This window comes from Cetorhinus maximus, chromosome 20 (genome assembly GCF_964194155.1).
Source record: "Cetorhinus maximus chromosome 20, sCetMax3.hap1.1, whole genome shotgun sequence".
NCBI lineage: Eukaryota > Metazoa > Chordata > Chondrichthyes > Lamniformes > Cetorhinidae > Cetorhinus > Cetorhinus maximus.
The window spans coordinates 34,012,564-34,134,459 of NC_135898.1; the positions used below are offsets into that span (position 1 = coordinate 34,012,564).

General features: G+C 44.6%; 1 protein-coding gene across 2 annotated transcripts; it reads right to left on the reverse strand.

Moving 5' to 3' along the window:
- Positions 1-40,357: 40,357 nt before the first annotated feature.
- On the reverse strand, positions 40,358-120,110 carry slc22a15 (solute carrier family 22 member 15). 2 transcript variants are annotated; one of them, XM_078565868.1, is made up of 12 exons: positions 119,967-120,110; positions 105,491-105,637; positions 93,573-93,705; positions 85,307-85,471; positions 83,957-84,086; positions 77,027-77,248; positions 72,627-72,767; positions 63,902-63,987; positions 63,452-63,572; positions 50,300-50,372; positions 45,281-45,445; positions 40,358-43,814 (listed from the first exon to the last, which is right to left on the reverse strand). In XM_078565868.1, the coding sequence occupies exons 1-12, from the start codon at positions 120,048-120,050 to the stop codon at positions 43,782-43,784; spliced, it is 1,500 nt and encodes a 499-aa protein (XP_078421994.1). In that variant the 5' UTR covers positions 120,051-120,110; the 3' UTR covers positions 40,358-43,781. The 2 variants fall into 2 exon arrangements, with proteins under 2 accessions (XP_078421994.1, XP_078421993.1); XM_078565867.1 differs by having other exon boundaries at positions 63,452-63,575.
- Positions 120,111-121,896: the final 1,786 nt, after the last annotated feature.

The following is a 121,896-nucleotide window of genomic DNA, read 5'->3' on the forward strand; positions in this document are numbered from 1 at the left end:
GCACAGCAACTTGGGCTCCCTGAGTGAACTGTAACACACCACTACTGTGTAGTGATAATTGTGCTCTGCCAATTTCATAATGAAGCCTCCTGTCTCCCACTAACCTCGAGTCGGCAGAGAGAGGCCCCCAAACAGTCCAGCTGACAATGTCCAGCTGAGGAGAGGTTTCCCTCCTGAGATCAAATTGGCAACAACCTTTTATCAGGTGGTAACTCTGTTAAGGTGTGAGAAGTAGTAATGATGTATTAGTCAGTGTGAATGTGTCCTGAGGAATCAATCAGTGAAGGGAGTTTTGAGGTTGAAGCTTATTCAGGGGTTGTACAGTCCCAACCATTAACACCATCGTCACTGACCACAGGCAGCTGCCTATATTGGGCACTGATCACTCCCGTAGGAGTCGTGTGAAAAGGCATCGCTTATAATAACAACTTGCATTTATAAAAAAGACTTGCATTTACACAGCATCTTTCATGGCCACTGAACATGTCAAAGCAACTTACAGCCGGTGAAGTACTTTTTGAAGCGTGTTCACTGTTGTAAGGTATAAAACATCATAACTTCACAACACATCCCGAGGCACTACACAGGAGCAAAGTCAAAGAAAATTGACATTGAACCACATGAGAGAAAATCAGGACAGGTGACCAAAAGCCTGGTCAAAGAGGTAGGTTTTGCAGAGCATCATAAAGGAGGAAAGAAAGCAGAGAGACGGAGGGGTTTAGGGAGTGAATTCCAGAGCTAAGGGCCTTGGCAGCTGAAGACATGGCCACCAATGATGGAGCAATTTAAATCAGGAATGCGCAAGAGGTCAAAATTGAGAGAATGCAGAAAATTCGGAGGCTTGTAGGGCTGAAGGAGGAACATAGAGAGGAAGGAGTGAAACCATGGAGGGATTTAAGGATCAGAATTTTAAAATTAAGAAGTTGTTGGACCAGCAGCAAAAAGTGGGAAATGGTTAGTGCCCAAGATAGGCAGCTGCCTGTGATAAGTGATGTAGATGATGGCACAACAGTAATGTTAATGCACTAGTGATCCAGATGCCTCATCTAATGCTCCAGGAACTCCAGTTCAAGTCAAGATGCACTGCAGCATCTCACCAAGGCCCCTTCGACAGCACCTTCCAAACCAGTGATCTCTATCATCTAGAAGGACAAGGGCAGCAGACACATGGGAACACCAGCACCTGGAAGTTCCCCTCCAAGCCACTCACCATCCTGACTTGGAAGTATATCGCCATTCTTCACTGTTGCTGGGTCAAAATCCTGGAACTCCCTCCCTAACAGCACTGTGGGTGTACCTACATCACATGGACTGCAGCAGTTCAAGAAGGCAGCTCACCACCACCTTCTCAAGAGCAATTAGGGATGGGCAATAAACGTTGGCCTAGCCAGAAATGCCCACATCCCATGAGAGAATAAAAGATCAGCGAGCCCATGGATGATGGGTGAACAGTACTTTGTGAAAGTTGGGCTACAGGCAGCAGAGTTTTGGATGACCTCCTTTGTGTAGGGTGGGACATGGGAGGCAGGCCAGGAGTATGCTGGAATAGCCAGGTCTAGAGGTAAAAAAGGCATGGATGAGCATTTCAGCAGTAGATGATTTAAGTTAACACAGGGCCAGGCTATTCAGCCCTGGAAGTGACTGAGAAGATTTCCAGTATCTAGAGATGCATGAGGCAGATGAAGCACACTGCTTCAAGCTTATGTCTGTTGTCCGTAGCTTGCATTTCATGGAACAGGTCCTTAGCCTAAAGTCAGAGGCTATAGCTTGATGGGCACCACTCTACATCAGCATGGCCAACCAGGAGACTCTCCCACTCCTATCGCCTGCCATAGGCGTATTGAAAGGCTTAAAGGTTTACAATAAAGAATGCACCTTCCGCAGCCATCAAGTCCTGGAGTGGAACTCGAACCCAGAGTTACTGGCCAGGATTTTACCCTCGGTGATTTGGAGGAATCCCCGACGTCATCCCGGTCCCTTTAAATTTTTAGGAAGGCAGGCGGACAGCGAAATAAGCTGTCCACCCGCCGACCTGTCAATGGCCAATTGAGGCCATTGACAGAGTAACTAAGATAATTAAAGACCTGCCCGTCCAATCTTAAGGCTGGCGGGCAGGCCAGGAGCCCCAGCGGGCTTCTGATTATTCATGAAATTTCATCCACTGGTGGGATGAAGTTTCATGTCCGTTTTTTAAAAATGTAATAAATTTTAAGTCTTTATTAACATGTCCCATCTCGTGTGACATTGTCACATGAGGGGGACATGTTAATAATTTTAATATTTTTCTATTTTTACACATTTCTTACCTGTCACTAATCCTGAGACAGGACTTTGCCTCAGGGAGCAGTGCACACTTTCACGTGCATGCACAAAAGAGCGCACTTTGACAGATGGGGAATTCCTCCCCGCCATACAGGAAGCGCTCGGGCAGGCTGCTGGGCGGGCCTTAATTGGCCCGCCCACTCAAAATGGCGGCCGGCCCCGTTTCGGTGGCGGGGGTCAGCTGTCCGCCCACCGCCGAGCCGGTGGGGCCCGTCCACCATCCAAGGCCAAAATTCTGCCCACTGGCTCAGAGGTAGTGATGCTACTCACTACCCCACAAGATGTCCTTTCCTCAAGCCCGTTCCATTATTCAATTAGATCACAGCTGATCTGTATCCTAACTCCATTGCCCTTGGTTCTGTATTGTTCCGTTCCATCCTGCTCCAAGGTCATTTGCTGTCCCAGTGAGTTTCATTGCTATCTCTCTTTGTGAAGTTTGTAACACACACTGTGAGAACTTTTACATCCAACTAAGAGGGCAGGTAGGGCCTTAGTTGACATTTCATCTGAAAGATGACACCTTAACACTGCAGCACTCCCCGGCATGACAGCCTAGATTATGTGCGTAGGGTCGGAATTGTCTCAGACTTGCACCAAGTGCGGTAGCGGGCAGGAAAAAGAACGTTTTACCCACCGGCCGCAATGGCGGCTTTTCGTATCGTTCCAATCCCACCTCATTAATCACGCATTCCCAGAAAACACACCATTTCGATGGCAGGCAAGCTCTCATTCACCCACCACATCATCACCTCACCACTTCCTCACGCTGGGCACCATATTTAAAGTGCAGCTGCGTGCACACCTCTCAGTGCTTCCAGCCCAGCACTTCTGCACAGAAGACATGGCCTTGAAAGGCAAGAGCGCTGCATTCCCCCAGTTCAATGACTGGAATGCCTTTGGATTCAGTGGAGGCCCCGCTGTGATGTCCTCTACCCCCGCTCTGGCTGCAGGAGGGGCAGCAACATCACCAATCCGGCTTGGGAGGCAGTGGCAGCTGTGGTCAGTGCCAATGCCCTGCAAAAGAGGACAGTCACTCAGTGCCACAAGAGAATGAATGATCTCCTCTGTTTCACCAGAGTAAGTCACACTTCTCATCGCTCTCAACTCACACACTCACAAACCCATCACACATCCACAGGGCCCTCACTCACTGCCAGTTCAAGGGACATCACCATTCACTCTCTCACACACACCTTCATTATCCTCATTCCATCCATGGGACCACTCACCACCCACACACGCCAGGCATTCTTATCATCTGGCCTGGCAGGCATCCTGCTTACACTCTCTCCATCTCTATTCATGCAGGACAAGCTGGCACACAACAAGAGGGAGAGGTTGCAGACCGGTGGTGGAATGCCTGACATCAAGATCCTCACGGACTTTGAAAACAGCCATCCAGCTGGCCGGCGATGACCGGGACTAGCCCTGTGCTGACAGTGAGGTCAGCGCTGCTCTACCAAGTGAGGATCCAGCAGTGCAACACCCATCAGACAACCATGCTAAGAGTGATGTGTCCTGTTTCACATGCCACTGCCATGTACTAATTATCTCTCTTTGCTTTTACAGGCACATCTGGGAAGCAGCCGAGGGGGTCCATGACCCAGGTCCTTGACTTAAGCCCCGAAGAAACTTCGGAAGAGGAATCTGCTGAAACCCACATTGAAGACCCATCATTGACAGTGCTCACCTACACCCTCCACCAGCGCAGGGACACACACTCGGTGGGACCTAGCTTTAGAGTAGCCTCGGGACCACAATCTGGTGAGCACATCGCACTGTCTGATCCACAGCTGGCAGTGCAGAGACTTCCCAGGTTCCCGGCACTCGGGGGAACTGCTGGAAGCCAGAAATCTGCTGACTCCGAGTCAGATGATGAGCCTCTGGACTCGGTCATACCTCAGTTTCTGGAGCTGCAAAGGCAAACTCGAGAATATTGGGAAGGGATGTCCGCTGCATTCCTCAGGTTGCAAGGCATGACGGAGGAGTCCGTCTGTCTTCAGGCTGAGGTGATAGCACCGGCATGGCAACGCACTGAGGTCAACACTGGCAGGATGGCGGCCGCCATGGAGACCTTGGTCCAGGACATCACTCCTGCACTGCAGCACGGGCTTAACTCCATCACTGATGCTATAGTTGGCCTCCAACAGTGTCAACGCAAGAGGAGTGCAGGCCAGCTCGATCTCACTCCAGCTTCCCCTTCTCCTCAAGGAGTCAGCCATGAACCCTCGACACCCATAGAGAGGAGGGTCAGCAGGTGCACACACTGAGGCTATCCACTCCGGTGACTCTGAGAGTGCCCGGCCCATCGAAATCCCCTCTTCCCAGCAGCTACTGCTCCACAGGCCAAGGAGGATGCCTCACCGGCATCCTCGCCTTCCAGGACCTCCTCACCCTCATCCCCACCCTGGCGTCATTCCACCTAATGCTACTTTGATTTTTGATGTGCTGCTCTTGAGACTCGAGTGAAATCATTATTCAGTTTGTCTCCTGCTTTTGGCACACAAACATGAGCAAGCTGGAAGATTGTGCATTGAATATGCAGCGCTTGGCTATAATCACACTACATTTACCTACCCCATCCACAACCTGCTGTATGTCAGCAACAAATCTGCTTCTCTCATGTTCCTTTTGGGCTGTAACTTAAAACCTGATGATCTCAATCCTGAACTTTATTTTTTAAATTTTTTAAAGAAAATCATGCTTTGCTTTCTGATAATTCTAAGTTGCGCATGATCAAGAATGAACATAAAGCTGCCTGTTAGTAAAAAAGGACAGCTGATCATTTATGACATACTACTACCGCCCTGTTCATCTGCGGAGACCTGCAGCTCCTCCATCTCCTCCTCAGCCAGCTACTCTCCCTGAGGCAATGCCAGGTTGTAAATGGTGCAGCAGGTGATGACACTGTGTGACACCCTCTGTGGACTGTATTGCAGGGCTCCACCAGACCGGTCCAGGCACCAGAACCGCATCTTCAGCATCCCGATGGTCTGCTCCACCAAAGTGCGAGCTGCAACATGAGCCTCATTATAGCGTCGCTCTGCTGCAGTCTGAGGCTGCCGCATGGGTGTCATCAGCCACGTCTTCTGTGGGTAGCCCTTGTCCCTGAAGAGGCAGCCCTGCAGCCTCTGTGGACCCTGGAAGACTTCAGGGATCTGTGACCAAATGAGAATGTAGGAGTCGTGCACACTCTCTGGGAACCATGTGCAGACCTGTAGGATGTGTTTGTGGTGATCACAGACCAGCTGAACATTCAGTGAGTGAAAGTGTTTGCGGTTGACATAGTTGACAGCTTGTTGCCACGGATATCCGACCAGTTCCCGAGACATGTGCAGCCTTCAGCAGCATTGGTTCTCGGTCATCTGCAGGGATGAAAGGCAGGGTACATGGATCCTGAGTCTAGCGACAGCTCGCTGTGGCTCTTCAGTGGCACTGCGGGAGCCCCAGGGGTGCTGCTGCTGCCTCTGCCCAGGCAGGCACCTCAGTCGCTCTCTTCTCTGTTGTCTTCAGTCTCTGTGTAAGCCATGAGGTACACAGCTAGTTCACCAGGCTCCATGCTCCTGAAACACTCTTCCTGAGGATGAAAGAGAGAAACGTGTGCGTTAACATGGGTTTACTAAGTCTGAAGGCCCCTTAATGTTCCCGGAGAGTGCTGGCCACCACTTGGATAGCCAGAGTTTAGTGCACTTGGTAGCACTTTGATATCTCTGTGCTGCTTGAGTGGGCAGAGAAGCTAGAGGCCGAAATCCAATCATATCAATGTGGCTGCGCCTGAACTGTCTCAGCTGCAGAGGAATGATCACTTTATACAGGGTTTCCCTATTGCGTGGCTGCTTCCCTCCTCCACCCCCCACCCCCGACCAACACGTGCTTGTGCGCTACCATCAACTGGAATGCTGCCCTTCCACCCCCACACCAAGTCGCCTCAACTGCAGGGCAGCACTTACCCCGGCACCGCACTGTCAGCCAGCTGGGAAAAAGCAACTTGCCTGTACCCTCTCCTGAATTCACAGCATTTCAGCCTTGCGGTTCAACAGGCGACCCTCGTGAGCACTGCCCAATGTACATTCACCTCTTGGCAATCACGCCAATGTGCTTGGATGATCCAGCAAGGGCGGATGATTCCGGCAAGCAGGGCTTATAATGAGATGCAGATGTATTATAATGAAGTTCCTGATGTCTGGCGGCAGGAAACGTAGCCTGCCATTCACAGGCGGAGCAGATGATTGCAAACGTGTTTCACGATGGCGATTTGTGGCCTTCCCACCATATTGTCTGCTCACACCTGCCATGACGCCCAACACCAACAGGGACGGAAGATTCCGCCCTAGGTCTCTGGAGTTGGACTCGAACCTACAACCTTCTCAAGAGGCAAAAATGCCACTGACTGAGACATGACTCACACCTCATACAGGAGGAATGTTTTCACAATTCTAACTTCAAATGGGACTTTGCTGAATAAACCTTGATGGGCTGGATAGTGAAACGGTGTCAGAATGTATAACACTAAAAAGGTGATAGGTACCTGCCAAGTAATACAAATCCGGCCCCCTCCCACAACTCTTTCTCCGGTACATCGATGATTACTTCGGTGCTGCTTCATGCTCTCGTCGGGACCTGGAAAAATTTATTAATTTTGCTTCCAATCTCCACCCCTCCATCATTTTCACATGGTCCATCTCTGACACTTCTCTTCCCTTCCTTAACCTTTCTGTCTCAATTTCTGATGATAGACCGTCCACCAATATCCATTACAAGCCTACCGACTCCCACAGCTACCTCGACTACAGCTCCTCACACCCCGCTTCCTGTAAGGACTCCATCCCATTCTCTCAGTTCCTTCGCCTCCGTCGCATCTGTTCTGATGACGCTACCTTCAAAAACAGCTCCTCTGACATGTCCTCCTTCTTCCTTAACCGAGGTTTTTCACCCACGGTCGTTGACAGGGCCCTCAACCGTGTCCGGCCCATATCCCGCGCATCCTCCCTCACGCCTTCTCCTCCTTCCCAGAAACATGATAGGGTCCCCCTTGTCCTCACTTATCACCCCACCAGCCTCCGCATTCAAAGGATCATCCTCCGCCATTTCCGCCAACTCCAGCATGATGCCACCACCAAACATATCTTCCCTTCACCGCCCCTGGCGGCATTCCGTAGGGATCGTTCCCTCTGGGACACCCTGGTCCACTCCTCCATCACCCCCTACTCCTCAACCCCCACCTATGGCACCTCCCCATGCCCACGCAGAAGATGCAACACCTGCCCCTTCACTTCCTCTCTCCTCACCGTCCAAGGGCCCAAACGCTCCTTTCAAGTGAAGCAGCATTTCACCTGCATTTCCCCTAACTTAGTCTACTGCATTCGTTGCTCCCAATGCGGTCTCCTCTACATTGGAGAGACCAAACGCAAACTGGGCGACCGCTTTGCAGAACACCTGCGGTCTGTCCGCAAGAAAGACCCAAACCTCCCTGTCGCTTGCCATTTTAACACTCCACCCTGTTGTCTTGCCCACATGTCTGTCCTTGGCTTGCTGCATTGTTCCAGTGAAGCCCAACGCAAACTGGAGGAACAGCACCTCATCTTCTGACTAGGCACTTTACAGCCTTCCGGGCTGAATATTGAATTCAACAACTTTAGATCTTAAACTCCCCCTCCCCCCATCCCCACCCCGTTTCTCCCCCCTCCCTTTTTTTTCAATAATTTATATAGATTCTTCTTTTCCCACCTATTTCCATTATTTTTAAATCTAAAACTAAAACCTTGTTAGTCTTTCCACCCCACCCCCACTAGAGCTGTACCTTGAATGTCCTGTCTTCCATTCTTAATTAGCACTTTTCTTAGACAAATATCACCACCTTCAACACCTCTTTGATCCTTTTGTCTGTGACATCTTTTGATTATCTGCTCCTATCACTGCTTGCTTATCTCCACAATCACCACACCCTCAACTTCTCTCTCCCCCCACCCCCCCACCTTAAACCAGCTTATATTTCACCTTTCTCCTAACTATGCTTCAGTTCTGCCGAAGGGTCGTGAAGACTCAAAACGTTAACTGATTTCTTCTCCACCGATGCTGCCAGACCTGCTGAGTTTTTCCAGGTAATTCTGTTTTTGTTTTGGATTTCCAGCATCCGCAGTAGCTTTTAGCTTTTTGTTTTTAATACAAATCACCTACTAGGTGTTATTGGGAGCTTGAGTTAGGAGCTGCAGTTTGATAGACTTGCTGCTTTTATAACTGTTTTATAGTAAAACAAAAGCATTAAAAGCTAATTAAATTGAATTATTGAGTCACGCAGTTTGACATTGCCCATTATAATCTCAGATTTTTTTTGTATGCCTTTCAGAGTAATGAGGTAATTTTCTTAAATAAGAATGAGATTTCAGTTAGATTACATTATTATCCATAAGTTAAATAAACCGTATTGATTTGATTGTTACTCAAATAATTTAATAAATCCAGAACTTTCTGAGCTACGTGCCGATGGTTACGATAATTTCTTAAACATAATTCTTTTTAAGTTATCCCTTTTTCCAACTTCTATTGAATTCATCAGCGCCAAGATTTTCAGTATTTAATTTAATTTCCTAAGGACAATTTGGTTAACCATCCAAGGGCCTGCATTAACAACTCACTCTACAATTACAGCCGCCAATGATTTGAGTCGTCCCCATTAATTCAAGACCTAAAGGAAGGCTAACATTTGCTGGGGTTGATGCTACAAATGGCTCTGCATAACTGGTTGAACAATGTAGGTGTCAGGACATCATGTAATGGAGGCATATGCACTATGGGATGTCTGACTAATTAGTAATTATTGCTTAAGGGTTGAACTCTTGTATCAAGAGCTTTGGTGTGAATATTTCCTTGCAATTAGTGATAAATGCTATTATATTTTGAAAACACTGGAAGTCACACCATGGGATAACAAAGAAATCATGCTGTTATAATGAGGCATTTAATCTATTTATTAGATGAGGCTTGTATTCCCTTGAGTATAGAAGATTAAGGGGCGAATCTATTTGAGATGTTTAAGATGATTAAAGAATTTGATTGGGGAGATGGCAAGGAGGCGGGGTGGGGGGAGCATAGGGGGGGAGGTCCAGATCAAGGAGGCATAATAAAATAAGGACTGAGCCTTTCCAGAGTGAGGTCAGGAAGCACTTCTTCACACAAAGGCTAGTGAAAATCTGAAACACTCTCCCTCAAAAAGTTGTTTGAGGTTGAAGGTCAATTGAAAATGCCAAATCTGAGACTGGCAGCATAATTTCTGGGTCCTAATGTCCGCTTGGTTGTATCGCACCATTTGCCCAAACTATCATTGATTTCCAGTGATGTAGCTTATGGATAAAAATAAGATATCTGTTCCTCTGCAACACACTGTACACATTCCCCACTGCACAATTCTTCCTCTTTCTGCTTTAGCTTTGCTTCCTACTGGTCTTCCTTTTTGTTTCTCTCTCTCTGTACATATTACACATTAATTTCTCACTTTTTTTCCCTTTATTCAAGTCTCTTTGATTCAACCTCCTCTCTCCTGTATGTTTCTCATGTACTTTCTTTCTCCTCATACAGCAATTTTTTTCAGTGTGTCACCCACTCCGTATTCCCCTCAGACACTTTCTCTTGGTATTTAACTCTATCCCACTAAACTGCTGACCATCCAGTTTTCCTTTGTGCACCTATGTTAACCGATATTGCGGTTCTCGCTCCTGTTTAAATCCATGCTCATCTTTCTCAGATTTCCATGACTGCATCCCCCCCTCCAACAAGGTTTCCGGCCCAGCCACAATACCAAAAACAGCTCTTAACTCAAATTACATCCTATGTGACCGTGACAAAGATAAACTATCCCTCCTCAACCTTCTCGACCCAAATGCAGCATTTGACAAAGCTGACCACACTATTCTACATCCTCACACCACTATCCAGCTTGGTGCACCTGGACTCACCTGGTTCTATTCTTATCTAACCAGTTGTCGCTAGACAATCAGAGAAGCAATAGCTTCTCTGCCCTGTCCTGCAGTTACTTCTAGTGTGCCCAAGGATCTAACCTTGGGCCCTTCCTATTTCTCATCTACACACTCCCCCTCAGTGATATGATCTAAAATTACAATGCAAGTTTGCACATATACGCTGACTACACCCAGCTCTACATTACCACCACATCTCTTGACCTCTCCACACTCTAAATTGTCACACTGCTTGTCCAACATCCAGAACTGGATGAACAGAAATTTACTCCAACTAAATATTGGAAAGACATTGTCTTAAGTCCCCACTACAAATTCTGTTACCTAGCTGCTGATTCCAGCCCTCCCCATCATTGCTGGCCATGCCTTCAGTTGCCTTGGACCCTAAGTTCTGGAATTCCCTCCCTAAACCTCTCCACCTCGCTGCCTCTCTCTCTCCTCCTTTAAGACACAGATTAAAATCCACCTCTATGACCAAACTTTTGGAAATCTGACCTAATGGGTGGAATTTAATTCCTGCCACCCCACCCCTGGAGGGAGTTTGGAGATATATTTGGTCAGCCAGGAGGGTGTGGGTGCACCCAATTAAGTCCAGGTTGGGAAGATTTGCAGGCGGCCTTAGAGAAGTCATAGCTACAATTAGCTAAGAAGGCGGCCTGAGCACTAGATATTCTAGGGCCTCTGGTCAAAGATACAAGTTATGGTTTAGATTGTTGTGGAAACACTAGGTGTGCTCAGGAGTTGAAAATATTGGATTAGATGTTAGTTGTGTTAATCTAGGTGCAAACATATGGGCTAAATGTTGCGAAAGCTACCTGCAGAAAGGGCATTAAAAATAGAGGTGCCTCACTGAGGTCTTCACACTTGCTAAGGGTTAGCATTTGTCACTGAACACTTGCTGGGGGGCATTTGTGGGAAGAGAGAGTCATGAGTAGGGCACTTGCCAGGAATTAACATTTGCATAGGACATTGCCAGTCAAAAGGTATTTGTCACAGGCTGAGGGATTGATGTAAAATCCCAGGATTAGGTTTAATTAGTGACTGAAGTGACTGTCACAGGGTTGAGGATTGCCATAAGATTCTAGTATTAGAGATCATTAGAGACAGATTGCAGGGATAAAGTAATTGCCTTAGGAGAGAGGGAGGGAGGACATGCAACAGGCAGCTGTGAAGCGTGTAGCTTCAGCAGTTAAGGTGGCCTGGAGACTTCAGCATTTAAGGTGGAGTGGAAATTTGTGGGCTGGAAAAGGATCCACTAAAGTTGAAGTCTAAAATCTGCAAAGGGATTTGTATGTGTTTTAGAGTTAAGTTGGCTAAACTAAAATCTTGAAAGATATCATGAGTCAAGAGACCAGGTTCAAGAAACCAAGACAAGAAGACCCGAGAAGTGCAACATTTAGCCCATGGGAAGACAGATCAACATACATTGAACTTGTGTATCGTGCCATGCCTCGACTAATGAAATGTTAAGTATCAATCCTTATTGTCCAATAAACCTTGTTAGTTTGCAGTCCAAATTAGTGATTGTCATTTTTGCCAATATGGTTATTCCTTAACAAAAATGTTCTTACTCTGGGGTTTAGCAGAGAGTCGAAATCCCTACAAAGCCCAATTATTGTTCATAGCCCATCATTCTCCAGGCTTTGAGCCATTTACAGACTGCCTGCAGATTGTCCTACTGATGCCTGTTGGAATATGCCTGCAAAATGTTTGCACACACTCATGTTGGAGCATACTGGGAATCTCACACACAGATGGGCGCTGGAAGGTACAGTTGTTGAATTTGCAACTGATAGTAATGTTTCTGTAATGCCAGCGAACATTGGCCTTAGCATTTTCAGAACGGCGCAGTGGTGTTCGACATATTTTAAACACAGGACATCTCAATGCCTGGTTTATTTGTTCACTTGAGGTGGATAAGAAAAAGGCAATTTTAAAGGAAGCAACAAAAAACACTTACTACACTCTCCCTGAGGAGATATCTCTCCAAATCCTTTCTGTGGCATGTGCATTCCTCCCACACTTAGACACCCCAGCATAAACTCCAACTTGCCATGAACAATATCATGGTATTTCTACAGATACTCTGCATGCTGCTAAGTTAGTTCTGCTGTAACGCGCACGCACACATGCACAAACACACACACACACACGTCTCTCTAAAAGGATGTGGATGCTGGGGGATAATTAGAGTCTTTAAAGCTGAGATTGATTAATTTTTGTTAGGCAAGTGTATCATGGGATATGGAGCAAAGGCAAGCAAATGGAATTAAGATACAGATCAACCATAATCTAAGAATGACGGAGCATGCTCTAGGGGCTGAATGGCGTACATTTGTTCCAATGTTGTTGTGCAGCTCTTGTAGCAACACATTTATCTGACTTAATGCCTCTTAGGTTTCCAAAATGCATTTTATTATCACAGCCTTTTGCCTCAGGCTGACCTGGCGTTGTGCAAATACCATCTGCTTGTTAACACTGTTCCTAAAGTATGCGCAGTCACCCATTTGGTGCAAACCAATGTGGGGTCAAGAGTTTCACAGAGACTGGATTATGAAATGTGTGCCTTTATTTGAGAGTAGCTTCAGTATAAACTGCAGTCCCCATAGCTGACTGCGGGCACGCCAGAATTAACGCAATTTTTCAACGACCAGCATCTGGTGATGGATGGATACAACAAGGATGTTGTCACTCATCAGCCTCAACAATTCCTGAACTGCTGCCTGAATGAGTTACCTTACTGCAGCACCCTCAACCTGACCAAAGCCCCAAGCTCCGCAGCCACACCCTCACATGGGCCACGCATGTTGATTAAGCAATAAATATTGGCCAAGACATAAGGAAGAACTAATACCATGGGATTTTTACAGCCAACAGAGGCCAGATGGGGTATTAGTTTATCATCCCATCAAAAAGAGGGCATCTCTGACAGTACCGAACTCCCTAAGTACTACACGAGAATATCAATCTACAGCGCATGTTCAACTTGTACAAAACATTATTTATTATAATTCTCCTTTGAACTTGCATCAAGTAAATAAATTATCAAAATCCAGGATAAAGCAAGGTGTGGGAACAATTCCCAGCCTTGAGATCCCATAAAGGGTTTGCTCCATCACATCTTTTAATTATATACAATTCAAGAATCAAATAAGTGCTTTGTCCTGGATCACGTCGAGCTTTTTGTGTTGTTATTGGAGCTGCACTCATCAAGGCAAGTGGAGAGTATTCCATCACATTCCTGACTTGTGCTTTGTAGATGGTGGACAGGCTTTGGGGAGTCAGGATGTGAGTTACTCTGAGCAGAATTTCTGGTCAATGGTAATCCCCCAGGATGTTGATGATGGAGGATTCATACATGATTCAGCTGCTAGACTGGGTCTGCGGCCAGTGTTGAGGGAACCAACAAGAGGAAAAACATACTTAACCCCATCCTCACCAACCTGCCTGCCGCAGATGCATCTGCCCATGACATCTGCACAGTCATTGTGGAGACAAAGTCCCGCCTTCACATGCTAAATGGGATAGAATTCAAACAGATCCAGAAACTCAAGATTGGGCATCCATGAGGCGCTGTGGGCCATCAGCAGCAGCAGAATTGTACTCAAACGCAATGTGTAACCTCATGGCCCGGCATATCCCCACTCTACCATTACCACCAAGCCAGAGGATCAACCCTGGTTCAATGAAGAGTGCAGGAAGACATGCCAGGAGCAGCACCAGGCGTACCTAAAAATGAGGTGTCAACCTGGTGAAGTTATAACACAGGACTACTTGCGTGCCAAACAGCATAAGCAGCAAATGATAGACAGAGCTAAGCAATCCCACAACCAACGGATCAGATCTAAGCTCTGCAGTCCAGCCACATCCAGTCGTGAATGGTGGTGGACAATTAAACAACTCATTGGAGGAGGAGGCTCCACAACTATCCCCACCCTCAATGATGGGGGAGTCAGCACATCAGCCCAAAACATAAAGCTGAAGCATTTGCTACAACATTCAGCCAAAAGTGCCGAGTGGATGATCAATCTTGGCCTCCTCCAGAGGTCCCCAGCATCACAGATGCCAGTCTTCAGCCAATTCAATTCTCTCCACGTGATATCAAGAAGCAGTTGGAGGCACTGGATACTGCAAAGGCTGTGGGCTCTGACAATACTCTGGCAATATTGCTGAAGACTTGTGCTCCAGAACTTGCCATGCCCCTAACCAAGCTGTTCCACTGGCATCTACCTGGCTTTGTGGAAAATTGCTCAGGTATGTCCTGTACATAAAAAGCAGGACACATCCAACCAGGCCAATTACCTCCCCATCAGTCTACTCTTGATCATCTGTAAAGGGGTCATCAATAATACTATCAAGCGGCACTTGCTGAGCAATAACCTGCTCACTGATGTCCAGTTTGGGTTCGGCCAGGATTACACAGCTCCTGATTTCATTATAGCCTTGGTTCAAACATGGACAAAAGAGCTGAACTCCCAAGGTGAGTTGAAAGTGACTGCCCTTGACATCAAGGCATATTTGACGGAGTGTGGCATTAAGGAGCCCTAGCAAAACTGGAGTCCATGGGAATCAGGGGGAAAACTTTCTGCTGGTTAGAATCATACCTAGCACAAAGGAAGATGGATGTGGTTGTTGGAGGTCAGTCATCTCAGCTCCAGGGCATCACTGCAGGAGTTCCTCAGGGTAGTGTCCTCGACCCAACCATCTTCAGCTGCTTCATCAATGACCTTCCTTCCATCATAAGGTCAGAAGTGGGGATGTTCGCTGATGATTGCGCAATGTTCAGCACCATTCACAACTCCTCAGATACTGAAACAGTCCATGTCCAAATGCAGCAAGACCTGGACAATATCCAAGTAAAATTCGTGCCACACAAGTTTCAGGCAATGACCATCTCCAACAAGAGAGAATCCAACCATCACCCCATGATGTTTAATGACATTACCATCATTGAATCCCCCACTATCAACATCCAGGGGGTTACCATTGACCAGAAATTGAACTGGACTAGCCATATAAATACTGTGGCTACAAGAGCAGGTCCAAGGCTAGGAATCCTGTGACGAGCAACTCACCTCCTGACTCCCCAAGCCTGTCCACCATCTACAAGGCACAATCAGGAGTGTGATGGAATACTCCCCACTTGCCTGGATGAGTGCAGCTCCCACAACACTCAAGAAGCTTGACACCATCCAGGACAAAGCAGCCCGCTTGATTGACATCACATCTACAAACATTCACTCCCTCCACCACCAACGCACAGTAACAGCAATATGTGCCATCTTCAAGATGCACCGCAGGAATTCACCAACACTCCTTCAACAGCACCTTCCAAACCCACAACCACTACCATCTAGAAGGACAAGGACAGCAGATAGATGGGAATACCACCATCTAGAAGTTCCCCTCCAAGTCACTCACCATCCTGACTTATATCACTGTTCCTTCACTGCCGCTGGGTCAAAACCCTGGAACTCCCTTTGTAACAGCACTGTGGGTGTACCTACACCACGGACTGCAGCGGTTCAAGAAGGCAGCTCATCACCACTTTCTCAAGGGCAATTAGGGATGGGCAATAAATGCTGGTCCAGCCAGCGAAGCCCACATCCCATGAATGAATTTTTAAAAATGCCATTGAATGATTAAGTTCTCTCTTGTTGAAAATGGTCATTGCCTGGCGCTTGTATGGCACAAATGTTACTTGCCACTTATCAGCCCCAGCCTGAATGTTGTCCATGCTACATGTGGACACAGGCTGTTTTATTAACTGAGGAGTCGTGAATGGAGTTGAAAATTGTGCACTCAACAGTAAACATCCCTACTTCTGACCTTATGATGGAGGGAAGGTTATTGATGAAGCAGCTGAAGATGGTTGGGCCGAGGACACTACCCTGAGGAACTTTTGCAGTGATGTCCTGGGGCCAAGATGATTGATCTCCAACTGTCACAACTATCATCCTTGGTGCTAGGTATGACTCCAACCAGCAAGAGTTTTTCCCCTGATGATCATTGGCTTCAATCTTACAAGGGCTTCTTGATGCCACACTTGGTCAAATGCTACTTTGATGTTAAGGGCAGTCACTCTCACCTCACCACTTGAATTCAGTTCTTTTGTCCATGTTTGGACCAAGGCCGTAATGAGGTCAGGAGCCGAGTGGCCCTGGAAGAACACAAACAGTATTGCTGAGGGGTTATTGCTCTGTAGGTGCTGCTTTATTATATATTGTTGCACACCTTCCATCATTTTGCTGGTGACTGAGAATAGGCTGATGGGGCAGGAATTGGTCACACTGGACTTGTCCTGCTTTTTGTGGACAGAAAATACCTGGCAACTTTCCACATTGTTGGGTGATTGCCGGTATTGTAGCTGCACTGGAACAGATTGGCTAAAGGCACAGCTAGTTCCCAGTGTTACTGCAAAACATTGTCAGGCCCCAGAGCCTTTGCTGTGTCCAGTGGACTCAGGCTTTTTATGGAGTGAATCAAATTGGCTGAAGACTGGCATCTATGATACTGGGGACCAGAGGAGGAGGCCAAGATGGATCATCTACTCAGCATTTCTGGCTGAATGCAGTTGCAAAAGCTACAGTCTTGTCTTTTGCACTGATATGCTGGGCTCCCCCATTATTGAAGATGGATATATTTGTGGAGCTAGTTTCTGGTAGTACTTTAATTGTCCACCACCATTCACAACTCGATGTGACAGGACTGCAGAGCTTAGATCCGATCCATTGGTTGTGAGATTGCTTAGCTCTGTCTCACATGCTACTTTCGCTTGTTGGCATGCAAGTAGTCCTGTGTTATAGTTTCACTAGGTTGACACCTCAATTTTAGGTAAGCCTGGTGCTGCTCCCAACATACCCTCCTGCACTCTTCATTGAACCAGGTTGATCACCCGGCTTGACAGTAATGGTAGAGTTGGGGATATGCTGGGCCCTGAGGTTACGGATTGTGGTTGGATACAATTCTGCTGGTGCTGATGGTCCACAGCACTTCATGGATCCCCCATTTTGTGCTGCTAAAACTGTTTGAAATTTGTCCCATTTAACACACAACACAATGGAGGGTATTGTCACTGTGAAGACAGGACTTGGTCTCCACAAGGACTGTGTGGTGATCACTCCAACCAACACTGTCAGAGATAAATGCATCTGCAAAAGGTAGATTAGTGAGGATGAGGTCAAGTGGGTTTTCTCCCTCGTTGTGGTTCCTTCACCATCTGTCACAGGCCCATTATAGCAGCTATGTTCTTCAGAACTCAATCAGTTGGGTCACTAGTGGTGCTACTGAGCCACTCTTTGTGATGGAGACTAACATTCCCCACCCAGAGTATGTTCTGTGCCCTTGCCACCCTCAGGATTTCTTCTAAGTGGTATTCAACTTGCCAGAGTACTGATTCGTCAGCTAAGGTAGGCAGCAATTAGCAGGCGGTTTCCTTGCCCATGTTTGGCCTGAGGCCATGAGGCTCCATTGGATGCGGAGTAAAATTTGAGGACTAAAGGCCACCCATTCCTGAATGTATACCACTATGCCATCACAACTGGTAGGCTTGTCCTGCTGGTGAGACAGGACATACCCAGGAATGGTGATGTAGGAGTCTGGGTCATTGATTGTGTCACTGACATGGTGAGTCTAACTACGTCAGGCTGTTGCTTGACTAGTCTGTTTTTCAGCTCTCCCAATTTTAGCACAACCTCTCAGGCATTAATGAGGAGGACTTTGTAGAGTCAGGATCTACTTTTGTCCTAGCCAACGACTGGGTTAATACTGGGTGATCCGTCTGGCTTTATTCTTAATTGACTTTTCCTGTAGCTGTTTGATACAACTGAGTGGCTTGCCAGACCATTTCAGAGGGCAGCTAAGAGTCAACCACACTATGAAATGCCATAACAGAATTAAAGAAACTAGAACCATGAAAAGTCTCAAACAAACCAAAATGCACTAGGAAGAGAAAGTTAATTATACAATGCAAATGTTTAATTTTCTCTCACAATCCCTAAGGTTATTCTGTCTACCAACTCCATCGTCCTTTCATGTAGGATTATAGTACCCTTCAAAAGGAAAACAGGATTATTAAAAGGTGGCAAAAATGGATTCTGCCAGTGGAAAAGGGTGAATTTGCACAATCCAGATATGTGTTTACTTCCAGAGAACTTTATATAGGTCTAATTGATGGTTCCTTTAAATGTGTAATCCCAACAATGTTCCTGTATGATATTAAGTCAAACCTACCATTCTAGATCAACAAAACACAAAATATAAAAAGTTGCCTGCCTATTTAGTATTTCTCACACTGTTTTCATTACAGATTTCCAGCATCCACAGTATTTTGGTTTTGTCAATGTTTTGTTGAGCCAAATAAGGGATAAATGGTTTTATGGGATGCACCCATCTGTCATTGTACCCTCCCCAGATATGTCCCAATTAATTAATGTATCGCCATACAATATAACAAATGTTTGATGACTTTAAATTGAATTTTTAATGCACTTTTTGAGATACTGTTCTCAAAACTTATCCATCGCTCCTTATTATTCAAGTCACTTAAAAATAAAAACAGAACAGTAAACAATGTACGCAGATTCACTCAGCAAGATTATATGGTTCTAATCAGAAAAATCCATAAAACAAAATCTATTCAAACATCATAAATATTTAATCAGGCTGCACTGATTTGTGGACCTGGTTCAGTATTCCAGCCCTAATGAAACAGACTCTGAAAGCAGGTAGCCTCACTACAGTAACAAATTGGTAGGTGACTGCACACTGAGTGTAAACTAACCCATTTCATTCCGCATTCTGGCATAAATTTACAGCAATTTATTTTTTAGTTGGGTGCATTCTATGAAACCATTTGTCCATTATTTGACTTGGCAAATGTTGATAAAACCAAAATACTGCAGATGCTGGGAAGCTGAAATAAAAACAGAAAGTGCCGGAAATACTGAGCAGTCAGGCAACTCTGCAAAGAGAGAAACAGGGTTAACATTTCAGGTCGGGGGCCTTTCATCAGAACAGGAAAGAATTAGGGATTTAACAAAGCTTTTCTTCTGTTCTGTTTATATCTATTTTAACTTGCATGGGATGTTTATTAATGGAACAGATTTCAACAGGAAAGGTTGCATACTTCTAACCCTTACAAAATTGAAGCAGGTTTTCAGAGTTGAGGGTCTCATTTCAACTCAGAGCTGATACACCAAAAAGCCAGGAGAAGTTAAGTCATTGCCTCCCGCCCATCATATACTGTTTGTAGAATAACTTATTGCAGACTGCATGAGAAAAGTGAGAGTTGAGAGAGATACCCACAAGGTCGGTCATACTGTGCTGGGCTCATGATCAGACAACGGCTTTGGATTTCAGTGTCAAAAATTAATTTAACTTCTCAGGTGGTGATAAATTTGAAGCCCGAGCTGGTGTTTGTTTTATTTTAATGGAATAAAACAGTTTTCCATAGCATGTTTCTATTGTCCCCTTCTTCAACATTTCATGATTTTCGAAGGGTGTTGACATTCATTTATGACCTCGGTTTGAACTAGTAATCATTCCTCTGAATGATTGCAGGAGAGATGCAATGAAATTGTGTCAATTGTGGAACTATCAATGTTGTCATGATGGTAATTTTCAGTTGTATAATCTTGTTGCGCTGGAAAAATCAATTTATAATGTTACGATCCCCAAAGAGACCGATATTTTTAAAAAGGAAATTCGACATTCCAGTTAATAGCTGAACAGATAACAAAACAAGATTTCATGTATTAAGACGTTTAATCTAACAAACAGACTAAAAGCACCATTAACTAAACACTATTTTTGTAGGCAACTTCTACTTTACTACAGAACAGAATTTTTAACACAACCAAAAAAGCCCACTATCAGTTATATGTTACAATGTCCTTTAAGCAGGCATTTAATTCTCCCAGGATCAGTCCAAAAATGATTCTTAGCTCCTGGGGTTTACTTCTGACCTTTTCCTTTCCCAGCCTGGGAAACCTTTAACTCCAGAACTGTTTTTCACAGTGCAAGGTTTCCTGGAGACTTCTCCCTCTAGACAAATCTTCCAGCCTTATTTTAACTCTTCACAAATTTGGTCTTCCCAATGCAAGTGTGAACTCCAGCTCGCATTCCTGCATGGTGAAATAAAGTGTCTTGCTGCCTATAGCTGCTCTCCCTCTCTCGGATCCTGACAGATTAACCACATCTGAGAGTTTCCAGGGGTATCTTAGAGACCTTTCCCTTCGCAAAGCCCACCTCCATGGCAACGTGAATTACATGGGCCTTGTATCCAGGTAGAAATGCTGATTAGTTATCCTTGAGACCCCAACTATCTTTTATCTTGGAATTAAATGGACAGTTTAAAGCACACCTGTTTACAACCTGACATTCTGAACACTTTCGTGGGACTTTGGAGATTCACTATTCACTATCCACTATTAGCACACAGGCTGCTGCTATTGTCTCCAAGTGTAAACATTGTGCACCTTCTTCTCAGCAAAACAGTATTCGCCTCCCTTTAATCTCTAACAATCAAACGACCCAGGCTTACTGTCAGGCAGGCTTCAGAACTGGTCACATCACAGAATCACAGAATCACAGTGCAGAATAGGCCCTTCAGCCCATCGAGTCTGCACCGACACGAAAAAACACCCGACCTACCTACCTAGTCCCATTTACCAGCACTTGGCCCATAGCCTTGAATGTTATGATGTGCCAAGTGCTCATCCAGGTACTTTTTAAAGGATGTGAGGCAACCCGCCTCCACCACCCTCCCAGGCAGCGCATTCCAGACCATCACCACCCTCTGGGTAAAAAAGTTTTTCCTCACATCCCCCCTAAACTTCCTGCCCCTCACCTTGAACTTATGTCCCCTCGTGACTGACCCTTCAACTAAGGGGAACAGCTGCTCCCTATCCACCCTGTCCATGCCCCTCATAATCTTGTACACATAACCCCCTTCACTTTATCTTAAAGACTCAGTACCAAAACAAAACTATCTTTTAAACCTCATAGTTATCACAATAAATAATTGATTATTAATATTTGTTTAAAGGCGACAGAGACTGATGTTGTTATTTTCTGATCTCACTACCTGTGTACTATTCCCCAGTGGGCAGGAGAGTTTCTTCTTTCTAAAAGCCTCATTTGGATCAGGCAGTTTTATTTTACTAATGCTAACCCACACAGTTCATAGCACTAACCAATCAAAAGGCATCCCCTCCACCGCTCACTTTCTCATGTGGCTTGCACTCTGAATCCAGACGCCAACCATCTTTAATGTGATGAATCACACCAGTACATCTGGGTGCTTGGAAAATAGAGTTAGGACAAAAGCACACAACTCAATGTCTGATTCCCTAGCCCGCTAAATAACATTGTGTCGCAATGTGATAATGCTAGGCCTATCCCAACGATCCACAGACTCATGGGGTCAAGAACAGGGTAACAAAATATACAGAAGAGCGCAGTACATTGAGGTCACATCCCCAGGCTTGTAAAACTAGGTTGCCAACATTCACAAGTTGTCCTGGAGTCTCCAGGATTTAAGGATTAATCACCCAAAACACCACAACAAGCAACCTGGGAGGGGAAAAAGGTATGAAAAAAATTATGTTTTTTTTTCCCTTCACATAACTCTCATCAGTTGTAAAAATATTGGAAGGGAAGGAAGGGGGACAAATGCTGTTTGGCTGACATTCGAGAAGCACCAATCAGGTGAGGAAGTAAGCTTGCTGCCCAATTGACATGGGAAGGAGAAGCACCATGAGGATGGGCATATGTTGGGTGACAGATGGTGGGAATGTGGGGCCTGAGTGGTTGGAGGCCAGAGGTCAGATGTCATCAGATTGGCACCATGTGGAATACATCCCACAAGGGTAGCTAACCCAAACCCAAGCAAACACCTCAATGTCATGTTGCCGAGCTACCCCATAAATGGCACAGCCAGTGCCCTAGGAATGGCTCTAATACGGCAAGTAATCCATACAGCAGGCTTGTTTTTTTTTTAATTGTTCATGGAATGTGGGTGTCACTGGCTCGGCCAACATTTATTGCCCATCCCTAATTGCCCTGGAGAACTGAGTGGCTTGCTAGGCCATTTCAGAGGGCAATTAAGAGTCTGGAGTCACATGTAGGCCAGACCAGGTAAGGACAGAAGATTTCCTTAGTGAATCAGAGTTTTTACAACAATCGACAATGGTTTCATGGTCATCATTAGACTTTTAATTCCAGGTTTTTTTTTTATTGAATTCAAATTTCACATCTTGCCGTGGCGGCATTCGAACCCGAATCCCCAGACCATTACCCTGGGTCTCTGGATTATTGGTCCAGTGACAATACCACTATGCCACTACCTCTTCTGCCTCCCCTTTGTTGATGGTGACTTGCTGTTTCTGTTTTCTGTTGTGTTTGTACCTCACAGGTAACTAATGTGGAGCCTTCTTTGCTGTTCAGACTGATTGGTAATTAGTCCTCTACAATCTTGGTTTTGTAGAAGTGCAGTGAGGAAACTTGTGTTGGTGTCTATCTTCCATGCACGTCCCAATCCATGTCTGCACACACTGTCCACATAACCCTTTAAATCCTTCCCCTTCAACCATCTATTCAATCCATCCTTAAATATTGACATGTTCTCTATATCTATATCCCCTCAGTCTAGGCCTGAATTAATAAGTGTCTGTTTCTATTTATCCTGCCTAATCCTTAGGAATTTTGAACATCTCTAACAAAAACATTTCACACCTTTACCCATTCTAAGGAAAGCAACTTGGGTTTTGATATTGCTGGCTTCCATTCGTTGGGATTGTTGAGGGGGTGTCTCTTCATGTGGAATAAAAACAAAATTCAGGAAAAACTCAGCAGGTCGGGCAGCATCTGTGGAGAGAGAAACTGAGTGAACATTTCGAGTCCGTATGACTCTTCTTCGAAAGTTTTCATGTGGCTCTGTTTATGATCAGCACCTTATTCACTCATCTCGTTATGTCAGTGCTCTTTGTATGGTATATCTATAAAACCTGGTCATGATCATGGTTGACTTGAGCTGCAAGTGTGTGAACATACAAACAAAGAGCAGGAGTAGGCCATTCAGCCCCTCGAGCCTGCTCCGCCATTTAATAAGATCACGTCTGATCTGATAGTAACCTGAAATCTGCATCCCGCCTACCCTGATAACCTATCACCCCCTTGCTTACTAAGAATCTATCCACCTCTGCCTTAAAAATATTCAAAGACTCTGCTTCCACCACCTTTTCAGGAAGAGAGTTGCAAAGACTCACAACTCTTGAGTGAAAAAATTTCATCTCATCTCTGTTTTAAATGGGCGACTCCTTATTTTTAAACAGTGACCCCCTAGTTCTAGATTTTTCCACAAGAGGAAACATCCTCTCCACATCCACCTTGTCAAGACACCTCAGGATCTTATTTGTTTCAACCAAGTTGCCTCTTAATCTTCTAAACTCCAGCAGGTACAAGCCTAGTCTGTCCAACCTTTCCTCATAAGACAGCCCACCCATTCCAAGCATTAGGCTGGTAAACTTTCTCTGAACTGCTTCCAGTGCATTTACATCCTTCCTTAAATAAGGAGACTAATACTGTACACAGTACTCCAAATGTGGTCTCACTGGTGCCCTGTACAACTGAAGCATAACCTCACTAATTTTGTAATCAATTCCCCTCGCAATAAGTGATAACATTCTATCTTTCCTAATTGCTTGCTGTACCTGCATACTAGCCTTTTGCGATTCATGCACTAAGACACCCAGATCCCTCTGTATCTCAGAGCTCTGCAATCTCTCATCATTTAGACAATATGCTTCTCTTTTATTCTTCCAGCCAAAGTGGACAATTTCACATTTTTCCACATTATACTCCATTTGCCAGATCTTTGCCCACTCATTTAACCTGTCTATATCTTTTTGTAGCCTCCTTATGTCCTCTTCCCAACTTGCTTACTTACCTATCTTTGTGTCATCAGCAAATTTGGCATCCATCCCTTCATCCAAGTCATTTATATAAATTGTAAACAGTTGAAGCCCAAGGGCTGATCCCTGTGACATACCACTCGTTACATTTTGTCAACCTGAAAAAGACCCATTTATGCCTACTCTCTGCTTCCTGTTAGCCAGCCAATCTTCTATCCATGAGCTTTTATTTTCCGCAATAACCTTTGATGTGGCACTTTATCAAATGCCTTCTGGAAATCTAAGTACAGTGCATCCACCGGTTCCCCTTTATCTACAGCACATGTTACTTCCTCAAAGAACTCCAATAAGTTGGTTAAACATGATTTCCCTTTCAGAAAATCATGTTGACTCTGCCTGATGACCTTGAGCTTATCCAAGTGCCCTGCTATAACTTCTTTAATAATGGCTTCTAATATTTTCCCTACAACAGATGTTAAGCTAACTAGACTGTAGTTTCCCACTTTCTGTCTCCCTCCCTTTTTGAATAATGGAGTTACATTTGCTATCTTCCAATCTAATGGGACCTTCCCCAAATCTAGGGAGTTTTGGAAAATTAAAAGCAATTCATCAACTACCTCACTAGACATTTCTTTTAAGACCCTAGGATGAAGTCTATCAGGACTCAGGCTCTTGTCAGCCTGCAGCTCCAACAATTTATTCAGTACCACTTCTCTGGTGATTGTAATTTTCCTGAGTTCCTCCCTCCCTTTCATTTCCTGGTTTATAGCTGTTTCTGGGATGTTACTTGTATCCTCTATATTGAAGATTGATGCAAAATATCTGTTCAATTCATCTGCCATCTCCTTATTTTCCATTAACAATTCTCCAGTCTCACTTTCTATAGGACCAACGCTCACTTTGTTAACTCGTTTTCTTTTTAAATATTTATAGAAACTCTTACTATCTGTTTTCATACTTCTGGCTAGCTTTCTCTCATACACTAATTTTTCCCTCCTTATTAGCCTTTTAGTCCTTCTTTGCTGTTCCTTATATTCTATCCAGTCTTCTGACCTGCCAACTGTCTTTGCACAATTATATGCTTTTCCTTTAAGTTTGATACTATCTTTAACCTTTCGAGTTAACCATTAATGGTGTGTCCATCCCTTGGACTTTTCTTACTTGTGTGCTTTAATTTTACATTCCTGGACTATATCATTTTGTCAGTTGTTCAGTGGAACAATGTCCTTGAGCATAAGAACATAGGAATTGCTAAACCAAAAAAAAATCAATGTTTATCTATTTCACTATCTATAATCCTGGGTAGTTGCAAGCAACAGCAATGATGGGATTGTTGACTTGTTTAAACATGGTTCAGTTGCTAGCACTCTTACCTCTGATTCAGAATATAGGTTCAAGTTCCACTCCAGGACTTAAGCACAAAAACCTAACCTGATTATCCAACGCAATGCTGAGGGACTGTTGCACTGTCAGAGGTGTCATCTTTTGAATGAGATGTTAAACCGAGGCCCTGCCTGCCCTCTTAGATGGATATAAAAGATCCCACGGCACCATTTAAAGAAGAGCTGGAGAGTTATTCCTGGTGTCTTGGGCGATATTTATCCTTCAATCAGCATCACAAAAACACATTATCTGGTCATTTTCACATTGCTGTTAGTGGGAGTTTGCTGTGCACAAATTAGCTGCCACGTTTCCTATATTACAGCAGTGACAATACTTTAAAAATACTTAACTGCCTGCAAAACACTGAGTCATCCTGTGGTCATGAAAGGTGTGACATAAATGCAAATCTGTCATTTTTTCTTTTTAATTGTAGCATTGGTGTACGGTGTCTCATACCCCACATTGCTCATTGACTCTTCTCATACTGAAATCATAAATAGAGGTATCTCAGAAACTATTAATAACATACTGAGCCATGTAGGTTAATATACTTGCATCTGTTGCTTTTATGTGCTTCTTTGTTGAGTTCACATTGTACAGTAAAATTATTTACAGGGAAATAGCATATTTACTCAAAGGTAAAAGAAGAAAATGTGCCTTTATATAGGGACTTTCACAGCTTCAGGATATCCCAGAGAGATTTACGCCATTTAAGTACCTTTGAGGTGCATTCACTATTACAGCGTCAGCAGCCACAACAACCAATTGGTATACAGCAAGGTCCCACAAATAGCAATGAAATTTATTGCTCATTCGAATAGGGGTGAGGGCAAAGATTAAGCTGCATTGGTTATATTGGCCAGGACACCCAGAGAATGCCACTACTCTTCTTCAAACAATGACACGATATTTTACATCCACCTGAACACAACCCAACACCTCATTCCACTATCCAATCTGAAGGGCAGCACACCCTACATGTACTACATGTATGTATCTGGAGTGCGACTTGAATCCAAAACCTTCTGATGTACAGCTAAAGAGTGCTACCAACAAAGACAAACTGACAGTTTAGGTAGGCTCCTTTATTCTTTCAATCAAGTTCAACCTCTATCTAGGTTGAGGAAATAGCCAATGACCAATAGGACAGTCAGTAAGGCTGCTGTTTACTAAAAAAATCACACATTAGATTAGTTCTCTCACACTGTTGCATTAGCAATATCAAGAGGGATGGAGGTATAACTATTCATAATGAAAGTGTAAAAATTGTAAGACTAGTACAAACTCTCATACAACAAACAAGAGCACTTAACCACTTCAGATCAGAAATAGAATGAGGCATAGGAGTTCTGTATATAGAGGATGTAGTTTACAAAAGATACCTCTTAAAACTTAGAGATCTAATGTAAATTCAGCTTTGTCAGTGTGCCTACTCTGTAACATTAGCATTCATTTCCATGGCTCAGAAACCCAGCTTCTGCCAGCAATCCTGCACTCGTGTCTCTTTTTACTGCAATGAAAAACAACAAGAACTAAACACAATTCACCAGTTAGCTCCAAGGTGCAGTCATGCTAGGGCAGTTCTTTTATTGTCGATCAGTAACCTCCTGCTGCCATTCAAGCCTATTCTCACCACTGGCACTTTGCCACGTTACTGCTCTAGTGTGCTGTACAACACTTCTGCTGTCCACTTCATTCATGTTTATCTGTCATCATTCTTTTCTCTCAAAAATTTTGAACATTTTTCTAGGTCTATTATAAATGTTGGTTAACTCTTAAAAAGAATTCTTCTCACATTCTCTGATAAGGCCTTGCTCTACATATACTTCTTGTACAGGACCATTGGCAGCTTCAAGATCACATCATAAGATACCACTGCTCATCACTAGTTCATCCTTCTAGAGAATCACTGAAGTCCATACATCACAACAGGTTTCTATTTGTTCAATGATTCCATCATTATCCTTCCTGTAGGTCTATTCTGTGTTAGTCATTCTGAGGGAACAACTTCCTGACAACAGTTCTTGATTAACCTTTTACTTGTATGAACCAGTCCCCTTTCTCCCACTGTCGGCTTTAACAAAGCAGCCTTCTAGGTTTACACTTAGTGCCAGCTGTAGCTCAGATGGTAGCACGCTTGCCTGTGAATCATAAGGTTTAAGGCCTACTTCAGGGCAAAAGCGAAGGCTGATACTCTACTGGGGGAGCACTGTGCAGCTGGAGCTGTGGTCTTTTGATGAGATGTTAAACTGAGGCCCCATCTGCCTACTCAGATTGAAATAATAGATCCCATCTTGAAGAAGAGCAGTGGAGTTCTCCCCGATGTCCTAGGCAATTTTTATTCCTCAATCAACATCCCAAAAACAGATTATCTGGTCATTATCACATTGCTATTTGCGGAAATTTGCTTTGCACAAATTAGCTGCCATGTTTCCTACATTATTACACTTCAAAAAGTGCTCCACTGACAGTAAAACACTCTGAGACACCCAGTGATTGCGAAAAGAACTATATAAATGCAAGTCTTTTTTTCTTAACATTATTTTGTATGCCTTCATGAGGACCTCTCTCAGTTGCTTCATCTCAACGATGTAGAGCTCAGTCTTTCCTCTGATGCTGGCGACCATCCTCCGGGCTCTTCTTTGCACCATCTCCAGGTCCTGAATGTCTCTCCTGTATCTCAGTAACAAGAACTAAACACAATACTCATGGTGCAATCTAAGCAGAACATGCACAAGTTTAACTCTGACCTACAGTCTATTGGCTTTTGTTGATTGCTGTTCCAGAAGAAGTAGCCATGTTGAATGTCAAGTCTACTAAAACCCCTCAAATTCACCTGTAGCTATAACACCATTCAGTGAATACTTATTCCTTCCCACTTTTGCTTCCCATGTGCAGCACTGTTGGCAGTCAGCCATACACATTTAACTGTTGTGTACTCTAAGCAAAATTCTGAATCTACTAATGAAACAATAAATTTAACTTCACCATGCGTTTGATTTTAACGCATGGTTCTTTGGAACCAAGTTCTTGGTTTCCTAGCCTTTCCCAGGAGATAACATGGTTAGAGGTGGGTGTGGGTGTAGGAAGCACTTAGACCTCATGACACTCCTGCCATCATGAGTGTGAGGCAAGCTTGATGGACCAGCTGACTTTTTCCAATTGGTCATTTTCATATGTTCAGAAGTGAAGACTTTCTACTTCAGTAGCTCATCTAATGCCAAAACACTAAGTCAGTACCTTTCAAACTGTTTTGGGACATGTTGTAGGGTGTTGGTTACAGTTCGGTAGGTCTGAAGTCTTTATAGTGATATACAGGTTAACTATGAGTCTTTATTGACTCTTAGAACTATTCACAAATATACAGTAAAGGGAACTCCTTTAGTGGTCTCCATGCTTGCTAGTACACACAATTCTGTCCAACACTCAACTGACCCTGGGTGCAGGTCATGTGGCCTCTTACATCACTGTGTGGATGGTATTGTGCTCCATCCCACATTAACCCTATATATGCTCCACTGTATTTTAAGTGATTATAGTTTACCTTATGTCTTACATTTATCATGACCATGGATCATAGCCCCAAATTACTTATGGATATATTGAACTTTTGAGTAAGATGTGTTTTTTTTTTAAAAAAAGGACTTACAAGTAAAAGCTGGCTGAGGCTATAAAGTAACCACTTGCTAGAAAATTCCCATGTGGATTACACTTGACAAACAAGTCCAGAGAATGGAATGTCACATCTAAAAAGGTGCCAAGGCCTACTTCAGACAGAGACACTTCAAAGGAAGAGATGCAGTATAAAAACTGAACTGTAATCTCCTGTGGTTGTGGGGATAATGGAGGCTGATTACCATCTCAGCAGAAACCATCTCCTGTGAGTTTTATACCAGACTGGAGACATGATGTGAGTTGAAAGAAAGTAGCTTCTGAGAGAAAGACATTTTTGTTTTTTCCCTTCTGGGAATACACAAGGGGTTAAAAGCCAATTGCAACACTGGTCTATGTGTGCTAGTTTTGGTGTTCCAGGCCTGATGTGCGAGGGCGTGCAGCAAAGGTCACAGCTGAAGAACAACAACGAGGCATCCCTGCGCTTACAAGTAAAAAAAAGTCCTCTCTGATTGCTGGATGCAAGTTGCAAGTCAGCAAAGCCACAGTCAAAAAGGAAACAGGGCTATCCTTTTCAGCCAACCTGGAGAACCAAAAATCTCCAAACCAACTGCTCAGCTGCCAAAGTCAGCTCTACCTGAATCATCCAACTTAATGGCACATTTCACCATCTAGTCCTCATGGACAAGCCAAAGACTGATTCGTATTTTTTTTAACCTTTATTTATGGACTCACTTTTCACTTCTAATCTGTGTGCATGTGTGTTGCGTTTTTATTTATTTTTTCTCATGTTTTAGTGACTAATAAACTGAATAAAGCCTGGTTAAATAAGCTCCTTTTAAAATATAAATACATTTGGACTGGGAAAAGGTATCCACGAGGGAAGGGATCTTTTTTAAATTAACCTTGCTGTGACCAACCAAGAAGGTTGAATAAAGGGAGCCAGTTCATCCCTGCTCACCTGGGAGCATAAGAATTTGGGGTACCTTGTCCAGGATCATAACAAATTGGGGGACCTCACCCGGGGTCCAGTTGTAACACATTGTTATTACTATCGTACATTTACATTGCCGTTACTACATTATCACTACTCCATCTTCCCTCTTCAAGTACTTGAAATCAAAGGTTCAGGTGGTCTGGAGGCCTTATAACCCGTCCATATATCATTTGCAATACTGTCAGAGGAGTGGTAAGCTCTTTCACAGCTGGTTCTTTCTGTCAGTTTGGAAGTTGTTCTGGCATCTGGGTATGTTTTCATCCTTTTCTTCCTTTCCTTCATGTTGAATTGCACTTGGTCGTTTTAGCTGTTGCGCTGGTCACTACTCTAACTCATTTCTTGAGGTGTTGGCGGACACTGTATTCGTCTCATCGTTTCTTTTGCTCCTCCCATTGTCGTGTGGGTCATTATGATGTTCTCTGTGGCAGAGCTTGAGCATTCCTGTGGTTAGAATGAGGTTTAGTAGTAAGTTCACCTCTGCGTTTCATTGTCAGCTACTAAGAGGTTCCAGCGTCTTTTGTGGTTTTGGCATACTGGCTGGGAGTTGCAATGTATGTTCGGTGGTTACCATGCTGAATGGCTGTACCGTCGATGGAGCCGGGGGTTGAGGCTCATTGGACAGCTGCTGGTCGCTCTCTTTTACATCCTCCAGTGGAGGCATCATGGTTACCTCCTGGGTGGGTTGGCTGGTCTGAACAATGTAAGTTTTCTGGCACCTTTAACAAGAATGGACAAACCTACTCCGCAAAGAAAAAAGAAAGTTCAGAGCTTAAGTCCCAGTCAGGATATTCTTTTTTGCTTGACTACTCAGGAACTTGCAGTTCTCTATGATTAAAGGCAGTGGATGTGCTGACATATTCTGCCATTTTAAGGTCGCCCGGGGCTACAAAGGCATCTCTACTCGAGAGAAAAGGATGACAAACATCAACTCAAAGATTTGTTTGCCATTGTCAGGAAGATATAATAATTTTCATAATGTTATTGGAATTCATTGTAGAGTGATAGTCGGGTCTGTGTGTGGGGGGTGGTGGGGGTGGTGTGGTTTAATTGAATTACAGACAGCTGGTCTGGGTGCTTTGATGTATCAGATGGGAAACTAGGTTTAAAATGCTAAATAGGTAAACATGGGGGAAGATGTGAGGTGAAAAGGGAACATTTGCATTTCTAAATAAACCAGAGTAGCTTGAAGTCAAAAGAGGGGGTGAAATGTTTCATCTTGCCAGGAGAAGTTAAGAAACAGCGTGTTTATTTTTCCCAGAGATTACTGGCAAAATTGGTACTATGATCGATTTTTATTATTAGAGAGGTAAAGTCCAAAGATATGGTGAAACAATGGGACTTTGCATTCAAAGAGGAAAATATGTATAAAGAAGAGAAGGCTGTGTGCAAGGGAAAGCATTTACCATCCACCTGCCATAACAGCCAGCGTATCTTACTGGTTCCATAATCATGCCTATGACCAGAAATCGGATTCCTGTGGATACATAGAATGGTGTGTCTGTTGTTCAAAGCCAGAGGTCTTTTAGCCGACAGGACCGTTACGCTGGCTCCTGCGTCTAATTTTAAATTTGTTAAATGGTTTTTGCCCAAAACATCCGCATTCCAAAATGAGAAACCAAGATCTTTGACCTCACAAGAAGTATGGCTGTGTGTCTTCTGGGCTTGCAGTCTCGGCCTCGTGGATAATCTTTGGGCCTCCTGTGCATTTCAGAGTTTTTGCCCTGCACAGTTTGCCATAGTGTCCAATCCTGTTACATTGAAAACATTGAGCTGAAATTGCAGGTCGCTGATCTCAGCTGTGGGGCACTTTGCTCAACAGCATTAGCATTGTCACTCTGCTGGCCAGTTCAGGCATTGCATTTCCTGGCCTGGAGTGTCCCTGTGCCTTTGTTGCTTAACTAGCTGAACTGTGGGTTGGCCTCTGCACCATTGTTTAATTTATTCCATTAAAACGGTTCTGTGCTGCTCACAGAGTTCCGACTGCCTAGCCAGTTGGGTTGCCTTTTCCAGGGTTCAATCTTCCTTTGCTTGTATGAGGTCAGAGTGCATCATCCGCCACTTCTACCACTATTCTGTCTCTGATGAGCTCAGATTTTAAGTCTCTGAATCTGCAACCTTCTGTTGTCATGTACAGATCATTGATGAATGAATCGACAAGTATGCCTGCCTGCTGGACTCGCTTGTTAAACTTAGCTCTTTCGAGTATTTTATTGCTCCTTGGATTTAAGTAAGCGTTGAATGATTTTAGTACTTCTTCAAATTTAGCAGATGATTCATTGGCTCCCTGTCTTGCAATAATATTGTCAGAATCGGGCCTACTGAGTAAAGCAGTGCATTGACCTGCTCTGCTTCTGACTTTTTATCTAAGCCTGAAACGATGGAATCTTTTCATCCAAGGTCCCCAATTATGTGATTGATCTGAGCCTTGGACTAGGCCGAATTGATTTGGAAGTGTGCAATTCTGATCTATGGTTTAATTTTTTTTAAAGTGCATGTTCTGCTATAAGAGCCTTCTGAATTTCATTGCATTCACTTGGAGACAAAGGAATTTCCCACGCTTGCCAGTTTTGGTGGGCTCCACTACAGTGGCTGTCACACTCAACTTGAAAAAGAAATTTTTCAGAAATGGCTGCCTGGATCCCCTGGCTGCAGTATTCTCTTACTCAGCATTTATATTTAAAGTCGCAAATTTGTTAAATCCTGGTTTTGGCTTGCTTTAGCTGAGTTTAAAAAGTCACAATTTTCCCAGAGTATGCAATTAATTATTTATAAAATTTCCAGAGCAAGCTTGGACACCACGTGATAAGGTGCCGACTCGGGGATCGGGTTTTAGGAAACTTTTGTTTTAGACTGCACTTCTGACTGAATTATTTAAAATTTCTCAAGACTTTCTGTAGCCTGGAATTTTAAAAGATTTAGCTCACCCTTGCTAAGTCTGCTGACTCCGTGCTCTGGGATTTGAAGCTGGACTTCCAAAGGAGATGCAATGGAGTTTTCTGCTGCAGTAAGGAATTTTAAATCTCTGCCTTCACCTTCCAAGCTTTTCTTTGGGGGTATGCAAAAGGAAATTGGATTGCTAACTGAAAAGAAAGAATGGGCAGGGTTACAGGGATAAGGCAGGGAAGTGGAACTAGGTAGAATGCTCTTTCAGTGAGCCAGTGCAGACTTAATGGGCTGAATGGCCTCCTTCTGCACTGTAAACGTTCTGAAATTCTGAGAGCTTTTTCTTGGTGATCTTTTCCTTTATGCCTTTGCCTGTGCTTCTGGAGCTTCTTTTAGCAAAATTAGCTTTGCTTTTTTTCTCAGTCTTCCAGTATTTTAGTTTCTCTCTGCATTATCCGCAAGGTGTTTGGTTTTTCCACAAGCTGCCACCATGTTGTAGGGTGTTGGTTACAGTTCAGTGGGTCTGAAGAAGCCTTCATAGTCATACATAGGTTAACTGTAAGTCTTTGTTGAATCTTAGAACTATTTACAAATATATAGTAAAGAGTACAAGATAGGAGCAGTCTCCATGCTAGCTGGTTCACACAGCTCTGTCCAACACTCGACTTACCCTGGGTGCAGGTCATGTGTTCTCTTACTTGTGGACCGTACAGTACTTAGTCCCACATTAACCATATGTGTGCCAGATCCTTATACTACAGCTCAGACTCCAGAAAAACTATCCCACATCCATTCACACCCAATCACTAATGTATTTTTGCACTGATCATATTAAGAAGCAGAGTCTGAAAAACTTGCATTTGCCATTCTCTCTCCTTTCCTCTTTCATTCCAAACTCTTTGCACTTCTCCCATCCTTCACTACTGCTGTCTTCTTGTTAGTTTCATTTCTGTTCTTTCCTCTAGTAAGTTTTCTTTCATCTAATAAGGATTTAGACAGGTTAGGAGAATGGGCAAAGAAGTGGCAGATGGAATACAACGTGGGGAAGTGTGAGGTCATGCACTTTGGTAGGAAGAATAGAGGCATAGACTATTTTCTAAATGGGGAGAGAATTCAGAAATCTGGAGTGCAAAGGGACTTGGGAGTCCTAGTACAGGATTCTCTTAAGGTTAACTTGCAGGTTGAGTCAGTAGTTAGGAAGGCAAATGCAATGTTGGCATTTATTTCGAGAGGACTAGAATATAAAAGCAGGAATGTGCTGCTGAGGCTTTATAAGGCTCTGGTCAGACCACATTTAGAATATTGTGAGCAATTTTGGGCCCTGTATCTCAGGAAGGATGTGCTGGCCCTGGAGAGGGTCCAGAGGAGGTTCACGAGAAGGATCCCAGGTATGAAAGGCTTAACATATGAGGAGCGTTTGAGGACTCTGGAACTATACTCGATGGAGTTTAGAAGGATGAGGGGGGGATCTGATTGAAACTTACAGAATACTGAAAGGCCTGGATAGAGTGGACGTGGGGAAGATGTTTACATCAGTAGGAGAGACTAGGACCCGAGGGCACAGCTTCAGAGTAAAGGGAAGACCTTTTAGAACAGAGATGAGGAGAAACTTCTTTAACCAGAGAGTGGTGAATCTATGGAATTCATTGCCACAGAAGGCTGTGGAGGCCAGGTCATTGAGTGTATTTAAGACCAAGATAGATAGGTTCTTGATTGGTAAGGGGATCAAAGGTTACGGGGAGAAGGTGGGAGAATGGGGTTGAGAAACTTATCAGCCATGATTGAATGGCGGAGCAGACTCGATGGGCCGATTGGCCTAATTTCTGCTCCTATGTCTTATGGTCTTAAGTGATTGCTGCTCTCTGCGGAGTCAGAAGCTGCAGATTCAACCCTGTTTTGAGCACAATCTAGGTTGACACTTCAGTGCTGGGGGAGGGCTGCTGTGCCACAGATAATGTCTTTGGATGAAATGAACTGAGGCCCTGTCTGTATCTTCATGTGGAAGAAAAATTGCCATGGGTCATTAACAAAGAGCAGGTGGTTCCTATTGTCCTGGCCAATGTTTATCCCTCAAGCAAACAGGTTGACTGGCCATTAATCTGCTGTTTATGGGAATATTGCTGTGAACAAATTGTCTGTTGTATTTTCAAACATAGAAGAGAGTACACTTAAAGTGATTAAATCACTGCAAACCACTTCTGGTACGCTAAGGACATAAACAGACCAAGTTCGTTCATTCTTTCTGTGTAAACTCAAGCTATTCACTCCTGCTTCTCTCACACTAACTTTGCAGCTCATAATTGTAAATACTAAACTGAATGGGATTATACCTTGCTATTTCTCGCTCTTCCTTCATTTTCTCTTTCCTTGTTCCTCCAATCATTAGGCTCCTTCCTCCTCACGTACTTCTATCTCTTCCTTCTCCTTCACTTCTCATATCCAGTTCTTCATCTTTCAGAATTCATCCTACATTGTTCATTTTCTACTCCCGCAATTACATCTTTCCTCCTTTGCTACCTCTTTTTTATGCTTTGTTTTTTTAAATTCATTTATGAGATGTGGGTGTCACTGGCTCAGCCAGCATTCATTGCCCATCCCTAATTGCCCTTGAGATGATGGTGAACTGCCCTCTTAAATATCTGCAGTCCCTGTGGTGTAGATACACCCACAGTGCTGTTAGGGAGGGAGTTCCAGGATTTTAACCCAGCGACAGTGAAGGAACGGCAATATACTCCCAAGTGAGGATGGTGTGTGACTTGGAGGGGAACTTGTAGGTGGTGGCATTCCCATCCATCTGCTGCCCTTGTCCTTCTAGATGGTAGTGGTCGTGGGTTTGGAAGGTGCTGCCTAAGGAGCCTTGATGAGTTTCTGCAATGCATCTTGTAGATGGTACACACTGCTGCCACTGTCCATCAGTGTGGAGGGAGTGAATGATTGTGGGTGTGGTGCCAATCAAGCGGGCTGCTTTGTCCTGGATGGCGTCAAGCTTCTTGAGCGTTGTTGGAGCTGCACTCATCCAGGCAAGTGGGGAGTATTCCATCACACTCCTGGCTTGTGTCTTGTAGATGGAGGACAGGCAGGGAGTCAGGAGGTGAGTCGCTCGCCTTAGGATTCCTGGCCTCAGACCTGCTTTGTAGCCACAATATTTACGTGGCTAGTCCAGATCAGTTTCTAGTCTAAGGTAACCCCCAGGATGTTGATAATGGGGGATTCAGTGATGGTAATGCCACTGAACATCAAGGGATGATGGTTAGATTCTCTCTTGTTGGAGATGGTCATTGCCTGGCACTTGTGTGGCATGAATGTTACTTGCCATTTGTCAGCCCAAGCCTGGATATTGTCCAGGTCTTGCTGCATTTAGACATGGGACTGCTTCTGTATCTGAGGAGTCACAAATGGTGAACACTGTACAACCATTAGTGAACATCCCCACTTCTGACCTTATAATGGAAGGTCATTGATGAAGCAGCTGAAGATGGTTGGGCCTAGGTCACAACCCTGAGGAACTCCTGCAGTGATGTCCTGGGACTGAGATGATTGACTTCCAACAACCACAACCTCTTCCTTTGTGCTAGGTATAACTCCAACCAGCTGAAAGTTTTCCCCAATTCCCATTGACTCCAGTTTTGCTAGGGCTCCTTGCTGCCATACTTGGTCAAATGCAGGCTTGATGTCAAGGGCAGTCACTCTTACCTCACCTCTGGAGTTCAGCTCTTTTGTCCATGTTTGGACCAAGGCTGTAATGAAGTCAATCAAACAAGGTTTTATCTGGCAGAACCCAAACCAAGCATCAGTGAGGTTATTGTTAAGCAAGTGCCACCTAATAGCACTGTTGATGACCCCTTCCATCACTTTACTGATGATCAAGAGCAGACTGATGGGGCAGTAATTAGCCAGGTTGGATTTGTCCTGCTTTGTGTGTACAGGAACGTACCTGGGCAATTTTCCACATAGCCAGGTAGATGCCAGTGTTGTGGCTATACTGGACAGCTTGGCTAGGGGCGCGGCAAGTTCTGGAGCACAAATCTTCAGTACTATTGCCAGAATATTGTCAGGGCCCGTAGGATTTGCAGTATCCAGTACTTTCAGCTGTTTCTTGATATCATGTGGAGTGAATCGAATTAGCTGAAGACTGGCATCTGAGATGCTGGGGACCTCCAGAGGAGGCAGAGATGGATCTTCCACTCGGCACTTCTGGCTGAAGATTTTTGCTAATGCTTCAGCCCTCTGTCTTCCACTTGCTTTCTTCACCATGTCTTCTCCATATTATTTTTATGCAGTGAGTTATGATGATCTGGAATCCTCTGTTGGATTGGTGGTAGAATCAGATTCAATAGTAACTTTGTTATGACCAGGTGAGAAGGGCTGAACTGACACCCCTTTATTCAATCTCCTCAGTTGGTCACACAAAGGTTTAAGTTTCTTTTTATGAGGATATACCTTTTCCAAATCAGAATGTATTTAACTATTTAAGATGTGAGCAATAAGGAGCCAATCAAACAAGGTTTTCTTGAGTCAATGAAAGATCAAATTTATTAACTACTAAACCCAAAAAAAAAATTTAAAACGTCACTTCAAGCAGTCGGCCCTCATGCGGTCATTGGGGCCCATACACACCTGTAGCTGAAATAAATAGAGTTAGCAACCAATTTTTTTAAAAATGGAAAAGTATATATGGTCAAATAAATTGTCCTTGAGGCGTAGATTTTAAACGCTGCGGCCGATTTAGGTTTGCTGGATTCTTGGATGCAGTCAGACGTAGAAGATGCTGCAAGTATTACGAGATTTTGGTTTGCTGGTAGGTAGAGTTGGCTTCTCGAACCGGGCAACATACTTATTCCAATAGAGGGAGCAGCTCTCAGCTTGTTTCCTCCACCTGTGACACTTGCATTCTCTCTTCAGGGCTAGTAGCCTTGCCTTGAACTGCTTCACCCATTGTGTATTTCCAAGAGGTTTTGGGTGCATCTCTCTGTGGCAGCCATTGTTTCAATATCTGGTACTTTACATTTTTAATGTCTCTTCCTTAGACAGTTATCAGTTTCAAAGGGTATCTGAATTATAGGAAAGGTCTCTCTTCACACTCCCCTGAAGATTTGTTTCTCACCTTCAGCTTAGAATGTGGCCTTGCATTTTTAAGCAGTTTGCTGTGTGTCAGTTCAAACTGTATAAAGTTGAAAAATCATATTTTCAAAAATAAAGTGGCATTGCCTCTTTGGGAAGGGAATAGGAAAAGGGGAAAGTTACAGGGCTAGGAAAGAGTGGAGGAGCAGGCCTAATTGGATAGCTCTTTCAAAGAGCCGGCACAGGTACACAACAGCTTCCTTCTGTGCAGTAAGATTGCATGATTTCTCTTTCTCTCCTCCACCCTCTGGATCTGACAGGATAGCTGCATATTTACAATGCATTTTCTTTATTGTAAAGGTATATAAAGGGTCAAAAGACTGCCCAACATAGTTTAATTAATCTCTTCAAAGTTCCAGGTTTTCTCCAATAAAGAAAACAATTCAAAAACTTCAAACATTTGATTGTTTCTTAAAATGAAGTGGTTTCAATGGTTGAAAGGGAGGATCCTTCTCTTTGCTCTTGGCAAACAGAAAGTGTCTTCAAAGTGTGCCTCAGGGTCAGGATATTATACATGGTGAATAGGAGCCTAAAAGGGTCTCAATTTTATAAATCCAAATGGAATTAAGCCCTTATTGTGAAACTGCTAAATCATGCAATGTGCATATTTAATTCAGCAGCTTGTATTTATATAGCACCTCTAGTGTAGAAAAACATCCCAAGAAATTTCCACAGGAATGTTAATTAAACAAAATTTGACACCAATTCACATAGGAGACAAAACGATGACCAAAAGTTTGGTCAAAAGGTAGTTTTTAAGGGTCATCTTAGAGAAGGAGCAAGAGGCAGAGGTTTGTGGGAGGGAATTCCAAAGTCTAGGACCGAGGCAGCTGAAGGCTTGGCCGTCAATGGTGAAACAATTAAAACTGAGGAAGTACCAAAAGACAGAATTGGAGGAATGCAGAAAACTTGGGGACAGGGTAGTGGGGCAGGGCAGTTGTAGGCTGGAGACCTACAATATCTTTGAAAACAAGGTTTCACGAGATCCTGTATTGCAGGTGTCACACATCTACACCTTTAATAAGCCAGTTCTGTTGAAGGGTCATGAGGACTCGAAACATCAACTTTATTCTTCTCCGCCGATGCTGCCAGACCTTCTGAGTTTTTCCAGGTAATTCTGTTTTTGTTTAGAGAGTTATATTGTCTGACAAGTTTACTCTGCAACTGATATACTACAGCTTGTAAATAGAGGACAGAATGGTATAGCATCATTGTTCCATCTAGCATATCAATTTAAATATTTTCAAAAAACCTTTTCTATTAAGAAGTGCATACTATCACAAATCTAGTATTTGCCTCAGTGTAATCCTGCTATGATGGTGGTGAAGGTGGTCCTGGAGCATAATGATGCAAGATAGCAGCCTTTCCCAAGCTCAGCGCTGAGCCAGTAACATTACCGCAACCTTCAATTAACCCTGTAACCGGCAGCAGTTGTGTGTTGTAAGTTGATGTACTGCAAATGACATAGTCACTGCAACAAAACCATGTGTTAAAACACACAATTAAAGGGCAAGGTGTTTTAGCCACAGTTCATGAGTAGCACTCTGGCCTGAGTCAGAAAGCCGCGGGTTCAGGTTCCACTCCGGAAACTTGAGCACAAAAATTTAAGCTAAGTACAGTACGGAGGAAATACCGCATTGCTGATGTCAAACCAAGGCCCTGTAAGCACTCTCAAGCGGACATGTAAGATCCCATTTCACTATTTCAAAGAAAAGCAGGAAGTTCTCGCCGGTGACCTGGCCAAAATTTACCCTTCAGCCAAAATCAATTAAATAGATTATCTGCTAATTATCACATTGCTGTTTGTGGGATCTTGCTGTGTGAAAATTGGCTGCTACGTTGTCTATATTACAGTAGTTACACTTCAAATATAGTGCATTATTTGTAAAGCAATTTGGAATGTCCTGGGTCATTAAAAGCAGTATATAAATGCAAGTGCTTGATTACTTTAATTAATCAACCAACCTCATTAAAAGTTGTGAGATCTTCTAAACTACAAAGTCTACAGCAACTTATCAAATTATACCCAGTTCATGCATTTGCCATCGCCACACACTAGTTACATATTACAAATTCATAACAAGAGTTTGTCCTCTCTCTTTGAAAATACTGACACAATGAACAATGAGAAAATAAGTGAACATAACAGCAGCTCAGGGGGCATTTCTTATTATATTTGGTGTCACATTTCATGGTACAGTTACACGTGTGGCAGATTTTCACCATGTAAAAATGAAGTACAAAGCAATCTGGTTAACTGACACCAAGCTCACAAAATTGAATGTGAAAATGTCACATTTACAAGAACTAGTCAAACAAAAAAATACACAATAGCATTGAAATAGAAGGACATGAAATTGTCAGACCATTTAAATTACTAGTGACATCAGTGAGAGAGAAATTTTCAGCTTGCCATGGGTCTGTGAGGGGCCAGTTTTATACACAGATAGCCAGTTGAAAATCCACCCCTACCCTGTTGCAAGGCAAGCTCTGGATTGTTGCTGGTCAGGGGTGTGGAGATCTTTGTTGGTTAATTAGGTTAATGTCTCCCTTGCACCACCACATAGATCCCAGGCAAGAAACAAAAAGTGACAGCCCGCATTTTGAGCACAAGGCCCAGTACAGTATATATACAGCATTACTGTTTCTACACAGCTGCACATTACAGAGATAAATGGCTAACCGCTAACGGAATGGAATGTTCTCTGCTAGACAATTGGATATGCTTCATGTTCTAACTTCAATGTGCCGAGAGATGCAGGGAAACATCCTGCTTCCCACGGATGACAGGTATTTGTTTTCAGCTCCTACGCGGACACTGAAACAAACATAATTGCCAGTAATAAGATCACACAGTAATTCATTACAATAACATTTACTCTAAACTACTGAAGTAGGTATCTGCAAAATTACATTTAAATAAGAAAAGACTGCCTACTTTTCCTCCTAATCTAATTGTCCCACTTTTATCAAACTTGACATCAAACTCCATCCTATTAATTCCAACCTGATTCTTCTCCTTGTTTTGAGACCAAATTCCTCCCTATTGCTCCTCTGTCCAATCCTGGAGAGATTGACTACAGCATTATCAGGTCCAGCAGCCTTCCAACTCCCCACCCAAGTAGGTCTCAAGAAAATATTCCTCAACAATTAGCTCAAACAGCTGAGCATCATTCGCAAATGGCATCACAACTAAGCCTGAATTCTGACCACGTCTAATGTCCACTTGTGCACTTTTCAGTGGGAGTCACTGGATAGCGACCAGGATCAGGAACCATAGCTAATTTCCCCTCTTCCTAGGGCATCTGTCACCTCCTATTGTCACCTCCAGCTGGGATGAGCTATATAGTTCAGTCTGAGATTTTCCACTCTCACTCTTCCTCTATATTTCTACTGCTTTTGAGCTTAAAATCTTTTCTTCTCTTGCACGTTCTCACATTCTCTTTTCAAGATCATTGTGACTTCTTAAAAAATAAAAGGTTTTGTTAACTGAGAAAGGTTCTTGCCAGAAATTCCACAGATTCTACTCCTGATAACTCAAAGTCCTTCCTGTGCTTTACAAAAATGGAGGAAGCATTAACTATATTAAAAAAAACAAAAAGGAAATCGCATTATGTAATGGAAATGATACAGCAAGCAAGGGGTTTAGTGCATATAATCAGATTGAGTGAAGCAGCTTTGAATAATGAGTAGACTGCATCTATTTGAATACACAGCTTCCCTTCAATCCAATTGGATCATTCTGCTGAAGTCAGTTTGGAGGGGTAGAATTTGGTCACCGGTTCCACCTGAGAGGGGATAGTCTGGTCACCAGATCATCCTACCAAAGCTGGTGAGGTGTTCGGGGAGGTGTGGGTGGGGGATAAATGTAATCTGATCACTGGATCCGCCTGCCAGACAGGGGATGTGGAGGAGTTTGGTCACTGGATCCAGAGTCAGAATGTGGGGCAGTTTGGTCACTGCCAGAGTCGGGATTGGGGGGGAAGTTTTAGTCACTAGATCCATAGGTCCAAGTCAGAGGAGGTGGGGGAGAGGAGAGGAGGAGGAGTTTGGTCACTGGGTCTACATGACCAAGTTGGGATGCGGGGAGGCTTGGTCACTGGATTCATCTGCCAGAGTCCGAACATGGAGGAGTTTCACCACTCGGTGTCTGCACACCTCTCAAACAGAGAATCTGAAATTTTCTACAATGCATCATGTATGGGCAGAACATGCAAGAACAGGTTAGGCTTTCCTTTCTGTATAAATAGTTCCCTGTGTCGTCCATGTATGTCTGTTGATTGTGGACCAAACTCACATACCACCTCCTTTCCATCAAACCTCAGAGGAAAATGCACAACACAGGTAATGGGAACAGAGGAATGAAAATGTCTTCAGTGAATCATAGGCAACATTGAAGGGAGTCAGCATCCTATTGCTGGATGGTGTCATTCAACTGCAGTTAAATGCTGCAGAATAAACATTTAACATAAGTTTCTATGATAAATACTGCACATGAAACGTGGACCATTAGCAAGGCTATTAAAATACAATCGACACCCAAAAAGACGCCTGTGGAAAGCTATCACAAGTTAGTGTGCACAGTGCACTGAAGGCAAAGTGGAACAACACAGCCAAAATATGGATGGCTTATGGTTCGAGATAAAATATAGTTGAAAAGATTTAATTGATAGTTTACAGATTTATCTCTTGGTCTTGTTCTTGGAACAAGAAGTCATTAGAATTGGAAGTCACAATCCAATCGGCATGACGTGACATAACCACTGAAATTCAAACAGCAAAGGAATGGATAAAATGCTATGACACATATTGCACCTACAAGACTAAATCATTTTATCCTGGGTCATTCTCCTCTTAACTACAAAGCTGTAGCATTTAGGGCTCCTTAATACAGAAGTGCTAGACTGAAGCAGAGCAGAATAAATGGAAAAACAGAGACCCTTTAGAAAGTGGTCCTTAAGAAATGACAAGTGTCTAAATAGAGACTCTTCAGAGAGATAAAAGTATGTCCAATACATACAACTCATTATAAGGCTCTCCATTATAATGTAAGTTGTATTAAAATGTTAGTGGAGCTTAGCTCCCAGGTTTTTGAAGTTATATGTTAAAGATCATAACTTGATTCCTAAGATCTTACAAAAGTGATGGTTTGTCAATAAAACTAATGTATCAAAATCTGGTGAAAGAGATGATATCCTTCAGGTAATACAACACTATTATACTTTAAATGGCAGGTCAAAGGTAAAAATACTTGCAAAACTGTACAATTAGAAATGTAAACAATAGGAATTCTCAGTTCCTTGTTATCCAACAGATGTTGGGAAATGAATAACTGAGGTAAATCTTTCTAGCTTAAATAAGTCTTTCCTTAGCCACTAGCTGCACGTTTGTCACCTTGAACAACCAGCTAATCTTAAAAAGCACCATTTCCAAGTCTCTTTGAATTGGTTACATAACTTCTTGTAGCATCTTCTACAATTTCTCCTTGCAATGATGAGGCCTCATCTCAAAACACTGTCCTTACACCCATTGGATCATCCTTTCAGTCTGAGTGGTTCTTTGCTAAGCCTCCGATCTTCATGACTGAATGCTTTCCTGTGATCCAACTCCCTGTCAAATTAATGGAAAATATATTGACAAATCAATCACTAACAAGAATATGAAAAGTTTAAAATTATTGCTTCACTACTACAACATGCATTCATAGAGCATCTTCAATGTAATAAAACATCCCAAGGTGCTTCACAGGGGTGTCATCAAACAAATTTGGCACTGAACCACAAAAGATGATATTAGTACAGGTGACCAAAAGATAGGTTTTAAGGAATGTTTTAGAGAGAAGTAGAGAGGTAGATAGGTTTAGGAAGGGAATTCCAGAGTTCAGGGCGTAGGCAATTGAAGGAATGGCCACCAATGGTGGAGCAAAGTAAATCAGAGGTGTATAAGAGGCCAGAATTGGAGAAGTGCAGGGATCGCGAAGAAGAGCTAGAGGGTAGAGATATAGGAAGGGCAACACTATGGAGGGATCTGAACACAAGGATGAGAATTTTAAAATCGTGGCATTGCTGGATGGGGTACCAACATTCAACGGTGATGGGTCAAGGGGAGCTTACTGCGCATCAGGATACAGGCAAGCAGTGTGGGATTGCCGATACCTGACCTATAATAGTGCGAAAATTTAGACTGAATTTAATTTAAATGTCAATAAACAGCTAACTTTTGACATTATTGAGGGGAGAAATCTGCAAAATCAAATTTCAATGAATGTCAAGAAAGCCTTTAATATACTGTTCAAACATTTCACAATTGCATGCAAACAAAAAAAGTAGTTTCCTCTTTGGGCACAATTGGTAATCAGGGCATAAATTGTCTTCAAAAGAGCACTAGTTTTCAGATTTGAATTCTTTGCTCAGGTTTCCGCTCAAGCTCATTTGTATAACAGCAGAAGTAAAATCTTCCATGGGCCAGTGCAATTGAGGAGCATTTTAGAATGTAGTTTTCCTTTTATTCTTACATTGAAAATATTCATTGATATATTTTTAAAAAGTAAGCTGTGCAGTTTGATTAATACAGCTAAAAACAAGTTTATCACCAAAAACAAGCATTAATAATAGTGTCAAGTCCATCATTTGTGACTAGTGCAATTTTAAATCATTGGAAATTACTTTAAAAACTATACAGTTTAATTTACATGCAGGAGTTAATTTCTAAGCTTTTTTAATATTTAAAAGCTTTAAAAAATCCCCTTTGGTGACCTTGCACCTAAAAATTTTAAAAGCCTCCTGAAGAGCCCTTAAACGGGCACAATTAGTGGAAACCTGCCATTGTGATTAATTCGATTTGGGGGCGTGCCCAGTTTTGTAGATGGGGTCAGCTACCAGCACACCATTTTTCAAAACAGCATCAAAGATCACAGAAATTCATATCTGCTGGATGCAACTATCACTTGAAATTCCATGATCTTTTGCAGTGTTGAGAATAAAAAAAACAGATTAGACCCAGAGGCAGCAAGAAAAGAATGTTCCATTTCATCAAAAATTTGACAAAAAGAGGCACAAATAAAAACTTGAACTCACCTTTTTCCTTTTGTCTTCAAGTCTCTGGTAGGCTGGAGTGTGAAGGTCCTCTATTGACTCGGCAATTGGTTTATTTAATGTTTCTGGAAGGAGGAGTCCCAGGAATCCCCCTGACATTCCGGCGATCCCAAACACAATGAATGGCATTGATGGATTCAGAGACCTCTGTTAACATAAGAAACCTCACCTCAATAAATTCTGGAATGCATAGCATTAAGGGAAGACAGCAACATAGGAACAGGGAGCAAGCCATTTACCCCCTTGAGTCTGTTCCGCCATTCAATGAGATTATGGGGGATCTGCGACCTATCTCCTTATACCCATCTTTGGTTAACAAAAATCTATCAATTTCGTATTTAAAATTGACAACTAATCTAGCATTAATGGTCATTTGCAGAAGAGAATTCCAAACTTCCGCCACCCTTTGGGCAGAGTTTAGTGGAGCTCTTGAAAGCAGGGATAGATGTGGCCAGAGAATAGGGAGGGAAGGGTATGGGGGGGTCGGGGGGATGGGGATATCATTCGAGGTTCTGACGCCATGGAATTCCATCAGTGGCAGGGAAGGCAGAGAACTGCCTTCCTGCCTGCCCAGAGGTCATTTCAGGCCCTTAAGTGGCCAGTTAAGGGCAACTTAAGGGCTTCTTCCGGTCGTGGCTCCCCAAAACAATCAAGGCAGATTTGCTACTTTCTGGCATGTTGTTGAGACCACTGCCGTCCTGACAAAATTCATCCTTAATGCGTAAAAGTCTTTCCTAATTTTACCCATGAAAGGTCTGGCTCTAATTTTTACACTATAGCCCCTAGTCCAAAACTCAACCAACAGAAATAGTTTCTCGCTATCCATCCTGTTTCCATTAATATCTTGAAGTCTTCAATCAAATCACTGGTTAACCTTCTGAACTTTACGGAATACAACACTAGTTTCAATCATCTCCCCTCATAATTTAACCCTTGGAGTCCAGGTATCATTCTGGTAAATCTATGCTACACTCCCTCCAAGGTCAATATATCCTCCGTAAGGTGTGGTGCTTAGAACTGCTCCATATTAACAACTCAGGTAAAAAGACAGAGTTATTTATTCAAGCTTGCTGACAATACAAAGCTCGGTGGAATGTAAGCTGAGGACACAAGAGGCTACAAAGAGATATAGGCAGGTTAAGTGAGTGGGCAACAAGATGATAGATGGAGCATAATGTGGGTAACAGTGAGGTTATTCTCTTTGATAGTAAGAATAGAACAGGTTTTTTTGAAAGATGTGAATCTTGTACATGTTGATGTCCAGAGGGACTTGAGTGTACTTGTACAAAAACACGGAAACTGAACAATAAAAACAAAAAGTGCTGGAAGTGCTCAGGTCAGTTAGCTTCTGTGAAGAGAAAAACAGAGTTAACGTTTCAGGTCTGTGACCTTTCATCAGAACTGAGGAAAGTTAGAAATCCAACAGGATTTGAGAAGTGAAAGGGGAGAGGGGAAGAACAACAAAAGGGAAGTTCTGTGATAAGGTGGAAGGCAGGAGTGATTAAATGACAAAAGGTTTTGTTACAAAAGCTAAAGGGGATAGTAATCAATTCAGTAAAGAATCAAAAGGTGAGTCTAGGTGAGGTGTGAATGGCTGGATAGCAACTGTTCTAATGCAAAATAAAGGAATAAATGAGAAAAAACCAAACCAACAAAAAGAGAACAAAAAGACCACGGCGCAATTATGATCTAAAATTATTGAACTCAACGTTGAGTTCAGAAGGCTGTAAAGTGAGAGTTAAAAGATGAGGTGCTGCTCCCCGAGCTTGTGTTGAGTTTCAATGGAACACTGCAGCAAGCCAAGGACAGAAAGGTCAGAGTGGGATTATGGTGGAGAATTGAAATAACAAGTGACAGGAAGCTCAGGGTCATGCTTGAAGACTGAACTGAGGTGTTGCGCAAAGTTGTCACCCAGTCTGGGTTTAGTCTCCCCAATGTAGAAGGGACCAAATTGTGAGCAGCAAATACTGTATACTAAATTGAAAGAAGTAAAAGTAAATCACTGTTTCACTTGGAAGGAGTGTTTAGGGTCTTGGATGGTGGGAAGGGAGGAGTTAAATGGGCAGACATTGCATCTCCTGCGCTTTTATGGAAAGGTGCCATAGAAAAGGAAAGGGATACGCTGGGGGATCCTTCTGTGAAGTTCCCAGGTAAGGGTTTGAACAGCAATTGCCCAAAGTGCACATTTCCTCTGGAAATCAGAGGGGGTGCGGGGAATCACCTGAAAATGTGGTTTAAATCGCAAACTTCGGGTGATTCCGCTGGGGTTATACCAATAGTTACTGAGAAAAAGTTAGAATTAAAACCTCTTCTAACTTCTGAGTAACTATTGTAAAGGCCCAGACTGACCCCCTCAGCAACCCCTACCCCACCCGGGCCTCTAACCAATCACCCTCCAAACCCCCGACCGAAACCCTCCCCCACCACCGCACGCACCCCCGGACTTCAGACCAACGCCCCCCCACCGCCTCCTACTGACCACCCCCATGACCCTCCGACCAACACAGCCCAACCGACCCCCCCACCCAACCCCACCCCCCCCTCGGACATCCAACTAGCACCCCAAAAATCCTATGCACTTATAGACACCTGCCTTTGACCTGGCCTGTCAAATTCCCTACCCCTTTAAACTTACCTGCTTTATGGCAACAAGTACTATAAAAAAGGGGGTATGGCCTCCTTGAATATGCTAGAGCCGCACTTCACTAGGGCCTACAAGGAGCCTTTTGTTGCTGGCACCAAGCAGCTCTGGTGAAATGAAGTGGCAACGTAATTTTCAAGACCAGCTAAGTGGGTATTTATTTCTTCTAATTCCTGTGGTAAAGCACTTTCCGATGCTAGTCGGAGGTTACGACCCCAAGTCCCTTTGGACCACCAATGCTTCAAGCTTTTCACCATTCAGAAAGTGCTCTGTTCTATCATTTTTAGATCCAAAGTGGATGAAATCACATTTGCCTACATTGAAATCTATTTGTGACAGTTTTACCCACATACTTAATCTATTAATATCTTTGTAATTTTATGTTTCCATCAGCACTGCTTACAATCTATCTTGTGTCATTGGCAAATTTAAGTATGTGGCTTTCTATCCCAACATGTGAGTTATTATTTAATAGAGTTTCTGGTTGAAGCCTCAATACAGATCCTTGTGGAACACCACTGGTCACATTCTGCAACTAGAGTACCTGCCCATCATCCCTTCTCTGTCTCCTGCCACTCAGCCACGTTCTTAACCAAGGCAATAATTTACCCTCAATTCCATGAGCTAATAGTTTCTCATGAGGGATTTTATCAAATGGCTTATGAAAATCCAGATAAATAACACCCATAGGTACTCCCACCCACTACGTAGGTAATTTCTTCAAAAAATAAAATCAAGCTCATCAGGCATGACCTACCCTTTACAAATCCATGATGGCTCTCTCTGATCAGCTGAAAATTTTCAAGGTGTTCAGTCACCCTATCCTTCAGTGCAAACTCTAGCAATTTCCTGACAACATATGTTAGGCTACTTGGTCTATAATTTCCTGGTTTCCCTGTCAGTTTTCTTAAACAGCAGAGTGACATGAGCAATTTTGCAATCCAAAGGAATGGTTCCCGAATCAAGATAACTTTGGAAGATTATAGTTCAGGCGTCCGCAATGTTCTCATCTACTTCCTTTAAAACCCAGGGATGGAAAGCATCTGGTCCTGGGACTGAAATTTAATTAATATAAACATGCTGAAGGTCACAGCTACTACAATATTGTTTACCAGGTCACTTTGTATGATTATAATTGGGAAATAATTCTGATGCTAATGCTTTAGAGGGGACATTCCTCAAACAACGCAACAATGAAATATTACATCAGTGGTGTTACAAGTGTCTTTAGAAAAATAATTAAGCCAGAGATCACAAAAAAATATTATTTTCCCTGTAAGAAAAGAATCCAGAAATGATCACAGGACAAATATACCACAGGCACTTACCAACTGAATAGAACTTGCTGCCCAACAACACTGGTCAGGGACACATTGTTGAGAGGGGACTGAGCCTTCTACAGATAATAGCCTAGTTAATAAGCAACACTGTCATGAATCCATGGATTTTCTTTTTAAATTAAACTGCAAGTGGGAGCGAAATAAATCTGCTCTCAAGCATCAAGTGTTCAGGTGGAATAAACTGCTTGAGATTTACACTAAATTACATTATTTGATTAAACGGCAGCAGTTAATGTACAATGATGATTAACTTTTCCTGATATTAACATATCTCCAGTCAATAAGAAAACTGCATCAGAGTGGTGCACCTCACAAAAGGTCTGTGAAATCACTCTGTGGCATAAATGAGTGTGAACAGATGCTTTTCTTTGCAACTTCACAATCATAGAATCACAGAAATTTACAATAGGCCATTTGGGCCACAGTGTCTGCACCATCTCTTTGAAACAGCTGCACATTAATCCCACTCCCTTTCTCTTTCCCCATAACCCTGCAAGTTTTTCCTTTTCAAGTATTAATCCAATTTCCTTTTGAAATTTAGCAACCTTTCAGGCAGCACATTCTGGATTTCAACAGCCTTCTGCATTATATAAGAATTCCATTTTTCACTCCTGGTTCTTTTAATAATTAAATCTGTGCCTCCTGGTTATCAATTCTCCTGCAGTGAAAACAGTTTCTCCCTATCTATGCTATCAAAGTCTTTCATAATTTTGAACACCTCTATCAAATCTCCCTTTAACCCTAACAAGAACAATCTCAGCTTTCTTATGGTATCTCCACATACCTGAAGTCCCTCATCCCTAGTATCATTCTAATAAATCTCCTCTGCATCCTCCCTAAGGCCTTGACATCATTCCTGAAGTGTCGTGCCCAGGATTAGACAGAATACTCCAGCTGAGGCCTAAACACTAACCCATTTATTGAAAAAAAATTTATGCAATTGAGTTGAAAGCCTATATACTGAGATCCCACAGAGCAGGTTCAAGGCAACATCTGCTGAAAAAGAAAATTGAGACTAACCAGAGATGGTACAAATGGAGCCAGAATCCCACCGACTCTGCATGACATCGAGCATATTCCTAATCCAGCATTCCTGTATGAAAGAAACCACATCAGTCCAGTACAGGCTTAAAAATCAAACCCTACAAACTTTCAGAGGTCAATTGCATATCAGATAGTAGAAAGCACTGTCCTTCCCCGCGGGCAAAATCTCACAACCTGGAGGGCAAGACATCAATTTTCTGGCTTCAGAATCTCAAACTGATCAGTAATTTATATTTCTGTTCACGCACAGATACTTACTGTGGATTATGTTTCGGACAGCTAGGCTTTGCTCCCTGTATGGAACGAAAAGCTAGCTAAACTACCTCCCCCAACCTGCACATTATAGATTGGATTTCTAGGTACTTCGAAATGAGAATGTCTGCCCAGCCCTCCCACATTCCCGCTTCGCAAACTCTGAATGTACTTGGAATACATATACGGACTCCTCCTGAATTACTACATTCCCAATCTGGCATCATTCCACTTTTTAACAAGTCCTACCTTCATGTAAGCTACATGAAGAAAGTTTAAAGACTGACAGGTGGGTTAAAGAAATGGTAATCTGAATGCAATAATCTGCAGAAATTGAACCCCAAGAAAGAAACTTCTCAGTGAAACCTGGTCTACAGGAATTGGTGCTTGAAAAATTGTTCATGGCAAATGAGGAAAAAAACCAGAATGCTATTTTGAACCACTGGGAGGTAGTGGAAAATGTAGCCTGCTGCATGAAGGACATTTTTAAGGGTGAATTCAACAGCTCTGTGATCCCCCCCCCAACCCCCCCGCCCCTTGTGCTCAACAAGGAGTATGAATCAAAGAATTAGTGCCAAGGTGATTCAATCCATTCCAAGGTTCTTCGAATTTGGCCCTTCTCACCCCTCAGCTGCTGAGATGACAGGGTATCAAACTGACCCTTTAATTCCCATCCCAGTCTCCAGATGGAGAAGCCACTGTGTAATCACTAGGGGTGGGAGGGGGGAAAATAAACATCACTAGAATGTTCCATCATGACCATTAATGAAAGCTCTGACCATGAGTGCAAGCTAGACAGTTTTATCATTTAATATTCGTATTAGCATTTTCTATAGAATTGTGGAGGACACTGCTTTCTTGCAGCACACAACCAAGCTGGATTGCAAATGCAGCTGGAGAACTGGTTTCCCACTCAAAATTATTCAGAATAGTTAGTAGAGGCAACATGGTGCTACTGCTGAGCCACTTCAGAAACAAAATGCCCTGATCATGCTGGGATTTTTCTGTCTTCAGTTCCTACTTCCCACTCCTCTGTAGTGTGAAGCAGATGATTGAATTCCTTAAGAAAAATCTCACTTATTTACTAACGGCCATCCGTTTGAAGAACTAGAAGCTGTACAGACACTATCTGTTTCAGAATCGAACCAGCTTGTACTTCGTGCAAATTTGGTCACTGTAGAATGATCATGCTTCTATGGATGAGGAGATTTATAACGTCTAACGGTGGGGTAAATGTGGTGAATGTGGGAATGTGGGTTCACACTACCAGTATACTTAGTTGTCCTGGTTTGTTTGTCAGATCAGCACATGATGGGTTCAAACAGCTTTCTTCTGAACAAGGAAACATAATGAAGCAGGCCAAAGGCAAGGATGAGGAGTTGAAGGAATGTACAAAAGTCATTAAACCTTGTCTAGAGATGTTGGTCTGGTCACTGTGTTTATAGTAATAAAGTGATTAAAAGAGCTTAAATGAATCATATAACTGTGGTAACGGAATGATTAGGGGTATGACTGAGGGGATCTAAGTTCATTTTGCTAGTTCCATGTTGTTATTCTGATGTGTCTTGATGTATTGTGATTTAGTGGCAGTATGAATGGGAATGCAAAATCAAAGGTAAATTGTTTTTATAGCTTTTAGTGAACCATTGTATGTTGTCATCATACTGGACTGTAGAGTGTGATATACCCGACTACTCATGTTGGATCATCTAATATGAGCTCATTAAAGATCTGATTCAGTATTGTTGCAACTGATGCCTATGTACCCTGGTGTTTAAATTAACATGACAAATTAGAAGAAGAAAGCAGACCAGACAGTAATTCTCCAGTAGTCAACTGACTATGATTCAGGGTTACAATAACCCATTCACAGAGATGTCTTCAGTGTGTCCATGGAAAGCATCGCTCAGGCATCCCATCACTCAGATATCTATTCTCAGTAAAAGTTCTGAAACAAAGTCCAAGTTGGAATACCCAGAACAGTACAATTCCCTCACTGTTCATCTTGTTTCAACAAGGTTGACTTCTCCATTGCAATAAGGGGACAATAATATTGCCTTCTTTACTTGCAACTGATGCACCATCAGCTTGATTTTTTTAACTTTTTCCCTTTTATCATCTTTCTTTGAGACAATTTGGGTACATCCTACATGTACTAAATTAACAAAAAGGTTGCATTCTCTTTACTGACATGGCTCTTATTTAGCGCCGTAAACTGAAAAGGTCAGTCAGGAACAAGTCCCAGGTTTTGCTGATCCCTCCCTAGAGGTTCCATTCCACTTGTCCTCAAGTGGGATATTTGCCATTACTGACACAGTTATCTTCTCCAAAATCCATGCTCACCTTTCCCAAAACTCCATGTCTGAACCCCTCCAAGTTTCTGTCACTGCTCAAGTTCCAAAACGGCCCTTAATAAATAACGTCCTATGTGACTGTGATAAACTAGCCCTCCTCATCCTTTTCGACCTGACCTGTCTGCATCCTTTGACATGACTGACCACACCATCCTCCTCCAACGCCTCTCCTCCATTGTCCAGCTAGGTGGGGCTGCACTTACCTGGTTCCATTCTCACCTATGCAGTCTTATTCAGAGAATCACCTGCAATGGCTTCTATTCCCATCGTTACCTCTGGACTTCCCCAAGGATCTATCCTTGGCTCCTTCCTATTTCTCATCTACATGTTGCCCCTCGCCAACATCATCCAAAGGCAAATCAACACAAACGACCACCTCACAACCATCTCTCTCAACCCCTCCATCGTCGCTGATTTGTCACACTGCTTGCTCGATATCCAGTATTGGATGAGCAGATACTTCCTCCAACCATTGTCTTCAGTCCCTGCCACAAATTCCATTTCCTAGCCACCAATTCCATTCTCTCCCTGACAACTATCTGAAGCAGAATCCCTGTCCCCAACCTTGATATCGTATTTGACCCTATGATGATCTTCTGATCATATATCCACTCCATCACTAAGATTTCCTATTTCCGCTTCTGGAACATCACCCATCTTCACCCCTGCCTCAGCTCATCTGCTGCTGAAACCCTCATCCATGCCTTTATTATTCCAACATTTTCCCAGTTGGTCTCACATGTACACCCTCCATAAATTTAAGCTCATCCAAAACTGTACTGCCTGTATCCAAATCCCATTCACCCATCAACCCTTTCATTTGATGATCTACATTGGCTTCCAATCTAGTAATGTCTAAATTTTAAAATTCTCATCTTTGTTTTCAAATCCTTCCATGGCCTCACCCCTTTCTATCTCTGTAACATTCTGCAGTCTGTTGGTGGAACATGCAGCCACCTCCAGCACTCCAGGACTCACAGAAGGAGCTTATTTCTCCAGCTGCCATTCTGATCCCTGAAAGATGAATCACCTGCACCTGAACTACCCCTTGAAATAATGCTCCCATAGATGGCTCCTGGGAGGTCTTGTGGCTCAGTGGGTAGCATCCCTGCTGCTGAACCAGAAGTTCCAGCTTCAAGTCCCACCCCAGGACTTGATGGCCAAGGAAGGTGCATTAATAAAGCAGCCAAACAGGTGTATCAATCTACAAATCCTTCCAACACAGGCCGATGGCAGGCGGTAAGAGCACGAGAGATTCCTGGTCAGCCATGTGATGGAAAGTAAATTGGAGTCTCTACCATCACTGTCCAGGCCACAACATGCTTTTGCATGCAGCCACAAAATTTAGACTTCCTGAGTGAACTGTAACACATCACCACCACTAGATAACCAGAAAGCCAATCCCATGAGGTGTTAGTGAGTCAGGCACTCAGTTGGAACTTCCAATTTTTTGACGTCAGGGTCCTAATGACATTAAAGAACTCTGATTTGTATATATTTCTGAGCTGCCAATTTGCTTTGAGCACATACCTCAGCCACCTAAAAAAGTGCATGATTAGAACGGGTGGGCAAGCTTTCGGAGGTGGTTTGAATGGTGTTCCCAGCAGCAACTGAGGTTAAAATCGCCCCTATAAATTAGTTAGAAACTACTGTAATGACTGTGACAGTGAGGCCCCACGTTGCAGAACTTTTGTCCATTGGAGTAGTTTTGTTCTGTATTGAAGATATGAGATGGTTAAAATGAGGCAACCGAGAAACAGCAACGATTTTAGCTCACCACTGAGTTCCACATAGCTACAGTGAGCCAGAACTGCATGTACAGAATTTTGCCCTCGTCGGGTGAGCTTGGCAGGGGCGGGGGGGAGCAGTCGGGAAGCTGACCACCACCCACAATCGGGGCCCGACCGTGATTTCACGCTGGCGGGCCAATTAAAGCCAGCCCTGCGTGTACACCAGCTACCGAGCCTCCGAGATGGGGGCGGGCAGCTGTAGGGGCATTCTGGCCTCCGGGTCCAATGGCGACCTGGCAGCTGGTTCAAAAACGGTGCAAGCAGCTCCAGTTGCAGCAGCGACATGGCTGCAAACGGAGATGTAGAGACCAGGCAGGAGGTGAGGTCGGCTGGGCACTCGGCCCCGTTTGTCCAATGAGTGCCTCGCTGCCCGCCCGGAGGCAGTGGCTGCCAGAGGGGACACCTGTGTCCCCAGAGATGGGAGAAGGAGGCCACCGCACTTCACAAACAGGGCATGGGAGGAGGTGGCAGCCCAGGTGAGCAGCCAAAACACACTTGGTGCGGCGCACTTTGGTGCAGTGCCGGGAGCGCTTCAATGACCTGCTGCACTCAGGAAGGGTGAGTACCGTGTTGGCATGGGTCAGTGTGTTCAACTGTTTTGGGCTGGCCATCCCCCCCATGGAGCTCAGGGGTGTTAGAGTCTGAGTGCCAACTGTCAATCACGCTGGAGCTGGCCAAGGGGGTGAGCTCTGGCTGCTTTGGCTAAGTGCCTTGCGGCTCGAGGGCCACGACTCCCATCTTCCCTGCAAGGTTCTCCTCAGCTGGGGTTGGCCAGGCTGCAATGGCGCTGCAGGCAGAGAGTGCTCCTCTGTCTTTTCAGGAGGAGACATCCCATAACAATATTGAGGTGTCACAGACTGGTGGAGGACCCCCACACCTCCTCATCCTCACCCGATGCGAGCAGGAGGCCTTGGAGCTCGAGAGGCGCCATGCACCTCGTTCGACCAGCCGCGGTAAAGCTGGGGTATCAGGTGAAGGTAGGAGCACTGAGGTGAGAGTTTTGGATGCTGCAAACAATCTTGCGCTGTCTCATCATTGATGGGAGCCTCCAGTCTGGAGTCCTCATTGATCATTGAAAGACGATGGCACTTTGATGCAGATCTCCAATGTCTCACCAGAGTGCCTGGCATGTGCAGTGACAGTGTGATGCCATTCTCATAGAGTCATAGAGGTCTACGGCACAGAAAAAGGCCCTTCAGCCCATCGAGTCTGCACCGGTCAAACAAGTACCTAACTACTCTAATCCCATTTTCCAGCACTAGGCCCATAGCCTTGTATTTGCAAATCCAAATACTTCTTAAATGTTATGAGGGTTTCTGCCTCTACTACCCTTTCAAGCAGAGAGTTCCAGATTCCCACCATCCGCTGGGTGAAAAAAATTCTTCCTCACATCCCCACTAAACCTGCCCCTTACCTTAAATCTATGCCCTCCCAGATTATTGATCCCTCCACCAAGGGGAAAAGTTCCTTCCTGTCTACCCTATCTATGCCCCTCATAATTTTATACTCCTCAATCATGTCCCCCCTCAATCTCCTCTGCTCCAGGGAAAATAACCCCAGTCTATCCAATCTCTCCTCATAACTAAAACTCTCCAGCCCAGGCAACATCCTGGTAAATCTCCTCTGCACTCTCTCTAGTGCAATCACATCCTTCCTATAATGCAGATTCCAGAACGACACACAATACTCTAGCTTCTCCCTTAGATCTGCCACCAAGCGGCCAAGTGCAGGACCTCCAGGAGCTACCCCGACCTCGGAGGACCGCCATGCTCCTGAAGCATCTCCGTCACACCCACTCTCTGAAGCAGGCACCAACGCAGATACCAGCACCTCGGTGGGCATTAGTTTGGCGGCTAGTATCTTGGTGCACATTGGTGAGGGCACTTCACACTCGCTTGAGGTGCAGGCAGAGGCAGAGAATGCCCAGGACGCCAGCAGTAGGAGAACTGCTAGAGACCAGGACAATGCTCAGTCGAAGGGTGATGATGGGCCTCTGGAGTCGTCCATTAGGCAGCAGATGCTGGATGTCCAGCGGGATGTGCAAGAGGATCTGCAGGAGATCCATGAGGGTATGCGTGCCATGGTCTCTGTTGTGGAGGAGTCCCTGCGGAGCGTGAGCACTGCTTTGACCCTCATGGCCGAGCGCAATGCCTCTTCCATGGAGAGACTGCTCTGGAACAGAATCAGAGGGTCCTGGGGTTGCGTTCAGACCTGCAAGCCCTCACACAGGTACTGACATCAGCTGGTCAGTGTCCATGTGTGAGATGGATGGGACACCTAGTATCCCAGCTAGGTGCCCATCCATCAATGGTGAGCAGGGGGGTACACGGCGACCTCACTTTCGCACACGAGCTGCTTGTCATCTCTGTGGGCTCCTCTCAGGGCGCTCTGGATGACGGCAGCAGCTCCTCCGCCCCTCTGCCAGTGGCCGTGGCATCTAATAAGGCTGCGTGACTGGGGAGATGCCAGCTGTGGCACTGGCAGCTCCCTCCCAGGCACAGCCAGCACAGGCTCCACTGGCCAGAGGACAACCGCCAAGGTCATCAAGACCAACAAGACACCAGAGTCAGCAGGTTGTCTCCAATGCCGGTGCCAGCAATGGGGGAGCACCTAGATGTAACACTCGTAAACGTAAGTTTAAAGCACCTTAAGCACAAGAGGGGCGAGTCACATGTGATCTTTTGTTCCCCCATTTTGTTTTACTTTTTTTACTGGTGTGACCAACAACACCGGATATTGTTCTCTTCAATAATCTGAAAGTTTCAACATTGAATCACATTGCTTTTGTGTATGCTTCATTTGATTTGTAGGTGCAGGGTATTCCAGTATGTAATGCTGGACATGGGTGGCTCGAAACTTTATTGCGCAGGCACTGGATGTCTCTTGGGGTCAAAGGAAAGGATCATTTCTGCGATCCAGGATGAAGGCAGCAGCCCTTATATGGCAGCCTAGCTGAAAGAGCATTGTATAAAGGCAACCCTGGTGTGCCTGCCTCCCTGGAGGTTACTGAGGTCGGGCCCTCAGTGTTTCCTCACTGTGCTCCTCTTCTGACTCACTACTGGACTATCATCTGTGGCCTGTGCAGCTGCGTCAACATCCTCTTCCTCCAGTGGGGTTGTGGGGAGCGCAGCATGCAACCACTATCAGTGACACCCACTCTGGGGGATATTGCACTGCGTTCCCTGTGCAGTCCAGGCATAAGACCATAAGGCATAGGAGCAGAAGTAGGCCATTCAGCCCATCGAGTCTGCTCCGCCATTCAATGAGATCATGGCTGATCTGATCATCCTCAACTCCACTTTCCTGCCTTTTCCCTATAACCCTCAATTCCCTTACTGATTAAAAATCTGTCTGTCTCAGCCTTGAATATACTTAACGACCCAGCCTCTACAACCCTCTGTGGTAAAGAGTTCCACAGATTCACTACCATCTGAGAAGAAATTCCTTCTCATCTCTGTTTTAAATGGGCAACCCCTTAGTCTGAGATTATGCTCTCTGGTCCTAGATTCTCCCACAAGGGGAAACAACCTCTCAGCATCTACCATGACAAGCCCCCCAAGAATCTTATATGTCTCAATAAGGTCACCTCTCATTCTTCTAATTCCAATGGGTACAAGCTCAACCTACTCAACTTCTCCTCATAAGAAAATCCCTCCATACCCAGGATCAACCTAGTGAACCTTCTCTGGACTGCCTCCAATGCCAGTATATCTTTCCTTAGATAAGGGGACCAAAATTGTTCACAGTATTCTAGGTGTGGTTTAACTAGTGTCTTGTATAGTTTTAGCAAGACTTCCCTATTTTTATACTCCATTCCCTTTGAAATAAAGGCCAACATTCCATTTGCCTTCCTGATTATCTGCCACCTTCTGCAGTCTTTCTCCATTTAAATAATATTCAGCTCCTCTATTCTTCCTGCAAAAGTGCATAACCTTACATTTTCCCACATTATATTCCATCTGCCAAGTTTTTGCCCACTCACTTAACCTGACTATATTCCTCTATAGACTTCAAGTCATCCTCACCACTTGCCTTTCCATCTATTTTTGTGACATCGGCAAACTTGGTGATAGTACATTCACTTCCCTCATCTAAGTCATTAATATATATAGTAAATAATTGTGGCCCCAGCCCTGATCCCTGTGGCACTCCATTAGTTACAGGTTGCCATCCCGAAAATGCTCCCCTTATCCCAACTCTGTCTTCTACTAGTTAGTCAATCCTCTATCCATGCTAATATACTACTCCCAACACCATGGGCTCTTATCTTATTATGTGGCCTGATATGCGGTATCTTATTTGGAAATCCAAATATATTACATCTACTGATTCCCCTTTATCTATCCTGCTTGTTACCTTCTCAAAGAATTCTAATAAATTTGTTAGGCATGATTTCCCCCTTCATGAAGCCATGCTGACTCTGCTTGATTATATTATATATTTCTAAATGTTTTGCTATTATATCCTTTATAATAGTCTCTAACATTTTCCCAATGACGGATGTTAAGCTAACTGGCCTATAGTTAGCTGTTTTTTGTCTCCCTCCCTTTTTGAATAAGGGTGTTACATTGGTCGTTCTCCAATCCTCTGGGACTTTACAAAATCTAAGGATTCTTGGAAGATTACTACCAGTGTGTCCACTGTAGCTACTTCTTTTAATATCCTAGGATGCAACCCATCAGGTCCAGGGGATTTATTAGCCTTTCGCCCCATTAGTTTCCCTAGTACTTTTTCTCCAGTGATAGTTATTGTATTTATTTTCTCCCCACCTTTTGTCCCTTGATTATTTAGTATTTTTGGAATGCTATTGGTATCTTCTACCTTGAAGACTGATGCAAAGTATTTATTCAACTCCTCCACCATTTCCTGGTTCCCCATTATTATTTCTCCAGCCTCATTCTCTAAGGGGCGTCTGTTCACTTTGGCCTCTCTTTTATATATTTAAAGCTCTTACTGTCCGTTTTGATATTACTTGCTAGTTTACCCTCAAAGCTTATTTTTTTCCCTCTATTTTTTTGGTCATCTTTTATTGGTTTTTAAAACTTTCCCAATCCTCTGGCGTACCACTAATCTTTGTCACATTGTATGTTTTTTCTTTCAATTTGATACTGGCCTTAACTTCCTTGGTTAACCATGGCTGGTTTATCCCCTTCCTTGAATCCTTCTTCCTCACTGGGATATATCTTTGTTGTGAGTCATGAACTATTTTCCTAAACGTCTGCCATTGGTCATCGATCGTTTTTTCTGCTAAACTGCTTTCCCAGTCCACTCCAGCCAACTCTGCCCTCATTCCATTGCAATTACTCTTATTTAAGTTTAGCACAGTTGTTTCAGTTCCAAGTTTCTCACTTTCAAACTGAAAGCTAAATTCTACCATATTATGGTCACTATTTCCTAGGGGATCCTTTATTCCGAGATCATTTATTAAACCTGCCTCATTGCGCATTACCAAATCCAAAATAGTCTGATCCTTGGTTGGATACTGTCCCAAATACACTCTATGAATTCTTGCTCGTGTCTACCTCTGCCAATTTGATTTTCCCAATCTACATGAAGATTAAATCACCCATGATTAATGTACAACCTTTTTTACATTCCCTCATTATCTCCTGATTTATTTTCTGTCCTACTGTATAGCTACTGTTAGGGAGCCTATAGATTACTCCCATCAGTGTCTTCTTCCCCTTGTTATTTCTTACCTCCACCCATATGGATTCTACATCGTCTGATCCAAGATCCTTTCCAGTTATCGCACTTATTCCATCCCGTACTAACAAAGCTACCCCACCACCCTTTCCTTCCTGGCTGTCCTTTCGAAAAGTCACATACTCCTTAATATTTAGTTCCCAGCTTTGATCTACTTTTAACCACATCTCCGTAATGGCTATAAGATCATACCCATTAACCTCTATTTGTGCTGTTAATTCATTTATTTTGTTCCGAATACAACTGCATTTAAGTAAAGTGCCACTAATTTTGCCTTTTTACCATTTTTTCCCCCTTTGATCCTATTTGCTGCTTTTTTTTTAATGTTTGTACACTCTGACCCTTCCTGTCACACTCTGGATGTCATTACCTAAATAGCTGTCCTGCAATGCTGCCATATCGTTTTGCTTTGTAAGCCTACGTATTCCCTCTCCAGAACCCTCCTCCCCTCTATTTAGTTTAAAGCCTTCTCTATAGCCCTAGTTATTCGATTCACCAGGACACTGGTCCCAGCACAGTTCAAGTGAAGCCCATTCCACCGGAACACCGCCGCCCCTGCGGAGGTATGGCTCCTATTGTACCGCTGTTCCACCTCTGTTCTTGGGTGGCAGAGAGGCATCAAGAGCCACCTTTTCAAGGGATAGCCCTGGTCACTCAGAAGCCATCCACCCAGTCGGGCTGGAGCACTGAAGAGCCTCGGCACCTAGGAGTGTCTCAGGATGTTCGCGTCATGGGAGCTACCAGGGTACCTTGCACAAGCTTGCAGAATTTGCATCCCGTGGTCACACACTATCTGGACGTTCATGGAGTGGAATCCCTTCCTGTTAACGAAGACACCCAGCTGACCCCAGATGGCCACATGTGTGCAGTCAATGGCAACCTAGACGTGAGGGAACCCAGCAATCGCTGCAAAGCCTCTGGCTCGCTCAGCCTAGCTGGCCTTGTCTGTACAGAAATGAATGAAAGTTAATACCCGGCTGAACAGAGCTTCTGTCACCAGCTTGGCGCAACTGTGGACAGCTGATTGGGAAACTCCACACAGATCCCCCACTGATCCCTGGAAAGAGCCGGAGGCATAGACATTGAGGGCCACTGAGACCTTCAGCGCCACTGGCATGGGGTGTCCACCCACACAGTCGGAGCTGATCTCAGGCCCGATCATCTGACAAATGGAGGTCACGGTCTCACTGGAGAGATGCAGCCTCCTTCAGCATTGCACCTCGGGCATATTGAGGTAGCTGCATTGCCACCTGTAAACTCTGGCTGCAGGACAGTGGCATCTTCTGCAGCCACTTCCGCCTTGGACTTCTTACTGGCCCTTGTATCTGCACCTCTCCTCCCCTGGAAGCTGCACTGGAACACCTGGCCTCCTCTCCCTTCTGCCCCTCTCTTACTCCACAGAGAAGGTGCCACCAGAGAAGGCCACAATCCCCACTACCAGGGTAAGGGAAGGCTGTCTGATACTTGGTAGGGCCCATACACTCAGGGGGCCTTGAAGACACCAATGAGTTCTGAAATGACGCGTGGAAGTGCTAAGAATGAAGCCCCAGAGATTAAGCTGACAAGTACCAATAAGCAACCAGCAGCAAGTTATCTCCAAAACTCCTCACTATTCACAATGACAATGCTGCTGAACCTTTTTATCCCGCCCATGGATGAGGTTTTGTAAATTGTGGGCTGCTCGCATGCTCGTTTTGCCCAAGCAACAAGCGGAAAATCACACAGCAACGGTAAATCCCAGTCAACTGGGTTGTCAAGGGCCTTAACTGGCCTCTTAATTAATGACAAGCGGAGCTCTGACTCACGCTCACACCCATCGACCAAAATATCGCGCAAGTGCACAATGATGTCGGGGCGCTCGCCCAACGTCGTCGCGCATCATTTTATATTCGTTCAGGTTGGGCGCATGCCCACCCAACGAGCAGAAAATTCTGCCCCTTGATGCTTAAAATCCCACATCTGGTGTCTAACCTTGGGCTGAAGGTCGCCACAAAAAGTAGTAAGGATCTCAAGCAATCTGGAATGTTGAACTCAGCAGGCAATTCAAAGTTAAGTAATGACTGATTCTTACTTCTGTATATTTTGCTTCTTAGAACATATCTCAACTAGCAATTTTAGCTACACCGTCAGCTTTTCTGCTGGTTCAGAAAGGTCATGATCCTTTACTCCTTATGGCATGGGTGACTTGCATTGAGCAGGCCTTCACACGTATGGTATGTGGTCAGGTTTCAGCCCATAGGAAGTGCAAACCTGTCTGTGGTAACTGACTTGCAGAGAACCTGAATAGCAGGTATTGGAAAAAGCATTTGAGATTAACAGATGTTATAGGAGGTAAATACCAGGAGCAGCAAATAACTAGTTCTCAGCGTTATCTTGGATGGTTACTTTCACAACCATCAGTTTTGTAACTAGTCCCATTTCTTCAGTGGAGCCCGGTAAACTCTCCAATTCCTCAGATAGAAGACCAAATGAAGGTTGCAGCATCAGTTGAATAGGATTCCCATTGGAATCAGTGTGCTCAGGATGGAAGCACTGTTTGACTTACAGTTTTGGTGAAACAAGATAGTCTCATTGAAAACTGACAAAGAATAGCAGCCTATGATTAGCTCCAGATTAAGGTGGATTGCAACCAGATTCCCTCACATAACTGGTACACCATCATACTCCTGTCAGTGGCCTGAGCCAAAGATTATTTCCTCAAACTCACCAACATGCAGTATATAACCAAAAAGAGTCCTCCTTGGTGTCCTGAACAAAATTTATCCCTCAACCAACATCACGAAAATGGGTTAGCTGATCACTTATCTCTTTACTGCTCATGGAACCTTGCTGTGTGCAATATGGCTGCATTTTCTACAATACAACAGTGATTACACCTCAGAAGTACTTCATTGGCTGCAAAGCACTCTGGGGCATCAGAGATCATGCATGAGAGGTGCTATATAAATGCAAATCTCCTTTTTTTTTAAAGTGAAAATGGAAAATAGGCTTGGCTTGTGTAGTCACTGTGAATGAAATGTATTTACCTGATCACAGTTGGGTAAAGCTCTGCAGTAAAAACGTAGACAATATTAAAGGCAGCGCTGACAGCCAACTTTCCACATAGTGCTAATGAAGTGACATTCAGCAAGAATCCCAAGTCAAAGTCTGCTAAGAGAAAAAATATATATATTTAGATATGGGGTAAAGGCAGGTATATGGAGTTAGGTCATAAATCAGTCATGGTCTCACTAAATGGAGAATAGGCTCAAGAGCTAAATGGTTTACTCTTGTTCCTGTGTTCATCATATGACAGTGGTGAAAAGAACAATTATATTAAACTTTCAATACAGTACAGCAATACATTACTACCCTGGAGACCAGATACAGATTGTCAAACTCATTGGTAATAGTCTGTCGAGAATATGATCAATTTATATTATATTCAAAGTAAGCATTAAACTATAGAAAATTAAAATTATGGGATGTCCTCTTACCCAGGTGCCGAGGCAAGAACATGGTACTTATGCAGGCAACCCCTGCAAATAACAGAAATGCTGTCATCGTCTTGCGTCTTCCTGACCTTGGGGTTTGGGATGGAGACAGGCAGAAAGAGGAAGAAAGCAGAATTATATTAATACAAGCCATCAAATCACAATTAGGTAGAGACTTCTGGAATGGAAAGACATTCATTAGTTTACACAGTACTAAATATTACATAACCTGATATCGTTGTCACGTAACATTCATACACGGTACCAGATTTCAATCATAAACTGGTTCAATTGCTCAAATCCTGCCATATGATACAGCAGAAAACCAACCACAGCTGTCTGACTCTTAGATCAAGCACCCTAACTTTTAATTGGCACAATTAAAATCATTGGCTGGCTCAATTGATGGCATTCTCACCTCTGTCAGATGATCATGTGTTCAAGACCCACTCCAGAGACATGAAGTCAAAGTCCAGGTTAACACACCAATAGAGTACTAGGGTCCATTCTAGAGTCTTGAAAAAAGTGGTTGCTGTGACAGTAGATGCACTGATTGTAATTTCTCAAAATTCCCTAGATTCTGGAACGATCCCATCAGATTGGAAAGTAGTGAATCTAACTCCTCTATTTAAGCAGGGAGGGAGGCAGAAAGCAGGAAACTACAGGCCAGTTAGTTTAACATCTGTCATTGGGAAAAATGCTAGAATCTAATATTAAGGAGGTTATAGCGGGGCATTTAGAAAATCTTAATGCAATCAGGCAGAGTCAACATGATTTGTTGGAAGTCATGAATGACAAATGAAGTAACAAGCAATGTGGATTGAGAGGAACCTGCAGGCATGGTGTACAAAAGGTATTTGATAAGGTACTACATCAAAGGTTACTACACAAAATAAGAGCTCATGCTGTAAGGGATAACATATTAGTATGGATATAGGATTGGTTAGCTAACAGGAAACAGAGAGTAGGTATAAATGGGTCATTTTTGGGTTGGCAAGCCATATGCCATGCCATAGTGGTTATAGGATCATGCCTATGCTCAAAAGTTGGATTCCTCCAGGCCCATAGAGTAGCATGTCTGTCGTTCATAGCTAGAGGTCTCTTGACCACGGTTCCTGATCAGAGAGGACCATAACACTGGCTCCTGTATCCAATTTGAAGTTGGTGACTTGATCATTTACCAAGACGTCTGTATTTTACTTTATTCATTCATGTGATGTGGGCATCGTTGGCTAGGCCAGCACTTATTGCCCATCCCTAATTGACCTCGAGAAGGTGGTGGTGAGCTGCCTTCTTGAACCGCTTCAGTCCGTATGGTGTAGGTACACCAACAGTGCTGAGGAAGGGGGTTCCAGGATTTTGACCCAATGACAGTGAAGGAACGATATATTTCCAAGTCAGGATGGTGAGTGACTTGGAGGGGAACTTCCAGGTGGTGGTGTTCGCATGTGTCTGCTGTTCGTCCTTCTAAATGGTAACAGTCATGGGTTTGGAAGGTGCTGTCGAAGGAGTCTTGGTGAGTTCCTGCTGTGCATCTTGAAGATGGTACACACAGCTGCTACTGTGCGTCGGTAGTGAAGGGAAGTTAATGTTTGTAGATGGGGTGCCAATCAGGCTGGCTACTTTGGCCTGAATGGTGTCAAGCTACTTCAGTGTTTTTGGAGCTGCACTTATCTAGGCAAGTGGGGAGTATTCACACTCCTGATTTGTGCCTGGCTTTAGGGAGTCGGGGGCGAGTTTTTTCTCTGTCTTTCTGCTTCCGATTCTGCAAAGGAGCTTCGTCCAGGCAATCTTCCTTTGGGTCGTCATTTCAGTGGCTTTGAGTCAGGTCAAAATGCTGCTCCTTTAATTTTCCAACTTTTGAATTACTGCCCCAGCTTCTGAGGTTCTGGGTCCTTCCATTTGCTGCCACCATGCTGTATGTTTAGTAGATCTCAAAGACATCCTGAGTCTCGTACGGTTGAACATTAAGTGTTTATTGATAACATGTAACTATGTACATATATACAGGGTATAGCCCAAGCCAAGAGCTAACTCCATGCCTACTTCTACACAGGTATCTATCCAGTCCACAACTGACGCTAGTCTCAGGTTATGGGTCTCTTCACATCATACTGTTCGTGATACTGTTTCCCAGTCACACATTAATCTTTGCTATGCCAGACACCCTTATACTACACCATTGCAATGAGCTGACTCCAAGCTGGGCTCCACTCACATCGCCGTGGCTGACCATAATATGAAAGAAATGTTAACAAGCCAAGGGTCACTGCTTCTGCATATACTGATCAGGATGACGATCTGCTCCTGGTTGCGCACGCTTGTCCCGTTACCGGATAGCTTCTCTCCCTCTATTCTCTTCTTCCTTCAAGCACTTCAGCAAGCCTTGGGATATCCAGGTGATGTAGCCATCAGGCTCCTGGTCAACCTCTTAGAACTCCGCTCTCCAAGCTGGAGATGCACAAGACATGTGAGTGCGAGTCAACCACAACATGCATATCCAGCATGCCTGGGTTGCCTGGCAGTCCATGTTCCCTCAATCTGACAGCAAGTTAGTGGCCAACGGAAAAACGAAATGTGCCATTCCAAGGTGAGCAGGAGATCGAAACCGAAGGTAAAAGTTTCAGAAAAGGGGGAAACAGCCTTGTCATTGTTTCACCCAAGTGGTAACTATGCAGACAGTTACAAAAAAAGCTTTTGCACCTAGTTCCCAACTACTTAATAATGGGGTACATGGTCATATAATGAATAAATGGGTAGTAATTTGTTAACTACTTAATAACGAAACAATGTTATTCAAAGCTACTTAGAAAAAGGTATTGGTGTAACAGTTCAAGAGCTCCATCATGTGGGAATAAAGGTTATTGCTGCCATAAGGCATCAAAATTTAGAACAACTGCCTGGCAAGTAGCTAAACTGCCTTATATTTAAGTGTATAGTCAATTTTGAACAGAATCCTCAACATTGTATTTTACTTTTTTAAATTAATTTACAGGATGTGGGTGTCGCTGGCTAGGCCACCATTTAATGCCCATCCCTAATTGCCTTGAGAAAGTGATAGTGAGCTTCCTTCTTGAACCGCTGCAGTCCATGTTGTGTAGGTACAGCCACAGCACTGCCAGGATTTTGACCCAGCAACACTGCAGGAACAGCGATATTTTTCCAAGTCAGGGTGGTGAGTGGCTTGAAGGGGAACTTCCAGTTGCTGGTGATGTCATGCACCTGTTGCCCTTGACCATTTAGATGGTAACGGGCATGGGTTTGGAAGGTGCTGGCTAAGGAGACTTGGTGAGTTCCTGCTGTGCATGTGGTGCATGGTACACACTGTTGCCACTGTGCTGGATGGGGTGCTGATCAAATGGGCTGTTTTGTCCTGGTTAGTGTCAGACTTCTTGAGTGTTGTTAGAGCTGCACTCATCCAGGCAAGGGGAGAGTATTCCATCACGCTCCTGACTTGTGCCTTCTAGATGGTGGACAGGCTTTGGGGAGTCAGGAGGTGAGTTACTCGCTGCAGGATTCCTAGCCTCTGACCTGCTCTTCTAACCACAGTATTTATATAGCTAGTCCAGTTCGGTGTCTAGTCAATGGTAACACCCAGGATGTTGATACTGGGGGGATTCAGTGATGGTAATGCCATTGAATGTCAAAGGACAATGGTTAAATTCTCTCCTGTTGGAGATGGTCATTGCCTGCCACTTGTGTGGCATGAATATTACTTGCCACTTGTCAGCCCTAGCCTGGATATTGTCCAGGATTTGCTGCATTTGGACATGGACTGCTTCAGTATGAGGAGTCGCGAATGGTGCTGAACATCGTGCAATCATCAGCGAACATCCCCACTTCTGACCTTATGATGGAAGGAAGGTCATCGATGAAGCAGCTGAGGATGGTTGGGCCGAGGACACCACCCTGAGGAACTCCTGCAGTGATGGCCTGGAGCCGAAATGATTGACCTCCAACAACCACAACCATCTTCCTTTGAGCTAGGCATGACTCCAACCAGTGGAGACTTTTGATCTTGATTCCCATTGACTCCAGTTTTGCTAGGACTCCTTGATGCCACACTTGGTCAAATGCTGCCTTGATATCAAGGGCAGTCAGTCTCACCTCACTTCTGGAGTTCAGCTCTTTGGTACATGTTGGAACCAAGGCGGTAGTGAGGTCAGAAGCTGAGTGACCCTTTCGGAACCCAAACATGAACAGGTTATTGATAAGCAAGTGCCGCTTGGTAGCACCGTTGATCACCCCTTCATCACTTTACTGATGATCGAGAGTAGACTGAGTGAGTGAGTGAGTGAGTGAGTGAGTGAGTGAGTGAGTGAGTGAGTGAGTGAGTGAGTGAGTGAGTGAGTGAGTGAGTGAGTGAGTGAGTGAGTGAGTGAGTGTGAGTGAGTGAGTGAGTGAGTGAATTGGTTTAAAGACTGCTGGTCTGAAGGCTTTGATGTAAACATGATAAACATGGGGGAAGTTTAGAAGCATAGGTGTCAAGGGAACATTTGCACTTTTAAATAAACCGGACTAGACTAGATTGTTTTCTAAAGATGGAGTAAAATGTGTCACCTAGCCAGGTGAAGTTTAGAAAGTGTTTTTATTTTTCCCAAAGGTTACTGGTAAAACTTAGTGCTATGAGAGATTTTTACTATCAGGAAGGTAAAGACCAAAGACATAGTGAAACAATGGGAAATTGCATTCAAAGGGGAAAATATGTATAGAGGAGCAAAGGCTGTGTGTAAGGGTAGGCATTTTAAGATCTAACAAGTGTGAAAAGCCTTCAGCATCTATGCCTCAAGCTGCTGTGTTCAAAGAACTGAAGAAAACTCACTTGGAATTCGACTGGTTCAAGGTATCATGTTTGTTTGCCTGGGTCTTTTAAAATCTGTGTGCCTTACTGTTGCCTTAATGAAAGTGTGACTGGGAGTCAGATTAATTAGGGGATTTATAAATTATTATAGTAGTAATTTGTAGATCTATGTATGTGCTTAAATTCATTTTTCTTTTTAATAAATGTCTAATTTAGTTTTGTCAAAACCTATAAGACTTGGTGGTCTTATTGCTACCGAGTTCAAAGCCCGCATCTTGAAACATACAAATTGAAAAAATAGTTGTGGCAGTTGCCTCAAGTTTCCCTCTGGGATTTGAACAACTCAGCATTTACCATCGGCCACAACAGTATACAGGATATACCTCAGCAATTTTCCACATTGCTGGCTAGATGCCAATGTTGTAGCTATACTGGAACATCTTGGCTAGGGGCGTGGCAATTTCTGGAGCACAAGTCTTCAATGCTATTGCCGGAATATTGTCAGGGCCCATAGCCTTTGCAGTATCCAGTGCCTTCAGCCGTTTCTTGATATCACGTGGAGTGAATCGAATTGGCTGAAGACTGGCATCTGTGATGCTGGGGGCCTCCAGAGGAGGCCGAGATGGTTCATCCACTCGGCACTTCTGGTTGAAGATTGCTGCAAATGCTTCAGCCTTATCTTTTGCACTGATGTGCTGGGCTCCTCCAACATTGAGGAAGGGGATATTTGTGGAGCCTCCTCCTCCAGTGAGTTGTTTAATTGTCCACCACCATTCACGACTGGATGTGGCAGGAATGCAGAGCTTAGATCTGATCCATTGGTTGTGGAATCGCTTAGCTCTGTCTTTCACTTGCTGGTTATGCTGTTTGGCACGCAAGTAGTCCTGTGTTGTAGCTTCACAAGTTTGACACCTCATTTTTAGGTAAGCCTGGTGCTGCTCCTGGCATGCCCTCCTGCACTCTTCATTGAACCAGGGTTGATCCCCTGGCTTGGTGGTAATGGTAGAGTGGGGGATATGTCAGGCCACGAGGTTACAGATTGTAGTTGAGTACAATTTTGCTGCTGCAGATGGCCCACAGTGCCTCATGGATGGCCAGTCTTGAGTTGTTCAGTCTGTTCAAAATCTAACCCATTTAGCATGGTGATAGTGCCACACAACACAATGGAGGGTATCCTCAATGTGAAGACTGGACTTCATCTCCACAAGGACTATGCGATGGTTACTCCTACCGATACTGTCATGGACAGTCTAGCAGCTATGTTTTTTAGGACTCGGCCAGCCAGGTCAGCAGTGGAGCTTCCGAGCCACTCTTGGTGATGGACATTGAAGTTCCCCTCCCAGAGTGCATTCTGCACCCTTGCCATCTCAGTGCTTCCTCCAAATGGTGTTCAACATAGGGGAGCACTGATTCATCAGCTGATAGAGAGCGATACGTGGTAATCAGCAGGAGGTTCTTTGCCCATATTTGACCTGATGCCATGAGACTTCATGGAGCCCAGAGTCGATGTTGAGGACTCCCAGGGTAACTCCCTCCCGACTGTATACCACTGTGCCACTACCTCTGCTTGGTCTGTCTTGCTAGTGGGACAGGACATACCCAGGAATGGTGATAGTGGTGTCTGAGACATGATCTGTAAGGTATGATTCCATGAGTCTGACTATGTCAGGCTGTTGCTTGACTAGTCTGCGAGACAGCTCTCTAAATTTTGGCACTAGCTCTCAGATGTTGGTAAGGAGGACTTTGCAGGGTCGACACGGCTGTGTTTGCTGTTGTCGTTTCCGGTGCCTAGGTCGATGCCGGCTGGTCCATCTGGTTTCATTCCTTTTTATTGACTTTTCAGCGTTTGATACAACTGAGTGGCTTGCTAGGCCATTTCAGAGGGCAGTTAAAAGTCAACCACATTGCTGTGGGTCTGGAGTCACATGTAGGCCAGACCAGGTGAGGACGGCGGATTTCATTCCATAACGGATATTAGTGAACCAGATGGGTTTTTACAACAATCGACAATGGTTTCATGGTCATCATTAGGCTTTTAATTCCAGGTTTTTTTATTGTATTTGAACCCAGGTCCCCAGAGCAGTACCCTGGGTCTCCAGATTACCAGTCCAGTGACAATACCTCTACGCCACCGACTGCTCTTGATTTATAATAACCTAAATATGACCATACAGTTCCACACCTGACCAACACTTCAGGATAACAGCACTAGGGGTCAGAGACTCCAAGCTGCTCGTGTAAATGATGTGAGTCAAGAAGAACACAATAAACTACACTGACAACAACTTGCATTTATACAACACTCTAATAGTCAAGACGCTTCACAGAAGCAGCAGGGTTGAAATTCCTGACAAGTGCAATTGTGCAGTCACTGAAGGACACTTGGAAATATTTTCAGTCAAATAGCCTGCCAACACCCACTTGTGTTGGTTCACAGGTAACAGAAGTCTACAGGCTTAAGAGTGGCGTGAAGCAAGTAACGCTTTCTGATACAAAAAAAGACTTAACTTGAATTTATATAGCTCCTTTCACAGCACTTCCCAGCCAATTAAGTGCTTTTGAAGCTTAGTTACTGCTGCAAGAAACACGACAGCCAATTTGTGCACAGCAAGCTCCCACAAATAGAAATGAGATAATGACCAGATAATGTGCTTATAGTGATGGTCATTGAGGGAAAAATATTGGCTATGACATTAGGGAGAATTCTCCTGCTCTCCTTTATGCTGTGGGATTTTCACATCCACCCACGAGGCCAAAAGTGGGCCTCAATTTATCGCCTCATCTGAAAGATGCCACCTCTGTAGCAGGGCAGCAATCCCTCAGTCCTCTGTTCATTTCACAATTCCCAAATCTCACTGGTTAAAAGATACACTGCTAATACACTCAGCGAGGTCCCACACACCCTGTTATCAGCTTGCACTTCCAGAAATTTAACAGGCAGAAATTTAACGAGCTGAAGTGTGCAGTAATAAGTTTAACTTAAGCTACAAGATGCCCAGTTCCAGCTAACTCTGGGCAATAATAATGTGGGTTTCACTGTAAAACTTGTCCTGGAAAATTACAACCCCTCACGTGGCTCATTGTTCCACTTTAAGATGGAAGGTGCTTAGTCTGTGCGAGTTATTTTGAGCATTCTGCGAGCAGATGCTCAGATAATTGAGCTTTGAATGGGCAGCGTTTTGTGGAAATTATAATTCTCTGAGGAAAGGCAAATGACATCACCATCACATGACTAAATTTGGGGATTGGGGAAGAGGGGGGGCAGGGTCATTCTCCTTTCACCAAATATTGTCCTCTCAAATACTCAAATATCGTTGTGCTATTGTGAACTGAGCCAGCTTGAAAGTGAATACCAAGCTTTCAGATCCTTCTATGTCAAAATTTAGTCCAATGTGCGGGGGAGAGGCGATGGCGTAGTGGTATTGTCACTGGACTGATAATCCAGAGATCCAGAGTAATTCAAAGCCAGCCACGGCAGATGGTGGAATTTGAATTCAACAAAAATCTGAAATTAAAAGCCTAATGATGACCATGAAACCATTGTCGATTGTTGTAAAAACCCATCTGGTTCACTAATGTCCTTTAGGGCAGGAAATTTGCCTTCCTTACTTGGTCTGGCCTACTTGTGACTCCAGACCCACAGCAACGTGGTTGACTCTTAAATGCCCTCTGAACAAGGTCAATTAGGGATGGGCAATAAATGTTGGCCTAGCCTGTGATGCCCAATCCCATGAATGAATAAAAAAAAAGGAATTCACACCCACTGAGCCTTGCTTTTACCCCTCAGGAGATAGCAAAGGCTAGATATTTGTCAAGGCTGCGTCTAGAGGATTGTTCCACTGTTGAAGGTCCGCAATTCATTGCTTCCAACATGTATCTAAGACCACAATTAGTCATTTAAAGATTAGGCGGACATGTAACTCTTACCAGGATTTATCAATGAAGTAAAGGCAGAGGGGAAATGCTGGCACTTCCACAAGACCGTACAAAGCGATGTTCAGGTAGCGATTGCCTTTCAATTCCCCCGCATTCAACGTTAGGCCATAATACACAAGACTACAAACATACCTATTCAAAGAGCAAACAGAGGCCAATCATTTTCCTTTCTAACCGAGGCTTCATTAAAGCAAAAAAAAATAAATAACAGACAAAACTATCAACCAACATACAGTCAGAAGAGAGCAGGCCTCAAACAGAGACTAAAATCATTGATGTACTAATCAATGGGGAATAAATTCTTCAGATCCTGGCTTGGGGAAAGGGGAGTGACAGGGGTAAGAGGGAGAGGCAGCATTCATGACAAGGTGGGTGAATTGATAGCACAAATAAAGATGAAGGAATATCTATCATGACATGCATTGCAGAAACATGGTTGCAAGGCGACAAATGTTGGGAACTGAATATTCGAGGCTTCCTGGCATTTCGGAAGGATAGGAAGAAAGGAAAATAAGGCAGGGTAGCTGTGTTAGCAAAGGATAAGATCAGTACAGTGAGAAATGAGCCTTGCTCCGCAGATAAAGATACAAAATCAGTCTGGGTGGCAACAAGAAATAGCCAAGTAACGAAGTCACTACTGATAGTAGTCTATAGATCCCCTTAACAGTAGCTATACTATAGGGCAGAGTATGCAACAAGAAATAAAGGGGCTTGTAAGAAAGGTACAGCAATAATTGAGAGTGATTTTTATCTTCATATAAACTGGATAGATCAAATGACAAAAGTGGGCTGGAGAATAAGTTCATAGAGTGTATTTGGGACAGTTTCTTAGAACAGTACAGTTTTGGTCTCCTTATCCAAGGAAGGATCTATTTACATAGGAGGCAGCTCAGAGAGAGTTCGCCAGGCTGACCTTAGGATAAAGGGTTGCCTCAAGAAGAAAAACTGAGCAGGTTGGGCATAAATTCATTTACAAGAATGGGAGGCGATCTTATTGAAACATATAAGATTCTGAGGGTGTTCGACAGGGTGATATTGAGAGGATGTTTCCCATCATGGAAGAATCTAGAACTAGGGAACACAGTTTAAGAATAAGAGGTCTCCCTTAGAAGGAGATGAGGAGGAATTTCTTCTCTCAGAGGATCGTTAGTCTTTGGAATTCTCTTCCCCAGAGAGCAATGGAGTCTGGGTCATTGAATATATTCAAGGCAGAGTTAGGTAGATTCTTGATTGACGAGGGAGTCCAGGGTTATGCGGGTCAGACAGGAATGGAGTTAAGGCCACAATCAGATCAGCCATTGCAATCCATGAAGTGTAGGTACACCCACTGTTAGGAAGGGACTTCCAGGATTTTGACCCAGCAGTGATATAGTTCCAAGTCAGGATGGTGTGCGATTTGGAGGGGTGGTGTTCCCTTGCATCTGCAGCCCTTGTTCTTCTAGGTGGTAGAGGTTGTGGGTTTGGAAGGTGCTGTTGAGGAGCCTTGGTGAATTGCTGCAGTGCATCTTATAGATGGTATACACCGCTGCCATTGTGCATCGGTGGTGGAGGGAGTGAATATTTAAGGTGATGGATGGGGTGCCGCCAATCAAGAAAGCTACTTTGTCCTGGATGGTGTCGAGCTTCTTGAATGTTGTTGGAGCTGCACTCATCCAGGCAAGTGGAGAATATTCCATCATGTTCCTGATTTGTGCCTTGCAGATGGTGGACAGGCTTTGGGGAGTCAGGAGGTGAGTGACTCACTGCAGAGTTCCCAGCCTTTGACCAGCTCTTGCAGCTACAGTTTTTAAATAACTGGTCCAGTTCAATTTCTGGTTAATGGTAACCCACGCAATGTTGGTAATGGCACTGAATGTCGTGGGAAGATGGTTCCATTCTCATGAAGCGATCATATTTTTCATAATATTATTGTAGGTTTATGGGTGAGTGTGTGGATGGTTCTGTGTGATTGATTTAATTAGACTAGAGATGTTTAGGCTACAAGACTGAAATTATCAGAAGATAAACAAACCTTTGAAATGGAGGTGGATAAGCTAGGGTGAGGGCTCAACAGATAGGGTATGAATTTGCATTTTTAGATAAGTGAAGGGGTTGTTTGATTTTCAAAGGGATGATGTAATGTTTACAACTAAGTGGTGAGGCAAAGCAATACATTTATTTTTTCCAAAAGGAAAAGGTCCATATTGACAACATGAAAGATTTTTATATTATGGGAAAAGTAAATTTCCAAAGACATATAGAACAATGGGATTTTACATATTAAAGGGAGAGAAACATATATAAAGAAGGATGGAAGGCTATGTGGGGATGTGACCGTGTAAAATCTTGAAAGGTACACAGTGCGAAATAGACTTGGGGGGGGAAAAAACAACTAGTCACACTGAAGAAGAAGTGCTGCTGCAATAACTAAAGTTGCAGTAAAAGCTTTTGTAATTCCACTGTCCAGTGGGTGCTGTGGTAACCTGGATGGATTGCCTCTTTAAATTTGAAATCTATTTTGGACTGTTGCCTTAAAGGGAGTGTGGAATCGGGAGTCAGGTTAATTAGGAATTTCAGGATTTGTTATAATATAATGTAACTGTAATCTTATGTATGTGTTTGAATTCTTTTCTTTGGTCAATAAATATTTTAATTTAATTTTTAAAATCACTGAAGGTGGTGAGACTCTATTTCTGAAGTCAGTGCACAAATCTTCTCATAATAAATACAAATTGCAAAACCGTTGCAATAGCGTGGTCAAATTTTTCTTGTGGATTTGGTCCGCCTGGCACATACCACCTGCCGCATCATAACATCTTTCTTGTTAGAGATGGTCATTGCCTGGCACTTGTGTGGCGCGAATATTACCTGCCACTTGTCGGCCCATATTGTTCAGGTCTTGCTACGAATGGGCACAAGCTGCTTCAGTATGTGAGGAGTCGTGAATGGTGCTCAACATTTTGCAATCATCAGCGAACATCCCCACTTCTGACCTTATGATGGAGGGAAGGTCATTGATGAAGCAGCTGAAGGTGATTGGGCCTCGGACACTACTCTGAGGTACTCCTGCAGTGATGTCCTGGAACCGAGATGATTGGCCTCCAACAACCACAACCATCTTCCTTTCTGCTGGGTATGACTCCAGCCAGCAGAGAGTTCCACTCCCTCGCCCCCCAACAACCAATCCCCATTGATTCCAGTTTTGCTAGGGCTCCTTGATGCCACAGTCGGCCAAATGCTGCCTTGATGCCAAGGGCACTCAATATCACCTGACCTCTTGCGTTCAGCTCTTTTGTCCATGTTTGAACCAAGGCTATAATGAGCTGAGCGGCCCTGGCAGAAACCAAACTGAGAGTCAGCGAGTAGATTATTGCTGATTAAGCGCTGCTTGATAGCACTGTCGACAACACCTTCCATCACTTTACTGATGATAGAGAGTAGGCTGATGTACCAGTAATTGGGAGGGTTGGATTTGTCCTGTTTTTTGTATACAGGACATACCTGGTCAATTTTCCACATTGCCGGGTAAGTGCCAGTGTTGTAACTGCAATGGAACACCTTGGCTAAGGGTGCGATTAGTTCTGGAGCACAAGTCTTCATTACAATTCCGGAATATTGTCAGGGCCCATAGCCTTTGCAGTATCCGGTGCCTTCAGCCGTTTCTTGATATCACATGGAGTAAATCGAATTGGCTAAAGACTGGCATCTGTGATGCTGGGTGCCTCCGGGGGTAGCTGAGATGGAGAGTGATCAAATTCTAAGGTGGAGAATGGATCGCGACACGGTTAAGGCAAAGAAGCATGACTGAGTGATGGAGTGGGGAAGCACACAATTAGAAGAGATGGGAAGTGAACCATGGTTGTATTCTCTTGCAAGCCCCTCCTAAACACAGCCTGCAGCTGCTCCTTACCCCACAAACACATCCTGACCTGAAAGAAAAGCACCAAAGACAAAGAGGCAGAAGTGGGAAAGAAAGAGAAAATGTAGAAAATGAAATCAGAAACAGGTAGACTGCAATTTCTTTAGTACCAGAAAAGAATAACCACAGCGATATTTCCTCCACTGGTTGTAATAAGCTTTGTGCTGAGTAGTCCAATTTATTCAAAGGTCTTTTATACATTAAATTTCAAAAATGGTATGGGAAGAATTAATTAACTTGTCACTATTACCAATATGTAAGTAGAACTCAATGCATTCATATGAAGATTATTTAGATTCAATGCAATCTTAATTTTCTCCTGTAAAGTTATAAAAATAAAAAGGCAGGGAATTAATGCATGAAAAATGATCCTCTTGAGAACAGTAGATTACGGTACCTTTACATTGGAAGGGTTTAAGACATGCTACAGGCCCACTCAACTGAACAGTGAATCTGCAAATCTTTGCACTAAGTCTTTTTTATGATCACTTACCACACATACATCAAAATGGCAGTTCTCCAGCGTAATGTAGGGTATCTCACCAGGTCCATCACTCCATGAACTGACTGACCAATTTTCGTTGTTCCAGCACAGGGCTTTAGTTGCACAAAAATCATTTCGTTCCCATTCCTGTGTCCAATATATTGTAGCACCTCCTCTGCTTCCTCAGTCCTCCCATGGGAATATAACCACCTTGGCGATTCTGGAATTGTACTGCATCAGAAAATTGGCACTATGAAACACAACTCAAATCACTGAAATTAACGTCACTTAGAGCCACTAGAAATCCTGAAGATAAAACTAGAAAATCGCAAACAGGATTTGTCAGGTCATAAAAACATTACATTTAACTCCAAGTGCAAAGCAGCCTAAAAGAGGTATTGTCCAAGGGAGAGACAAGTGCTGCTGAAGGTATTTATTACAACAAACTGTAGTCCAATGATTGATTTCAATGTTTAATAAATCAATAACAATTCACATTTATATAGCACATTTAACTAGTAAAATATACCAAGGTGCTTCATATGAACACTATCAGACATAATTTGACACCATGCCATGATTGAAAACATTTGGACAGTAACTAAAAGTTGGTGACAGAGATAGGTTTCAAGCAGCAACTGAAAGGAGGGGAGGTGGAGAAATGGAGGGTTTAGGGAGGAAATTCCAGAGCTTAGAGCTTTGGCATTAGAAACCAACAGTGCAGCCATGAAAATTAGCGATGCACAAGATGTTGGAATTGAAGAATTGGAGGAATCACTTTGCAGAGTTAATCGACTCAAATTAGAAGTGATTCGTTAATTTATGTTGCAATGAAGTCAACTTCTGAAATAGAGTGCCCTGGGAAAACATTCATCCCTCAGCCAACACCAGGAAAAAAGTTAACTCAACATTTATTTTATTGCTGTCTGTAGGACTTTGTTGTGTTTGACTACATAACAACAGCCACTGCATTTCAAAAGTAATTCATTGTTGCGAAGTGCTTTGGGAAATCCCAACAATACAATATGTTAGGTGGATGCTGAATTTTTTTTATATACAAACTAATGAAAAATTTTGTCTGGGTTTACAATATGGGCTACTTTAGAAGATTTTGGGGTGATCTAATTGAGATGTTTAAGATGCTTAAAGAATTTGATACAGGAGATAGAAACAGAGAACGTTTACGGCCCAGAAGATGGCCATTTGGTCCATCATGAATATGCTGGTCAAAAGAGGACAATCTGGCCTAATCCCACATTCCAGGTCTGTAGCCCTGTAGGTTAAATGCAATGAGGGTTTCTGCTTTCACCATCCTTTCAAGTAGCAAATTCCAGAGCCTTGCCAGGTGGAAAACTTTCTGCTCAACTCCCCTCTAATCCTTCTGCCAATTACTTTAAGTCTATGCCCCTTGGTTATTGACCTCTCTGCTAACAGAATTAGGTTCCTCTTATCCATTCTATCCAGGCCCTTCAAAATTTTGCACACTCCTCAGCCTCCTCTGTTCTAAAGAAAACAAACCTAACCTGTTCAATCTTTCCTCATAGCCTAAATTCGCCATTCCTGGCAACATTCTTGTAGATCTCCTCTGTACCCTCTTTAACATGATCCCATCCTTCCTGCAACACAGTGACCACAACCGTACACATTAATCTAGTTGTGGTACATCTAAGGTTCTAGGCAGCTACATCATAGCCTGCCTTCTCTTATGCCTGACCAATAAAGGGAAGTATCCCATATGCCTTCTTAACCACCTTATCTGTGTTGTTACCTTCAGAGGCTGTGGACATAGACACCGAGGTCCCTCTGTTCCTCTAAAGCTTCTCAGAATCTGACTATCTGCGTATTCCCTTGCCTTGTTTGCCTTCTCCAAATGCATTACCTCACACATCTCCAGATTGAATTCCATTTGCCACCTTCCTGCACAGCTGACCAATCCATTGATATCTTCCTGCAGTCTGCAGCTTCACAGAATCACAATCGTTACAGTGCAGGAGGTGGCCATTCAGCCCATTGAGTCTGCACTGGCTCAATGAAAGAGCAACCTACCTAATGCCACTGCCCTGCCTTATCCCCGTAACCTTGCACATTCTCTCTTTTCAGGTAGCAATTCAATTACCTTTTGAATACCTCAATCGAACCTGCCTTGACCGCCCCACAGGAAGTTTGTTCTAGACTCCAACCACCCTCTGGGTGAAAAAGTTTTCTTCATCACTTCTGCTCCTTATGCCCATAATTTTGAATCTGTGCCCTCTAGCTCTTGATGTACTCTTGAGTGGGAACAGTTTCTTACTATTTACCCTGTCCATGCCCCTCAGAATCTTGAATACCTCTATCAAATCTCCTCTCAGCCTTCTATTCCCCAAAGAAAACAGACCCAACCTCTCCAATCTATTCTCATAGCTATAGTTATTTATCCCTAGGATCATTCTTGTGAATCTCCTCTGTACTCTCCCCCATGCCTTCACATGCTTCAAATATGGTGCCCAGAACTGAACGCAGTACTCCAGTTGAGGCCTATTGTCTTATACAAGTTTAACATGACCTCCTTGCTCTTGTACTCAATGCCCCTATTAATAAGACCTAGGATACCATATGCTTTATTAATTGCTCTCTCAACATGCCCTGCCACCTTCAATGACATGTATAAATACACCGAGGTTCCTTTGTTCCTGCACTTCCTTTAGAGTTTCCCCTTTATTTTATACTGTCTCTCCACATTCTTCCTGCCAAAATGAATCACTTCACACTGCTCTGCATTGAACTTCATCTGGCATTTGTCTGCCCAATCCATCAATATGTCTATGTCATTTTGAAGTTCAAGAGTATCCTTATCACAGTTGACAATGCTCCCAATCTTCACATCATCTGCAAATTTTGAAATTATGCCCTGCACACCACATTCTAGGTCATTAATATATATCAAGAGCAACAAGGCTCCCAACACTGACCCCTAGGGAACTCCACTACAGACCCTCCTCCAATCTGAAAAACAACCATTTATCACTACTCTGTTTCCTGTCCTTCCTCACGATCAATCATATGGCCAATTTTCATTTCAACTGCAAACTTCTTAATCAATCCATCTACTTTTAAGTTTAAATCATTGATATATACCACAAAAAGTCACTGAGCCAATTTTGGATCCATCTTGTCACTTTCCTTTGGATCCCATGAGCTTTTAATTTTCTGACCATTCTGCTATGGGAAACATTGTCAAAAAACCTTGCTGAAATCCACATACATTACATCAAACACGCTACCATCAGTAACGCTTCATGTTGCCTCAAAAAATTCAATCAAGATGGTCAGACACAACCTTACCTTAAGAACTCCATGCTGATCTTCTTGATTAATCCATGTCTTTCTAAATGACGATTTATACTGTCTGTCAGAACTTTTTCCAATAATTTTCCCACCACCGAGGTTAGGCTGACTGACCTACAATTGCTCGGGCTATCCCTTCTTCCCATTTTAAACAACGGTACAATGTTGGCAGTCCTCCGGCGTCATGCCTGTAGCCAGAGAGGATTGGAAAATGATGGTCAGAGCCTGCGCTATTTCCTCCCTTTGCAGCCTGGGAAACATTCCATCTGGACCTGGTTATTTAGCCACTTTCAAGGATGCTAAAAACCTTAATATTTCCTCCTTCACTATGTTTATCCCATCCAATATTTCACACCCTTCTCCTCAAACAACAATGTCTGCTTCGTCCCCTGCTTTTGTGAAATATTGCAACTCCTGCTGGTAACCACAATGAGATCAGGGACGGTCGTACATGCACACTTGGCCCTCACTGCAGCAGATGACCTTGTGCAACTGATCCTGGTGCCTTTCCAGTTGCCAGCAGAAGCATCAGTGTTAAACAAATCCCAATTCCTGCATTGCCCGGCTAGTTATTTGATAGTTAATGGGCCTCTTAAGCCCAGAGTCATTGTCTCAAGCCCCACGTTAGGCAATGTTTTTATATTTAATTTTTAAAAATTATTTAACTTTTTTTATTCAAAAGTGAAAAACTGTGGTGAATAAATGCCCTTTTGGCAGGTACAATAATTAAAAAACTGCATCCTGGGAGAGCTCAGCTGCCAAAGAATACATTCATTTGTAGAAAATAATAAATGTTAATAAATAATGCAAGATGGAGTAAGCCCATATATTTTGATGCTTCTGAAAGACTTTTTGATAGCATCTGAAAAAAGTCCTATTAAAAAAGCAATACCCCAATGTGCTTCTGATGAAAATTTTAATAATAATGACTGGGAAATGAACAGAATGTTTAGGGAACTGTCAATCCTAACATAATTCTGTTTTAATTTACTCCCTAATACTAGGTTTCAGTTTGCATCTCAATGACTTAATTTAGGATGTCTGTCTAGTTACAAATGATAAAATGAGTGATAAGACACCTAAAGCTGCACTTAAAAGCACTCTGACTGACTGCAACTGACACTGCCTCAGCATGTGTAGGAAGTGCTCCCCCTAGTGATACAGCACAAATAAACGGAGCCTTTGTGAAAACAGACAAGGTATTAATTTAGAGCCAGTTCTACCCCTTCTGCCTCTACACGCTTTGGTAATTTGGTCAGGGGGTCCAGAACAATGGAGGATCATCTTAAAATTAGAGTTGGTCCATTCAGGGGTAATGTCAGAAAACACTTCCTCGAAAATCAGGAAACCTCAAACTGTCTTTTGCAAAAAGCTGAGGGTAAATTGAAAATTTTAAAACTGAAATTGATAGATTTTTGTTAGGCAAGGGTATTAAGGATAATGGAACCAAGGTAGGGAAATAGAGTTAGGATACTGGTCAGCCATGAGCCAACTGAATGTTGGAACTGGCTTGAGGAGCTGTCAGAAATATGCCACAACTCATTAAATACAAGATTAAAAAACACCAAACACGATTGTTATTTTTAATACAAACTCTAAACAGGAACCTGGGAACTACAGGTCTGTTAAGTTGACATCTATAGTACAGAACTGACCAAATGCATTCTAAAATTAACTGCTTCAGCATAAATGAAATAAGGATATAACCAATGTAGCTTAATAGCTTGCCAAGTTAAATTGACTTGGATTGAAGATGTATTAAAATTATGGGCAATCAGGTATCTTGACTTTCAAAAGACACGTGACAACCCTCCTCACCGGAGTTTTTTTTTGTTGAAGTAAAAATTCTTGTAACGGAAGAGGATATGGTAAATTGAATCATAAAAAAGTAAACAGGAAATGAACGGTCATTGTAACCAGCAGAATTGATGATGAAAGCATGAAAAATAGGAAGTTAACTTTGCAGATACCATCAGGTTTTGGAGAAAAGCTGAAAGCCTCAAGGAAAGTGACAACATTCAGAGAGATCTACTGACATCAAACATCTGATAGATGAGTTGCAGGTGGATTTTAATTGAGAAATGGGAGAGAAAAATAAAACTAAAAATACCAATTTGGTTCGCAAATGATTTCTGGTATAGTAAAAGTTCCTGTTATCTCTAAAGCTACTCATCCTTTCTTAACCATTTCATGATTCACCTCCTCTCCAACATCCCAATGAAAGCTCTGGATCTCCAGTGAGACGAACTGCTTTCAGTTCTCGGCAATGAACTGCAGGAAAGATATACTGGTCTTAGAGGGGATGGACCGCAGATTCATTAGAATAACGCTGGGATTAAATTATAGGGGAAGGTTGCATAGACCAGGTTTGGACTCCCTCGTGAATAAAAGATTAGGGGGTTATCTAATTGTGGTGTTTAAGATGATTAAGCAATTTGATAGGATAGAAAGAAGCTATTTTCTTAGGTAGAGTTCAGAAGAAGGGGCATAATCTTAAAATTAGAGCAAGCTGTTGAGGGGTTATGTCAAGGAGCACTTCTTCTTCACACAAAAGTTCAGATACAGCTCATATGGAATATCAATACCAGCACAGACTAGTTGGACTGACTGGCCTGTAGTGTCAACGAATTCCATGTAATTTTATATAGTCAGCCATGTTCTAATTGAATGGGATCAGTCTGGAGGGACTAAATGGTCTACTCCCATTCAATTAAGTATTATTTAATAAATATCCCCAACACATTTTAATTATCTACAGGTTGGTAATCCTCTACTCTCAGGTGGCCCACCTCACTTTTAAAAATTAACTACTTCCTGAAATCTTTGTAAAATACTTCACTGTTTCTTTTTCATTTTCTTTCCCTGATGCTCCCTCTTGTCTTTCCTTCTCTGCTCTTTACCTCTTTTCTTACTAACTCACATTTTTTGAGTTCCCAAACCCTGCATTTTCTCAAAGGAAGATGCTGAGTGCTTTCTTCTAAATCCTGTTTTGGGAAGGGTGGGAACAGAAGGGGGAAACACAACTAGCCAGTCCCCTTTGAATGACCCGGGTGCAGACCAGTGCTGGTGTAGGCCTTAAAGCAGGTCTTCAGCACTTTGGCCTTTTCTAACACAACTCCTCTCATTTCAGTTTGTCACTCTTTTCCTCTCCACATTCTCAAATGTGTCTTAGCCCCAACCTTACAGAAGCTGACTAAAGTTAAGAAACATAGTGAAATCTGGTAGTCCTGTACTACACCCTGCAAATCTCCACATCTGCCTAGATTACCAGTGCTGGCTCTGACACCAAATATTGCAGGCAAACCGTCAACGACACTGTCCCCTTAATCTGGAGACTTGACTTAGAAAACATGCTATCAACTATCTGACGTTCAGGATATTGAAACTTACTCCTAACAATCCTAACAAGCATGACATTCACAATTTCCTGTACAGTGCCCAAGATGAGAAATGCCACTACTTACTAGGCCTTTACGCTGCATTATGTAAATATATTCAGTCTTTAATAAATAGATTTACTCCAATTGTGCCTGTAACCAATTCACTCATGATCATTCCCCAATATACGCAATATTAGCTAAGTTTCTCAGTTTAAGCATTTAAATAAGAACTTACATGAAAAGAAGGAAAAACACGACTCCAGGACAATTGGCGACAGCAGCAAGGGCACGCCAATCTCTAATGTAATAGCCAATAACAGAGAAAGCAGCAATTCCAACTGCAAATACTAAATTGGTGAGTGACCCTGAATAAAAAAACAAAATTTAAAATGCAATGAGTCACAGAAAGGTTACGACACAGGAGGAGGTCTTTCGCCAGTCATGTTCCAGGCAGCTCTCTGCAGGAGGAACTCAGCTAATCCCACTCCTCCACTCTTTCCCCTTAGCCTTGCAATTTTTCTCTCTTCAGGTGCTTATCCAAGTCTCTTTTGAAAGCCACGATTGAATCTGCCTTCACCAGAATCTTAGACAGTGCATTCCTGATCCTAAATATTCACTGCATAATAAAAAGCTTTTCATGTCACTGAAAGTGATTGGCAAAAGAACCAACAATCGGTGTATACTGGTTCTTAACCCCTCTGCCAATTGGAAAAGTTTCTCTCTATCTACTCCGTCTAGACCCCTCTTGATTTTGAACATCTCTAAGGAGAATTCCAGCTTCTCCAATAAATCTTAAATCTCTCATCTTGGAACCATTCTCATGATTCTTTGCAGAACCCTCTGTAAGACTATCACATCCTATAGTATCCAGAATTGGACACAATGCTCCATTTGAGGCTGAACCACTGCTTTATTAAGGTTCATCATAACTTCCTTGCTTTTATACTCTATGCCTCCATTTATAATTTATCTCCCATATGCTTTTTACCAAATTTTTTCAACCTGACCTTTCACCTTCAATAATTTATGCATATGTACTCCAATGCAATTCTTCTCCAATATTAAGTACATTCAAAGCCCTTTGGCCACTTTTGGTAAGCAAAGAACCAATCTACCAAACCTTCCACTGTTTATAACATTGCTATTAAATAATCTTCCACAATAAATATAAGATTGACTTATGGTGATCTATCTGGATCTGTTTCTGCCAACCCCTTTCATAAGGTTCATGATAAAAATATCTACCAAACTGTTATAAATTCAACTGTGTTCAATCTTCAGAAAAAATACAAGATGGAACATGTTGATAAAGCAAATTCTTCATCTACAAGTCAATCCCAGTGTGTTCTCCACAGGCTCAGAGAAAAAATAAATGTTCAGAATTTCCAACTGCAGCATTGCAGATCATTTCACATCAAGTGCTACAGGGGCTATATTAGTCTGCACATCTTTCAAGGAGAAAAAAATGAAATGACAAGGTAAAACGCTATCAGGGAGCCAGAACAACTGCCCAAATTCCAGAGCTGAAGGAAGATAGCGAGAAGCTGAGCAACGGAGGTACAGACTGTGCTGCAAAGGCACCCACCTGTTAAAGCCCAGTAGGATTTTCCCACAAACTCTTGTGTCAGTACAAAAGCCACCAGGGACATCCCACCATTCACAAGCCCGACAAGGAGTCGGGTTACTGCAAAGACTTCATAGTTTGGAGCGAGTGCTGTGATAAACCCAAATACCACATCAAGGAACAACCCTGAAAGAAATAAAAAGGAAGATTGTTTGAAAGATTTCTTTAAAGAGACCAGGCCATTCAAGAATCAAGGAACCTATTGTTATGCAGCCAGTCCATTTTCCATTCGAGCTGTGGATGGTTGTATTGACCTTTGCTCAGTGCATCATTTCTCAATGTATGCCCGCTGAGGATGGAATGGCTCAACCAAGACTTGGACATTGTGAGTAGTTCAACTGAGTGATGGGCAGCAGGAAAGGGATCTAGCAACAACTGTCAGCTATTCCTGACTTCCTACGGAGGGAGCACTGGCTGTAATTAATTAACATTGCCCATATTACTACTCTACCCACATGAAAGTATGTTATGCTCCGTTATGATCCTTGGCCAGGCGTGGGACATTGGGGGAGATCCAGTTAGGAACCAAGAACGTTTTATTTAAAGTAGATAAAGGTTGAGATTCAAAACACCTGCTTTTGGAATAAAGTCACAAGTTTCCAAGTTTCCAAGAACACAAGTTCAGAAATTTAAAACAATTTACAATATGTATCTTATACTCTAACATTCAGGGTAAGTATGAGGTAGATGTGAATTAACAGACCAGCTGTTGAACACTCCACATTACAGAGTATATAACAGACACAACCAAGGGAGATTCTATGGAAGTCTCAAGAAATCACCCAGATGTTAGTACCTCTGTGAGTCAACCAGTCTCACTGAAACCTTGTCTTTCTCATGAGGGTTTCCAATCCCCACCTTTGAAGATCTTGCCTTGGAATTGTCTCCAAATGTCGCTCCCACTTGGACGTGATTCCAACGGCAGTGGGATTAGATGGCCAGAACCATGTGTTCTACTTACCGTAGCTTTACAGGGGTTAACTTCGAGGTATAAAACCAGCAAAACACAGAATTAACCAAGTAAATCATCTTGGACTTTCAGAAGGCTTTCGACAAAGTCCCACATAAGAGATTAGCGTGTAAAATTAAAGCGCATGGGATTGGGGGTAGTGTAGTGAGGTAGACAGAAAACTGGTTAGCAGGTAGGAAACAAAGAGTAGGAATAAATGGGTCTTTTTCTGAATGGCAGGCAGTGACTAGTGGGTCAGTGCTGGGACCCCAGCTATTCACAATGTATATTAATGATTTAGATGAGGGAACTAAATGTAATATCTCCAAATTTGCAGATGACACAATGCTGGGTGGGAGGGCGAGCTGTGAGGAAGATGCAGAGATGCTTCAGTGTGATTTGGACAAGCTGAGTGGGTGGGTAAATGCATGGTAGATGCAGTATAATGTGGATAAATGTGAGGTTATCCACTTTGGTAGCAAAAACAGGAAGGCAGATTATTTGCATGGCTATAAATTGAGAGAGGGGAGTGTGCAACGAGACCTGGATGTCCTCGTACACCAGTCGCTGAAGGTAAGCATGCAGGTGCAGCAGGCGGTAAAGAAGGCAAATGGTACGATGGCCTTCATAGCCAGAGGATTCGAGTACAGGAGCAGGGATGTCTTGCTGCAATTGTACAGGGCCTTGGCGAGACCACACCTGGAATATTGTGTGCAGTTTTGGTCTCCTTATCTGAGGAACAATGTTCTTGCTATAGTGGGGAGTGCAGTGAAGGTTTACCAGGCTGATTCCTGGGATGGCAGGGCTGACATATGAGGAAAGATTGAGTCGGTTAGGATTATATTCACTGGAGTTCAGAAGAATGAGGGTGGATCTCATAGAAACCTATAAAATTTTAACATGACTAGACAGGGTAGATGCAGGAAGGATGTTCCCGATGGTGGGGGAGTTTAGAACCAGGGGACACAGTCTGAGGATACGGGGTAGGCCATTTAGGACTGAGATGAGGGGAAATTTCTTCACCCAGAGAGAGGTGAGCCTGTGGAATTCGCTACCACAGAAAGTAACTGAGGCCAAAACGTTGTGTGTTTTCAAGAAAGGGTTAGATATAGCTCTTGGGGCAAAAGGGATCAAAGGGTATGGAGAGAAAGCTGAAGCAGGCTATTGAGTTGGATGATCAGCCATGATCATAATGAATGGTGGAGCAGGCTCAAAGAGCCAAATGGCCTACTCCTGCTCCTAGTTTCTATGTTTCTATGAGTATCCAAACAGGCACTCCATTCCGACAATACTCAAACCCTCACCCAAACAACGGTCACCCAACACCGACAATGTTAACACCCCTCCCGATAATGCTCGCACCCTCTGCAACCCCACCTCCCAGCAAAGTTCATTTCCTCCTCCTCCCAGCAACGTTCACTTCCCCCTCCTCCCAGCAACGTTCACTTCCCCCTCCTCCCAGCAACGTTCACTTCCCCCTCCTCCCAGCAACGTTCACTTCCCCCTCCTCCCAGCAACGTTCACTTCCCCCTCCTCCCAGCAACGTTCACTTCCCCCTCCTCCCAGCAACGTTCACTTCCCCCTCCTCCCAGCAACGTTCACTTCCCCCTCCTCCCAGCAACGTTCACTTCCCCCTCCTCCCAGCAACGTTCACTTCCCCCTCCTCCCAGCAACGTTCACTTCCCCCTCCTCCCAGCAACGTTCACTTCCCCCTCCTCCCAGCAACGTTCACTTCCCCCTCCTCCCAGCAACGTTCACTTCCCCCTCACCGGGAAACGTTCACATCTCCGTCCCATGCTCACCCACTCCCGCGCCTCATCTACTGATTCACCTTCTGGAATCCCTAGTTCCTGTTCTGATGATATTGAAAGAGTCAGCAATGTTGAGGGGTGTGTGCGGTTTGAACAATTTCATGAGGAGAGGGTGAACATTGTCAGGAGTGTGAACACTCTCCAGGGGGCGGACGAGGGGTGAAGCAAACGTTCCCTTGGGGAGGGGGGAGGGTGGGTGAGGGGCGGGGCGAACGCTCTCCAGGTGGGCCAATGGGCAGGGGAGCGAACGCTTTTGGGATGAGGGCAGCGGGGGGGGGGGGAGGGGACGCTCTCGGGGTGAGAGGGGGGGGGGGCGAACGCTCTCGGGGTGAGAGGGGGGGTGCAAACGCTCTCGGGGTGAGAGAGGGGGGATAAACGCTCTCGGGGTGAGAGAGGGGGGGCGAACGCTCTCGGGGTGAGGGGGGGAACACTCTCGGAGTGAGGGGGGGCGAACGCTCTCGGAGTGAGGGGGGGCAAACGCTCTCGGGATGAGAGGGGGGGGCGAACGCTCTCGGAGTGAGGGGGGGGCGAACGCTCTCGGGGTGAGGGGGGGCGAACGCTCTCGGGGTGAGGCGAACGCTCTCGGGGTGAGGGGGGGCGAACACTCTCGGGGTGAGGGGGGGCGAACACTCTCGGGGTGAGGGGGGGCGAACACTCTCGGGGTGAGGGGGGGCGAACACTCTCGGGGTGAGGGGGGGCGAACACTCTCGGGGTGAGGGGGGGCGAACACTCTCGGGGTGAGGGGGGGCGAACACTCTCGGGGTGAGGGGGGGCGAACACTCTCGGGGTGAGGGGGGGCGAACACTCTCGGGGTGAGGGGGGGCGAACACTCTCGGGGTGAGGGGGGGCGAACACTCTCGGGGTGAGGGGGGGCGAACACTCTCGGGGTGAGGGGGGGCGAACACTCTCGGGGTGAGGGGGGGCGAACACTCTCGGGGTGAGGGGGGGCGAACACTCTCGGGGTGAGGGGGGGCGAACACTCTCGGGGTGAGGGGGGGCGAACACTCTCGGGGTGAGGGGGGGCGAACACTCTCGGGGGGAGGGGGGGCCAACACTCTCGGGGTGAGGGGGGGCGAACACTCTCGGGGTGAGGGGGGGCGAACACTCTCGGGGTGAGGGGGGGCGAACACTCTCGGGGTGAGGGGGGGCGAACACTCTCGGGGTGAGGGGGGGCGAACACTCTCGGGGTGAGGGGGGGCGAACACTCTCGGGATGAGGGGGGGCGAACACTCTCGGGGTGAGGGGGGCGAACACTCTCGGGGTGAGGGGGGGCGAACACTCTCGGGGTGAGGGGGGGCGAACACTCTCGGGGTGAGGGGGGGCGAAACTCTCGGGGTGAGGGGGGGCGAACACTCTCGGGGTGAGGGGGGGCGAACACTCTCGGGGTGAGGGGGGGGCGAACACTCTCGGGGTGAGGGGGGGCGAACACTCTCGGGGTGAGGGGGGGCGAACACTCTCGGGGTGAGGGGGGGGCGAACACTCTCGGGGTGAGGGGGGGCGAACACTCTCGGGGTGAGGGGGGGCGAACACTCTCGGGGTGAGGGGGGGCGAACACTCTCGGGGTGAGGGGGGGCGAACACTCTCGGGGTGAGGGGGGCGAACACTCTCGGGGTGAGGGGGGGCGAACACTCTCGGGGTGAGGGGGGCGAACACTCTCGGGGTGAGGGGGGCGAACACTCTCGGGGTGAGGGGGGCGAACACTCTCGGGGTGAGGGGGGGCGAACACTCTCGGGGTGAGGGGGGGCGAACACTCTCGGGGTGAGGGGGGGCGAACACTCTCGGGGTGAGGGGGGGCGAACACTCTCGGGGTGAGGGGGGGCGAACACTCTCGGGGTGAGGGGGGGCGAACACTCTCGGGGTGAGGGGGGGCGAACACTCTCGGGGTGAGAGGGGGGAGGAACGCTCTCGGGGTGAGGGGGGGCGAACGCTCTCGGGGTGAGAGGGGGGGGAGGAACGCTCTCGGGGTGAGAGAGGGGGGGAGGAACGCTCTCGGGGTGAGAGAGGGGGGAGGAACGCTCTCGGGGTGAGAGAGGGGGGAGGAACGCTCTCGGGGTGAGGAGGGGAACACTCTCGGAGTGAGGGGAGCGAACATTCTTGGGATGGGGGGGGGGCGATCGCTCTCGGAGTGGGGGAGGGGGCGAACGCTCTCGGGGTGAGGGGGGGGGCGAACGCTCTCGGGGTGAGGGGGGGGCAAACGCTCTCGGGGTGAGGTGGGGGCGAACGCTCTCGGGGTGAGGGGGGGGGCGAAGGATGTCGGGGTGAGAGTGGGGGCAAAGGATGTCAGGGTGAGAGAGGAGGGGGCGAACGCTCCCTGGGGTGAAAGCAAGGGCGAAGGATGCCGGGGTGAGAGAGGGGGCGAACGATGTCGGGGTGAGAGAGGGGGCGAACACCATCAGGGTGAGCGAGGGGGTGAACACTGTAGGGGGTAAGAGAGATGGGTGAACACTGTAGGGGGTAAGAGAGGTGGGTGAACACTGTAGGGGGTAAGAGAGGTGGGTGAACACTGTAGGGGGTAAGAGAGGTGGGTGAACACTGTAGGGGGTAAGGGAGGTGGGTGAACACTGTAGGGGGTAAGAGAGGTGGGTGAACACTGTAGGGGGTAAGAGAGGTGGGTGTACACTGTAGGGGGTAAGAGAGGTGGGTGAACACTGTAGGGGGTAAGAGAGGTGGGTGAACACTGTAGGGGGTAAGAGAGGTGGGTGAACACTGTCACGCAGTAAACATTGTCAGCGGTAAGGGAGGGGGAGCTGAACACTGTCAAGAAATGAGGAAGGGGGGTGAACTGCCAGGGGGTTTTTGGGGGGGTGTGGGGGCTGAACATTGTTGGGGTTGAGCGGGGGAGTCAACCATATCAGGGACTGAACACTGTTGGGGAGGGGGTGTGTGAGGGAGGCGGGTGACCACTGTTGTGGGGTGAGGGGGTGCTGTACACGTCAGGGGGTGAGGATGGGGTTGACCTGTGTCAGGGGGTGAGGGGGAAGGGGGTGCCACTGTTATGGTGGGAGGGGTGCCCCAGGGAGAGAGAGGCAGGGTGACCACTGTCAAGGGATGAAGGGGGAGGTGAACACTGTCAACATGGTAAGGAAGATGGCTAGCACTATCAGGGGAGGGGAGGATAGGGAGGGGGTGAACACTGTCGAGGGTTGAGGGAGGGGAGTGAACACTGTCGGTAGGTGAAAGAGAGTGAACTCTGTCGAGGATGTGAGGGCGGGGCTTTAGCAATCTAAATGGGCGGGGGAGATTGTGCATTGTGGGGGTTGACAGTTCAACTTAAAACACTGCAAGTTAATGAACTGAAGCCAGGCTTTAAGGAGTGTGTCTTCAGTTCATGATGAGAAAAGGAGGTGTGGCTGAACTGGAATTGCTCTCAACAATTTGCCTCCCAACTCTGTTTGTCCCTGCATCCCTGCTGGAACCAGCATCAAAAGGTGCAAAGGCTCCAACATAAAATGGTAAGTGGGCAGATTAAATCGCAGTCAGCATCAGATGCACCCACTTCAACACTGACTGCAAGATATGGGCCCAAGTCTTCTCTGAAGCAAAACTTGCTTCATGTGCTATATGTGCTATAAAACATACATTGTGTCTCGAGATGTGCAAGATGAGGGAGCAATAGCTCTCTCTTATTTAAAGCAGAATGCACCAAAAGGCCTTGAACAATTTTCTTATTTAATCCAGTCATACCATTTCCTTCAGGCTAAATCTGACATTTGGATTTATTTACAAGTAAGAAAATAGATAAATTAGCTGCTGTGTTTACCTAAATAAATCCACTGGCTATATTTCAAAAATAAATTTATTTATTTTAACCTTCTTTGGGAAGTCTTGAGGATATAAAATACATGATATAAATGCAAGTTTATTCTATCTAGAATTACACAGGAGAAAGACATAAAAATTACTGGTGGCACAAGTATTTGGAAAATAATAAAAGGGGAAAAACTCTCAGAGACCATCAACTGCAAAATGTGATTCACAGGTGCATGTAATTCCATCAGTCCATGGAGTAAGCATCAATTCCGGAAGTGAAGGTGCTAAGGAAAGTCTGCAGTATTATATTTCAAAAGCCTCCAAATAGCTATCAATCGAGATCAAAGGCACAAAGTTAATGGACGTTTGTATTTCATGCTGAGACACTGCTGTCTACTCGGGACCTGTTAATGCTTTAAACAATGTATATTTTTGATCTTCTACGAAGAAAGAAGTTCCCTTGCAAGTTTAGCCAGTTAAAATGCAAATTCACAAATGCAAATCATCTACAAATGTTCATATTATTTTTAAATGCTTGACAGCAACCAGATTGTTTCTATGTCTGACTTGTCTACAAATAGCCACAGTCCTTTAAAGAACTGATCATTTTAACACCTAAAGCCAAGCTTCTGCATCTTGGCAAATCTACAGGCCAGAAAAACTGCCTGCAACTTTTCGAAATTGATGAGAAAAAATAGCCACCTTTTGAACGCTAGTCTTTTACGCTAACATCTTTAGTGATTATGTCTCCAAAATAATCGCACCTTTAAATTAGATAGCCATGCATCAATGTACAAATTCCAGAATAGCCTGAGACAGATCTCAATTCATCATCCTAATTCACTAAAATCAAGCAATGTGAGAAAACTCCCAAGAACATATTAAATATAAAAACTATTTAGACAGCGAGCATGGGATTCCTCTTCTTGTCCACATACCTATAATCCAAAACGTTAGATATTGTATCTAAAACGCTTTGGAATGTCTGAGAAATGCGATCAGGTGCAGCACAATCAAAATCTTATTTTCCTTGCTTTTATCAGATAGAAGTCTTCAGATCATGTCGGTCAATTTCCATATGTGTAACATCGTCCATTTCCGCCTCTGCCTCAGCCTATCTGCTGCTGAAACCCTCATCCTTTGAAGAAACCTTAATGCATTTGTTACCCCTAGAATTGACTATTCCAATGCACTCCTGGCCAGCCTCCCACACTCTACTCCCCATAAACTTCACCTCATCCAAATCTCTGCTGCCTATATCCTAAACTGCACCTAGTCCTGTTCATCTATCACCTCCTATAGTCCTACAATCCTCCAAGATATCTGTGCTCATCTAATTCAGGCCTCTTGAGGATCCCAGATTTTAATCACGCCACCACTGGTGGTCATGTCTTCAACTGCCAAAGCCCTGAGCTCTGGACATCTCTTCCTAAATGTCTCCGCCTCCCTCTCCTCCTTTAAGTTGTGCTTTAAAACCTACCTCTTTGACCAAGCTTTTGACCAGCTGAGCTAAGATCTCATCTGGCTCATGGTCAAATATTCGTTAATAAGTGCTTTGGGATGTTTTATGTTAAAGACGTTTGATAAATGCAACCGGTTGATGAAATCGCAGTTCTTCACATTTAATTAAAATTGATGGAATGGTACAAGTAAAAATAAATCTAATTTTTATACTCCAGTATGGGAAAATTATTAGAACAGTTACATTAATCTTTACCTGCAAGGAAGATTGGTTTCCTGCCAAATCGGTCAGACAAGGGCCCAAACAAGACGTTACCAATGAGCAATCCTACGAAGAATAAGGATCCAGCCAAGTTCACTTTGTACGCTTCCTGTCTGATTAAATACCACTATTGATATATAAAAAGAGTTGCAAGTTATTCTTCTTGAAAGAAAATGATGCATCAGCAATTCCAATTGTTCTCCAAAAGGGATTGTAATTGGGGAGGGGGGGGGGGCGGGCGCGTTGGTTAGGGAACGAAACATTCACGAAACAATATGCAGGGAACAGGAGCCTATATCAGTAGAAATGTAAAATTACCATAAAAATTCTACAACATGCCACTGAGAAGGGTGGTTGTGTTAGGTACACTCGGACAGCCCCATGCACCCGAAACAAAAACAAAAATACCTGGAAAAACTCAGCAGGTCCGGCAGCATCTGCGGAGAGGAACACAGTTAACGTTTCGAGTCCGTATGACTCTTCAACAGAACTAAGTAAAAATAGAAAAGAGGTGAAATATAAGTTGGCTTAAGGGGGGGGGTGGAGGGAGAGGGTAGAGCTGGATAGAGGGCCAGTGATAGGTGGAGATAACCAAAATATGTCACAGCCAAAAGGGCAAAGAGGCGTTGAAGGTGGTGATATGATCTAAGGAATGTGCTAATTAAGGGTAGAAAGCAGGACAAGCAAGGTACAGATAGCCCTAGTGGGGGTGGGGGGAAGGAATCGAAAAAGGCTAAAAGGTAGAGATAAAACAATGGATGGAAATACATTTTAAAATAATGGAAATAGGTGGGAAAAGAAAAATCTATGTAAATTATTGGAAAAAAAGGGGGGGGGTCGGAAAGGGGGTGGGGATGGAGGAGAGAGTTCATGATCTAAAATTGTTGAACTCAATATTCAGTCCGGAAGGCTGTAAAGGGCCTAGTCGGAAGATGAGGTGCTATTCCTCCAGTTTGCGTTGAGCTTCACTGGAACAATGCAGCAGGCCAAGGACGGACATGTGGGCATGAGAGCAGGGTAGAGTGTTGAAATGGCAAGCGACAGGGAGGTCTGGGTAATGCTTGCGGACAGACCAAAGGTGTTCTGCAAAGCGGTCACCCAGTCTGCGTTTGGTCTCTCCAATGTAGAGAAAACCGCATTGGGAGCAACGAATGCAATAGGCTAAATTGAGGGAAGTGCAAGTGAAATTCTGCTTCATTTGAAAGGACTGTTTGGGCCCTTGGACGGTGAGGAGAGGGGAAGTAAAGGGTAAGGTGTTGCACCTTCTGCGGTTGCATGAGAAGGTGCCATGGGAGGGAGTTGAGGTGTATGGGGTGATGGAGGAGTGGACCAGGGTGTCCCGGAGGGAACAATCCCTGCGGAATGCCACCTGGGGGGTGAAGGAAAGATGTGTTTGGTGGTGGCATCATGCTGGAGTTGGCAGAAATGGCGCAGGATGACCCTTTGAATGCGGAGGCTGGTGGGGTGATAAGTGAGGACAAGGGGGACCCTATCATGTTTCTGGGAGGGAGAGGAAGGTGTGAGGGTGGATGCGCGGGAGATGGGCCGGACAAGGTTGAGGGCCCTGTCAACCACCGTGGGTGGAAAACCTCGGTTAAGGAAGAAGGAAGACATGTCAGAGGAACTGTTTTTGAAAGTGGCATCATCAGAACAGATGCGACGGAGGTGAAGGAACTGAGAGAATGGGATGGAGTCCTTACAGGAAGCGGGGTGTGAGGAGCTGTAGTCAAGATAGCTGTGGGAGTCGGTAGGCTTGTAATGGATATTGGTTGACAGTCTATCACAGAAATTGAGACAGAGAGGTCAAGGAAGGGAAGAGAAGTGTCAGAGATGGACCATGTGAAAATGATGGAGGGGTGGAAATTGGAAGCAAAATTAATAAATTTTTTCAGATCCAGACAAGAGTATGAAGCAGCACCGAAGCAATCATCGATGTACCGGAGAAAGAGTTGTGGGAGGGGGCCGGAGTAGGACTGGAACAACGAATGTTCCACATACCCCATAAAGAGACAGGCATAACTAGGGCCCATGCGGGTACCCATAGCCACACCTTTCATTTGGAGGAAGTGAGAGGAGTTTAAGGAGATATTGTTCAGTGTGAGAACAAGTTCAGCCAGACGGAGGAGAGTAGTGGTGGATGGGGATTGTTCAGGCCTCTGTTTGAGGAAGAAGCGGAGAGCCATCAGACCATCCCGGTGGGGGATGGAGGTGTAGAGGGATTGGACATCCATGGTGAAGAGGAGGTGGTTGGGGCCAGGGAACTGGAAATTGTTATGATGTAGGGTGTCAGAGGAATCACAGATGTAGGTGGGAAGGGACTGGACAAGGGGAGAGAGAATGGAGTCAAGATAGCAAGAAATGAGTTCCGTGGGGCAGGAACAGGCTGACACGATCGGTCTGCCGGGACAGTCCTGTTTGTGGATTTTGGGTAGGAGGTAGAAGCGGGCCGTCCGAGGTTGGGAGACTATGAGATTGGAAGCTGTGGAAGGAAGATCTCCAGAGGAGATGAGGTCAGTAACAATCCTGGAAACAATGGCTTGATGTTCAGTGGTGGTCCAGGGGGAGGTAGGAGGAAGTGTCTGCGAGTTGACACTCAGCCTCTGCGAGGTAGAGGTCATGCACCCACTTCTGTCTGCAGGAAGCCCGAAACATTTAGAGAGTTGGGGTGCATTTGTGTTGACTCAGCCACTTTTGGGTGTCAAATGGGAAGTCCACTGCAGCTCACACATTCAACACCACTCCAACCTTGGTGCCACAAAAGTATATGCAACAGTGTAAAGAGCAACACCACACTATTGTATGCCATAAGATAACTGAGTACATACCACAAAGTGCAGGAACACACAGCAGCTTTTACTGACTGAACTTTTACCTGCTCAGGTCTGCACAGCCTGGAGCTACTGGACAAACATCAATACCACCACTGGCCTTCAGCAATAGGCGTGTTTAATTATTCTTTAGGAAAGTAGGGACATGAGCAGCCATTCAGCCTCAAGAGCACAGTCTTTCAGTTAGATTATGGCTGATCTGCATCTCAACTTCTGTTGCCTGCTTTGGCACTATATCCTTCAATGCCCTTAAGTAACAAAAAATCTATTCAATCTTGAAAGTTCTAATTGTCACAGCCTTTTGGAAAATGGAGTTCCAGATTTCCATCACCGTTTCTGTGATAAGATGCTTTGCTAATTTTAAGATTGTGGAGTCCCCCATTAGAGGAAATAGTACCTGCATCTACCCTATCAAATCTTAGAAACTTAAGCTCCTGAATCAGAACACTGCTCTGAAGAAGGGTCATACAGACTTGAAATGTTTCTCTCTCCACAGATGCTGTCAGGCCTGCTGAGGTTTCCCAGCATTTTCTGTTTTTATTTCAGGTATCCAACATCCACAGTATTTTGCTTTTATCCTTTAATCTTCTATGCTCAAGGAAATACAACCATCCCATGCAATTTCCTCATAATTTAACCCTCTGCGCTCCATTTCATTCTGGATGCACCCTCTCCAAGGCTAATATCTCCCAGAGCTGAACACTACTCTAAATGCAGTCTAACCAGAGGCTCATACAAGTGAGGTATCACTTGCCCACTGGGTAAAAGCTTCAAAATTAGTATTAAAACTTGGGCCTGATGATGCTGCCTTGACCAACATTCAGTCAAGCTACAAAACAACTGCACCTCACAGCTGTAAGTCTCATATCCTGCATACCAGTATGCGGAATGAAACCGCCTGTGTACGAGGACACCCAGACCTCTCTGAACCACGGCCTTCTGCAGTCTCTCCATTTATTATTTTTATCATTGTTTCCACTAAAGTGAACCTCACATTTTCCCAAATTATACTCCATCTGCCAAAATTTTTACACATTCACATAACCTATCCCTTTTTTTTATTCATTCATGCAATGTGGGCATCACTGGCTAGACCAGCATTTATTGCTCACCTCCAATTGCCCTTGACAAGGTAGTGGTGAGCTGCCTTCTAGAACCACAGAAGTCCATGTGGTGTAGGTGCACCCACAGTTCTGTTAGGGAGGGAGTTCCAGGATTTTGACTCATCGACAATGAAGGAACTGCGATATATTTCCAAGTCAGGACGGTATGTGGCTTGGAGGGAAACCTCCAGGTGGTGGTGTTCCCATCCATCTGCTGCCCTTGTTCTTCTAGGTGGTAGGGATCACGGGTTTGGAACGTGCTGTCAATGGAGTCTTGATAAGTTGCTGCAATGCATCTTGTAGATAATGCACACCACTGACACTGTGCATCTGTGGTGGAGGGAGTGAATGTTGAAGGTGGTTTATAGGGTGCTAATCAAGCGGGCTGGTTTGTCTCAGATGATGTCAAGCTTCTTGAGTGTTGTTGGAGCTGTACTCATCCAGGCAAATGGAGAGTATTCCATCACACTCCTGACTTGCGCCTTGGAGGCGGTGGACAGACTTTGGGGAATCAGGAGGTGAGTTACTCACTGCAGGATTCCCAGCCTCTGACCTGCTCTTGTAGCCACAGTATTTATATGGTTGGTCCAGTTCAGCTTCTGGTCAATGGTAACGCCAAGATATTAATAGTGGGGGATTCAGTGACAGTAATGCCATTGAATGTCAAGGAGAGTTGTTTGGATTCACTCTTGTTGGAGATAGTCACTGCCTGGCACTATGTGGCGCGAATGTTAATCTCCACTTATCAACCCAAGCCTAGATATTGTCCAGGTCTTGCTGCATATGGACATGGACTGCTTCAGTATCTAAGGGGTCACAAATGCTGAACATTGTGCAATTATCAGGGAATATCCTTACTTCTGATCTCATCATTGATGAAGCAGCTAAAGATTTTTGGGCCTAGGACACTACCCTGAGGAACTCCTGCAGTGATGTCCTGGGACTGAGATGATTGCCCTCCAACAACAACCATCTTCCTTTCTGCTAGGATAAAAGCAAAATGCTGCGGATGCTGAAAATCTGAAACAAAAACAGATAATGCTGGAAAAACTCAGCAAGTCTGACAGCATCTGTGGAGAGAGAAACAGAGTTGACGTTTCGAGTCCATATGACTCTTCTTCAGAGCTACAGCTCTTCTTCAGCTCTGAAGAGTCATACGGACTCGCAACGTCAACTCTGTTTTTCTCTCCACAGATGCTGTCAGACCTGCTGAGTTTTTCTAGCATTTTCTGTTTTTGTTCCTTTCTGCTAGGAGAGTTTCCCCCCTGATTCCCATTAACTCCCATTTTGCTGGGGCTCCTTGATGCCATAATCAGTCAAATGCTGCCTGGATGTCAAGGCCTGTCACTCTCATCTCACCTCCTGACTTTAGTTCTTTTGTCCATGTTTGGACCAAGGCTGTAATGAAGTCAGGAGCTGAGTGACCCTGGCGGAACCCATATATCCTACATTGCTTTTCAGAGTTTTTGTATCCACCTCACAACTTGCTTTACTACTTTGTATCATCAGCACTGGATTCGTTACTACGAGATTATTAGAATCCTATCTTTCAAGGCAATATTTTCTTTTAAAATATGGAAAGACATTTCATTATTTGGACACTTGAATCTTTTTTTTACAAAAAGGTTATAAGTTCACCTTTGGACTGGGAGCAAGGATGCCTTTTCCACAAAATCACCTGACCAGCATAGTACTTGTTTGGGGAGAGTGGCTGATTGTTTGCACTGCAATTAATTTAGTTGATGGGAAAAAAACTGGTTTAAAGGCAAAGGCTAGTAATTTACTGGAAATCACATGACAGAAATGAGCTTTAAGTTTTGAACTTGTTTTTTGAATTCACTTTGGGACTGAACTGAGAAAGGGAAAAGCTGCCCAGCTCTCACTGATTTGCCTTGCCTAAAATTGTGTGATGTTCTGCATCCAGCTAAGGATCAGCATCTCAGTGGAACTTGTCTATCTTTGGAAACCCAAGAGGCTGAGACAAGGAGGCTCTATCCGGCTTTATTTTCCTCCACGCCAAAGCTCTGTTGGTGAGAACTCCAGGCCTCTACTGAGGCTAACAATCCATCTTCACACGAGGGTGCTCCAGATCGACAACGTCGAAACCCTGCGAGCTTTACACTTCAACTGCCCATCTCTGCAGATGCCCCCATGTGTTTGTCCTTTGTTTGTCTGTCTGTGTGTCTGCGTGCACACGCTTGCACGTGCGAGCTGCAAAATTTTAAAAGGGATAGATAGTTTTACTTCCAGATTACGATTGTGTGTTAACCAGTTCTTGCAACTTGTTTGGAAAAAATAAGCTTTGTTTTATAATAAATCAATCATTCTGAGTTTATTGAAAGAAACCTGGTTAAAGTCTCTTTTATTCTGGGTCTAACAGGAGCAAAGGTAGATAACTGGCCATTTTGGTGAGCGAATTAAACTTTTAAAATAATGGTGCAACCTGTGGAATAGTGGGGCTAGATAAACTGTGCACTCCTCCCATCCCAGTCGTAACAAGATCATTAATTAATCTTGTCTCACTACATATTACCAGATCTAAAACAGCCTTTTCCCTGGATGATTACAGAATGTATTGTTCTAAGAAACTGTCCCGAATACAATCTACGAACTTATTCTCCAGACTACACTTGCCAATTTGATTCATATAATCTATATGAAGGTTAAAATTACCCAAAATTATTGCAATTCCTTCCTTACAAGCCCCCATTATTTCTTGATTTATTTTCTGTCCAACATTGTAGCTACCATTAGATGCCTATAAACTACCCCCACCAATGATTTCTTTTCCTTTCTACTTCTTATCTTTACCCAAATTGATTCCACATCTGGATTTTCTGAGCCATGATCATTTCTCACTACTGTGCTGATCTTACTCTTTTTTAACAGAGCTGCCAGTACTGATCCCTGTGGCACTCCACTAGTTACAGTTTGTCAATTTGAAAATTACCCATTTATCCTGACTCTCTGTTTCTTGTTAGTTAGCCAATCCTCTATCCGTGCTAATATATCATCCCCAAAGCCATGAGCTCTTATCTGGTATAGTAACCTTTTATGTGGTACCTTATCAAATGCCTTTTGAAACCCAAATACACCACACCTACAGGTTCCTCTTTCTTTACCCTGCTCATTACATCCTCAAAGAATTCGAATACATTTCTCAACACGATTTCCCTCTCACAAAACTATGCTGACTCTACTTATGCATTATGTCCTTAGTGCTAAGTACTTCCTTAATTTGTTTTCTCAATGCCATATGTTAGGCTAACTGGCCTATAGTTTCCTGCTTTCTGTCTCCCTCCTTTCTTGAATAGAGGTACTACATTTGCGGTTTTCCAATCCGCTGGGACCTTTCCAGAATCTGGGAAGATTACAACCAATACAGCCACTTTCTCTGCAAGACCCTAGGATAAAGGCCATCAGGCCCAGGGGACTTGTCAGCCTTTAGTTCTCCTAGTGCTTTTTCTCTAATGATAGTGATTGTTTTAAGTTCCTCCTTCCTTTTTGCCCTCTTGATTTTCTATTATTCTTGGGATGCTTTTTATGTCTTCAACTATGAAGACAGATACAAATACTTCTTCAAAATCCCTGTTATTTTCTTGCTTCCCAATATTAATTCCCCAGTCTTGTTCGCCAAAGCACCAATATTTACTTTAGCTGCTCTGTTCCTTTGGGCTCTCACTGTCTGCTTTTATATTTCTTGCTAGTTTACTTTCATATTCTCATTTCTGTCTCTAAATTTTTCAAGTGATCCTTTGTTGGTTTATAAACATTCCCCAATGTCTATCCCCTCACTAATCTGTGCAGCAGCACACTCCATTTCTTTCAATTTGATACCATTCTTAATGTCCTTAGTTAGCCATGGAGCATGGTGCATTCTTCTCATAGAGCTTTTCTTTGTCAACGGAATATGCCTTTGCTCAGAGTTATGAAATATCTCCTTAAATGTCTGCAACTGCTCATCTAACATCTCACCCTTTAAACTATTTTCCCAGTCCACTGTAGCCAAATCTGCCTTCACACCTTTTGTAATTGCCTTTATTTAAGTTTATGACACTAGTTTCAGACCCAAGTTACTCATCTCAAACTGAATGTGAAATTCTAAAATGTTATGATCACTCTTACCTAGAGGATCCTTTACTATGAGATAATTAATTAATCCTGTCTCATTACACATTACCAGGTCTAAAACAGCCTATCCCCTAATTGGTTCCAGAACAGATTGTTCCAAGAAACTGTCCCAAACATACTTTATGAACTCATCCTCAAGGCTGCCTTTGCCAATTTGATTTGTCCAATCTATATGAAGATTAAAATCGCCACAATTACTGCCACTCCTTTCTTATGAGCCTCCATTATTTCTTGATTTATCTTACAGTGTAGTTAGGGTTAGACTATAAATCATTCCCACCAGTGACTTCTTTCCCTTGCTATCTCTTAGCTCCACCCAAAATAATTCTACATCTTGAACTTCCAAGCCAAGATCATTTCTCACGACTGTATTGATCACATCCTTTATTAACAGAGGACCAACCTCCTTTTCCTTCCTTCCTATCCTTCCAAAATGTCAAATACCCCTGGAGACACTGACTCCAAGCTATGGTTCAGCCCCAGAGTTCTGTTCGACATTGACACCTCTCCCAATCAGTTGGTCGTGGGTTCAAGCCCCACTTCACAGACTTGAACACAATCTAAATTGACAAACCCAGGACCGTACTGAGGCTATGTTACAATGTTGGAGGTGCTGTCTTTCAGATGAGACACTAAACTGAAGCCCCAACTCTCAGGTGAACCTCTTGGCACTATTTCAAAAAGGAGCTGAGAAGTTCCCCCATGTATCCTGACAAACATTTATCCCTCAACCAACATCACTAAATCCAAATTATCTGGTCATTTGTTCCATTGCTGTTTGTGGGGACTTGCTGTGTGAAAATTGACTGCTATCTTTCCTACATTACAGCGACTGTACTTCAAAAGTGCTTCATTGGCAGTAAAGCACTTGGGGGATGCTTTGAAGTTGCGAAAGGCACTATATAATTACAAGTTTCACTTCTTGTAAAAAAACACAACATGGAGTGATGGAAGGCAACATGGCCCAGCCTGATGCTATCCTCACTTGTCCATGCTCATACATTCTGTTCCGCCTCCCTTTCAACCCAAAAGCCCAAATCAAACCTGTGGACTTGAGTTGGACTTCAATTGTTCATCACAGAGATACAATAATACAATAACTCCCAAAGACACAAGCTTTAATTGCTTCAGGATGTCATGAAAAGCAAACCTTCCCTCTTGGCCACTGACTGACAGATTTTTCTAACCAATCAAGGTAGATGGGCTGAAGAAACTCTTACGAATGTCTAGTTCATTTTTTTTAAAAAGCGTATAATTTTTAATTTTAGGAATTAAAGTGTTAACCGTAAGATAAATGGAAACACTTGGTTGATGAATTAGTAAGCAGGTCTGAGGTAACTACAGTTTAGAGTATTTATTCAATGAGGTCAGAGTTTGGAGGGTGGAAGCCATAAAAGGTAGGTGGCCTTCATTTAGCTGGGAAACTGTAGACAGTAAGTTTGAAAAGAATTGCCCTGACTTCATATGAAATTTAAATTATTCAGGTGGGCTTCAGAATCAAGACGTTTGATTTTGAAGCTAGAAGTTAATTAATCTAAAAACCTATTGGACATCTCAACTAACTTCTGTTCCCATAGTAATTACTCTGTTGAGTAATTCAGGATGGAGCCTGGTTGGAATTCTGGGAAGTTGTAGGATTTCAGAAGGTCTTTGGGGTTGCAGCTAAAGGCATCCAAATTGGTGGGTGTAGGCCCTATGTTCAGCAGGCAAAGAAAGAGAGAGTCTGCTAAAAGCTGAAAAGCAGCTGTAGACCAGAAGCAAAAGCGCCATCAGAAATCAGGAGTATTTCTGAGGTAGAGGCACTAAGCATAAATGCAGTGATATCCACACTTGAATGAGAAGTCCATAGTAGTGAGGTGCTTAAAAAATGTTGGAGGATCGTTTAGCCAAATGCTAATGGAAGGATCCCTATGAGATTTCATATCTTGGAGAATGGCTGGAACACTGAGGAGAAATCAAAGTGAATTCCTGAGAGCTGTGACACTTTGGTTTGATGCAGGTGGTGAAGGAACCTTTACCTGATAGTATTAAGAAAAAATGAGGTTCCATTGAAAATTTCAATCTAAAGTATATATGTTGTGTTTTATTATGCTTTTCAATATTAAAAGTATTCCCCCAAGACAATATTTATTTAGTATTGTTTGCTTTACTTGTCCATTAAAATTGATTTGTATTAAACCGAAGAGCCTTGTGGCATAATTTCTTCCAGTTGGTCACTGGCTGTTTGGATGTTTCTTTAAACTATAACGGTTTCTAACAGGGTCATAACAAAACAACCGAGCAGCAGGCCAAGCTGCAAGGGCCCAAAAAATCCTCTCAGGTCAGATAGGAGTCGCTTAACATGTGACATGGTCCATCCGTGAAGCAACTTTGCAATCAAGATAGGATCACATTGTTCAGGCCTGGTTTGGGGGAGCATGAGAGGAGGGGACAAGTGGGGAGGCTAGAGGCGGAGGGGGGGCCATAAAGAAGTATGAGCGCCTCCTGTTTAACTCCATCCATCTGATTGATTACCTTGTAGGTGTATAACAGCCTCTGACCAGCAGTCTGTTGGTATTTAGTGTTCCGACTTCTCCATCCTCTCTCTGCATTCAGCCACTGATTGCTCATCTGCGTACAGAATACTCACATGTACACCCCATATAAACACAATCGTGCCACTGAACCACAAATAGATCAAGAGTGTCCCAGTTTCAATCCCTAGTCAGTGTACAGTCCACTGTCCACTGAACTCAACTGTCGGAGCTATGCAGCCAGTTCCAGACTTTCACAGCTGAGTGAAAGGAAAATCAGTCAACATTTCCACTGCCTCTTCCTGAAGTTGAGCACAGCCAAGTAACAGATCAGGCATGGCTACAACACTAATTCAAAAAAGCTGCTGATACTCACAACACCAGCACATAAGGGATGAAACCATAATTTATCACTCACGAAGAGTGGTGGGGGAAGATGAAAAGGGCACTAGAGAGATCTGACTCGGCTGATTACTACTTATAAAACCAGAGAAATCAATGACAACTCGTGCCAAGGTCGTTAGGCTAGAATTCTCACACAGACACTGTACAACTGAACCTCCATGGCCACTTTTCCAAATGGAAATCACAATCTACAGAAAGAATGAAGACAATCTCTTCCAGACACTTGCCCAAATTTCACAGTGTCCCAATCTTGTCAAATCATGGAACTTCATATTCTGCCAAATAGCCATTCCTCAAACTTGTTAACAAAGACCATCCTCTCTGTCACGCAAGGCCCAATTTACTAATACAGTGGCCTCCCCTGATGCCTCAGCAGGTTTACAGAGTCAATAACTGAGCTCTACAGACCAGTAGGCCGTACGTTTGATCCCAAGCTATACTTTGATTACTTTCCGTAACCTTGGGTTAGAGAAGAGATAATCAGCCACAGTTCCTGTCCATTTTGTATTCAGTTACCACCTGCTGGAAATTTCATTGAGTGTGCAATGCAAAAACAGGCCATTCAGCCCAACTGGTCTATGTCAATGGTTATGCTCCACACAAACCTCCTCTCATGCAACATCTCACTCAGCATATCCTTCTATTCCTTCCCCCTCATCTACTTATCCACTTTCCCCTTAAACAGGCATATGGGCATCACGAGGGTGGCTTCTCATTCAGCTATGACACCTCTGCAGTCAGCCAGCCTGCTGGCACTCAACAGAAAGGAATAATGGATGAATGTGCAACATACCAGAGGATGATCAGCAGGTGTGGACTGCACCCATGGCAAGCAAGGGGTGGAGAAGGGAAAACTGGTGAGATATTGTTTCTGCTAAATCACTCAACAGGAGGTTCAACTTTATACCACCTGGATCACGCTGCTCACTTACCTCAGTTGCAATGGAGGTGAAATCTTCCTCAAATATGACATGTTTGACAAACTCCTCGTGCGTGCTGGGCACTTCCGGTGTGTTTAATCTGTACTCAGGCTGTGCTCCCACTAGTACAATCAGCATTGACTGACAGGCCACGTATATCTACAAAGTAAACACGTTACATCAACTCATTATATCGATCAGAATTAATATTACCATCCAAGAACCCCCACCCAGGGGCAACCACCCAGTGCGTGTGTGGCAACTCAGGCTTGAGAATTGGCAGGAGGTCAGTGACAGAATTCAGCCACATACTTTATTGCAAAGTAATGAGTTTAGAAGTTTAAAGGGTGATTTAACCAAGGATTTAAAATGATAAAGGGCAGATACAGGAAAATAAATCGATAAATTATCAAGACAGGTTGCATAAGCTTGGCTGGTATTCCCTTGAGTCTGGAAGATGAGGGGTGACTTGGCTCAGGTGTTTAAATTTTAGAACTATTCAATAAGTTATATACAGAGAAACTATTTCTTTTGGTGAGAAAATCTAGATGTCACAACCTTAGCTCAGTCCTTCAGTTGTAAAATCAGAAGGTACATCTTCACACAAAGGGTATTAAAAAGCTAGAATTCTCTTCTCCCAAAAGGCTATACATTGAAGCTTTCAGCTTGTGAATGCTGGATTTTTTGTTAGATATCATGGAGATGAGGTACAGATCAGCTATTATCAGAGTGAACAGGTTTGAGGGGCTGACTAATCTATTCCTGCTTTGGTGGTTCCTAACTACGAAACAAAGCACAGCACATGCCCCCTTACATAACTTTGTGTCAAGTATTTAATTAACACACTAGGGAGCAAGATTTGTCAATCCTCCATTAAACTCTGCATTGTACCAATCCTCCATCATACAGTTATGCTCAATTCATCCCATGCGACGGAGCACTGAAAACAGCGGGGCTCATGGTATCAACTGGAAGCTACGAACAAACCTCCTCCCCCCAACCTGTGTTACTGATACAGCTGCTGCTCCATTCATGGATTGGTCAGGTATGGGATGTCACTGGAGCTAGGGTTATCTAGGGAGGCAAAGCAATGGAATGTTTTTATTTAAGGCAGAGCTATGCAGGCATTCCTAGAGGAAAGAAAGGGATCTAGTTACACCTGTAATCTCAGTGGAACTCTCTGCCCTGTAATATTTTCCGCACTTCCCCAAGGAAAGGGTATGGGTTCCATTTGGCATTCCCCTTCAGTGGCAACTTTGAAATAAGGCACTCAGCATGTAAGGGCCCTCCTGTAACCCTGTACACTGTTCTAAATTGCATGCATAATTACAGCCTATTTAAGATGCACAACCAAGAGATGCGTCATTACAATACTGTACAGACAAGAAGGAATGTGCATTTATAGTGCCTTTCACGACGTTAGGACATCCCAAAGCACTTTACAGTCAATGAAGTACTTTTGAAGTATAGTCACTGTTATCATGTAGGAAATGCAACAGCCAATTTGCACACAGCAAGCTCTCATGAACAGAAGTAAGATCATGACCAGATAATCCGTTTATAGCAAGGGATAAATATTGGCCAGAATGCTCCCCACTTCCTGACCAATCCATACGCCTCTTAATCATTTGAAGCAGAGTTCCTGAATTCCCAACCAGTCTATCAGAAAAAGCCTTTCCCTGCCAGTATTCATTACAGCTTGTCGATGAGCTATGAACTCAATCTTGGCAGCAAAAGCAGGCCAGCTCTCCAATCCTTCCTTTAAACGTGGCACAGTTCTTTCAGTTCTGAATGTATTCCAAATAAGGCCAATCCAAAAGTCTTTTCACTTGTACCAGAAGAAACATCCTAACGCCTGTTACTAGTTAATAATCTTCATGGCATTATTGTAGCTGTTAGCCAGTCTTCTGCAGCCCTGATGGAGTAAGATATGCCGTGTCTCGGATATTAAGTGGTAATAAGTTCAAGTGAGTACTGGCAGTGGTGGGATTTTATATCCAGGCCTTCCGTCACCTATATTTCTCAGTAATACGACAACCTTCAACCATGACCCCGAGGCACTTACTCTCACAGGATGGGTATTCTATCCAAATTCTCCTCAGAGGCATGGGCCCAACCCTCAATAATTATATTAAAACAGCCATAGAAAATTAGAGAAATGATATCGGTCATTGAGCTCATCAAAGCCTACGATGGTGTTTTCCACCACTGCTCACCTAGTCGAATCTCATTCTCCAGCTTGTCCCCATACTCCTTATTTATTCAAGCAAGTATTTTTTCCTGAGTTCTTCCAGCTTTTCTTCCTGTGGCTGTGCAGGTGAGCTTGTGGGGAGAAATGTTTCATCATGGTGTTCTGGCCATTGTGAGTGTGGTATGAGATTGACAGCTCTTTCCTGCCCATCAATTTTGTAAACCTCTTCAAAAACAAACTTAACAACTCTCCTTCAACAGTGGTTTGTAGCAGAGAATTCCACATTTTACCTTCTCCCCTTTAAGTAATTTTGTGAACACCTTTAATTTATGCCCTTTTGCTACTGTCTTCCAATCAATATAAATAATCCATCAATATTTACCTCTGTATGGTTGACAATTGCTTTCATTAATCCTTAACCTTCTCAGCTCGAGTGAAAAAAGGCTTTGCATTCCTAAGTTTGTCTTCATAACAACAATTCATTGTACCAAATAACTTAGGAGTAACTCTACAATCCAACTTCTCCATTATTTCCATACCATTCCTACATTAAGTGTACAACATGGCACAAAAATTATCTTCTGGTCTATTGCCTTGCATGCCCCCAGATAGAAAACCAAGGGTCTTAGGGTCTTATCCACTTGTCTTTTTGACGAGGTGTTCCACTGATGCCCCATCTGCTCTCTCTGGTAGATGGAAAGGATGCAGAGGCATTAGATTTAAAAGACCAAGGTGTTCCCCGAGAGTCCAAGCCACCGTCAACATCTGGTTCTCTATCTCATTGTTTGTGGAAGCTTGCTATGCACTGTGCTGTGGGTCTGATGTTATTACAGTGTCGACATTGCAAAAGTATTCATTAGCTGTGAAGCTCTTTGGAACATACTAAGATTGTGAAAGGCACTATGTAAATGCAAGTTGTTTCTCTCCCTTGGGCTGCCACCATTAACAACCTGTGTCTGTGCACCAAAGCCTCTGCTGCTGTTTAAACTGTACCCCCATCACCTATTCTCATTTGCAAAATGTATTACATTTGACGTTGAACTGTATCTACCAACTAGTTGTCTTTTTTGTTCTTTGTTCTTTCATGGGGATGTGGGTGTCACTGGCAAGGCCGGCATTTGTTGCCCATCCCTAATTCTCCTTGAACAGAGTAGCTTGCTAGGCAATTTCAGAGGACAATTAAGAGTCAACCACATTGCTGTGGGTCTGTGGTCACATGTCGGTCAGGCCAAGTAGGGCCGTAGATTTCATTAGTGAACCAGATGGGTTTTTATGACAATCGATGACAGTTTCATGGTCACCTTTACTGAGACTAGCTTTATAATTCTAGATTTATTGACTGAATTTAAATTCCACCACCTGCCACAGTGGGATTTGAACCCATGTCCACTAAGCATCAGCCTGGGCTTCCAGATGGCCAGCAATTAGAAAAAGAGGATTTTGCACTGTGCCCAGAAGTTAAAAGTTCTGACCTGGTTAAAGGGGAAAACTTGCTCTTCTGAAATCAATAATGGACATTACTATGTAAACAAATGGGATCACAGTTAACAACTGGCATGTGAACAGAATCATCTCATTTCAGTGGCTGAGGATAACGATTTCCCTCAGTGTAACAGAGAGTAAACTGCACAGGGAGCACTCCCCTCAGTGTATCAGAGAGTAAACTGCACAGGGAGCACTCCCCTCAGTGTAATAGAGTGTAAACTGCACAAGGAGCACTCCCCTCAGTGTAATAGAGTGTAAACTGCACAGGGAGCACTCCCCTCAGTGTAACAGAGAGTAAACTGCACAAGGAGCACTCCCCTCAGTGTAATAGAGTGTAAACTGCACAGGGAGCACTCCCCTCAGTGTAACACGAGAGTAAACTGCACAGGGAGCACTCCCCTCAGTACAACAGAGGGTAAACTGCACAGGGAGCACTCCCCTCAGTATAACAGAGGGTAAACTGCACAGGGAGCACTCCCCTCAGTATAACAGAGGGTAAACTGCACAGGGAGCACTCCCCTCAGTATAACAGAGGGTAAACTGCACAGGGAGCACTCCCCTCAGTATAACAGAGGGTAAACTGCACAGGGAGCACTCCCCTCAGTATAACAGAGGGTAAACTGCACAGGGAGCACTCCCCTCAGTCAGTGGAATAGAGAGTAAACAGGACAGGGAACATATGAACATATGAATTAGGAGGAGTGGGCCACTTGGCCCCTGGAGCCTGCTCTGCCATTCAATAAGATCATAGCTGATCAGATTGTAACCTCAACCCCACATTCCTGCCTAACCCGATAAGCTTTCACCCCCTTGTTAATCAAGAATCTATCTAGCTCAGCCTTAAAAATATTCAAAGACTCTGCTTCCACCGCCTTTTGAGGAAGAGAGTTCCAAAGACTCACTACCCTCAGAGAAAAGATATCTCATCTGTCTTAAATGAGCGAACCCATATTTTTAAACAGTGACCCCCTAGTTCTAGATTCTCCAACAAGAGGAAAAATCCTCACCAGAAACATCCTGTCAAGACCCCTCAGGATCTTAAAGGTTTCAATTAAGTCACCTCTTACCCTTCTAAGCTCCAGTGGATACAAGCCTAATCTGTCCAACCTTTCCTCATAAGACAACCCACCCATTCCTGGTATAAGTCTAGTAAACCCTCTTTGAACTACTTCTAATGCATTTACATCTTTCCTTAAATAAGGAGACCCGTACTGTACACAGTACTCTAGATGTGGTCTCACCAGTGCCCTATACAACTGAAGGATAACTTCCCTACTTTTGCAATCAATTGCCCCCACAATAAACAATAACATTCTATTAGCATTCCTAATTACTTGCTGTACCTGCATACTAGCCTTATGTGATTCATACACTAGGACACCCAGATCCCTCTGCATCTCAGAGCTCTGCAATCTTTCACCATTTAGATAACAAGCTTCTTTTGCTCACATTATACTCCATTTGCTAGATCTTTACCTACTCACTTAACCTTTGTCCCTCTGTTGCATCCTTATGCTCTCTTCTCAATTTACTTTCCTACCTATCTTTGTGTTTGCCAACCATCCCATCCATCCCTTCATCCAAGTCATTTATATAAATTGTAAAAAGTTGAGGCCCCAGCACTGATCCCTGTGGCACACTACTAGTCACATTCCTCCAACCAGAAAAAGACCCATTTTTGCCAACTCTCTGCTTCCTGTTAGCTTACCAATCTTCTATTCATGCCAATATGTTTCCCCTACACCACAAGCTTTTATTTTTCGCAATAACCTTTGACATGGCGTCTTAGATTTCCAGAAGGCATTTGGTAAGTACAATGGATCCACCAGTTCCCCTTTATCCACATTACGTGACTCCTTCAAAGAAGTCCAATAAATTGGTTAAACATGATTTCCCTTTCACAAAACCATGTTGACTCTGCCTGATTGCCTTGAATTTTTCTAAGTGCCCAGCTATAACATCTATAATAATAGCTTCTAACATTTTCCCTATGACAGATGTTAGGCTAACTGGCCTGTAGTTTCCTGCATACTGTTTCCCTCCCTTTTTGAATATAAAGGAGTTACATTTGTTACCTTCCAATCTAATGGAACCTTCCCCAAATCTTAGGAATTTCGGAAAATTAAAACCAACGCAACAACTATCTCACCAGCCACTTCTTTCAAGACCTTAGGGTGAAGTCCATCCAGTGCTGGAGATTTGTCAGCCCACAGCCCCAACAATTTGCTCAATACCACTTCCCTGGTGATTGTAATTTTTCTCAAGTTCCTCCCTCCCATTTCCTGATTTGCAGCTATTTCCAGGTTGTTACTTGTGTCCTCTATAGTGAAGGCCGATGCAAAATACCTGTTTAATTCATCCGCTACCTCCCTACTTTCCATTATCAATTCTCCAGACGCACTTTCTATAGGACCAATACTCACTTTAAGTCTTTTCTTATTTAAGTACCTATAGAAGCTCTTTCTATCTGTCTTTATATTATTAGCTAGCTTTCTCTTGTACTCTAATTTTTCCCTTATTAATTTTTTTTGTCATTTTTTGCTGTTCTTTATATTATTTCCAATCTTCTGACCTGCTACCCATCTTTGCACAATTATATGTGCTTTAAGTGTGGTGCTATCTTTAACTTTTTTAGTTAACCACCGATGGTGGGCCCTCTCCTTGGAATTTTTCTTTTTCATTGGAATATATCTATTCTGTTTATTCTGAAATATCCCTTTAAATGTCTGCCACTGAGCCTCTATTGACCTATCCCTTAACCTCATTTGGCAGTTCACTTTAGCCAGCTCCGCTTTCATGCCCTCATAATTGCTCTTATTTAAGTTTAAAATATTAGTCTTGGATGTACTTGTCTCTCCCTCAAAACGAGTGTAAAATGTAATCATATTATGATCGCTGCTACCTAGGGTGCCTTCACCATGAGGTCATTAATTAATCCTATTTCATTGCACAATACCATATCTCATATAGCCTGCTCTCCGGTTGACTCCAGAACGTGTTGTTTTAAGAAACTATTCCGAAAACATTCTATGAACTTCTCATCTACGCTACCTTTGCTCGTCTGAGTTTTCCAGTCTATGTAGATTAAGATCCCCCACGATTATTGCTGTACCTTTCTGACAAGCTCCCATTATCTATTCTTTTATATTCTGTCCTACCATGTAGTTACAATTAGTGGACCTGCGCACCACTCCCACAAGTGACTTCTTCCCTTTATCATTTCTCATCTCAATCCAAACCGCTTCTACGCCCTGGTTTCCTGAGCTTAGGTCATCCCTCCCTAATGTGCTAATACCATCATTAATTAACAGTGCTATCCTTCCACCTTTTCCTAACTCCTTGTTCTTCCTAAATGTCATGTACCCTTCAATATTCAGGTCCCAATCTATGTCATCCAGTGGCCATGACTCCGTAATTGCCATCAGATCGTACTTATTTATTCCAATTGTGCTATCAGTTTATCTGTTTTGTTTCAAATGTTACTTGCGTTTAGATACAGAGCCTTTGTCCTTTTATTATTTTTGTAGTGTCTAGCCTTATCTGCTGATTACTCAGATTTGTGTACTCTGTCCATTCCTGTCATGGTCTGTTTTTCATTTTCCATATTAATACCTTTCTCTCTTGCCTCAGCTCTACTCTTTGGTTTACCACATCTTCCCAAATTTGATACCTTGTCCCCACTATTCAGTTTAAAACCCTCTCTACTTCCCTAATTATGTGGCTCGCGAGGACACCAGCCCCAGCACAGTTCAGGTGTAGACTGTCCCAATGGTACAGATCCCACTTTCCCCAATGCTGGTGCCAGTGTCCCACGAACCGGAACCCACTTCTCTGACACCAATCTTTGAGCCACACATTCATTTCTCTAATCTTATTTGCCCTATGCCAATTTGTATGTGGCTCAGGTAATAATCCAGAAATTATTACCTTTGAGGTTCTACTTCTTAATTTAGTGCCTAGCTCCTTATACTGACTATGCAGAACCTCTTCCCTCATCCTGCCTATGCTGTTGGTACCTACATGGACCATGACCACTGGTACCTCCCCCCCTCCCATTGCAAGTTCCTCTCCAGCCCTGAGCAAATGTCCCAAACCCTGGCACTGGGCAGGCAACATAGCCGTCTGGGCTCTCGCAGTTTGCTACAAAGAACAGTGTCAATCCCCTCCCTATACTGTCTCCTACTACTACTACTTTCCTTTGTGTTCCCCCACTTGAATGGCTTCCTGTACCACAGTGCCACGCTCAATCAACTCATCCACCATGCAGCCCCCACTCTCATCCAAACAAGCTGAAAGAACCTCAAACCTGTTGAACAATTGCAGAGGCCGAGGCTCCTGTACTTCTGCCCTCTGCATCCCCTTACCTACCTCAGCTCCAGTCCCTGACCACTTTTCAAATCAGATGGCCCTATCCTAAGGAGTGTGATCGCCTCCTGGTACAAAGCATCCAAGTAACTTTCCCCCTCCCTGATGTGTCGCAGTGTCTGCAGCTCTGCCTCCATCTCAATTACTCTGAGCTGAAGCTTCTCAAGCCGCAGACACCTACTGCAGATGTGCTTGCCCTGGATCATACTAGTATCCAAGAGCTCCCACACATCACCTGTCCTGCCATACCTATGTGCTTTAATGAATTACTTAATTATTTTATTCAATTATTTATTTATTATATATTTATTAATCTTATCACAAATTCCTGTACTATTTTAAACCATAGGAATAGAATAGGCCTTGGCCACTTACCAGATACTCACAAAACAGCTAGCTTCTTCCCCTGCAGTACAGTAAAAACCAGTTCCTACAGGGTGAAAAAATTAGTAAAAGCAAAGGAGCACCTCCCTCCCCTCCTCACCAAACTCCCTCAACTCACCGAACTCTCACACTCTGTTGAAGCCTCACACTTAGTGCTGGTCAACTGAGAATGTCTGAACTTGTATTATCTAAACAGCAAGACCAGTTCAAGCCAGTTTCCTTAATTAACTATTTCAGCTGTTGCTAGTGGATAGCTTTTATCTCCCTGCTTGGGCCCCTGGATGAAACTTAAGAATTTAAACAGTGCTTGCCATTAAATGTTAAATACAAACAATATTAAATTTTTAGAAATATATTTAAGATTTTATATTATTGTTATATTTTAGAAAGATATTTAAGATTCCCTCACCTCAGCAAGCTCTCCCACTCTGTTGAGATCACATACTCAATGTAATAGAAAGTAAACTGGACAGGGAGCACTCCCCTCAGTGTAATAGAGAGTAAACTGGACAGGAAACATGTCCCTCAGTTTAATAGAGAGTAAACTGGACAGGGAACATTCCCCTCAGTCAGTGTAATAGAGAGTAAACTGGACAGGAAACATGTCCCTCAGTCAGTGTAATAGAGAGTAAACTGGACAGGGAGCACTCCCCTCAGTGTAATAGAGAGTAAACTGGACAGGGAGCACTCCCTCAGTGTAATAGAGAGTAAACTGGACAGGGAGCACTCCCTCAGTGTAATAGAGAGTAAACTGGACAGGGCACATGCCTCTCAGTCAGTGTAATAGAGAGTAAACTGGACAGGGAACATGCCCCTCAGTCAGTGTAATAGAGAGTAAACTGGACAGGGAACATGCCCCTCAGTCAGTGTAATAGAGAGTAAACTGGACAGGGAGCACTCCCCTCAGTGTAATAGGGAGTAAACTGGACAGGAAACATGTCCCTCAGTTTAATAGAGAGTAAACTGGACAGGGAACATTCCCCTCAGTCAGTGTAATAGAGAGTAAACTGGACAGGGAATGCTCCTCTCAGTCAGTTGTGAGAAATGGATTTTGTTTTTATTTTTGGGGAATGTGGTGTTATTCTGTGGAAAAGGCTGTGTGTGTGTGTGTGTGTGTGTGTGTGTGAGAGGGAGATTTAATTAAGCTGGGCAGAGATTAATAGGAGACATGTCGTCTAGGGGGTTTAAAACATGAAAAGGATAGAAGTGTGAGGCTAAGGGACAAGTAAATAGGTTAGATCTTACGTTTGCATTTTTTGATAAGTTGAATTTGTTTAAATACCAAAGGAGAGTCAGAGGTAGAAAGAAACATGTTTGCATCTTGCAGGAGTTCCATAGGTAAATAGGAGGAGTCATCTGTGCAGACTCGATGGGCCGAAGGGCCTCTTCTGCTCTGTGTGATTCTGTGATTCTATTGACCCAAAAGCAAAGACAAGATGGAAACATGAAGGATCTTATATTTGGAAGGGTTTGAGTTTCAAAGTGGTGTGACAACAATGGAACCTGAGATGAAAGGGGAAAATTGTATTTTAAAGTTACTGTTGAGCTGGAGATATAGCTGTTTGAGCTGTTGAGGTAGCAGCTGGAGCTGAGTTGGGAGCTGTTAGCTCTGGGCTGGAAGGAGATGCGATTTGAACCAGCCATCCAGTCAAGCTAGAAAAGTCTTGGGCTTCAAAAAGCAGTTGTACTCTGAAGTTTAGTTTTCCACAGCAGAGTAGAAGCGAGTTACAGGTCATGCGGTATGCCTTTATTGAAGCTACAGCAGTTTGCCTTGGGTAATATTGCTGAATTTCTTATAGTTAAACATCTATAAAGGAGTGTTGCCTGGAAGGTGTTTACTTGTGGGTCTGACCAAGTGGAGAGTTTTGGCGGGGACGGGGGGGAATGTTTGTAACACTAACCTTAATTGTACAACTGTAATCTTGTATGAAGTTTTCTTTTATTCTTGTTAATACAACTTTTACTTTTAATTTTTAAAAATCCCCAAAAGTGTTACTGGACCTCTTTTTGCTGAGACTGGTACTACATCTTCTTGTTTTCAGAATACAAAAAAAAGGGTATGGCCCATAAGCCAAGTCTCCCTCTGGAATTTGGTTTGCGCATCAATTAACACCGGCTGTGGTCATAACACAGTGTAACAGAGAGTAAACTGGACAGGGAACACTCCCCTCAGTCAGTGTAACAGAGAGTAAACTGGACAGGAAACACTCCCCTCAGTCAGTGTAACAGAGAGTAAACTGGACAGGAAACACTCCCCTCAGTCAGTGTAACAGAGAGTAAACTGGACAGGAAACACTCCCCTCAGTCAGTGTAACAGAGAGTAAACTGGACAGGAAACACTCCCCTCAGTCAGTGTAACAGAGAGTAAACTGGACAGGGAACACTCCCCTCAGTCAGTGTAACAGAGAGTAAACTGGACAGGGAACACTCCCCTCAGTCAGTGTAACAGAGACTAAACTGGACAGGGAACACTCCCCTCAGTCAGTGTAACAGAGAGTAAACTGGACAGGAAACACTCCCCTCAGTCAGTGTAACAGAGAGTAAACTGGACAGGGAACACTCCCCTCAGTCAGTGTAACAGAGAGTAAACTGGACAGGGAACACTCCCCTCAGTCAGTGTAACAGAGAGTAAACTGGACAGGGAACACTCCCCTCAGTCAGTGTAACAGAGAGTAAACTGGACAGGGAACACTCCCCTCAGTCAGTGTAACAGAGAGTAAACCGGACAGGGAACACTCCCCTCAGTCAGTGTAACAGAGAGTAAACTGGACAGGGAACACTCCCCTCAGTCAGTGTAACAGAGAGTAAACCGGACAGGGAACACTCCCCTCAGTCAGTGTAACAGAGAGTAACCTGGACAGGGAACACTCCCCTCAGTCAGTGTAACAGAGAGTAAACTGGACAGGGAACACTCCCCTCAGTCAGTGTAACAGAGAGTAAACTGGACAGGGAACACTCCCCTCAGTCAGTGTAACAGAGAGTAAACTGGACAGGGAACACTCACCTCAGTCAGTGTAACAGAGAGTAAACTGGACAGGGAACACTCCCCTCAGTCAGTGTAACAGAGAGTAACTGGACAGGGAACACTCCCCTCAGTCAGTGTAACAGAGAGTAAACTGGACAGGGAACACTCCCCTCAGTCAGTGTAACAGAGAGTAAACTGGACAGGGAACACTCCCCTCAGTCATGTAAGAGAGTGTAAACTGGAGAGGGAACACTCCCCTCAATCAGTGTAAAATTTTCCAAAAATGAGCAAAAATTTCCTTTAAAATGTTAGATTCTGGTTGGAGAAAGTAATAGATAACTGCAAAGGAGTTATAAATCTGTAATCAGTTGCACACTGCCTGAGCAACCTGAAGCTTTGCTCTTTATCACACTGTAATGGTTATAAGTAAAGTCAGCATTTAATTTACTTCTAGGGATCCTTCCTTATCTAAGCGCCGAAGCATAAAGTTTTTTTAATATCAGAATCTGTTTTTCTCTGGAAAAATCCTTTATATGTTGTCTTGTGACCTCAACCTGGTATAATAAGGTACAGAAAGCCATTAAGCCCATCATGTCTTTTCCAGTTCTTTGACAGAAATTTTTAATTAGCCTTACTCATTCTTCTTTCCCTGTATCACTGTAATTTTTTTTTCCTTTAAAGTACTCTTCCAACTTCCTACAGAGAGCTGCCCTCTCAGGCAGTTCATTTCCGATCATAACCACTGACTGCTTTAAAAATATTTCAACTCACCTCTGGTTATCTTCAATCTGTATGCTCTGGTCACTGACCCTCCTGTCCCTGCAAACAGTTTCTCTTTATTTCCTCTGTCAAGTGTGACATGGTGTGCTTCCCAGAATGAAACACAATACTATGTTTTAAAAATGTTTCATAAAACTTTCTTGCTTCTGAACTCTATACCTGTGTTTATAAATTCAATCATTTCCATTTGCCTTTATAAGCAGCCTTCGCAACTTGTCCTGCCACCTTTGTCTACATACAACCCAGGTCTCTGTTCCAGCATCCTGTCTAAAACTGCACCATTTAGTTTATATTGTCTCGCCTCATTCTTCCTACCACGATGAATCACCTCATCTTTGCATTAAATTTCATTTGCCACGTGTCTGCCTATTCCATCAGTCTCTCTGCATCCTCCTGAACTGTTACTATCCTCCTCATTGTTTACTACATTTCAGCATCTGCAAATTATGCCCTGTGGAGGAGGGGGAGGAGGAGGGGGGAGAGAGATTGGGGGGGGGGAGAGAGATTGGGGGGGGGTGGGGTGGAGATTGGGGGGGGGGGTGGAGATGGGGGGGGGGGGGGGGTGGAGATGGGGGGGGGGGGGTGGAGATGGGGGGGGGGTGGAGATTGGGGGGGGGGTGGAGATGGGGGGGGGGGGTGGAGATGGGGGGGGGGGGGTGGAGATGGGGGGGGGGGGGTGGAGATGGGGGGGGGGGTGGAGATGGGGGGGGGGTGGAGATGGGGGGGGGGGGTGGAGATTGGGGGGGGGGTGGAGATGGGGGGGGGGTGGGAGATGGGGGGGGGTGGAGATGGGGGGGGGTGGAGATGGGGGGGGGTGGAGATGGGGGGGGGGGTGGAGATGGGGGGGGGTGGAGATGGGGGGGGGTGGAGATGGGGGGGGGTGGAGATGGGGGGGGGTGGAGATGGGGGGGGGAGAGTGGGGGGGGGGAGAGTGGGGGGGGGGAGAGTGGGGGGGGGAGAGTGGGGGGGGGAGAGTGGGGGGGGGAGAGTGGGGGGGGGGAGAGTGGGGGGGGGGAGAGTGGGGGGGGGGAGAGTGGGGGGGAGATGGGGGGGGAGATGGGGGGGGAGATGAGGGGGAGAGAGGGGGGGAGAGAGGGGGAGGGAGAGGGAGGAGAGGGGGGAGAGGGGGGAGAGGGGGGGGAGGGGGAAGGGGGGGAGAGGGGGGAGGGGGAAGGGGGGAGAGGGGGAAGGGGGAGGGGAGGGGGAGGGGGGGAGAGGGGGAGGGGGGGAGAGGGGGAGGGGGGGAGAGGGGGAGGGGGGGAGAGGGGGAGGGGGGGAGGGGGGGAGGGGGGGAGGGGGGGAGGGGGGGAGGGGGGGGAGAGGGGGGAGAGGGGGAGAGGGGGAGAGGGGGAGAGGGGGAGAGGGGGGGGAGAGGGGGGGGGAGGGGGGGGGAGAGGGGGGGAGGGGAGGGGGGGAGGGGAGGGGGGGAGGGGAGGAGGGGGGGGGGAGGGGGGGGGGGGAGTGGGGGGGGGGAGGGGAGGGGGGGGGGGGGGGAGGGGAGGGGGGGGAGTGGGGGGGGGGGAGGGGAGGGGGGGAGTGGGGGGGGAGGGGAGGGGGGGGGAGTGGGGGGGAGGGGAGGGGGGAGTGGGGGGGGAGGGGAGGGGGGAGTGGGGGGGGGGGGGAGGGGAGGGGGGAGTGGGGGGGGGAGGGGGGGGGGAAGTGGGGGGGAGGGGGGGAAGTGGGGGGGAAGGGGGGGAGTGGGGGGGAGGGGGGGGAGTGGGGGGGAGGGGAGGGGAGTGGGGGGGGAGGGGAGGGGAGTGGGGGGGGAGGGGAGGGGAGTGGGGGGAGGGGAGGGGAGGGGAGGGGAGTGGGGGGGGAGGGAGGGGAGTGGGGGGGGAGGGGAGGGGAGTGGGGGGGGAGGGGAGGGGAGTGGGGGGGGGAGGGGAGGAGTGAGGGGGAGGGGAGGGAGTGAGGAGGGGGAGGGGAGGGAGTGAGGAGGGGGAGGGGGGAGGGGAGGGAGTGAGGAGGGGAGGGGAGGGAGTGAGGAGGGGAGGGGAGGGAGTGAGGAGGGGAGGGGAGGGAGTGAGGAGGGGAGGGGAGGGAGTGAGGAGGGGAGGGGAGGGAGTGAGGGGGGGAGGGGAGGGAGTGAGGGGGGAGGGGAGGGAGTGAGGGGGGAGGGGAGGGAGTGAGGAGGGGAGGGGAGGGAGTGAGGAGGGGAGGGGAGGGAGTGAGGAGGGGAGGGGAGGGGGGGGATCCTCACTCGGAGCCGCCTGCCGGCTTTAAGTCCGAATTTCAAACAACTGTTTTGGGCGAAATAAAGGCCCCGACCCGGAACCTCGGCCCGGAACCCGTTATCTGCGGAGCGCGGCCGCACCCACCTGCAACAGGACGAGAGTGACTATCAGCTGCTTCTGATATCTCCCGAACTCACCGACCGACAACATGGCAGCGTCAACATCCATCAGAGCGGCCGGCGAGCGGGAGCCACAGCCACTGAGTGTGACGGAGCCGGACTGAGCGGACCCCGGCACAGCGCCGCCCGCCTGGCCAGAGGCGGTATCGCACCCGGACCCCAGCACAGCGCCGCCCGCCTGGCCAGAGGCGGTATCGCACCCGGACCTCGGCACAGCGCCGCCCGCCTGGCCAGAGGCGGTATCGCACCCGGACCCCGGCACAGCGCCGCCCGCCTGGCCTGAGGCGGTATCGCACCCGGACCCCGGCACAGCGCCGCCCGCCTGGCCTGAGGCGGTATCGCACCCGGACCCCGGCACAGCGCCGCCCGCCTGGCCTGAGGCGGTATCGCACCCGGACCCCGGCACAGCGCCGCCCGCCTGGCCAGAGGCGGTATCGCACCCGGACCCCGGCACAGCGCCGCCCGCCTGGCCAGAGGCGGTATCGCACCCGAACCCCGGCACAGCGCCGTCCGCCTGGCCAGAGGCGGTATCGTACATAAGAAATCGGAGCAGGAGTAGGCCATTCGGCCCCTCAAGCCCGCCCCACCATTCAATAAGATCATGGCTGATCAGCCCCAGGCAACTCCTGTTTTGAGCCAACTCTTCTTTTGAGCCAGCTCCTCATAGCCCTCAACTCCCCAATATTTCAGAAGTCTAACTACCTCCTCTAAATATTTTCAGTGATCTAGCCTCCGCAACTCTCTGGGGTAGAGAATTCCAGACATTCTCTACCCTCTGAGTGATAGAAATTCCTTCGCATCTCAGTTTTAAATGAGTTTCCCCTTATTCTGTAACTCTGTCACCTAGTTCGACATTCCCCGCTAGAGAAAACATCTTCTCAACATCGACCCTGTCAAGCCCCCTCAGAATCTTGTACGTTTCAAAAAGATCACCCCTCATTCTTCTAAACTCTAATGAATAAAGTCCTAACCTGTTTAACCATTCTTGATAAGTCAACCCCTTCATCCCAGGAATCAGCCTAGTGAATCTCTTTTGAACTGCCTCCAATGCCAGTATATCCTTTCTTAAATACAGGGAACAAAACTGTACAAAAGTCATTAAAGGTGGCAAGACAGGATGTGAGAACTGTTTCTAAAGCATACAGTATTCTCGGCTTCATTAATAGGGGCATAGAGTACAAGAGCAGGGAGGTTATGATGAACTCATATAAGACACTGGACCATGACCCCACCACAGAACATCAAGCCATTGTTTCCAGGACTGTCACTGACCTCATCTCCTCTGGAGATCTTCCTCCCACAGCTTCCAACTTGATAGTCGCCCAACCTCGGACGGCCCGCTTCTACCTCCTACCCAAAATCCACAAACAGAATTGTCCTGGCAGACCGATCGTGTCAGCCTGTTCCTGCCCCATGGAACTCATTTCTCGTTATCTCTCCCCTTGTCCAGTCCCTTCCGACCTACATCCGTGATTCCTCTGACACCTTACGTCACATCAACAATTTCCAGTTCCCTGGCCCCAACCACCTCCTCTTCACCATGGATGTCCAATCCCTCTACACCTCCATCCCCCACCAGGATGGTCTGAGGGCCCTTAGCTTCTTCCTTGAACAGAGGCCCCAACAATCCCCATCCACCACTACTCTCCTCCGTCTGGCTGAACTTGTTCTCACACTGAACAATTTCTCCTTTAACTCCTCTCACTTCCTCCAAATAAAAGGTGTGGCTATGGGTACCCGCATGGGCCCCAGCTATGCCTGTCTCTTTATGGGGTATGTGGAACATTCCTTGTTCCAGTCCTACTCCGGCCCCCTCCCACAACTCTTTCTCCGGTACATCGATGATTACTTCGGTGCTGCTTCATGCTCTCGTCGGGACCTGGAAAAATTTATTG

Excerpts from the sequence above, each read along its gene's own strand:
- slc22a15 (XM_078565867.1), bottom strand. The coding sequence starts at position 120,050 with ATGGATGTTGACGCTGCCATGTTGTCGGTCGGTGAGTTCGGGAGATAT. Across the intron at positions 72,768-77,026 it reads GCCATTTTGATGTATGTGTG|GTATGTTTGTAGTCTTGTGT; the intron begins GTAAGTGATCAT and ends CTCTTTGAATAG. Across the intron at positions 63,576-63,901 it reads GTTCTTGCCTCGGCACCTGG|CAGACTTTGACTTGGGATTC; the intron begins GTAAGAGGACAT and ends TTTTTCTCTTAG.